At 50.2% G+C, this 141,909-nt stretch overlaps 1 protein-coding gene across 1 annotated transcript; it reads left to right on the top strand.

The window, feature by feature from the left end:
- Nucleotides 1–43,169: 43,169 nt before the first annotated feature.
- CTNNBL1 (catenin beta like 1) lies at nucleotides 43,170–133,096 on the top strand. The gene is made up of 16 exons (XM_081948102.1): nucleotides 43,170–43,258; nucleotides 62,879–63,064; nucleotides 63,587–63,693; nucleotides 66,496–66,637; nucleotides 73,377–73,472; nucleotides 77,859–77,952; nucleotides 79,008–79,099; nucleotides 79,870–79,942; nucleotides 80,115–80,173; nucleotides 82,096–82,244; nucleotides 94,551–94,732; nucleotides 123,244–123,341; nucleotides 124,799–124,879; nucleotides 127,989–128,126; nucleotides 129,045–129,117; nucleotides 132,912–133,096. Exons 1-16 carry the CDS (start codon nucleotides 43,229–43,231, stop codon nucleotides 132,998–133,000), a joined length of 1,689 nt encoding a protein of 562 aa, XP_081804228.1. The 5' UTR covers nucleotides 43,170–43,228; the 3' UTR covers nucleotides 133,001–133,096.
- The last annotated feature ends 8,813 nt before the right edge of the window (nucleotides 133,097–141,909 follow it).

The following is a 141,909-nucleotide window of genomic DNA, read 5'->3' as shown; positions in this document are numbered from 1 at the left end:
CAGCATCCAAAAGTAAATCAGAGTCCGAGGCAAAGCATTGCTCAAAGTTCCCATTTATGAAGAGAGCCATGTTGGCACATCTGTGAAAACACGAATCTAAAGGTTTCCTGGTTTCCCCCACCCAGTTGAAAGTTCCAGATCTTTCCCCCCCACCCACAAGTCCATCACATGGTTCAATCTCCCACAGCCATGCTGGCAGTTCCTCCCATCCAGTTCGGGTCAGGTGCAGAGGTGCAAAGGCAAAGGATGACCTTGGCTTTCTAGAAAGAATTCTGTTATGGCTACATCGCATCTAACTCCATACAATCCCCCCTCCCATTTTCCCACAAAAGAAAATGCATAGAAGAAGAATAGAAAGTGTGCCAGGCCAAATATCCAAAAGAAAGCTACAGGCCTGACACCTAGATCATTTTAGATAAATGCTTGTCCAGTCTTTTCTTTAAAAACCTCCAGCCTCCAGAGATGGAGCACCCACAACTTCTGAAGGCCAACTGTTTCATTGATTAATTGTCCTCGTGATCAGGACATTTCTCCTTAACTCCAGGTTGCTTCTCTCCTTGATTACGGTCCATCCGTTGTTTCTTGTTCTGCCTTCAGATGCTTTGGAGAATAGCTTGACCCCCCTCCTCTCTGTGGCAGCCCCTCAACTATTGGAAGGCTGCTCTCCTGTCTCCCCTGGTCCTTCTCTTCTCTAGACTAGCCAGGCCCAGGTCCTGCAACCGTCCATCGTATGTCTTAGCCTCCAGTCCCCTCATCATCCTGGTTGCTCTTCTCTGCCCTCTTTTCAGAGTCTCCACGCCTTTTTGTAATGTGGTGACCATGCCTGGAAGCAATATTCCAAGGGTGGCCTCATCAAGGCTTTTTATAAAGTGGTACTTCACATGATTTTGGTCCTATGCCTCTGTTAAAACAACCAAGGGTTGTATTGGCTTTTGTGGCAGCTGCTGCACACGGCTGGCTCATGTTGAAGGAATCGTCCACTAGAAAATAGTGGGCCATTGGACAATAAACCCCAGAAGCCGGTGAGTTGCCTGCAGGAGGGCAAGGGTCAAATGTCCTCTGTGGCTTCGGTTGCCCCCCCCCCCGCCCCTAGAAACCCCGACAGGAGGTGCTAGGCAGAGGCTGCCCCCTCCTTCCATGGTTCCTTGCCTGGCATTCGGGTGCCTTGGAAAATAGCATGACCCCTCTCTTCTTTGGGGCATCCCCTCAAATATTGGAAGATGCTCTCCTGTCTCCCCTGGTCCTTCTCTTCCCTAGACTAGCCAGGCCCAGTTCCTGCAACCGTTCTTCATATGTTTTAGTCCCCAGGCCTGCTTTGATCCTCTTAGATAGATTCAGAGTTGGAAGGGACCTTGTAGGCCATGTAGTCCAACCCCCCAACCAAGCAGGAGAGCCTACACCATTTCTGACCATTTCTGATAGCAGTCCAGTCTCTTCTTACAATACAATACAATACAATAGTAGAGTTGGAAGGGACCTTGGAGGTCTTCTAGTCCAACCCCCTGCCTAGGCAGGAAACCCTATACCGTTTCAGACAGATGGTTATCCAACATCTTCTTAAAGACTTCCAGTGTTGGGGCATTCACAACTTCTGGAGGCAAGCTGTTCCACTGATTAATTGTTCTAACTGTCAGGAAGTTTCTCCTCAGTTCTAAGTTGCTTCTCTCCTTGATTAGTTTCCACCCATTGCTTCTTGTTCTACCCTCAGGTGCCTTGGAGAATAGTTTGACTCCCTCTTCTTTGGGGCAACCCCTGAGATATTGGAAGACTGCTATCATGTCTCCCCTAGTCCTTCTTTCTCTTAAGCTAGACATACCTAGTTCCTGCAACCGTTCTTCACATGTTTTAGTCTCCAGTCCCCTAATCCTCTTTGTTGCTCTTCTCTGCACTCTTTCTAGAGTCTCCACATCTTTTTTACATCGTGGCGACCAGAACTGAATGCAGTATTCCAAGTGTGGCCTTACCAAGGCATTATAAAGTGGTATTAACACTTCACGTGATCTTGATTCTATCCCTCTGTTGATGCAGCCTAGAACTGTGTTGGCTTTTTTGGCAGCTGCTGCACACGGCTGGCTCATATTTAAATGGTTGTCCACTGGGACTCCAAGATCCCTTTCACAGTTACTACTACTGAGTAAGGTATCACCTATACTGTACCTGTGCATTCCGTTTTTGTTTGCCTAAATGTAGAACCTTACTCTTTTCACCATTGAATTTCATTTTATTAGATAGTGCCCAATGTCCAAGTTTGTCAAGATCCTTCTGTATCTTAAGCCTGTCTTCTGGAGTGTTGGCTATTCCTGCCAGCTTGGTGTCATCTGCAAATTTGAACAGTTCCCCATTTATTCCCTCATCCAAATCATTGATGAAGGTGTTGAAGAGTACTGGGCCTAAAACAGAGCCTTGGGGTACTCCACTGCATACCTCCCTCCATGTAGATGCAGTTCCATTGAGGACTACACGTTGAATGCGGTAAAGGAAAGCCTCCAGGGATGAAGCCCCCCACAAGTTCTGAAGGCAACTTTTGTTCCATTGGTTGTTCGCTCAAAACATTTCTCCTTATTTCTAGGTTGAATCAGTTTCCATCCTTTATTCCTTGTCTGGACTTCAGGTGCCTTAGAAAATAGCTTGACCCCCTTCCTCCTCTCTGTGGCAGCCCCTCAAGTCTTGGAAGATGCTCTCCTGTCTCCCCTGCTCCTTCTCTTCACCAGACTAGCCATGCGCAGTTCCTGCAACTGTTCATCATGTGTTTTAGTTAAAGGCACCCAGCATTTTGCCCCCAAAGTGGGGGATCCTGCTCCTGCATCGCATTGTGAGAAGTTTTATATCCAAGTATATTTTGCTCTTTATATTGTTTCCATCTTTCCCTTCAAATATTAACAGAATCCACAAAGGTCTGGGAATCGGTGTCTACACTAGATAATTGAGAGTCAAGATAAAACTAAAATTAATCAATTTGAAAATACCAAACAGGGGGAAATCTTTTATTCAAAGGTCCTCAAGCCCCCCCCCCCAATAGGTTACTCACACCGAATCCACATATCAAAGGATAAGGTCTGCAAACACAGAGTTAATTAAATTAAGTCTCCCAGTGGAAGTGCAGGTTCACGAGAATAAACAACATAGTTGGCATACCTACACACACACACACACACACCCCTCAGTACGTAGACGCTTCGAAAACTTGGACAAGCTCCCCCTATATAAATCTCCTGCTGTACCCCATTCCTGTTCTGCCCGCTAAAGGCCAACTGTTTTGCTTTTAGGCATAAATATTTCTATTTTCCTTGCAGCTGTCTGGGTCTCCTTTTGATTTATTCTTGGATTTGGAACCCCAAATTATTCTTCCGGTGACATCCGATGTCACACTCACACACACACAACACACCCAAAGGCTGCCCCCCCCACCTCTGCAGGCAGCACCTGTCCACTAGAGGGCAGCAGCCCCACACACAACTAACCTGCCAGTTGGGGCTCTGAAAAGCTTTGGGTGGAAGAGGGGGGGCGGCCCAGGGCTCTGCAGGGGGCTGCGCAGAGAGACCCCTTAAAGCAAAACCTTTAGCAGAGGGGAAACTTTCCTTTCTGTCCTGGCACAGCTACTAAAAGCTGCCCCAGGGGAACAGCCTGCCTGGAAAGACCCCCGCCTCTGCCGCCTCCAGGGGCCACCCCTCCCCCCCTGGGCAGTGGGTGACCTCCCTCTTCCTGCCCCAAGCAGCCTGTGCAAAGACCAGCCCCTCCAGCCGCAGGGGCGTGTCTGGTGGTCCAGGCAGCTCAAATAGGTATGAAAATGTACAGAATAACAGCGTTGGAAGGGACCTTGTAGGCCATCTAGTCCAATCCCCCACCCACTTATTTACTGGTATTATATGTACACTAGAACTCCCCGTCTCCTGGTGATTGGCCCAAAGTCACCCAGCCAGCTAACATGCCTAAGGTGGGACTAGAACTCACCGCCTGCTGGTGATTGGCCCATACTGGCTGGGGAAGTCTGGGAGTTGAAGCCACGTAACTTAAAGTCACTAAGGTTGAGCAAACTGCACGGCTCATTTGGCCAGGCTGTTGTTCCCGTCCCCTGGTAGTCAAATTTTAATAAACCCAAGGGTTTATAAGTGCGTCTAGCATACTATAATTCTTACCAAAGAAGTACAAACGCCCGGGTGCAGTTACGAAAGGGCCACAACAGCCACAGCTACAAAAATCTGTTTCTTCCCCCCCCCCCCCAGTTTAGCCTTTAGCTGGGAACAGTTTGTTTACCTTTTCCTTGAAATTTTAATACCGAGGATTTTATTGGTAAATGTTTAATTATCGCTGCCGCCTCGAAGCAGCTTTGCACTTTTAATATCTCGTCTTTCTCGCGCTTTGCCTTGGGAAGAAACGGATCTCATTCAGGAGGAGGCAGCCAGACGGTCTCTGCCACCCTGAGACTTCGGGGGGAGAGGAGGGGGGCCGCCTGCCTTATCACCCCCACGAGACCTGGGGGCTGTCAACCGGCTGCACTTATCGGCCTCGTCCTGCCAGCCTCTCCAGCAATTAAATTGGCTTCTCATGGCCCCCAAAGTCCTGCCTGGCCGAGGCGATAAGGCTTAATAGCGGCTGATAGGGGCTATCGGCCTCCTGGCCCAGGCATAAATATTCATGGGGCTTCAATATTAGACCCCTTTGAGGTGCTCCAGGCACGGGGAGACTCCCTGCTGGCATCAATCAGCCGGCAGGATTTGCATTTCAGGGGCAGGAGAAGATCAGTGGCTGCCCCCCCACGGCGCCCTCTGCAAAGGAGAGATTTGCTCCCAGGACCTGCCCCTCGAGTGCGGGGGGGGGGGGAGAATCGGAGGGAGAGCTGTTTCTGCCAACCTCCATCAAGGGACACACATGGTCCTCCCTGCAACGTGGGGGGCGAATGGCTGGGCAAACATGGATATTTGACGGTTGAGGTTTGAAAGTGGCCAGCGACTTCGGAAGTTTCCATCAGGTCTTTTTTGTTTTTTTAAGAAAGAGAGCATCGGAGACAGACCAAGTCTACCTTTCCTCTTCTCCTTCTGCTCTTCTTGGATGGATTAGAACAGGGGGGGGGCAGACCGCAGGGGACTGAAATCTGGCCTGAAAATAGCAAAGGATCGGCCCCTGGGGCCCCTGCCAACCAAAATGGGCCACATGCAGAGGTACAATTCAGCCGGTTCGGACTGCTTCACCGAAACTGGTAGTGGAAATCGCTGCCCAGCTCTATGCCGTCCTATTGAGGCACATTTTTGAGCCCGGGTGCATCCGTGGAAGGGGCACATGACCCTGCGAAGTGGGTGCACGTGTGCGTGGCCAACCAGTGGTAACAAAATGTGAAAACCACTGCTGGCCCCCCTGTGGCCCGTTTCCTGCCTCCCCGGCCTCCTGCAGCACTCCTCCCCTCAAAAACGGGCTGCACAGGAGCCAAAGGAGGCCCCGCGTGGCCCATTTCGGCCAGTGGACGGCTGATGAAGGCGAAAACAAGGCAGGGGGAGGGGCTGCGCGGCCCCTACCTCATTTTGGCTGGTAAAGTCCTGCAGGAGGCCATTCAAGCCGAAAATGGGGCAGGCAGGGCCTCCTGTTTTGACCAGAAGGTGCTGCAGGAGGCGTCCGTCCCATCTCCCCCTCCACTCCCCACCCCCCCACCCCGCCGGCCCCTGGAGAACCACATCCGGCCCTCAAAGAAATCCAGTTTGACACCCCTGGTTTGGAACAACGGTCTCCAAACTCCGCCCCTTTAGGACTTGTGGACTTCAACTCCCAGAATTCCCAGCCAGGCATTTTTCCCCCCACATATGACCGTTGCTGCATTCCTCATGGTCACATCATTGAAATTCAGACACTTGGCCACTGGTTCATATTTATGACGGTCGCAGACGGCTCACACCGTCCCCTTTGGCGACCTTCTGACAAGCAAAGTCAATGGGGAAGCCGGATTCACTTAACAACCGGGTTAAAGGTAGTCCTTGACATAAGACCCCAATTGAGCCCAACATTTCTGTTGCTAAGTGAAACGTTGGTTAAGGGGGGGTTTGCCCCATTTTGCAACATTTCTTGCCATTGTTTTTAAGTGAATCACTGCAGTTGTTAAGCGAAACTGGCTTCCCCGTTCACTTTGCTGGTCACAAAAGGGGATCCCCAAGGAAACTGCAACCGTCATAAGTCCATTCCAGTTGCCAAGCATCCAAATTTTGATCATGTGGCCATGGGTATGCTGCAACGGCCATAACTCTGAAAAACGGTCATAAGTCATCTTTTTTTAATGGTCCTGACCGTACGGTCACTAAATGAATGTATGTAAGTTAAAAAAAACACAGTGGTTCGCTTAGCAACGGTGGCAAGAGAAGTCGTAAAATGGGGCAAAACTTGCTGAACAACTGTCTCGCTTAGCCACAGATCATTTGGCCTCGATTGCGGTCGTAAGTCAAGGCATCAATGTATATTTTGAGATAAATCCTCCCACGGATGCTAAACTAATCCAGCCGTCTTCCCAGACCCTCAAATCTTTCCTTTGGGAGTTGCACCTGCAGCCTTTTCTCCCAGAAATCCGGGAGAGGCCGCAGCCGTTGGCATCGGCACGAAGGAGCTGCTGATTAAACCCCCTCAGCCGGAACAGGACGGGCGAGGCGGGGGGCCACCTGCGACCCCAATCAAGGGGTCTGATTGAGGCTTTGTTCCCTGGCGCACCTGGCAAGGCTCAGGCCTCACTCTGCCTACGGGGAATGCGCCAGACTGGCAGGCCCTGGCAAGCTGGCATCTCTCTTGTCATGGTGAGGATGGCTGCACCCCACCTGGAGCGTTACATGGCTAAGGGAGGGGGCACTTTTCCTCTGTGCCAGCTGAGATCACACACACACACACACACACACACACACACAGAGTGTTACACAATGAACCAGAGGGGTGGTTTATCTCCGGATGTTGTGAGGGCACCATCATTGGGAGTTTTGAAGAAGAGATTAGAGACAGCCGCTTGTCTGAAATGGTTTGGGGCAGAGGTTTCAAACTCAATCCAGCCCACGGGAGGCTTATATCTGGCCCACGGGGCCGGCCTGGGAATAGCAAAGGAGCAGCCCAGGGTGCCTTTGGCAGCCAAAATGGGATGCTGGGGGAGGGAGGAACACAAGGCAACCCCCTGCCCCGTTTTGGCCAGCAGGTGCTGCAGGAGGCATCCGTCCCATCTCTCCCCTCCCCCCATTGGCCCAAGGAGGAGAACTACAATGCTGATTCAGCCCTCAAAGAAATCCAGTTTGACACCCCTGGTGCAGGGCCTCCTGCTTGAGCAGAGGGCTGGACTAGAAGACCTCCAAGGTCCCTTCCAACTCTGCTATTCTGTTATTGTATTAATTAATCAGTGGGACAAAGTGTCTCCAGAAGTTGTGGGTGCTCCATCACTGGAAGCTTTTAAGAAGAGAAGAACCATTTGTCTGAAATGGTAGAGGGTCTCTTGTTTGAGCAGGGGGTTGGACTAGAAGACCTCCAAGGGCCCTTCTGGTTGGTTGGTTGGTTGGTTGGTTGAGTATAAAGCAACGTCAAGACCCAGAGAGTCTCACATCTGCCTCTAAAACAGCCCCAAAGGCAGCCCACCTTCCTGGAGGTGCCAGCAGGGGTGGCACAAGTGTCTTCTGTGCCAGGGGCCACCCACCCATCAGCAGCCTTCCCTGCATCCCACTGTCAGTTAGAGGCAGTCCTCAACTTTCAACCTTTCGTTTAGTGATGTTTGAAGTTGCGGCAACCCTGGAAAAAGTGAATTATGACCGTTTTACACACTTAACGATGATTGCAGCGTCCTCAGAGTCACGAGATCAAAATCCAGAGGCTGAGCAACTGTGGGAACAAGGTCACCATGGTATGTGTGCAGATCAGTTTTCCTGATTGGAACACATATATGGAATTTGGGACTGGAATAAATTGAGTAGTAAATGCGGGTTGAGATGGATGCCCACTGGGAGTGCCCAAATTAGAAAGCTGTGTTTGCAATGACAATAGCAATGCTTAGATCTTAACAGGAACTTTCAAACTGAGGAAGTTACTAGCTGCATAGGAAACACGTGGTAAAAGCGCTTAAGCAGGTATAACTAAAAATAACCATATTAGGCATAACGCTGTATTTTAACCAATAATAAATTACGATGCTTTTATTTCCTTATACGCTCTTAATAAAAGGGGGTTACAGCTAACGCTCTGTGCCACTCATGCATCAAGGAACCTTGTGTGTTGTCTTCATTATGGGTGGTCCACTCTTTGCGGGGGGGGGGGGCAAACCCGCAAGCAACCAGCTTAGATTTATGAAGATGGCAGCTGAATGCAGAAAGCATTCATGTCCAGAATTCTCCCAACCCGGTGCCCCCGTCTGCCTTGAATTTGTGTTTGTGGAGGGCACCAGGTGGGCAGGGACAGGCGGATGGCAGCCCAGGTGCCTTGGAAGTGGCAAATCCAGCAAAGGCCAGACTCACCTGGGCTCAGGTGCAGAGGAAGGGGAAGGATTGGCGCAAGGGAAGGGGCTGGGTGTCTTCCCTCTCCCTCCCCCAGGCATTACGCCAACTGCATGGTAACAAATGTCCTTTTAAAATAGTATTTATTGTATTTTAATTTACAATGGTTTGCATCCCCCTCTGGAGGATTAATGGGAAAGTCAGGATAGAAACCATGATAATAACAAAAGGATCGTAAATCAAAACGAGTAACTCAGAATCAGCCCTGTGGCTGTGCAGGACTCGGTTCCTACGCTGCCTCTGGCTGGGAGGGGCCCTGGGGGGGTCCTTCTGCCCCCCCGAAAGGAAGACAACTCTATAAAGCCTTGGTAAGGCCACACTTGGAATCCTGCATCCAGGTTTGGTCTCCCCGATATTAAAAAGATGACTCTAGAAAGAGTGCAGAGATGATGAGGGGACTGGAGGCCAAAACCGACAATGGACGGTTGCAGGAACTGGGCCTGGCTAGTCTAGGGAAGAGAAGGACCAGGAGAGACAGGATAGCAGCCTTCCAATATCTGAGGGGCTGCCCCAGAGAGGAGGAAGGGGGTCAAGCTAGTATCCAAAGCACTTTTGAAGGCCAGAGAAGGAACAATGGATGGAAGCTGACCAAGGAGAGATTCAACCTGGAATGAAGGAGGAATTTTCTGACAAGGAGAACAATCAACCCATGGAAGAGAAGTTGCCTTCGGAAGTTGTAGGAGCTTCGGAAGTTGTGGGAGCTTCATCCCTGGAGGCTTTCAAGAAAAGACTGGACTGCCATCTGTCAGAAATGGTGCAGGGTCTCCTGCTTGAGCGGGGGGTTGGACTAGATGACCTACAAGGTCCCTCCCAACTCCATTAATCTGGGTGGGCCAGTTTGCAGGGTCCAGTGCTGAAGGGCCACCCTGGATCTGAAGGGGGCACGGGTGGCAAGAGAGGGGGAGGGCAGGATCGGACCATCTCCAAAGGGCCATTCTGACATCCAGTTCTTCCATTAGGGAGAAGGGGAGACTGGTTAGGGTCCAATTCACGACTTCCAGGCCCCCCCCAATGCAGAGAGGGGGGGTCCCTTCACCTCAAGAGGAAGAGAGAAGGTCCCCTTCCTGGACAACCATTTGACCAGGATAATATACAGTCTCCTGCCTTGAGCTGGGGGCTGGACTAGAAGACCTCCGAGGTCCCTTCCAGCCCCGTGATTCTCTGTTCCTCCTTCCCGGGCGTGCAGAAAGCAACCATAAGCTCCTTTGACTGTGGAGAAATTAAGACGGTGTAAAATCAGCGGCAGATGATTTAAGAAAACTTAATTCCGAATCCCAGTGCAAATAAACTTTGGATAAGGTCAAATGGAAGATTAAACGTTTCCAGCCGATGAACCGTTTCCTGCCTGGTTCACCAATTCTCTCGGCGGAGAAGCTGCGGTCGCCCAGGGCGCCAAGCTGCTCCCTGCAGGAACCCGAGCCCACCCACCCCCTGGGGGCAGACGGGGGGGGGGCATTTGGGACCTCCTTCCAGGGAGCCCTTTGCTTGGCCTCCTCCTCCTTTCGGCCTGCCTGGGGTGGCTGGTGGGGCCTGGAGGAAGGCGTGAGGCCAGACAAGCAGGCTCAGGAGAACCAGCCCCGCATGACAGACAGACCCATCCTCTGAGGGCCGTTAGGAGGGAAGATCTCTGGCCAAATCTCCTGGACTCTCGTCCTGGGGGGCTAGGGAGGGGGCTTGAGCCAACCCGATTCTGCAAAGAGCGCAGCTTTCTTCTTCTTTTTAAAAATAATTTTATATTGAATAATCATTAAAAACATTGGACACAGAACGATCTTTCTGGCTCTGTCACTTCCCTACGTATTTTAACACAACAACAAATACAGTTTCTACTGATCCTACCCAGCTACATTAATCTTATTAGCACATCCCCTGTCCGCCTCTCTGTCTTTGTCTATGGAGGATCCAGTCCTCACAATGTTCTCTTCCGACTCCTTTTCCTCATTTCCAACCATTGATACATTTTGTTCCAAACTTCACAATATTCTCTCTCGTCTCTGTTTTTGATTTCTAGTGTCAGCCTGTCCATTTCTGCACGGATCAACATTTCCTTCATTGCCTCTTCTGCGGTGGGGGCATCTCTCTTTTTCCAATTTTGTGCATCTACCAGTCTGGCTGCGGTTGTCCCATGCAGCCTTAAATGCGTCCCTCCTTTACTGCATGTTTCTTGCCTTATTCCTAATAAGAATAGTTCTGGTTTCAAATCTCTCTGGTGGTCTAGGAGCTTTCTTCCGAGGCGGCTGGGTGAGGCAGGGGCATCTGCAGGGCAGGGCAGAAACTCAAGCCATCGTTCACAAGGGTGTCGTTTTTTGTTCTCGGAGGCCACATAAAAGGTGCACCCTTGTGCAGGTGGAGCAAGAAGCAACGGATGGAAACTAATCAAGGAGAGAAGCTACCTAGAATTAAGGAGACCTTTCCTGACACTGAGAACAATTAACCAGTGGAACGGCTTGCCACCAGAACTACGGCTGCTCCGACACTGGAGGTTTTGAAGAAGAGACAGGACAGCCATTTAACCGGAATGGTACACCGGCATGGGCAGAGGGTTGGACTAGAAGACCTCCAGGGTCCCTTCCAACTCTGTTATTCTGCTACATCACGTAGGCATGCTTGGGAGGGCGGCAGAGGGAGGGAATCTGCCCAGGATCTCTTGCCCTGAATCAAAGGGCAAGGAGGAAGCATCGTGAGTGAATCCAGCTGTTGTGACCTGATGGGCCTGCTGTTGCTTTAAGGCAGCACTTATCATTTGGCCTTGACATTCCCCCACCCCCCACCTGTCCACCACCTGTCCTGGCCTTCCCCCTCCTCTCTGCAATGCCCACCTTCCTTCTACTTCAGGATGGGGTCTCCCAGTAGTGGGATTCAGCCAGTTGGCACTCCTTTGGGAGAACCGGTTGTTAAGTTATTTGAATCCCACCCCTGGGCCTGGGTCTCTCTCTCTCTCATGGAGGAAGACAGAAGGGGGAGCGATTTATCCTGCAAATCAAGGGGAAATCTCACCATTATCCAACCTCCTCTCCCTTCCTCTGTCTCTCTGTCTCTGTCTCTGTCACTCTCTGTCTCTGTCTCTCTCTCTCACACACACACACACACACTCACACACCTGGCCCTTGCTCCCAAGCCACCCAGAGACAGTTCGGAAGTGAAGGGCTCCAACCGTGGAGATTATATTCCGATGACAGCAGCATCCGTCACCCAATTTTCGTTATTAAGAAATATTCTGCACGCAGGGAGAAATTTTGCACCTTATCTGAACTTGGCAGCTGTGCCCTAAATTCTGCCTGGCTGCTTCTGCGGAGGAATTCAGCTGCCAATATTTAAAATTAGAATTAGCATCTATCACTGCCCTGCTCCGAAGGGGCCGGGGGTGTCGGCTGCCGGCAGCTCCCATCCGTCACCCGGGCGCTCGGCTGCCCACTGCCACCCTTGATCCGTCACTGCCAGCTCCCCGGCTCTCGTGCGGGGCACCCGCCAGCCAGAGGCCAAGTGGCTCATTAGGACAGCCCCAGAGGAGCTTTTCCAAAGGGTTTTCTCCTTCCCTTGAAAAGGTTTCCCTTCTCATCCAAGAAGCTTCTTCAGTTCTGCAGTTCCCATAAATGCAAGGAAGGTCTTTACAGAGAAAAACAAGGAAGGACTCAGGAGGTTAAAGGAATTGTGGAGGCCGAAAGTTGCCGCTGTGATGCGTGTAAGAAGACCAATAACGAATGGAAGGACACAACAAGAAAGTTACAAGTTAGAAGGAAAGGACCCATTTATCACAAGTGTATAAAATTTGGGTTTCCGAAATTGTTCGGGGTTTTTGCTCCTTTAGCTGCTGAGTCGAAGTCCACAAGTCTTAAATTTCCCAAGGCTGGAGACCCTCCATCCCTTTGCTAGGGAAGGCTAACCATTATGCGCACAGACAGAATGCAATGGGCCCCCTGCACAAACGCACATGACCCCCCCCTGTGCTCCCCCCACCCCACACACCTCCGCGCATGTGCGCGAACCCCCCCCCCCATGCCCCATTTTGGACCTCTCAGGCCTCCCGGAAGCCTCCTGAAGACAACCTTGGAGTGCAGGGGGGCCCACGCCGCACCCCCTGCACTCCCACTGACCCTCCATGCATGCGCATGCGACCCTTCTCCCCCTGTACATGCGCACAGTCTCCCCTGTGTGGCCGAGACCTGAACATCAGCTTGCCAGCGGATGGGGCGCATGCAGGCATGGTGGAGCCGGGTGAGGGCTGCCGAGAGGGCTCTGTGTGCCATCCTTTCGCCTTCCAGACGAATGGCTGCCCAGTCTCTTCCCGAGGCACCCAGTGAGGGAGCATCTCCAGGCCCCCACCCGAGGCCCAACTTCTAAGAGGGAAAGAATCCCCCCCCAGCTTCCTCCTTCTCTAGGACAGCGGCTCTGATACACACACACACACACACACACACACACACACACAGAGGGCTGCTGTCCTGAGCCCCCCTGGCAGCTTCCTAGCCCTCCTCCTCCTCCTCCTCTCCCTCCGGAATGATGGAGAGCCTGCTGGGAGGACCCAGATATGGTACAAGGCCGGGTCGCGCCAGGCCTGTGTAGCGCATCCATCAGGCCCCGGTGGCAGCCCAGGGGGGCCCTGCCCCTCGCCACCCTCCGATGCGCCTTATCTGGCATGAATGTGTTTCTTCCCTCAAGGTTAAATGGATGAGTGAGGTTTAGGGGATGACAGCTCAGCTGCGCCGCAGAACAATAAATGAGCCGAGCAGACGGAGGAGAGAGAGCAGGAAAAATGGCCCTTCGGCTCCACCGCTTTACCTGAGGGGAGGGGGCTCCCCCAGCCAGGGCTCTTGGGCTGCCTGTGGGGCAGCAGAGGAGACCCGGCTGCTCTCCCCTGGAGGCCTTCCCCCTCCCTCCGCCTGCTTTGACTGCAATCCACTGTCCTGTGGAGCCCCCCCCCCCGAAGAATTCTCCCACTCAGCAGCCGGCTTTCAGGCATGCAGCCCAAGAGGGGAGCCTTCCTTCCGTGGCGTCCCTGGGGCAAGGCAGGGCAAAAATGGTGCAAGAGGTGGCCGGATGTGGGTCATGGGTGCGACCGATGGAACAAACGGGGGAGGGGCTTGGATTGTATGGGGGCTCCACGGCCGGAATTCTGGAAGAAAAGTTTGGACAACTCTTTGTCCAGGGTGGTGTATAAGAGTTCCTCCCTTGGGCAGGGTTTGGACTAGATGACCTCTCAGCTCCCTTCCAACCTGCAATTCTATGAAAGGCATATACATGCATACACATATAGACACACACACAAATATATACTTGTCTGTGTCTATAGGTGTATATTATACACACACACACACATTGGTGCTCTCTGAGCTTGGCTGTTTCCTGCAGACGTTTCATGAGCCACCTGCCCCCTTCATCAGTGCTGGAGGGGAGGGGGCTTTGTGGGGAGGATGAGGGGGGAGGACTGGGGGGTCCTTGGTGCTTTCTGAGCTTACTTAGTTTCCTGCAGACGTTTCATGACTGAGCTAGAGAACATCATCAGTGCTAGGAAGGAGTGGGGCTGGTGAGGAGGAGGAGGAGGAGGAGGAGGAGGAGGAGGAGGAGGAGGAGGAGGAGGAGGAGGAGGAGGAGGAGGAGGAGGAAGAGGGTGGAAGGGAGAAGGACAATAACTGTGGGGTCCTTGGAATTTGGTTTTCTTCTTTTCCTGCAGACGTTTCATGACCCAACTAGGCAACATCATCAGTGCTAGTCCTACTCCCTGTTTTGCTCCAGCCACACAGCAGCCACTGTGTGAATAAACTCTGCCAGCTGATCTGGCTCCCTTTTGTGCCCAGCCTGCTTTTTCTGGCTGAAGGGCCAACTGAAGGGAGGGAGGGAGTCCCAGCATCCCAATCGGCTTCTCTGGGATCCTCCGAAAGACCCACATTCAGTCGCGGGGCCTCTCCTTCCCCTGCAGGGAAGGCCCAAGTGCTTCACCTCTTAAGCGGCTTTTCTCCCCAGACTCCCTCCGGCCTGAGGCTCTTGGGCGGGGAAAGCGGCTGGGCGCCTCTCTAGAGCCAGGCGGGCCCAATGGAGGCTTGACGGGATCCCCCTGACCCTTGCACCCCCAAATAGGATTAAGGAAAGCTGCAATGCTGCGACAGGGAAGGCTGCACCGCTCTGCTTTGCAGCTGATAAGGAGGGCATTACAGGAGGAGCTCCAAGGGCATTGGAGAGAAAGGGGGAATAACAGGGCAAGAGGAATGTCTACGCACAGTCTCCATCCTCCCGGTCATGGCTACCTCAAAGGCGCTTTTCCAAAAAGGCAACTGGACTTCCTTGGGCTTTTTTCTTCTTCTTCTTGAAAATAGAATAGAATAGAATAGCAGAGTTGGAAGGGACCTTGGAGGTCTTCTAGTCCAACCCCCTGCCTAGGCAGGAAACCCTATACCGTTTCAGACAAATAGCTATCCAACATCTTCTTAAAGACTTCCAGTGTTGGGGCATTCACAACTTCTGGAGGCAATCTGTTCCACTGATTAATTGTTCTCACTGTCAGGAAATTTCTCCTCAGTTCTAAGTTGCTTCTCTCCTGGATTAGTTTCCACCCATTGCTTCTTGTTCTACCCTCAGGTGCCTTGGAGAATAGCTTGACTCCCTCTTCTTTGGGGCAACCCTGAGATACTGGAAGACTGCTATCTTGTCTCCCCTGGTCCTTCTTTTCATTCAACTAGACATACCCAGTTCCTGCAACCGTTCTTCATATGTTTTAGTCTCCAGTCCCCTAATCCTCTTTGTTGCTCTTCTCTGCACTCTTTCTAGAGTCTGAACTTTTTTTTTACATCGTGGTGGCCAAAACTGGATGCAGGACTCTAAGTGTGGCCTTACCAAGGCATTATAAAGCAGTATTAACACTTCACGTGATCTTGAGTCTATTTTATTTTAATTTATTGATTAAATGTATACCCACCCATCTCACTTTCCAAAGCAACTGCGGGCAGCTAAGATCTCAGGGCACAATCCTCCTTGTTCTTAATTTTTGTGTGGCCCGCCAGCAGCCAGTGGAGCTGATGGCAGACTCAGACAGGGAGGAGGTTGGGGAGGAAAATGGGCCAGTCCTGGACTCTGGGAAAGGCTCTGATGAGGGCTTTGTGTCACAGACAGAGAGGGGGCCAAGGCCATCTGACAGTTACCAGCTGCCTTTGGAGTTGGATATCAGTGGGGCAGAAGAACAGCTGGAGCCTGTTCCCAATGTCCGCATGTGCAGAGCTGCCAGGAGAAGGGAAGAGCTAAGGAACAAGGGCCGACTCGGGAGTAAAGGCACAGGTGAAAGGTGAATGGCCCCTCCCATAGGGAATAAAGAGGAGCGAAAGGGGAGTGGAGTTTGCAGGAGGCAAATAGTTCAATTCATTAGGGTGAAGATCTATTCCTGACTTCTTGCCAAGGAATTGTTGCTACAGCTTGGAGTTTGGAAGATATCGGCCTGGCAGCTCTCCAAGCCTGATAAAAAAGGTCTGTGGTTGTGAAATCTCTGGAAAGACTCTTGGCCGGGACTTTGCTGGAGAGGAATTCTCTTTAACCTAAATAAGAGAGATGTTATCGGGATAAAGAATCGGCTTCACGGTTTTGGGAAGCCTAGGTCAGAACAATTTTTGCATCAACCCCCCCCCCCCCGTGGCCCCTGGATGTGGGTGTAGGGGGTGGGTGGGCGGGTGGGGGCGGGTGGTCAGGAGGGATGGGGGCTTGCACAATGGGAAGACTTTGTGCTTGCGGGGAAACCATTAAGGGGGAACATTTGGCTGCGAAAAGCTTCTGCGCTTCTGCTCCAAGCCTTTTGCTTTGAAGAAAGCCTCCTTCTGCTCGGTTGAGGGGGTTGGGAGTCATTGTCTTTCCAGTTGTTCCGTAAATACTCCCTGTTTTGCAGGCTGCCTTCCAACTCTCTGGTTTGAAAACTGCCTTTTAATTCTTTCATGGGATGGAGCCCGACTTTTCTTCTCCCTGATCCTCCGATGCTTTGGAGCTACAGCAAGGCCAGAACAAGGAATCGGCAGAATTTCCAGGAAACTGCAGAGGGAATTCTTTGGAAACCTGTCAAGTCACTTCATCAGAGATGACGGAAGGAAGAAGAGGAAAAAAGAGGAAGAATCCTTGATCCCAGCACCCAGCAAGATCTGAGAAAAGGAATCTACTGGCTTCTGAGGCCATTTCTAGTTCAGGGTGTGTAGAGAGTGCTTAATTCTTAACAACAACATGAGGATTAGTATCTCTTTTTTTATTCTCTTACATACAGTTACAGGGATACATGCTTATCCTCTCCTAGACCCTTTTGGCTTCTGAGGCCATTTCTCTCTGGGAAACTGGCTGGGGAATTCGGGGAGTTGAAGTCCACAAGTCTTAGTAGCCAAGGCTGGACACCACTGCTCTACTGCTTTATTTTGCCGTTTTTACTCCGTTGTAAGATACCAAGCGGGACACGGTGGCTCAGTGGCTAAGACGCTGAGCTTGTCAATCAGAAAGGGCGGCAGTTTGGCAGTTCAAATCCCTAGCACTGCGTAACAGAGTGAGCTCCCGTGACTTGTCCCAGCTTCTGCCAACCTAGCAGTTCGAAAGAACATAAAAAATACAAGTAGAAAAATAGGAACCACCTTTGGTGGGAAGGGAACAGCGTTCCGTACGCCTTCGGGTGTTGAGTCCTGCCAGCCGCATGACCACAGAGACCTCTTCGGACAGCGCTGGCTCTTCGGCTTTGAAGCAGAGATAAGCACCGCCCCCTAGGGTCAAGAACCACTAGCACATACTGTATGTGCGAGGGGATCTTTTACCTTTTAAGGCACCTATAGCTGCCTCTTGGTGAGATGGGCGGCATATACATTTAATAAGTCAATACATTGCTGGCATCTCTATGCCGCCCATCCGGCTGTCCCAGCTTCGTCTTTCTCCAAGGTTAGACAGCTATAGCCAGTGGAGCTTCCTGCGCCAGGGGCAGTCTACCCCATTTCGGAGGGGCAGCGAAAAGGAAGGCGGGCTTCCAATCCTGGGGCGTCTGGCCAGCCCCCTCCCCTAGGGAAAGCCGGGGGGGGGCGCGGCCTGAAAGCCGCTCCTGGAGCCCCAGGGGTGCCCCCCCTGCCCGCCGCCCCCTCCCCCTCCTGGCCGTGGGGCCCGGCGTCGCCCTCGCTCAATGTCACTGGCGGAGCCCGTCAAGGCGAAGAAAGGTCCGCATCCGATAAGCGATCGGGCTGTCAGGCGCGCCGCCTCGCCGGCTCGTGATTTACTGCAGCGCCGCGAAGGGAGCACCGATTTTTCTTAATCTAAATTGAAAACTGCTCAAGTAGAAAAATAATTTCATTGCTTCATCTTCGCAGGAGGGGAAAAGGGGGCACGGAGGAGGGCGGGAGGGAGGGAGGGGGCGCAGGAGTCCTGCCAGCTCCTTCGGGCCCGGAGCGCAGCATCCCCGCCTCGGGACCGGCGCGACTCTCGGCGCTCTGCAAGCCGCCCAGTGGGCAGGATCTGAATACGGAACAACAGAGTTGGAAGGGATCTGGTAGGTCATCTAGGCCAACCCCCTGCCTAGACAGGAAACCCTACGTCACTTCAGACAAAGGGTTATCCAACATCTTCTTAAAGACTTCCAGTGTTGGGGCATTCACAACTTCTGGAGGCAACTTCTGTTCCACTGATTCATTGTTCTCACTGTCAGGAAGTTTCTCCTCACTTCTAGGTTGCTTCTTGGTGCTTTGGGGAATAGGCTGACCCCCCTCTTTTTTGTGGCAGCCCCTCAAATATTGGAAGACGGCTATCATGTATCCCTAGAATGCCCCACAGATTTTGCAGAGGGGGGCTCCCCTTCCCCACAGGAACCAAAAGAGGGGGAGATCTCTGGTGGGGAGAGAGGAGAGGACTAGATTGGAGTCTTTGAGACTCTTTTTATTGGGGAAGGAGAATTTAAAGACATTTTATTGATGGGCCCCATGCTGAAATCAGTCTTCTTAACTGGAGGTCACTTCCACCACCGTCCCCTTTCTACATTTGGGGCCTCTCCAGATGTGCTCAGGGGCTGCCAGAATTCTCAGCCCCCTTGGCTGAAGTGAGGGAGGGGGGCTGAAATGCTGAGGAAAGGATGGGAGATTGCCCACTTGTTCTCCGGATGGATGCTCCTCATCAGGAAATCATGGGACAGGGGCTTTCTGCAGGTTGGAGGAGCTGGGGGGGGGGCATCATGGAAAGCCATCAGGCCCCCCCAACCGTGACGGAGTCTTTTCTAGGACATTAACCTCACTTTCTAATCCAGGGATTTAACAGTTTTAAGGCTATTAGAGATCTTCAGAACTCCACATTTGCAAAGCCACCTGGTCATTTTGCCTTCATTCTAGAATCAAAGAAATGTTATCCCTAAGCTTAAGAATGTGGAGAACTTGAAACAAATGGCAAAAGGCTAAATCGGTCTTTAATCTAAGAACGTACTGAATTAAGGGCAACATGATAGCAGTCTTCCAGTGTTTGGGGGGGCTGCCACGAAGATGAGGGGGTCAACCTATCCTCCAAAGCACCTGAAGGCAGGACAAGAAACAAGAGATGGGAACTAACCAGGAAGAGAAGTAACATGGAATTAAGGAGAAACTTCCTGACAGTGAGGACAATGAGCCAGTGGAACTGCTTGCCACCAGAAGTTGTGGGTGCTCCATCCCTGGAAGTTTTTAAAGAAGAGACTGGATAACCATTTATCCAGAATGAGATGGGATCTCCTCGCAAAGGTGCTGTTTTTCAAGAGGCAACTGGACTTTCTGTTTTTTCTTTGAAGAGGTTTAGCTTCTCATCCAAGAAGCTTCTTCAGCTCTGACTGGATAGTGAGGAATGGAAGGATTTATACTCCTTGCAGACAGTTGCATATAAATCCTTCCCTTCCCCACCATCCAGTCAGAGCTGAAGAAGCTTCTGGGATGAGAAGCTAAACATCTTCAAAGAAAAACCAGAAAGTCCAGTTGCCTCTTGAAAAATAAGCCCCTTTGGGACAACCATGGATGGTGGAAAATCTCCATAGACATAGGTCTCCTGTTTGAGCAGAGGGCTGGACTAGAAGACCTCCAAGGCCCCTTCCAGCTCTGTTATTCTAGGTTAAATTAAGGGAGCAATATTATTTTGGGATATTGGGATTTGTGCTGCGAGAATTTGGAAATAATTATATAAATTCATGGCAACTAAATTGTTTAGTCTACCATAAGTCATAAGGGAAATTTGAGGCTTTATGATTTCTGAAATTGGACACTAGAGGAGACTAAGGAACCCAGACATAAAAGGGAAAACAAAAAACAGAGACAAATCGGCCTTTTCTCTTTTGTCAGCATTGAGACAAAATGACAGAACATGGGATGGCATCTGAGACATCCCAGCAGGCATTTGAAGAATGGGGACAGAAACTGGCACCTACAATGTCAGCAGTGCTGTCAGCTACTCTAGATAAGTTATGTCCAACAGATGTTGAGGAAGAAACGACAGGTGTGAAGGAGACTTCTTTGGAAGATTTACTGGATAAAGAGCCGTAACAACCTCATCTAGTGCAAAATATATATTTTAAAAAGTAAAGAAATGGTTGAAATACTGGAACATAAAAAATATGGATTATAAGACAGAGCTGGCCGTTCTACAAATGACAAGTCCAGAAAATGATCAGGATATACATGACTCTTTTATCAGTTTTACAAAAGAGGTTTGTAAAAGGCTCAAATAAGAGACGATAAAAGAGAAAGCTGAAGAGAGATCAAGTCCTGATATCATCTTTATGAATGAAAGATTGAGATTGCTAGAAATAAAAGGAGAGAATATAGAGCTGGCTTATTTGACCAAGGTCAATTCAAGGCACGATTCTATAAAGTTCTTTTTACTGGTAGCAGAAGTAAAATGTTGATGGTTTATGGATTTGTGTATAAGATAAGAGATGAGTTATGGGGAGAAGATTATATGTAACCTTATACAAGTAGTGCTTGACTTACAACAGTTCATTTAGTGATCATTCAAGTTACAACAACACTGAAAAAAGGGACTTAAAACCATTTTTCACATGTGTGACTGCAGCATCCACATAGTCACGTGATCAAAATTCCGACGCTTGCCATCCCACCCACAAGATTAGCTAAAATTAATAAGAAAAATTATCACTGCAACGTTGGAAATGCAATGCTACACTAGGAACCTTCTACCATATGTGGTGGGAGTGCTCGAAAGCTCGGGCCTTTTGGCACCAGATAAGAAAGTGGTTGGAAGAGACGTTAAATCAAAGGACGGATTTGATTCCAGAACTATTTCTATTAGGGAATTACAAAAGAAAAACATAGCAAAGGTATTTAATGTTGCATATTTTAACGGCTGCAACACTGGTCTTCGTAGAAAACGAGATTCCCCCGGAACAAGAAATAATAAAGAAGATACTGACATGCGCAGAAATGGACAGGCTGACTCTAGAGCTCAAAGACAAGGGTGAGGTGGAATATCCCGAAATCTGGGGCAAATGGGACCGATGGTTACAATTGAGACGCTTGGCAACTGATTTGTATTTATGACGGTCACAGTGTCCCAGGGTCACGTATGATCCCCGTTTGCGAGTCAGTGGGGAAACCAAATTCACTGAACAGCCATGTTGCTAATTTAACAACTGCAACGATCCACTTAACCCTAACAGTGACAAGAAAAGTCGTAAAATGAGACAAAAGTCACTGAACAAGTTTCTCACTTAGCAACATAAATTCTGGGCTCAATTGTGGTTGTAAATCAAGGACCACCTGTAATCATTTTCTCTTTTTCTTATTTATTTATTCTGTTCTCTAGCTTTTTCTATTCTTTCTCTTTGCCTCTGAGTTTACTTTGTGTATTCTTTTTAAAAAGAAATCTCAGTATTCTTTTTTACAAAAAGAAACACCTTCTCTGAGACAATCAGCCGAAAGACATTTTTGGGGAAATCAAAATATATTGTTCTTTTATTTCCCCCTGACAGCCTTCAGCTCCCCAGGTGGAGCCATCCTGTCTGGATTGAAGGGAAACATCTGGAGGAGTCTGGATGGGGGAGGGGGACAGGAGTGGAGTTTCATTCCTATTCGGATCCTGTCTCATCTGCAGAGATGGGAAAAGAAGTTCGGCACCCGTTTCCTCGCCCACCAGGGATGAAATCACAACACACGACAGTCTAAGGGGGACCCACAGTTGTGAGGAAACGACACAACATTTGGAAGTGACAAGGCTCTCGGGAGGCTTCCTGTAACTCCTCAGGCCTCCATCCATTGGCTATCAAAGCCCATGCAGATCACACGGGCACACTTGACAACACACACACACACACACACACACACACACACACACACATGCACACACACACACAAAACGGCATGGCCAACCACTCCTGTGCCCTTATGGGACTCTATATTTGGTGGAGTCCCTGCAGCAGATTCAGGCAACCAAGACGTTTTGCAAACATGAAAATAAATATTTGGGGGAGGGAGGAGGTAAGGCTGCATTTAGCACAGGGCTCCCCAAACTTGGCAACTTTAAGACTTATGGACTTCAACCCCCAGTTGAATTCTGTGAGTTGAAGGCCACAAGTCTTTAAGTTGCCAAGTTTGAAGGCCTCTGATTTAACAGAATAACAGAAAAACAGCATTAGAAGGGCTCTTGGAGGTCTTCTAGTCTAACCTCCTGCTCAAGCAGGAGATCCTATACCATTTCAGACAAGTGAGTGTCCAGTCTCTTAACAACCTCCATTGATGGAGCAGCCACAACTTCTGGAGGCAAGCAGTTCCACTGGTTAATTGTTCTCATCGTTAAGAAACTTCTCCTTCATTCCAGGTTGCGTCTCTCCTTGATTAGTTTCCATCCGTTGCTTCTTGTCCTGCCTTCAGGTGCTTTGGAGAATAGATTGACTGCCTCTTCTTTGGGGCAGCCCCAGAGATATTGGAACACCGCTATCAGGACATGCCCAGAGCCTGACTCAAAACTGACCAGGTCTTCTGTGGCCGAGGAAGCCTTGAACCGTGGGCTGCCTGCTCTTCAGGTGAATGCAACTCCACCCACTCTGTCCAACGCACCCCATGTGCTCTGTGGAGAGGCCAGGTGTGCCCCCTGCCTTCCGTTCAAGGCCTGTTGGGCTCAGTTTAGCGTCCATCCAGCCCTCCCTTCCTCGCTTCCTCTGTGTGAGCAAGAGGGCGCATGAACTGGGCCAAAGTTCCCCCTTGGATGCAGCTGTTCCCTTTTGCTGTGCACCTGATCCTCCGTAGCTTCCAGGAGTTACAAGATTACAGGAGAAGAAAAAGATGTTGAGATTCTGGAAAGAGGGCAGAGAAGAGCAGCCATGATGTTTAGGGGGCTGGAGGATGAAACATATAAAGAACAGTTGCAGGAACTGGATGTGTCTAGTTTAATGAAAAGAAGGACTAGGGGAGACATGATAGTATTCCAATATTTAAGGGGCTGCCCCAAAGAAGAAGGAGTCAAGCTGTTCTCCAAGGCACCCGAGGGGGGAACAAGAAACAACAGGTGGGAACTAATCAAGGAGAGAAGCAACCTGGATTTAAGGAGAAGTTTTCTAATGGTGAGAATTAACCAGTGGAAGGACTTGCCAACACTGGAGGTTTTTAAGAAGAGATCAAACAGCCTCTTGTCTGAAATGGTGGAGGGTTTCCTGCTTGAGCAGGGGGTTGGACTAGAAGACCTCCAAGGTCCCTTCCAACTGTCGTGTTCTGTTATTCTGTCAGGATGTTGTTCTTAATCATTACAATGATGTGTGCTTCCATGATTGGTTCATGGCAAGTTATGTTTCTCAACATTTCATAAAAGGTTCTTCTCGTCTGTTTCGTCCTGTTCTCCCAAGCCCCCGAGGGCAGGACAAGAGGCAATGGACTCATCCCGAGAGAGACCCAATCTGGAAATAAGGAGAAATCCCAGGATTATTCATCAGCGGAACGGCTTCCCTTCCTTGCTCTTCCCGATAACCATTTGTCCAGAATAGTATAAAGATACAGATTAACAGAGTTGGAAGGGACCTTGGAGGTCATCTAGTCCAACCCCCCACAGAAGACCCTACACCATTTCTGACTGAAGGCAGTCCAGTCTCTTCTTGAAAGCTTCCAGTGATGAAGCTCCCACAACTTCTGAAGGCAACTCCTGTTCCATGGGTTGATTGTTTTCACTGTCAGAAAATTCCTCCTTATTTCTAGGTTGAATCTCTCCTTGGTCAGTTTCCATCCATTATTCCTGGTCTGGCCTTCAGGTGCCTTAGAAAACACTTGACTCCCTCCTCTCTGTGGCAGCCCCCCAAATATTGGAAGATGCTCTCCTGTCTCCCCTGGTCCTTCTATTCACTAGACTAGCCAGGCCCAGTTCTTGCAACTGTTCATCGTATGTTTGACCTCCAGTCCCCTAAAATTATCTTTCTTGCTCTTCTCTGCACTCTTCCTAGAGTCTCCACATCTTTTTATAGTGTGGTGACCAAAACGGGATGCAGGATTCTAGGTGTGGCCTTACTAAGGCTTTATAGAGTGGTAATAGCACCTCCCTTGATTTTGATTGTATCCCTCTGTTCATGCAACTTAGAATTGCACTGGCTTTTTTGGCTGCCGCTGCACACGGCTGGCTCTTATTTAATGGGTTGTCCATTAAGACTGCTACTTAAGCAGAGGTTGGACCAGAAGACCTCCAAGGTCCCTTCTGACCCTATTATTCTATGTTCTACGTTCTAAGTCAACGATCTAGCCGAACAAGACCTAATTCTGCAGACAGAAGCACCCAGAAGGCACGACCCCCCCCCCCGGTGCCAGCAGGAGACCCACGAGGAAGGCCCCCCACCTCAGACCTTTCATGCATTCGATCCACACCGGCGGAGACCCTGGTGCCCCTCGGAAGCCTCCGGCAGCCAGGATAGTAATTGGGGGAAGCGAGCCAATTCCGGGCACATTTGCTGAGCTGGTAACGGCTTGTTCAGTGAGCTGCATCCCTCCAAAGCCACCAAATTAGAGGAATTCTGCTCCTCTTTAATTTGAAAGTCACCTTTGGGAAATCTCCCGTGGCTTCGGCAATGATTTCCCCGCAGGCAGGCAGGCTGGCTCCTGGGAGGAACCTTTAATTCAGATTGTCACACTTTATGGAGCTTTAACTCAAGGCGGAGGAGTCGTCAATCAAAGCCTCGTTTCTGGAAGGGGAAACGCCAAGCTTAGAGAGGCCGTTATGCAGGTCGCCCTGGACATATGACCAGGATGGAGTCCATGGCTAAGTGGAAGCAGTTGTTAAGTGAGCTTCTGCCCCATTTTACAGCCTTTCTGGCCGCAGTCGTTAAGTGAACCACTGCAGTTAGTAACACGGTTGGTACGCGGATCAGGGTTCCCCATTGACGCTGCTTGTCAGAAGGTCACACAAGGGGAGTAGTGACCCCAGCACACAGCAAGCGTCATAAATATGAGTCAGTTGCCAAATGTCTGGATTTTGATCACATGACCATGGGAGTGCTGCAATGGTCGTAAGTGTGAAAAACAGTCATAAGTCACTTTTTCAGTGCCATCGTGACTTCAAACAGTCACTAAATGGACAATCCATTAATTTAGGATTCCTTTTGAGGTATTAACAGATTAACAAAGTTGGAAGGGACCTTGTAGGTCATCTAGTCCAGCCCCCCACCCAGCCCCCCAGCCCCTGACAGTCCTTTTTAAATTGTATTATTATTTTGGGGTATTTTTTAATGGCTAATTTTTATTATTATTAATGTAATGTATATTTAATTATCACCTCCTCCATGCATGTATGTATATGTATGTATATGTGTGTATCTACATGTTTATATGTATGTATGTATATTTTTATTGTACGCCGCCCCGAGTCCCTTGCGGAGAGGGAACGGCTAACAAATTAAATTATTATTATTATTATTGTTGTTGTTGTTGTTGTTGTTGTTGTTGTTGTTATTATTATTATTATTATTATTATTATTATTATTATTATTATTATTATTATTATTATTATTATTATTATTATTATTATTATTAAGCAGGAGACCCTACACCATTTCTGACAGATGGCAGTCCAGTCTCTTCTTGAAAGCCTCCAGGGATGAAGTTCATACAACTTCCGAAGGCAACTTCTGTTCCATCGGTTGATGGTTCTCCCTGTCAGAAAATTCCTCCTTATTTCTAGGTTGAATTTCTCCTTGATCAGTTTCCATCCATTGTTCCTTCTCTGGCCTTTGGGTGCTTTGGACAATAACTTGACCCCCCTCCTCTCCTGCCTCCCCTGGTCCTTCTCTTCCCTAGACCAGCCAGGCCCAGTTCCTGCAACCGTCCGTCGTATGTTTGAGCCTCCAGTCTCCTCATCATCCTGGTTGCTCTTCTCTGCACTCTTTCTAGAGTCTCCACATCTTTTTCATACTGTGGTGACCAAAACTGGATGCAGTAATTTAGGTGTGGTTTTACTAAGGATATATAGGGTGGCATTAATATCCCATTTGATCTTGATTGTATCCCTTTGTTAATGCAATTTAGGATTGGATTGGCTTTTTTGGCTGCCGCCGCACACAGCTGGCTCCTATTTAAGGGGTTGTTGTACCCTCTTCTACTTGTTTTCTTGTGTGTAAATGCCACCTAAGCGAGCTGTACCTATTTCTGGGCCCCAGAAGGAGCAGGACTGCTGAAAGTGTATTTATTCATTCACTGTGTTTGTGTTGGATGCTGTGATAGATGAATAAAGATGCTTAATTACTTTTGTGCACCATCCCCCGTTTGAAAATTGCACACATTTCAGCAAGCTGCAAAAATGCAGCTCGTACAGTTGCATAAAGTTAATCGTCTTTTATGCCTGGCCAGGTTTTCAAACGTCTAACTTCGAGGCTGTGCTTTGCTGATATGAAACAGCTCTGCTGGCAGATGTTCTGCAGATTTCACCAGGATCCTGCCTTGAGGGAGGGGGGGGGGTCACCGAGTCATCTTGTTTGACACCCCTCCCCCATAAAAACTGAACTGTAGCTGTGGAGAAGCCCTAATTTCATGAGGTTGATCAATATGCTGGAGTCAACCCCCCAGATCTGAGCAGAATTCTCCTAAAAAACAAACAAGCCGCTTTATCTGAGCACCGATCTATAATTCTCCCCGAGAGATTTGGGCATGTTATTAATCATCAATCATTAATTCTGAACGTTGTGTAAATCTGTGAGTTGGTTCCCTCCAGCGGCCTCATGATTTGGTGGTCTTAACAAAGCCCACAGGGAAAAACCTCTTTAGGGTTGGGAAATGCTAAAGTTAAGCCAAGCTAAGAGGCGGCTCAAAGGACCTCGGATGATGATCCCAGGAGTTGAGCTGCTCCCCCGGAGTCATGGGACGGAGGAGCCTGCGCTACTAGGCTACGTGGGGAAACCGGACGAAGGGTATCAATGGGTATCAGAGGATATTTGCAGCCCAGGGTTGAATTGTGGGGTCCTGGGTGCTCTCTGAGATTGGTAGGTGTTTCATGACCCAACTAGGTAACATCTGTGGGTGCTAGAAGGGAGGGGGGATTATGGAGAGGAGAAGAAAGAAGGACAAGGAGACGAGGAGGAGAGGAGGGAGAGGAGGAGGAGAAAGAGGAGGTGGAGGAATGTGAGGTCCTTGGAGCTCTCTGGGCTGGGTGGTTTTGTTGTGGATGTTTCATGGCCCAACTAGGGAACATCTTCAGTGGTATAAAGAAGGGGAGGGCAGAAAGGAGGAGGAGGAGGAGGAGGAGGAGGAGGAGGATGACGACTGTAAAGTCTTTTGTGCTCTCTGAGCTTGGCTGTTTCCTTGCAGGCCTTTCACGACCCAACTAGGGAACATCATCAGTGCTAGAAAGGAGTGGGATTTGTGGAGTGGAGAAGGACGGAGAGGCCACCAAGGACCCCCATTGAGAAAAGGATTCCAGAAACGTTATCTGTATTGACTTCCTTTGTTCATGTTTATGTTAAACCTATACTTGTTATCTTGTACATGTTTGACAAACAAACAAACAAATAAAATAAATTACTAGCTGCAGTCAAGTCGATGGAGAATCACAGAAATTGAAAGATGCCCCAGCTGGGGCAGGGGGGGGGGTGTCCTCTCTTTCTCCAGCCATTTTGCACCAGGATAAGAAGCCACGGGGGTGTCCCCCCCCCCTCAAGAAAGAAAGCCTTTTAGGAAAACGTGGGGTTAGCAACCCAGAGGCGCAGGTGCACCTGTCTTCCCTTCGACCCCCCTCCCCCGCATGCAGCCAGGTGCTCCCCCCCCCCGCCTTTTGGCAACGGTGTTCTTTCAAACGCCTTTCTGTCTCACGACACACACACACCCCAAGGGGTTTTTTACGCTCCCCAATATTATTCGAAGCTCTTCGCCCCCCCGAGATCTTACGGGGCCTCCGCTCCGTCGAAGGCAGCCGAGCGCTGATCTTCACCGAGGGGGCGGCTGTTGAACTCTCCCATTAACGGAGGCCCCGACCCTATTAGCAATGAAAGGACTGCCCCCCCTCCCTTCTAGCCGCCAACTCCAGAAAGGTCCCCGGCAATTTGCATTTTCCTCTTCAGTCATTTCCATCCTTCAGGGGGCAATTAGGGAGGGGGATTCTCCTCTCTCGGTGCACGGAGGGACCCCCGGGGGGGGGCTCCCCGACTCCTCCGGGCCCTGCTGGGCTGCCTGATTTCTCCGCCATAAAATCCCCGAAATGTGCCCGAAACTCCGCGCCGGCTCTAATGGACCTTGGCTGCATTAAAGGCGTGGATGGCCGGCTCTGCTTGCGTTTGTGCGTGCGTGCGTGTGTGTGTGTGTGTGTGTAGAATGTAGTCAAGGTCCATTACGGCTGCCGATGGAAATCTGCCGACATGATTGTGGTTTTATCATGGATAAATCAGGCTAAGAGAGAGAGAGAGAGAGAGAGAGTGCGGGGGGGGGGAGGCGGGAAGAGGAAAATAGATCCCATCGGGCGTGAGGGTGAATATATATCAGGTCGCTGTTTGGATTGGGCTGTCGGGTGGGCTGCGTTTTGAAAGGCGCCGGCGTGATTTCCTTGGGAGGGAGGGAGGAAGAAAGGAGAGAAGGAAGGGAAAGGGGGAGGGAGGAAGGAAAGGAAGGAAGGAAGGAGAGGGAAAAAGGGAGGGAGAGATGAGAAGAGGGAGGAAGAAAGAAGAGAAGGAAGGAGGGAGAGAGAGGAAGGAAAGGAAGGAAGGAAGGAGAGGGAAAGAAGGGAGGGAAGGTGGGAGGGAGGAAGGAAGGGGATTTTGTTTCTTTAGGACCATCTACCTTCCTTCCTTCCTTCCTTCCTCTTCAAAATCAACATTCCTTTTCTTGCCACCTCCCCTCCCTTCCCACCCCATCTGTCTCTCCTTCCTTCTCCCTCCCTCCTTCTGCCTGTTCCTTCCTTCCTTCTCCTCCTGGGCAGAGTAACAATTGTGCCTGGGGGGCTCCGTCCAAAGCCTCCCTTTGGACGAAGAGGTTCCTCGGAGGGCTGCCGAGGGGGCTCCTCCTGGCTCTGGCCCTGCTCCATATCCCATTCTCCTCACAAAGGAAGGAGCAGGGAGGGAGGGGAGGAGGTGGGGAGGGGTGACATGAAAGGAAGAAGCCAGAGGGGAGAGCAGGGGAGGGAAAGTCCTGGAGACCCCAAAGACCCAGAGAGCCACGGGGAGATTCCAGGGGCTGCAGACATGAACCACCTTGGCCCACCTGAGCAGGGCAGGAGGGGCTTTGGGGCAGGAGAGGACCTTTCCGTTCTCTGCGGTTGAGGGGGGGGGATCCTGGCGGTTTTCTGCCTCTTTTGTTGCCTCCCTCAATTCGGTCTGAGATTTCTTTCTTTCCCGCTATTATCCAGCCTGATTAACTCAACTAGGCCTGTCAAGTTTTATTCCACAGGCTGGACAGATCTAGAAGGGAGCCTGTTAAAATGCATGAGTTTTTATCGCCTTTCTCTTTTCTGGCAGCACCCTGAAATACAGAAGGGAGGGAGGGAAGGAAGGAAGGAAGGAAAGAAGGAAGGAGGGGGGCAGGAGGGCAAAAAGGGGAAGGAAGGAAGAAATGGAGGAAGGAAAGAAGGGAGGAAGGGAGAGAAAAGAAGGGAGGAGAGGAGGAAGGGAGAAAAGAGTAGGAAGTGAGTGAGAGGGGAAGGAATTTTTTATGTGCTTTCAAACTGCTAGGTTGGCAGAAGCTGGGACAAGGAATGGGAGCTCCCTCCGTTATGCGGCACTGGGGATTTGAACTGCCAACCTTTCTGATCAACAAGCTCAGCCTCTTAGCCCCTGAGCCACCGCGTCCCTTGTCGTAACTTTAAACGGTCACTAAACCAATGGCCGCAAGTCAAAGACTTCCTGCAGCGTCTGTTGAATGTAGAGCCCACCTGGGCACTGAAGGAATCCCCTTTGTGTGGTGGGTGGGGGGCTGAGAGGGAGGGGCCGGCTCAGAGTCCCCAGGAGATGCCCAAACCTCTTAAGCCAGCACTTCGCCACTGCACCCCCACTGTCTCTGGGGCAGAGGGGTACGGACTGACCCAAAGCCCTCCAAGGGGCACCTGGGACTAATGGGGGGGTGAGGGGGGGGGGTGAGGGGGCAGGAACGGGTTCTCACTATTCCAGCCCCTTCCCCTGCTTTGCAACAAGAACCCTCTCCGGATTTCTACCAGCGTTTTTAAGGCTCATCCATCCTCCCATCTTTAGTAAACATCCTCTGGCGCTGCTCCAATTTCTTTCTTTTTTAAAATCCCCCTTTATTGAAATCTAATTTATGTTGAGCTATTTGCATTTCGTGGAGTTTCATTAAGCGGCGCTTTCCCCCCCCCCCCCTCCATAAAGCATCTTCAGAACATAATTGGGCTTAAAGGGAAGAGCCGGGGAAATGGAAATAATTGCCAGGGCAGGAAATCCGTCAGGGGTCTTGAGCCACGCTTCAAAATTCCTTTTCCCATCAGGGGAGAAGCAGCTTTGGGCTGCAGCTTCCGAGGGGAAGTTACGCCCCGTCACTCACACCCCGGTCATCTCTGCGTTGGAGGACTACTGCAGGGGTGAAATCCTACCAGTTCAGGCTGATTCCCCCAAACCAGTAGTAAAAAATGCTTCACAAAGTAAAAAAAAGTTCTGATGATCAGCTGTGCTGCGCGGTGATAGAAACCAGGGTGTTTTTTTACCTTTTTTAGCATTTGGGGTCCGTTTTTCCTCCCAGGAGGCTTCCCTGAGGCCCGCTAGGCCAAAAACGGGGGTGGCGTGGGCGCTGTGAAAGAAAGAAGAAAGGAAAGAAGGAAGGAAAGAAAGAAAGAAGAAAAAGGGAGGGATGGGAAAAAGGAGGGAAGGGAGAAAGAAAAAAAGAAGGAAAGAAAGAAAGAGAAAAAAAGAAGAAAAAGGGAGGGAAGGGAGAAAGAAAGAAAAAGAAGGAAAGAAAGAAAGAAAGGGGGCAGGGAGGAAAAAAGGAGAGGAAGGAAGGACCAGAAACCTGGCACTAGACACAGTTTCAGAGGATTATCCAGGGCTGGAAGGGACCTGGAGGTCATCTAGTCCAACCCCCTGCTCCAGCAGGACATGTTAAACAGAGTTTCTGTATTTTGACCCCCCAGTCACATGACTATATAGCCACACCCACCCAGTTACATGACCCCCACCAAGCCACGCCCACAGAACCGGTAGGAATTTTTTTTTAGATTTTACCACTGGACTACTGCAATGCATTTGATATGGGGCTACCCTTGAAGAGTATTTGGAAGCTACAGGTAGTCCTCGATTTACAACATTTCATTGAGTGACCGTTGAAAGTTGCAACAGCAATGAAAAATGTGGCTCACGATCATTTGCAGCCTCCCCGTGGTCACCTGATCAAAATTCAGAGGCTTGGCAACTGGCATGTACTTACGACGGTCGCGTGATCCCCTTTTGCCACCTTCCGAGGAGCAACCTCCAGGGGGGGAGGCTGGATTCATTTAACAACAGTGTTACTGACTTCACAGCTGCAGTGATTCACTTAAGAACGGTGACAAGAAATATTGCAAAATGAGGCAAAACGCGTTTAACCATTGTCTCACTTAGCAGCAGAAACTTTGGGCTCCATTGTGGTGGAAGTTTTGAGGACTCCCTGTCCTGCTATGCACTTTAGGGGGGGGCACCCCTGAAGACTGTTGTTGTTCTCAACATTGGCTGAGAACCATCAAGCGATGGAACAGAAGTTGCCTTCGGAAGTTGTGGGAGCTTCATGCCTGGAGGCTTTCAAGAAGAGACTGGACTTTCCTCTATCAGAAATGGTGTAGGGCCTCCTGCTTGGGCGGGGGGTTGGACTAGATGACCTCCAAGGTCCCTTCCAACTCTGTTAATCTATTAATCTGACTATCCGGAAGTGACTATTGGCTGCAGAATGCAGCTGCGTGGATGTTTCTGGGGGCCCGTTAGGTGGCATGGGTGGCACTGTTCTTACGCCAGCTGTCCTGGCTGCCAGTTTGCTTCCAGGTCCAATTCAAGGTCATTCATCTTTAATGCCATAGGCCCTATGGCATGGGGCATGGCGATCTGAGGAACCGTAAGGCCACACTTGGAATCCTGCATCCAGTTTTGGTCACCACGCTGTAAAAAAGATGTGGAGACTCTAGAAAGAGTGCAGAGAAGAGCAAGAAAGAGGATGAGGGGACTGGAGACTAAAACATACGATGAACGGTTGCAGGAACTGAGCATGGCTGGTCTAGGGAAGAGAAGGACCAGGGGAGACAGGAGAGCATCTTCCAATATTTGGGGGGCTGCCACAGAGAGGAGGGGGTCAAGGTGTTTTCTAAGGCACCCACCCGAAGGCCAAACAAGGAATAAATGGATGGAAACTGACCAAGGAGAGATTCAACCTGGAAATAAGGAAAAATTCCCTGACAGTGAGAACAATCAACCAGTGAAAGAGAAGTTGCATTTGGAAGTTGTACGAGCTTCATCACTGGAGGCTGTGTCAGAAATGGTGTTGGGTCTCCTGCTTGGGGGGGGGGGACTAGATGACCTACAAAATCCCTTCCAACTCTGTTAATCTGTCTCACCCCAATGGGATGGCCCACCCCACCTGCACTGGCAGAAGGGGCTGCTAAGGAGCCCACCACCCAAGGAATTCCAGCCACTGAGGTACAGGGGAAGAGCCTTTTCTGTTGTGGCCCCCAGCCTCCTGTCAAAGGGGAAGTTTGCCCCCACATTCCGAGGCTTCGGCAAGAGCTTACAAACTTCTTAGGGTGGTGATGGGATAGAGGAGATTTTCCACCCCCCAGGCTGCCTGTTCTCTTGATTTTTAACTTTTTCTTCTGATTTTAATGGTTGTGAAGGAGTATATGAACCAATATGAATCCATATTGGCTAATTCCTTTTATTATGAATTGCTTATGTTACTATGTAATTGTTACTGATTAAACCAATTTTGCTTCTGATATATTATACTGCTAGAAATCATATATTAAGAATTAAGCTTTGTTATGGGCTTCTGCTTATATTATTCTACACTGTCAGAAATGAGTCGCTTTCTAGACTAGCAAATTCTAACCTTCATACTGGATGACATTACTGCAAATGTTATCTCACTGCTGTGTCCCGCTCCTATTCTTGGCTTCAAAGCTAGGCACATTCTTGAAAGCTGGTAGAAGAAATTGTTACACGGGAATATCAATCCCCATAAAGGAACCAAACTAGGGAGTTTTCCTGGCTCATAAATCCTTAAAGCATTCTGCTGAAAAAGCAGCTTGGCAAAGGGGGGCTCCCACCCCCTACCCAAGGCCATAGGAATCCTCCATAGATAAGGGAGACAGAGACAGGAGCTGGAACAAAAGGATGCTTTCAAGACCACGTTGGTAACGAATCTTTGACACTGATTGGATAAACTTTGCTTCTATCTGCCTACAATGCATATAATCCTCTGAGCCCCTCTCGCAGGGGGAGGCTATTCCTTACATCCCTTTGTTTCTATGTTTTGGAGATAGTTTTGTCACCCAGCTTTTGCTACGGCCATAAATAAAAGCTGATATTTTTTGCAAGCCTCGTCTGGAGTCTCTTGGGCACTTCTAACTTTTTATTAGACTGCACGCTGCCCAAAGCTGCTGCATTCGTGGGATGTGTTATGCAGGGGGCATCCGATTCCTGATCCTCAGGGAGCCTCTCTGTTTTCTTAGAGATTTATTTATTTGCTCCTTCTTTTTTTAAAGCCTGCCTCCATGGCTCCCTTCCTGGCCTGGGGATGCTGGCAGAAGGTCTGCAACTCTGGCCTTGGTCACAGCTGGGGCTCCTCCGTAAACGCAGAGCTAATGATGGAGGCTGCGTGGCTTCTCCGGAGAGGGGAGATTTGTGGAGCTCATTTTCTCCGACTGCACCCCCCTCCTCCTTCCTTCCCCCCTCCTGCATTCTGCAAGCCCCCCTCCCTTCAAGCACTGATGATGATCCCTAGTTTGGGTCATGAAATAGTCTGCAAGAAAACCACCGAGGGCAGAGAGCACCAAGGACCCCACACTCCTCTTTGCAACCCCCCTCCCTTCTAGCAGTGATGATGTTCTCTACTTGGGTCATGAAATGTCTGCAAGAAAACAACCAAACTCGGAGAGCACCAAGGAGCCCATAGTTGTCCTCCTCCTCCTCCCCCTCCCCCTTGTTGCACTGATGATGTTCTCTAGTTGGGCCATGAAAGGTCTGCAAGAAAACCACCAAGCTCAGAGAGCACCAAGGCCCCCACACTTCTCCTCCTGTTCCTCCTGCTCTTTCTATTCCTCCTCATCATCATCATCATCTTCTCTGCAAACTCCCTTCCAGCACTGATGATGTTCCCTAGTTGGGTCATGAAACGTCTGCCAGAAAACATCCAAGCTCAAGAGAGCCCCAAGGTTCCCGCAGTCGTCCTCCCCCTCCCCCTCTTCCTCCTCCTCCTGTTTGGAACAAGCTGGGTGGGGCTGGGGGTCCTTCTGTCAGAAAATTACAGGTGCTTTTAATTTGGGGCTCTCTTTCAGGCAGACCACCACCGAGATAACTCTGCAGGCCCGTCTTTGTTCGGGGAGTTGTCGCGAGGATGTTCTACAGGTGTGCAGGGCTCCAGACAATGCGCTTTTCACAGCAAACTCTCTGGGCTCACAATGAAGTTCTGCTTATCGTCGGATTAGATTTGGCTGCAAATGAAATTCATTTATCAGGCCTTTTGTTAGAGGCTGCGCTGCACTTGCCTTTTAACGGTGGGCGAAGCAGGGAAAAACCTCGCTTGCTTGAACCTGGGAGATGGACGGCAAAGAAATTTGATAAATAAATATACCGTGTTTCCCCGAAAATAAGACAGGGTCTTATTTTCTTTTGACCCCCGAAGTAAGAGCCTGGCCTTGTTTTCGGGGAGGTCTTATTCTTTTTGAGGTGCAGGAGGGCCCTTAACCTCAGATCAGCTGAGCCAGAGAGGGCCGGAAGTTCTGTCTCCGTTTCTGGCACACTCTTGCCAGCCCTAGCGACCCGGGGCCTGCCACTCTTTTTGCAGCGGCCACTAAGAGAAGGGGCGCGGGAGCTAGGGTTTGTGAGAGTGGCCTCCAAGGGGCCGTTCCGTGTGGATGGCAGGGCATGTGGGGCAGAGATGGGTTGCTAATTTCTTTACTACCAGTTCGGCCATGCTCCTGCATGCGCTCTCATGCACACACAATGCTTCTGCACATGCGCAGACGTGTCTGGGTGGGTGGGCGGAGCCTCCCACCACTGCTACTACCGGTTCGCCTGATCTGGACCCAACCGGCAGCAACCCACCACTCATGTGGGGTGCATGGGACATGTTCCCCCCCTTTTCCCCGCCAGGAAACGGCAGGGACCGGCTGCGCCTGCATTTCAATATTTTAGGGGGGGCTTCTTTAAGCGCATGCTCTCAAAAGCCTGATTGGGCTCATGATCTGGGGAGGTCTTATTTTCGGGGAAACAGAGTATGCAATTCCTGACTTAGAGCCATTCATTCAGTAACTGTTCAAAGTTATGACAATGCTGAAAAAAGAGAACACAACCGTTCTCCCACACTTACGACCGTTACACGATTCCCGTGGTCCCGTGATCCAAATTCGGCCGCTCGGCAACTGGTTCATATTGACGACAGTCGCCATGTCCCCCCCCCCGGGGTCACGTGACCCCCTTTTGCGACCTCCTGACAAGCAGAGTCGACGGGGAAGAAGCCAGATTCACTTAACAACCGTGCGACTAACTTAACAACTGCTGTGATTCACTTAACAACTGTGGCAAGAAAGGACATAGAAAGGGGTCAAAGCCCACTTAGCCAATGTCTCGCTTAGCAGCAGAAATTTTGGGCACAATTGTGGTCGTAAGGCAAGGGCCACCCAGGAATAAAAATGCAAAGCCTTTGGCTGCGGCTGTTTCTGCAGGAGGAGCAATCAGGGCAGCAACCTCAGCGGCTGGCACAAGGAAGCCTGGCTTGGCAGAGGGTTCAACCGTGGCAAAAATTAGGGACTCCTCCAAGCACAACTGCAGCTGGGGCTCAGGATCCTGCCAGCCTCCAAACTCCATTAAAGGAGAATAGTTGAACTGAGGGGTCCCTGGTGGTCTCTGAACTTGGTTGTTTTCTTGCAGATCCAAAGGTGTTTTTTTTCCGGAGGCAACTGGACTTTCTTGTTTTTTCATTTGAAGACGTTTCGCTTCTCATCCAAGAAGATTCTTCAGCTCTGGCTGGATGGTGGTGTTAGATACTTGCTTTAACCACAGTGGTTTTCACCAAGGTCCTCTGTTCCGGCGGGAACAGAGGTTTAATCCTATTGCTCGAAGGGTCTGACAGCTCCCTATAAAAGGGCTGCTGTCAGACTCAACCTTCGCTGGATTGTTCTCTCTTCTTGTACTTTAATAAAGAGCTGTTGTTACCGTTAAGCCTGAGTGTGCCTCTCCATTACCCGATATAACAGTGGTGACGAAGGTGGGATTAGAAGGCAGCTAGGCGAACCGAAAAGAGCGTAGCAATCCAGCAAGTACATCCAGCCCGGAGCTCAGCGGGGCTTCGAGCAGCCATTGTTGAACGGCAAACTCAAAATGCCCTTTGAACCCAAAATGGCCATGCACGCCCCACCGACTCCGTATGACCCAGTCACCGAGCACTGGGACTCATATATGCTACGATTTGACTGCTTCCTCGAGGCCAATGACCTCATGGGCCTTTCTGAAGGCCGCAAGAAGAACATGTTCCTTGGATACTGTGGCCGGAAAGTGTTTGAAATGGCAAAAGAACTCTCTGAGCCGACGCCATTACAATCAGTCGCTTGGTCCGTGCTCCAGCAGACGCTGAGGACCCACTATGCCCCCAAGCCATCCAAGGACGTTCGCTGGCACGAATTTAACATCAGGAACCAGAAGGAGGGCAAATCAATCAATGAGTACGTTGCGGTGCTACGAAAGGCTGCAGCGTATTGCGAGTTCCGAGATCTGGACGAGCTGATTCTGGACCGCTTAATTTGCGGCGTGCGGGACATTAACTTACAGAGGTTACTCACTAAATCCAACCTCACTCTACAGATCGCCTTGGACGAAGCCAGGGCATCCAAATCAGCCGTCAAATCCACGGAAACTCTGCAGCGCCAAAGCGCTCCGCAAGACGCACGAAAGAGTACACACATACATCGCGAGGCTGCAGAGGCCAAGAGCTCAGAACGTGAGGAAGAAGACAGCTGCCGCATGAGCAGTAGCCACGCCCAGCCGGCACACAAATTCAAGCCTTCCCTGGACCCAACGGATCTAGTCAATTATTGTCCAGTCTCCAACCTTCCTTTTTTAGCGAAGGTTGTAGAGAGTGTGGTGGCACAACAGTTCCCACGTCACCTGGAGGAGAATGATTATCTAGACCCGCGCCAGTCCGGCTTCCGACCCGGGCACAGCACGGAGACGGCCTTGGTCGCGTTGGTTGATGATCTCTGGAGGGCCAGAGATAGGGGTTGTTCCTCTATCCTGGTCCTATTAGATCTCTCGGCGGCGTTCGATACCATCGACCATGGTATCCTGCTGCACCGGCTAGAGGGGCTGGGAGTCAGGGGCACCGTTTTACGGTGGTTTGGCTCCTACCTCTCTGACCGGACGCAACGTGTGTTGGCAGGGGAGCAGAGATCGACCCGGAGCCCCCTCACATGTGGGGTGCCACAGGGGTCGGTGCTCTCGCCTCTCCTGTTCAACACATACATGAAACTGCTGGGCGAGATCATCCGTGGTTTTGGGGTGGGATATCATCTGTATGCTGATGATACTCAGCTATACATTTCCACCCCGAACCACCCCAACGAGGCCGTTGAAATGATGTCCCGGTGTTTGGAGGCCGTACGGGTCTGGATGGATGGCAACCGACTAAAACTCAACCCTTCCAAGACGGAGTGGCTGTGGCTTCCGGCCTCCCGGTTCAACCAGTTGCTTCCATCTCTGGCCATTGGGGGCGAGCAACTGGCCCCCATGGAACGGGTGCGCAATTTGGGCATCCTCCTGGATGCCCGGCTGTCCATGGATGACCATGTAACAGCCGTGGCAAGGGGGGGCGTTCCATCAGGTTCGCCTGATGCGCCAATTGCGCCCCTTATTGGAGCGGGATGCCCTACGCACAGTCACCCATGCGCTAGTGACGTCTCGCCTGGACTACTGCAATGCTCTCTACATGGGGCTTCCCCTGAGATGCACTCGGAGACTGCAGTTGGTCCAGAACGCGGCCGCGCGGGTGATTATGGGGAGGACTAGATACTCCCTTGTAACACCTCTCCTGCGCGAGCTGCACTGGCTTCCTGTAGTCTACCGAGTGCGTTTCAAGGTTTTGATTATGATCTTTAAAGCGCTTCATGGCACAGGACCTAGTTACATGCAGGATCGCATCCTGCCCCATACATCCCTACGACCAATCCACTCACACAGAGAGGGACTTCTTCGGGTGCCGTCCGCTAAACAGTGTCGGGGGGCGACACCCAGGAGCAGAGCCTTCTCTGTGATGGGCCCAGCCCTGTGGAATGACCTCCCCCGTGACATCAGGATTACTTCCGATCTCCGCTCCTTCCGTGTACAGCTGAAGACCCACCTCTTTCAATTATCTGGCCTGGCTCAACCGTAATTTTTTTTTCTTATTCCTCCTGACAGTTCATTTAAATTTTTAAATTTTTAAATTGTGTTATTACTAATGGGGTATTTTAATGGTGATTTTTAACTGTCTAAATGTGATGTAATTTGTTACCTCCTCCGTGCATGTATGTCTTTGTATATGTGTATGTTTATGTGTTTGTACATATGTTTTATGTTTTATATGTTTTATTGTACGCCGCCCCGAGTCCTGTCTGGAAAGGGAGCGGCTAATACATTCAAATTTATTAATTTATTATTATTATTAAACCGCATCTACCGCCTTGCACTAGCTTCAGAGGAGACCATGCCAGGTCGGCTTGCTGTTTCCGCAACGCTACCTGCCAGCGCTGTTAGCGAAAGGGGCACATCGCCAAGGTGTGCCGGAGCGAATTCCCTGCTACTACCTGGCAGCCAAGAAGTTCACCAAACCGCCAGCAGAGGCCCAACCAAGGGGCCTGGCAGAAGCCACCACGGCACTCAGAGGGCGACACTAGAGTCACCTACCATATGTCAGTTGGCCAGGTCTGCACCAGTTGGCCAAAAAAGCTGAAGGTCACAGTCCTCATCGAGGAATCTCCATGCAAGATGGAGATTGACACCGGGTCATCACTGAACATCATGCCGTGGTCTACCCTCAAGCAGGCTATCCCTAGCCTGAAGAAACAACATCTATGCACCCCTGACATTCGCCTTACCAGGGCCACCGGGTCCCCATCGTGGGCCAAGGCACCTTCCAGATGAAATTCAAGCGTTTCAGCGGCCAACTCCCAGTGACGGTGGTCAGTGGCAACCTGCAGAGCGTCCTGGGGCTTGACTGGTTCAAAGCCCTGGGCCTAGAAGTGACCGGTATCAACGCCTTGAAAGACGACGGCGCCGAAGCCATTTTTAAGGACTTCGAGGACGTCTTCTGCACCAGTTTGGGCAAGTATGTGGGGACTCCAATCTCCTCTAATTTGGACCCCAACATAGCCCCCATAAGGCTAAAACCCAGGAGAGTACCTTTTGCTCTCCACCCCAAAATTGATAGGGAAATTGACAAGCTCGTAGGCCAAGGAATCCTAGAGCCGGTTGATCACGCACGCTGGGAGACCCCTATTGTGACACCTGTCAAATCTGACGGGTCTGCATCTGCGCAGACTACATGCACAATCAATAAAGCACTACAACAAAGCGCTTACTCTGTATCCATTGTACAGCATCTACTACATTCATTAGGCCCCGGAAAAATATTCGCAAAATTGGACATGGCGCAGGCATACCAACAATTGCCTGTAGATGGCGCTACGGCGGAGGCCCAAACCATTGTGACGCACAGGGGTGCATTCAAATGTCACCGCCTGCAATTCGGCGTTAGTAGCGCCCCTCGACTGTTCCAAAGCGTCATGGAACAGCTTTTGCAGGGGATTCCAGGATTCGTCCCCTATTTCAACAACATCTTGGTATCGGCTGCAAATGCGGCGCAACTTTTCAAACATGTACGAACTATTTTGGCTTGAATTAGAGACAAAGGCCTCCGTCTCAAAAAAGAGAAATGCCAAATTAATGTGCCAAGGGTTGAATTCTTAGGGTACCTAATCGATGGCTCTGGGATTCACCCGACCACCCAAAAAATTCAAGCAATCCAGGATGCCCCTACACCTCGCAATCAGACCGAGCTGCAGGTGTTCCTCGGGCTCCTTAATTTCTACAGCGTCTTTCTGAAACAGAAAGCCACCGTTGCTGAGCACTTACACTGTTTCCTGGCTAAGAACGCGAAGTGGTCCTGGGGCAAAGCCGAGGCTGCCGCATTTGCCGCGGTAAAATGACTCCTGTTGGCGGACTCCTTTCTGGTACAGTACAGCCAGACCCTGCCATTGGTGCTGACCTGTGATGCTTCCCTGTTCGGCGTTGGCGCCATCCTCAGCCACCGCATGCCCAACGGAACCGAGGCTCCCATTGCTTTTTACTCCAGGACCTTGTCTGCTGCAGAGTGGAACTACAGCAAGTTGGACCGCGAGGCTTTGGCTGCAGTGGCTGGAGTAAAGAGGTTCCGTGAGTACCTATATGGCTGTGATCTCGAACTAATTACGGACCACAAGCCGCTACTGGGCTTACTGGCTGGGGACGGACCTACCCCAGTGTCATCACCGCGGATGGCCAGATGGACCATCTTCCTAGCTGACTACTCCTACCATCTCATCCACCAACCAGGCTCCACTTTGGGGCACGCTAACGCTTTGAGTCGCTGCCCACTGCCTGAACTTCTTGCTGACCCTACCCCCGAGATGCCAGTCCTCCTCATTGACTGCCTTGAGACTGGGCCTGTCTCGTCCAGTGACGTTGCCCGTCACTCTGCAAAGGACTCCACCATCAAGTAAATTTTGAATTGGGTGTGGGGGGTGGGCAAGGGGCCTGTTGGGGCTGATTTCAAAATGTATTTTTCCAAATGCAATGGGTTATCGGTTGTAAATGGCTGTCTACTGTGGAGGGACCAGGTTGTTGTTCCACCCAAACTGCGGATTGCAGTATTAGAGGCTTTACACGTAGGGCATCCTGGAACTGTCAGGATGAAGTCTTTGGCTAGGAGTTACGTGTGGTGGCCTAACATGGACAGGGAGATCAAAGAATGGGTGGCTACCTGCACACTGTGCCAGGAGTCCAGACCAGCTCCCCCAAAGGCGCCCGCTAAGGAGTGGGAGCGACCTCAAGCACTGTGGTCTAGGGTGCACATTGACTTTGCTGGCCCAGTTCACGGCCAGACATTCCTTGTAGTTGTGGACGCCTACTCGAAATGGTTAGAGGTAGTCCTGATGACCTCCACTACGGCAGAAGCGGTCATCAAGGTGCTACGGAGACTTTTCTCCACGCACCGCCTGCCCAATGTCCTGGTCTCTGACAACGGGCCCCAATTCACAGCCATGCAATTTGAGACCTTCTTAGCAGCTCAGGGAATCAGACATGCCCTGGTAGTGCCATTCCATCCGGCCTCCAATGGTCAGGTGGAGAGAATGGTGAGATCTGCAAAAGAGGCCTCTGTAGGATGGGCCTGGGAGATTGGCAAACACGGGTTGACCATTATCTGTTAATTCAACACATCACGCCAAGTGCCACTGCAGGGAGGAGCCCCTCCGAGCTTCTCATGGGTCGCCGGCTAAGGTCCCACTTAGACCAGCTACACACCAATTATTCTGCCGCATCGCCCCGACTCCACAAGCAAAATTCGGAACTTTAGCGTAGGGGATTCAGTTTACGCCCACAACTACGCCTGGGGAACTCTGTGGATTCCTGCCGCAGTGATAGGCATCACCGGACCTTGCTCTTATCTCATACAGCTCGAGGATGGTCAGAATTGGAGAAGGCACGTTGACCAACTCCAGGGCCGCCTCTCCAACTCCACTCTTATGCAGCCAGAAGTAACTCCTGCACGAGTTAGCCAAAGCCCTCCCAAACGGAGCAAACACTCCCTCCTTCCATGGCCAACTCAAGCCCGAGGGTACCGGGAAACTTATCTGGTTATGTTGCAGGCCCTCAGCAAGCTCCGAGCAAACCGGCTCTAGAAGCTCCAGCCGCGGCCTGTGGAAGATTCCAGGAGTTTCCAACAAGCGGAGCTGTGCAGCAAACAAGTCTGTCCGACCTGTCCAAAGAAACCCCTCCTACTGAACTGCGCAGGTCAGCCAGAGCTACCCAAAAGCCCGCCTACCTGCGTGACTACGTAACAAGTAGGATTGTTCCATCCAAGAGGGGGGGAGGTGTTAGATACTTGCTCTAACTTCAGTGGTTTCCACCAAGGTCCTCTGTTCCGGAGGGAACAGAGGTTTAATCCTATTGGCCGAAGGGTCTGACAGCTCCCTATAAAAGAGATGCTGTCAGACTCAACCTTCGCTGGATTGTTCTCACTTCTTGTACTTAATAAAGAGCCGTTGTTACTGTTAAGCCTGTGTGTGCCTCTCCATTACCCGATCTAACAGGTGGGGCATGGAAGGATTTATACTCCTTGCAGACAGCTGATCATTTGCATCCTTTGAGAGACTCCCTGAGGCCACTTGGAGGTTTCTCTGTGTCCTCAGGGTCACCTGAGTGGTGCAAATGGTTCCTGCATTCTGCATTTTCCCCCCTCTGGAAATCCATTCCTGCTCCCACCCCATTCCAAGGGTCTTCATCCCAAATCGCATAGCTAAAAGCCCGTAGAGATTGTACTGAGAATCTCTAAATACTTTTTCCTGCAGACATTTCATGACCCAACTAGGAAGCATCCATGTTCCATGCTTCCCCACGCTAGGGATGATGGGTTCTTGAGTTGCAGCAATGGCCTTCCTTTCTGGTTTTGGGGCAACGCAGGAGAACTCCTGGCACAGAGCTTGCGTTTATGCCCTGGCCAGGATCCTACAAGAAGACATGCTAGGCCGATTCCTATTCCATTCCATTCTTCTCTTCTCTTCTAGTCCCTCCTATTCTTCATAAGCTGCAATTTCTCAAGATATAAATTTCTTGGGGGACGGGCGGGCAGGAAGAACACCCCAAAATCCCCCCCTCCATCCTCTCCCCCCAGCCCCGCTCAACACCCGCCCTGTCAAATCTCTCCCGCGCAGCAAATCGGCGGACTACACCGCCCCCAAAGTCCTGCTGCGCTCCTATTGCCGTATTTACGGGCTGCTCTTGGTGGCGGGGCCCTCCCAGCGCCGCCGCCGCCGCCGCGCTTTACGGCGGAAGGTCCGTCCTTGGACGCCTCCGGGTTTGGGGGGAGAGCGCTTTACGGCAACGCGCGCGACCTTTCGCGACAGCCGGCGGCGGAGCGGCGGCCATGGACGTGGGGGAGCTGCTCAGTTACCAGGTGAGGCGGGGGGGGGGAGAGAGGGGGGTCATGCCCGCTTTTGGAACGGTGCGGGGTGTCTGTCCCACAGCGGGGATGCTGGTTGTTGTTGTTGTTGTAACCCCTTCTGCCGGCGGGGCTGATGGGAGTTGTAGTCCCCGCGAGGCAGCCGGTGGGACTCCCCGACACTTTGAAATGTTGCTGGGGGTGGGGGAGCTGGAGTGCGGGTGGTGGAATGAAGCTTTTCCCAGCTGGCTTTGCGGGTGGGATCACCTGGTGGTCTCCCATCCAGGGCAAAGCCTTAGAAGCTGGGCAGGGGGCTCCCTCCTTGCTCCCCCCCCGCCCCGTCCGAAGCCTTAAGCCTCCAATGCAGGGGTCCCCAAAGGGGCCAACTTTTAAGACTTCTGGACTCCAACTCCCAGGGTTCCCCAGCCAGCAGAGCAGATTTCTGGGGAATTGAAGTCCCCACGTCCTAAAGTTTGGGGACCCCTGCCTTAAATGGGGGGGAGGGGGACGCAGGAGGAAAAGGGGCAGAATTGTGAGCCTCCCATCCTCCCCCCCTTTTCTCCCCCCAATCATTTTTTTTTAAATGTTATACAATACAATACAATACAATGCATTACAATACGATAGCAGAGTTGGAAGGGACCTTGGAGGTCTTCTAGTCCAACCCCCTGCCTAGGCAGGAAACCCTATACCGTTTCAGGCAAATGGCTACCCAACATCTTCTTAAAGACTTCCAGTGTTGGGGCATTCACAACTTCTGGAGGCAACTTCTGTTCCACTGATTAATTCTTCTAAATGTCAGGAAGTTTCTCCTCAGTTCCAAGTTGCTTCTCTCCTTGATTAGTTTCCACCCATTCCACCCATGTTCTTCTGTTCCTCTTTATGCCTATCCAGGGTGGAACTTTGATTTAACTAAGGAAATAGGAGCCCCAACCCAGGCGGGGAAAGGGGGGGCGGGGGGGGGGGCGCTGGAAGTTAAAATAGGGCTAGAAAATAGTGGGGAAAAGAATAATAATTATAGATTAATAGGTTACGATACACAAAAGGACAGAAAGGAAAGACGATCGTAATAAAAGGCATGTATAAATAAGATCAAACAATGGAAACGAAGTGCAATATTTGGGAATCATAAGATTATGTGTGCTGAAATGTATGTTACCCGGTGACCACACCATTCACGCCCTGATATGGATAAAGCCTCCCTCCTTTTAACTGACATGGGGGGGGCTCATCTTCCCCCCAACCCTCCCCCCCCGCTTTGCTTTGACACCCCCCCTCCCAGGTGGGCTTGGCTTAACCGAAAGGCGGGTTTTCCAACTCGATTTTATTTATTGATGGTGTTTTTCTGCTGTGTGTATTAGATGACTGGATGGGCAGAGGACGGGCAGGGGGTCGTGAGGGAGACCCCAACACAGGCTGATTGGGCTAAAGGGAGGGGCAAAGGGACGTTTTGGGGTCCTTGGGGCTCTGAGCTGGGTGGATTTCTTGCAGGCGTTTCGTGACCCAACAAGGGGATATCATCAGTTCCAGTGCTAAGAAGGAGTGGGATTTGCAGAGAGAAAGGGAAGAGAAGAAGAAGAGATGAAGAAGAGGGCGGTTTAGAGAGAGGGAGGAGGAGGGGACTGTGGGGCCCCTGGTACTCTCTGAGCTTGGCTGTTTTCTTGCAGACGCCTCATGACCCAACTAGGTAACATCATCAGTGTTAGGAGGGAATGTAGTTCGTGGAGAGGAGGAGGAGGACTGTGAGGTCCTTGGTGCTCTCTGGGCTTAATTGGTTTTTTTGAAAATATTGAAGATTTTTTGAATAAGAAACATGATTTCACTGGGATTTACAGTGGCAGAAAAAAAGTAGACAATGCCCCCCGTCCCCCCCAAAAAGAAACAATCAAACAGCAAAGAAGGAAATAGTGGGAAGAGACTAGGAAAAACTGGGGAAAACTACTAAAACAATAAAATTAAAAGTGAGAAAAAGGATTCAGAAGAAAAGATACGATAATTATGAAAATAAGAAAAAGGCAAAGAAGAAGCTAGGAGAATGGCAGAAAAGAAGAAGATTAAAAAGAAGTGGAATCTTTGAGAGACCAAGAGAAAACGGTTAGAGGAGGAGGAAGGGAAAGAAGGGACATATTAGTAGATTAAAGGGAATTGTATTAAGATTGTTAATGGTATGCAGTTAATTAAGATATAAGGAAATTATAGTAACATTTTTAATTGTGGATAATTAATTAAATGTTCTCTATGTTAAAACTGAACTGGATGATGTATGTTGCTTATAGTAAAATATATCAACAGATGAAATATGAAACGATCATTTGGTTTAACTTTGAAGGGTCAATTAGTGATATTGTTTATGTATTAAGAAGAAAATAAGTTTAAGATAAAAAATATGGAAAGAGAATAATACGGCTGAAATTGGAAACAGAACTACGATGTTCTGTTGGATTATGTATATGAGAGGATATAAAAGAAAAGACCCAGATAACGCTTTGTTTATAAAATATGTCAAAATTTGTAATTTAAAAAAAAAGATGTTTTTGAAGATATTTCTCTTCAATCTCTACCTACCTATTCAGCTAGGTAACACCATCAGTGTTAGCAGTGAGTGGGGTTTGCGGAGAGAAGGAGGAGGAAAAGGGGAAGAAGAGGGGAAGGAGGAAGCGAAAAAGGAGGAGGAAGACTGTGGGGTCCTTGATGCTCTCTGAGCTTGGCTGTTTTCTTGCAGACGTTTCATGGTCCAACTAGGTAATGTCATCAGTGCTGAAAGGGAAGGGGGTTTGGTGGGGGGGGGAGGAGGATGACTGTAGGGTCCTTGGTGCTCTCTGAGCTTGGTGGTTTTCTTGCAACATTGCATTACCCAACTAGGGAACATCATCAGTGCTAGAAGGGAGGAAGAAGAAAAGGAGGAGGGGGCGGAGGATGGCAACGGTGTGGTTTTCTTGCAGACATTTCTACTGCTAGAAAGGAGTGGGATTTGCAGAAAGAAAGAGAAGAACAAAAGAGAAGAAGAAGGGGTTGAGAAAGAGAGACAGAGGAAGGAGGACGAAGAGCAGGAAAAAGATTGGGGGGGGGGGCTTGGGGCTCCCTTGTTTTCTTGCAGACGTTTCCTGACCCCACTAGGTAACCTCACCAGTGCAAGGGAGCACCGAGGCACCTTTTTCATGGGTTTCAAGATCCTTCCCAGGCTGCAGAGACCCCCAGGAGAAGCTGTCTCCCTTGCAGAGGACGGAGGAGACACACAGGATCCCTGGATTTGGGTGTCTGGGTTCCAAGTAGCATCCGAAATTAAATCAGAGTCCGAGGCAAAAGTGTTACTCAAAGTTCCAATTTATTAAGGGAGCCACATTGGCCCCATCTGGGGAAACCCGAATCTGAAAGCTTCCCCGTTTCCCCCACCCCCAGTTGAAAGCTTAAGATCTTGCCCCCACCCCGCCCAAGTCCATCCCATGGTCTGCATAGCATCTAACTCCGTACCATCCCCCCTCCCGTTTCCCCACCGTAGAAAAGGCATGGCAGAAGAATAGAGAGTGTGGCAGGCCACAGACCCAAAGGAAAAGAGGGCTGCAGGCCTGAAAGAGCCCACCTAAGCATCCCAGGGAGGTGATTCAACAGACCCAGGAAATCTAGCTAAGCCGTGCCCCCCCCCCCCCCCCTGCTCTGGGGCATGGACTGCCCTGACCTCCCGAGGAGCCTTGGCTGCTGCGCTGATGGGCTTTGTCTTCCGGGAGTCCGGATTCTTGAATGACGGTGAAGGTTTTCCAGGCTTTGGCTTTGCAGTTCAATCCTCATTTCTTTACCAGGACAACAGGGCATCCAGATCCACTTAACAACCGCTTCAGTGATTCATTTAACAACCATGGCAAGAAAAGTTGTGAAGCGGGGGCAAAACTCACTTTAACAACTCTCTCACTGTTGAGCTGTTGAGCTCAATTGTGGCCGTAAACCAAGGATAGTCTGTATCCTAAGGTCTTAAAAAGGGAAGCGGTAGGAGGTAAGGTATTTAATTATTATATACATATTATCTTTTAGACCTGTTTGATCTTGTTCGGCTTCGACGCCTCTCTTATTTGAAACTAGCTGATATCCTGGCATTGCCCGGGTATCTATTTATCCCTATCCTGTATTAGAGGGAGTACTGCAAAGCCGTTACCATGGCAACTCCACAGTGCTGTACAGTAGAAGCCATTTTAAGGCACAACAGGCTGTATCTTAACAGAACCTGAATCCAAAACACGCATGATCACTGACAAACGTACTGTGACTTGACACTATAGATATAATTCAGTCCTTTTCATTTCAGTGGCCCAGGCGTTCCAGAGTTATGCTGGAACACACACACACACGGACACCCCCACCCCCAGGGGTGTTAGGGGTGTCTTACCCCCACGGTATTTGTTTCCAGAGAGTAAGTCATCTATGTACCAATTTGGTTGAAATGGCTTGAGGCGCTCCAGAGTTATGCTGGAAAACACACTGAAGGTCTCCCTCATTTAGTCCCAGCAATAACACCTCGAGGATCACTTTAACAACTGAACAACTGTATTTCTCTCCTGCCCCGCTTGCTCTCATTATCTATAATAATTACAGTTCCTCTTACGAAGGAAAGCAAGTTAAGCTGAAATAAAGCGGCCTGTCACCCCCCCCCCCCCGCTTGACAGATAAAAATCAATTCCTAATTTGGAACACGAGCTTTTGAGGCGTCCCTTGTCTGCTTTTCCCATGCAATCGCTTCTTGTGCTCCTTCAAGCATCGCGGCTGGGTCCCTCCAAGGTAAAAAGAGGGCATCTAGAAGTACCTATAATGCTAATTATGCGTGAATATGGAACCCCTCCTCCAAATGCAGGCATCATAAATACCCGTATTCTGCATTTCCGTCCAAGGTGATATCTGTACAGAGAAAAGAGTAACCTCTTGGAGAAGATACGTCCGGTATGAATGTAAATCATTTATGATGAGCGATTTGTCCGTTTTGCAGAGTTTTTTCCCAAAGCCGTTTGTCTTTATTTTGCCAATTTTCCGCATTTGAAATTTGCCAGCCTGGCTCTAATGGAAGCTTCACTTGAGCCTTCTGGTATTTTCTGAAAACAAATGAGAAGCGAATTGATTTTATTGCAACGATTTATATGCCCGAGGGGAATCTGGACAGGGGATGCCATGGTGGGAAATGGTTCAGCACTTCCCCTGGTCTCCTTGCCGGCATGATTTCTCATGAAACTGACCGGACTCCTTTTCAGATCATCCAAACCGGCTGCCGTGATTGGAGAAGAAGCATTGATTAAGGGGGCAAAATAACACCAACCTCCCCCCTCCCCCAAATCAATTGGTAGAGTTTAGTACCAGAGTTTGGAAAAAATTGCAATTTTATTATAAGCAGCAAAGAGGAGGTAATTTTTTTATAATTGCTTCTTCACAATATGCTGAGTTGAATTAAAGGGGGGGGGGGAGGATTAATCCGTTTCAGAATCTGAAGGATCCCCCAGCACTTTTTTTAAAGAGTTTCAAAAGAAACGGCTGGATCTAAGGGAAGATTTTAGTGTAACGGAATACTAGTAGCTGAAGGATCGGATTGGGGGGGGGGGTCCTGGGGCTATCTGGGTTGTTTCTTTACAGATGTTTCATGACCCAGTTATGTAGCATCATCAGTGCTAGAAGGGAGTGGGGTTTGTGGAGAGGAGGAGGAGGAGGAGGACAGTGGGGTCCTTGGTGATCTCTGAGCTTTGGGATTTTCTTGCAGACATTTCATGACCCAACAAAGGAACATCATCAGTGATAGAAGGGAGAAGGTGTTGTGGAGAGGAGGAGGAGGACGACGACTGTGGGGTCCTTGGTGCTCTCTGAGCTGGGTGGTTTTCTTGCAGACGTTTCATGACCCAAATAGGGAACATCATCAGTTCTAGAAGGGAGAAGGTGTTGTGGAGAGCAGGTGGAGGAAGAGGACTAGTGTGGTCCTTGGTGCTCTCTGAGCTGCATGATTATTATTTTTTTTTACAAACGTTTCTTGACCCTACTAGGGAATAGCATCAGTACTGGAAGGGAGGGGAGTTTGCCCAACTAGCCTTGATGATGCTGATGCTCCCTAGCTGGGTCATGAGATGCCTGCAAGGGAAACAACCCCAGTCGCAGAGCAGGAAGGAGTCCATGCTCTACAATACAGGTCAATCAAAATGGACTCAAATGTCTATATACCAATGCACAGAGCATGAGGAATAAACAGGGAGAATTAGAAATTCAAGTAAAAGAGGGCAGATATGATATTATTGCCATTACAGAAACTTGGTGGGATGAAACTGACAAATGGAACATACAGCTAGAAGGATTTAAATTATTTAAAAGAAATAGACCAAATAAAAGAGGAGGTGGAGTTGCACTATATATAAGAAATAACTATGTCTCTACAGAAATAGAGCACAACAATAATGAGAACTATCTTGAATGCATTTGGGTCAATATTAAAGGTTGTGGGGGAAATGACATTGCCATAGGTCTATACTACAGGCCACCCAACCAAGCAGAGGAAGAAGATGAACTTTTTGCTAGTCAGCTAACTAAGGTATGTAGGAAGCACACCACAATAGTAATGGGAGATTTTAACTACCCTGACATCAACTGGGAAACAAACTCTGCACCAAGTGGAAGATCCAACAGGTTCCTAACAAACCTAGCAGACAACTTTGTTTTCCAAAAAGTAGAGAAGGAAACAAGGGGATCAGCCATACTGGACTTAATTCTCACTAACAGAGAGGAAATGATAGAAGGTGTTGAAGTCATAGGAACCCTGGGGGCAAGTGACCATGCAATATTAGAATTCAACATTATCCAAACACAAGTAGTAGAACAAAGTCAAACTAGAGTCTTGGACTTTAAGAAAGCTAATTTCAATAAACTTAGAGAGAGCTTGGGAAAAATTCCATGGATGAGAATCCTCGAGGGGAAAACAACTCAAGAAGCTTGGGAAATTTTGAAAAATGAGATTAGAAAAGCCCAGTCTAACACAATACCAATGAAGAAGAAAAACAACAGCTCCCAAAAGAAACCAGCATGGCTGCATAAACAACTATCTGACAAACTGAAAGACAAAAAAAGTAAGTATAAAAAGTGGAAGGAGGGGGACATAACTAAGGCAGAATATCAGCAAATAGCCCGAGCCTGTAAAGATGAAGTGAGGAAAGCTAAGGCTCACAATGAAGAAAGGCTTGCCACAAAAGTAAAAATTAACAAAAAAAGCTTCTTCCAACATGTTAAAAACAAGAAAAAAGTTAAGGAAACAATTGGTCCATTGCTAGGAGAAAGTGGCAAGAAGGTGACAAGCAACAGGGAGAAAGCAGAACTATTTAACTCATGTTTTACATCTGTCTTTACACAAAGGGATAAAACAGTCCAACCTATCAAAAGCAGCACCACAAAATTAGGAACACAAATTGAAATAGGGAAGAAAATGGTAAGTGAGCACCTGTCTACCCTAGATGAGTTCAAATCACCAGGACCGGATGGATTACACCCCAGGGTTCTGAAGGAACTAGCAGACGAGATCTCAGAACCACTGAATTATATCTTTCAGAGATCCTGGAACACCGGGGAACTACCAGAGGACTGGAAAAGAGCTGATGTGGTTCCCATCTTCAAAAAAGGGAAAAAATTAGATCCAGGAAACTACAGACCTATCAGCCTAACCTCAATACCAGGAAAGATTCTGGAAAAAATAATCAAGCAACGAATTTGCGAACACCTAGAAGCAAACAAAGTAATAGCCAAAAGCCAACATGGATTTGTCAAAAACAGATCATGCCAGACTAATCTTATTGCATTCTTTGATAATGTGACAAAATTAGTGGACCAGAGGAATGCCGTTGATATAGTTTACTTGGACTTCAGTAAGGCTTTTGATAAGGTAGACCATAACCTACTACTAGATAAAGTAGAAGAATGTGGGTTAGACAGCATCACCACCAGATGGATTGGTAACTGGCTGACCAACCGCACTCAACGTGTAGTTCTCAATGGAACTGCATCTACATGGAGGGAAGTATGTAGTGGAGTACCCCAAGGCTCTGTTTTAGGCCCAGTACTCTTCAACATCTTCATCAATGATTTGGATGAGGGAATAAATGGGGAACTCATCAAATTTGCAGATGACACCAAGCTGGCAGGAATAGCCAACACTCCAGAAGATAGGCTTAAGATACAGAAGGATCTTGACAAACTTGAACATTGGGCACTATCTAATAAAATGAAATTCAATGGTGAAAAGAGTAAGGTTCTACATTTAGGCAACAAAAACGGAATGCACAGGTACAGTATAGGTGATACCTTACTCAGTAGTAGTAACTGTGAAAGGGATCTTGGAGTCCTAGTGGACAACCATTTAAATATGAGCCAGCAGTGTGCAGCAGCTGCCAAAAAAGCCAACACAGTTCTAGGCTGCATCAACAGAGGGATAGAATCAAGATCACGTGAAGTGTTAATACCACTTTATAATGCCTTGGTAAGGCCACACTTGGAATACGGCATTCAGTTCTGGTCGCCACGATGTAAAAAAGATGTGGAGACTCTAGAAAGAGTGCAGAGAAGAGCAACAAAGATGATTAGGGGACTGGAGACTAAAACATATGAAGAACGGTTGCAGGAACTGGGTATGTTTAGCTTAAGAGAAAGAAGGACTAGGGGAGACATGATAGCATTATTCCAATATCTCAGAGGTTGCCACAAAGAAGAGGGAGTCAAACTATTCTCCAAAGCACCTGAGGGTAGAACAAGAAGCAATGGGTGGAAACTAATCAAGGAGAGAAGCAACTTAGAACTGAGGAGGAATTTCCTGACAGTGAGAACAATTAATCAGTGGAACAGCTTGCCTCCAGAAGTTGTGAATGCCCCAACACTGGAAGTCTTTAAGAAGATGTTGGATAGCTATTTGTCTGAAACGGTATAGGGTTTCCTGCCTAGGCAGGGGGTTGGACTAGAAGACCTCCAAGGTCCCTTCCAACTCTACTATTGTATTATTATTAATTGTTCTGAAGGGTTCTTTTTTTATATAGAAAAGCTGCCCTTTTCCTTGCAGGGATTTGAACTTGTTCTTCTTCCCCACGGTCCCTGCTTCCGGCCTCCCCCGCTTTTTAAAAAACCCGGGTGTGGACATTGTTCAGCGGATGCAGCGCCTGTGGATGCTGAGCCCCGGTGACGACATCAGGACGGTTCCCACCAGGGCGGATTTGATTTAAATCAAGTCGGTTGAAATCGCGGTTGAAATCACTAGTAGAAAAAGGCCTGGCTTAAACCCACTCGATTTAAATCGTAACTTTCAAAGAGCAGCTGTCATCTCTCTCCCCCCAGCGGCTCCCCCTCTGACCCTCTGGGGACTCTCTGACCGTCCCGTCCACTTCAGCGGGAGGGCCGGTCATGCGGCAGGGACACCACAAGGTGAGGGACGTGGCGGGCAGCAAGTGAGTGGATGCCCACCAACAGGCGCTGCCAGGATGGATCTGAAATGACAGGTGCTCTTTAACAGTACATCAGGGGTACTGTTCCCCAGGGCTCTGCTGGCTGGGGAATTCTGGGAGTTGAAGTCCACAAGTCTTAAAGTTGCCAAGTTTGGACACCCCTGCAGTACATGTCTAAGCTGCTTAGAAGGTTTCCCTGCCACTTTTAAATGCTTGGCCTTCGTCTTCACGCTTTCTCTTCCAACGATCGTACAGTTTGTAGTGTAGATAGGTTTGCAAAAGAAGGGGATAAAGGAACATTCCTGGACTTCGTTTTATGGTTTATCTCAGGCTTACGGTGGAATTGTGGCATCAATGCAGGGCAGGTTATCTCAGCTGGCAGAGCTCGGATTCATTGAACGAGTTTTACCAAAAAAATGTAAATATTGCAGAATATGCAGCCTCCTCATGCCGCGTAACTAAGCTCCATTTCATGCTGGATAAAACTAAATTATTCATGTATCTTAAATGGAAAACTATCTTTAGATAGATTTTTTTTTGTACTCCAAAAGCATTTTATTTAAATAAATTTGATTTTTTTTTTAAAAAAAAGACCCTTTTATTATTATTTTTCAAAAACATTGAATTTTATCCACGCTGGTTCTTCCATCTTGGCCTTCGGCTTAGCCTGTGGTGTGAAGCAGGCAGTGGGGTTCACAAACCACGTTTCACGGCTTAATGTGTTAAGCAAACCCACGCTTGTTCCACTTTACGAAGCAGCTTAGCCAGATAATTGCAGTTTTTGGAATTAATCCTCTCTCTCTCTCTCACACACACACACAAGATTGGCAGTGCCAAGACTTTTGTGAGACTGCAGTGGGGTCTTTGGGCTACCCCCCCTCCCCCCCTGCAGCCTTTTCTACCGATCTGCCAGGAACCCCTCCCTCTCTCCCCTCCCGCTGCGCCCCCTCCCCTCTTTGCAGCCGAAGGCAGGCTTCCTAAATCTAACTAATGTTTTTATAACAGCGTTCTGATCCATTTCTTCAGCCGTAGCCTGGAGGAGTCGAATGCTTGCAAAGGCCCATTTGTCATCTGCATTCCAGTTGGGGGAAAAAAGAGAGAGCCAAGCTGGTTAAAGCCTTAGCCAGCATTTGGGGGTGGGGGGCGGGGGGGATTATCGCTTAAGAGAAATGTGGCTGCATTGATTTTCAACCAATCCTGCCTTGTAGGGCATCCCAGGAGCCTGGGCCTGCCTAGCAGCGCCTGGGCCGTGTCTGTTTCCTGCCAGCTGGGATTGCACAGAGAGAGCTAGCTTTAAACCACGGTTTCCCAAATTGGCCACTTTACAAGCTACGGACTTCCAAGTAGCAGAATTCCCGAGGCAGCCGTGCTGGCTGAGGAATTCTGGGAATCGAAGTCTTACAGTAGCCAAGGTTGGACAAGCGCCAAGATTGGAGACTTTGGGTCTCGTAGTTAAGGTACCGGGCTAGAAATCGGGAGACGGCGAGTTCAAATCCCACCTTAGCCGTGAAACAATCAAAGCGCCAACAGAAGAAAGTGTTTGTGGTCCAGGGTTGAGCTGAGGGGTCCTTGCTTGTTTTCTTGCAAAACGTTTCGTGACCCCGCTAGGTAACGTCATCAAGCCTAGAAGGAAGACAAACAAGACCAATTCGCCTCCCTTCTAGCACTGAGGCTGTTCCCTAGTTGGGTCATGAAATGCCTGCAAGAAAACAACCACGCCCAGAGAGCACCGAGGACCCCCCCACCTTCCTCCCCCCCTCCTCCTGGGGAATTCTGGGAGTTGAAGTCCACACATCTTAAAGCTTCCAAGGTTGAGGATCCCTGCTGTAGAGTGGGGGTTTGGGGGGGGCAATGGTTTTGCTGCACAGCCTACACCCCACATGCGCACAAAGGAAGCTTCGTGTGGTCACCTGCCACTTGGGCTCCCAACAGGCCCCAGCCTGGTACCGGTCCTAGGCCTGGGGCTTGAGGACCCCTGCTTTAAGGGCAGGCAGACCCCACTTGAGGAATAGGGTGGGGGGTTTCTGCAGTCTGGCCAAGCAAGGGGGCCGTTATCTGGTTCTTTGATGGTGCAAATGGCTGCCTCTTTCTCCCTCCTCCTCCTCCTTGGGTCACACGCCAGAAGGCAGGGCGGGTCATCGGCCCCATTTCTCTGCCCATCCCCACCCTCTCTGCGGTTCTCCTCTGCTCCGCCCTTGGTTGCACTGGGGGTTGGGGGGGGGGGGGCAGAGACCCTGGTGCTCTTGTTTGCTTGCAGGCATTTCAATGCTCAACTAGGGAACATTATCAGTCAGCCCTGATGATGGCACCTAGCTGGGTCATGAAATGTCTGCAAGAAAACAGCCAAGCTCAGAGAGCACCAAGGACCTCACAGTCGTCTTCTTCTTCCTCCTCCTCCTCTCTTCATACCCTGTTTCTTTCTAGCCCTGATGGTGTTACGTAGCTGGGTCATGAAACGTCTGTTTAGTCCCGAGCAATAAATATTTTCTTCTATTGATTTTTTTTTTTTTAGTTTCTAATCCCGAGGGAAAACATTCATTTTTCACCTTTCATTGTTTCTTTAGGATTTTTTTCTTTTCTTTTGTGTTTTGGACAGGGGGGCTTTTGCCATTATTGATCGCCCTCTCATTTAATCCTAAGTACTTCTGATGTCATTTGCATATGGCAGGGAAGACATTATAAAGTGTAATATACTGTGCCGTATTTCATCAGCCTGACTTTTTCCCCCCCAGCCCTTTGGATGGAAAAGGAACATTGATTTCCCTCCTCATTTTTTCTACCCGCTTTGGAAATGAAAGGCTCCTGCAGCGAGGGGATTATTTGTGGCAGGGGGGGGGGATTGCATTTATCCAGGCCTCTTTCAAGTCTTTCATGTTGGTCCTCTCCTAGAATTGGGGGGGGGAGGGGGGGGAGGAAGGCTTCCTTTCAGGACGGGGGCCTTCCTCCGCCTGGCCATCCTGGCCTTGGAGTCCCTCTCGGAAATTGGGAGTTGATTTATTGGAGGGCATCCGATGGGATTTGCTGTCTCTGCAGGACGGAGCTTGTGGGGAGCCTCCGGGTACAGTTGAGGGACCCGGCTGGAGGGAGGCGTAGTAGGGCTTCTGCTGGATTTGCAATCCCTTCTAGCATTGATGACGTTACTTAGTTGGGTCGTGAAATGTCCGCGAGAAAACAGCCAAGCTCAGAGAGAACAGAGGACCCCAGTTTTCCTCCTCCTTCTCCTCTTCATTTTTCTCTTCCTTCTCTCCTCCCCCTCCCCTCCTCTTCCTTTTTCTTTCTCCTCTTCCTCCCCCTCTTCATTTTTCTCTTCTTTCTCTCCTCCCCCTCCCCTCCTCTTCCTTTTTCTTTCTCCTCTTCCTCCCCCTCTTCATTTTTCTCTTCTTTCTCTCCTCCCCCTCCCCTCCTCTTCCTTTTTCTTTCTCCTCTTCCTCCCCCTCTTCATTTTTCTCTTCCTTCTCCTTCTCTCCTTCTCCTCCCCTCCTCTTCTTCCTTTTTCTCTTTCTCCTCTTCCTCCTCTTCATTTTTCTCTTCCTTCTCCTCTTCCTTTTCTCCTTCTCCTCCCCCTCCTCTTCCTTTTTCTCTTTCTCTTCCTCTTTCTCCTCCTCTTCCTCCTCCACCTCCTCCACCTCCTCTTCCTCCTCCTCTTCCTTTTTCTCTTTCTCCTCCTCTTCCTCCCCCTCTTCATTCTCTCCTCCTCTTCCTCCTCCTCTTCCCCCTCCCCACAAACCTAACTCCCTTCTAGCCCTGATAATGTTATCTAGTTGGGTCCTGGAATGTCTGCAAAAAAACAGCCATTTTCAGAGAACACCAATGACCCCTACACTCCTCCTCCTCCTCTTCCTCCTCCTCTTTTCCTCCACTCCACCCCCATCTCCCTTCTAGCACTGATGATGTTGGGGGAATTGAACTTTTGCAGGAAAACAGCCAAGCTCAGCACCAAAGACATCCCCCCCCCCTCTCAATTCAGCCCTGACACTTCAGCTCCTCCCTTCTCTCCCCAATTGCCTCTTCTCCCTGCTCTCTCTTCAAACATTTCATCTGGGCCCGGCTCCATCCAACAGCGGCCTTCGCTCGGTGCCAGCCTTGGCTCTGGCTAGGCTGGGCAGCTTGCCTCTGAATTCAGCCCTGGGGAGGCAGGCAGGCAGGGAGGGAGGGAGGGAAGCAGAAAACCCAACAGCCGTGCCTGCCCCACCTGGCGCTGTCTGGAGGGTGCCAGAATCCATCAGCCCCGGCAGGTGGCCTGAGCCAATTGTCCCGTTGCAGACAAACAGAGATTCCGTTTGTTTGGTGAAAAACTTTCATCTCTATCTAACAAAACCAACACTAAATGACAAAGGTAATCGAATCCAAGTCAGTTCTAACCAAGTTAACACCGTCACACACATATATATACCCCACCCAGCTCCCCCCACAACCCCACCCAGAGGACACCCTCCCCTCCAGCCCCCCCCCCCCCCACTCAGCCTCTTTCCCGGTCAGCCGCATCCGAGCAAAAGAGCCACATCAGAGGAGGCAGTTGCGCCCTCTGGGTAGAAGGGCCACACGCAGCTACAGGCTCAAGCGACACCAGAGGCGCAACACCAACGTGGCCGCATTGCGTGGTGGGCATGGTGATGGAGAGGGTCCCCCTGGATGGCAGCCTGAGGGCTGAGCAACCTTGGCCAGAAGTGCTCCCTCCAGCCTCCCGGGTCTGCTTTCCGATGATATCCAGGGACGGAGGGCTCATAGCCCACCTAGCTGGTTCAGGGGTTTCTCTGCCAGGGTCCAATCTGAGTCGGTCACTAGGACCAGGGGCCAATCAGGATGGAGCTGGAAGGGACCTTGGAGGTCTTCTAGTTCAACCCCTTGATCAAGCAAGAGACACTATTCCATTTCAGACAAATGGCAGTCCAGTCTCTTCTTGAAAGCCTCCAGTGATGGAGCTCCCACAACTTCTGGTGGCAAGCGGTTCCACTGGTTAATTGTCCTCACTGTCAGGAAGTTTCTCCTTAATTCTAAATTGCTTCTCTCCTTGGTCAGTTTCCATCCATTCTTCCTTGTCTGGCCTTCGGGTGCTTTGGAAAACAGCTTGGCCCCCTCCTCTCTGTGAGAGCCCCTCCCTCAAATATTGGAAGGTGCTCTCCTGTCTCCCCTGGTCCTTCTCTTCACTAGACCAGCCAGGCCCAGTTCCTGCAGCCGTCCATCGTATGTTTGAGCCTCCAGTCCCCTCATCATCCTGGTTGCTCTTCTCTGCACTCTTTCTAGAGTCTCAATCTCTTTTTTATAGTGTGGGGACCAAAACTGGATGCAGGATTCTAGGTGTGGCCTTACTAAGGCCTTATAAAGTGGTATTAATCCTTCACGTGATCTTGATTCTATCCCTCTGTTGACCCCTGCCTTCTTTGGGCAACCCCTGAGATATTGGAAGGCTGCTCCCATGCCTCCCCTGGTCTTTATCTTCATTAAACTAGCCATGTCCAGTTCCTGCAATCATTGCAGCCTCCTCTCCCCTAATCTCTCCTATTTTTTTTTTTGGGGGGGGGGGTGTCTCCAGGGCTTCTAAACCTGAGCATTTCATGCCCTGCTGGCTGCTGGAGCTTCCCCACCTCGTCTCTTGCAAAGCTAGCAAATGGGGGACTCTAGCGGTGCCTTCCTTAAATCCAGCCTTTTGCTGGGGGGGGGGGGGGTCTTCTGCCCCTCACTTGCCCTTGCAAGCTTTTCTGAAGAGGCCAAACATTTTCTTCTCCGATCAAAGAGAATATTAGTGGTTCGGGGTGGAATGATGGGCTCCAGGGTGCTCTCTAAGCTGGCTGGTTTTCTTGCAGGCGTTTCATGACCCAACTAGGGAACATCATCAGTGCTTGAAAGGAGTGGGGATTGTGGAAAGGAGGAGGAGGAGGAAGAGGAGGAGGAGGGCTGTGGGGTCCTTGGTTCTTTCTAGAGCTTGTTTGTTTATTTATTTATATTTTGTATTTTTTAACCGCCCAGCTTCCTCAGAGAGAAAGAGGCTCTGGGGGTTTTCTGCAGACCACTCATGACCCAACTAGGGAACATCATCAGTGTTGGAAAGGAATGGGGATAGTGGAGAGGAGGAGGAGGATTGTGGGGTCCTGGGAGCTCTCTGAGCTTTGATGTTTCCTTGCAGACGTAGCCAAACTAGGGAACATCATCCGTGCACCCACCTAGTTCGGGCCATCGGAACGGGTGCAAGAAAGCAGCCTGGTTCAAAGAGCAACATGGACCCTCCTCATCTTCCCCTCTAATTTTTGAGTTGGCGTCTCTCTCCGTCCCTTCTGGAAACGAATTGGGCACCTTCCTTGCTTGCCTCCCACCAAGGATTCCCCCTCTTGGGCTCATCTCGTCTGCGAAAATGCCAGCAAAGTTCCCTGCCAGCAGGCCAGCATCTTTAACAGATGAACAGAGTTGGGAGGGACCTTGTAGGTCATCTAGTCCAGCCCCCCACCCAAGCAGGAGACCCTACACCATTTCTGGCAGCCCAGTCTCTTCCTGAAAGCCTCCAGGGATGAAGCTCCTTAATCTTAATTTCCTGTTTCCAAAATTGCACGGGCCAAGGCGGATTCCTCCTTTTCAGAAGGAACTGACCCATCTGGGGCTGGGGGTGAGGAGACCCAGGGGGATCCCCACAAATTCAAAGGGTCCCTTGGAGAGATCAGATCCTGTTTGTGACTCGGAGCTGCTTCCCGAAGACTTCCAAATTGGTGCCTAATAAGTGGCTCTCTCTGATGGCTGCAGATTTTGCCTGCTGGCATCCAGGAAGCCCCGTTTCTTCCTCTGCCTTTCATCCTCCCACAACGCACGGCTTCCCAGCACCATAGTAACCAGGTTTATTATTTGCCTCTTGCAGCTGGCGTCTTCTTAAACAAGATTAAGCCGAGTGCATTAATTCCTGCCCAAGTTACTTTCGCTGCACTCCTCCCCGATTCAGCCCTGCTGCGTTCTGCTGATGAGGCTGGAGTTTACCCGAGCTTGCAAACTCCAATTTGGTTTTTTTTTACATTTTTGCTGGAAGGAGCTTCTTAAAAGGAGCCTTTTGGAGGGAGGGCCCCTGGGTGAGCCATGCACTGGAGGCAGTCCAGCAAAGGACCCCCCACTGGTCCCTTATCTATTTATGGCACGGTTTGTAAATCACCTCTCCATCCCCTCAAGGGGTGGGGAGAATATATGCACCGTTGCCGATATATATGCAAATCACGAAGGGAGCAAGCTATTTTTAAAATATTCAGGATGCAAAGGGGGGCTCGGGGAAACCGTCCGAAGGCAGCTTGCCTTCGCGGTCCACATGGGCAAGGGGGATGGTCCCGCAGGGGAGGGGGGCAGTTGTAGAGTAGTGGAGTAGAACAACTTTAGGGTCACTTTGAATGGACGCTGATCGGCATCCATTAAAATAACATTTTGTTGCGTTTAGCTTAGCAGTTGAAAATGTTGGTCTCACTTATGGTCATAAGTCAAAGACTTCCCGTAAGGTCATTGAATTTAGGCTGTCCTCAACTTATGACCGATCGCTTAGTGACCCTATTGTGAAGTTCCAACAGGCGTCCTTATCTTTTCAAGGACACATAAGGATATAGAAGGCCACAGAAGGTCATCTAAGGACATACAGTCAAGTGGGGATCTAAATTGTTGGGGGGCAAGAGGCTGACTCTGGAAACCGCTTAGAGAGGGCTGCATTAGCAGTGTGAAGCGGTATATAAGTCTAAGGGCTATTGCTATTTTCCTTCCTTCCTTTGTCCTTCCCTCCCTCCCTCCCTCCCTGTGGTTAGAATGCAGTATTGCAGGCTAACTCTGCCGACTGCCAGCAGTTCGATTCTGATAGCCTTCCGTCCTTCCGGGGTGGGTAAAATGAGGACCCAGATTGTTGGGGGCAAATATGCTGGCTATAAGCCACTTAGGGAGGGCTGTATTAGCAGTCTGAAGCGATATATAAGTCTTAAGTACTGTTGCTATTGACATAAGGACATATAAGGGCACAAAGGGACACTATCCAAGGCTCGTGGGTCTTCCCTTGGAGATGGGGGGAAATGGTTGTCTGGAGCTCCTTTAGGGGTTGAATGGCTCTTGGCCCTGCGTCCCCCCCCCCTCTGGCCCAGCACTGCTTAAGATGCTCCACCGCTCAGCTCAGTGGGGGGGGGGGAGTCCATGGCTCTCAACAGAACAATGGGGGGAGATGGGAGGACTGCCTGCAGCTTCGGAGTGGGGGGGGGAACCAAGAGAGGGGCCGCTGACAGAGCAGCTCGGGAGTCTCCTTTCCCCACGGGGGTCTCATTGGGTCCCTGAGAGTCCAGGTTTTTTTGGGGGGGGTGAGCCAATTGTTCCCTGCCTTCTTTTTTAAATCCCCTTTTCAAAAACCAACACAAAAAGATGAGAAAGAGAGAGAGAGAGAGAGAGAGAGAGAGAGAGAGAGTCCAAAGACAATTAGAACAAAGATTCCCCTTTTCTGTGAGATGAAGGTGGATCCCTTTGCTGCACAGTTTTAAATGGGGTTTTGTGGCATTTTTGTTTTTTGTTATGGCGTTTATTTTTGGTCCTTGGCAAGGAGAAGGGGGGAAGGGAAGGGAAGAAGGAAAGAAAGATATGAAGGAAGGACTGGAACAGATGGACAGAAAGAAGGCAGGCAGGAGGGGAATGTATGTATGTATGTATATATGGATGGATGGATGAAAGGAAGGAAGGAAGGAAACAGAAAGAAGGAAAAGGAAGGACTAGAACAGATGGACAGAAAGAAGGCAGGGAGGAAGAGAATGGATGGATGGATGGAAGGAAAGGAAGGAAGACACATTATACCCCTGACTCTCTTTTGTCGTTGCCTGGGAATTCTCTGGTGTTGAGGAGCCATTGGGGGGGGGGGGCGCTTAATGCTTAAACTATTTCCTGATTGGTCCCAAGGACTCTCCCATTGCAGAGATGAAGGGCCAGGCCCAGGCTGGCTGCCGTTGCCCATCAAGGCCTGGGGGTGGGGGTGGGGGGGAGTTGGAGGAACCGGGCTGGCCCTGGAGGGTTAGGGGGGCTTTAGTTTCACCAGGGCTGTGGTGAGGTGGGCTCCTCTGTGCTCCGCTGTTCTGTGTCTCCCCAAACTCTGTGTCCCCCCACCCACCCACCAAGCCCTTCATGACAGCTGTTGTCTCCCTGCCTTTTCAATTAAAAAAGAAACCCCAGGACAGGAAGAGAAGCCCCCGCTGGGGGTGTCCCTGGCCCAGAGGAGCCCCCCAAAGCCAATCTTTACCATCCTTTAGTAACTTCTCTAGGGGGCTGTTTGAAGCCTGCAAAAGGACTTTTTCTCTGCTTTGGGGGGGGGCACCCACGTTCTTTCTGTTGGGACCTCCCCCTCCCCTTAATTGGTGGGGGGAAGAAAAGCCAACCATGTTCCCTTGCCTCTGCCCACTTTGGCTGGCAAAACTCTCCGTCCCCTCCACGAATGAAGGAGACACCAAATGCTCCCAGGAGGCTCTTTCCGGAAGGAACAGCGGCTGAAGCGATTCCAGGGGGAAGCTGAGGGTAGGGGACCCTCCCCCCCAACTCAATTGGGGGGACCCTTCTTTTTCTGGGTGGAGTTTTGCTTGTGGGGGTGGGGCACAGAGGTCTTTGGCGAAGGAAGGAAGCAAGGGGGAAATAGGAAAAAGGAAAGGAGAATAGAAGGAAGGAGAGAGGCAGTAAGGAAAGAAGGAAGAAAGGAAAAGAAAGAGTAAAAGAAAGAAAAGAAAGGGAGAGAAGGAAATAAGGAAAAGAAAGGAAAGTGAAGTAGGAAGAAAGGAAAGGAGAAAGGAAAAGGAAGGGCAAGGAGGGAGGGAAAGAAAAGAAAGTAGAAAAGGAAAAGGGAAGAAAGGAAAGAAGGGAAAGAGGAAGGGAAGGAAAAGAAAGAAGGAAAAGAGAAGGGGAAGAAAGAAAAAGGGACTCCCATGTGGGACCTATTGCAGGCAGCTCTTTTCCCATCTGGGAAGTGGCAGTGTGGGACCCCTGCCCCTCGGGTGGTCCCCTCTGGCATTTCCGGCCTCCCCCTGGCACAGATGGGCGGGGCCCCTGGGCTCCCTACCCCCCACCCCGAGCCAAATCCCCCCCTCCCTCCCTCCCTCCCTCCCTCTTGCTGCCAGGGGTCCCTCTCCAGCCCACCCTTGGGTCCCAGCCCTGGGCCTGTTCTTCCTTCGGGCCCCACGAGGGTTGGGCCGGGGTCTCGCCTTCCTCCGCTGACTGAACGTTTCCTTCTCCCAAGCCCAACAGGGGCACCAAACGGACCCGGGAGGACGAGGACGAGGAGCCGAAGCCCCGGCACAAGCCAGTCAGCGCTCGGGAACGGCCCCGTTATCGGGAGGAAGACCCTCCGGTGGCCGAGGAGTCCGAGGATGACAAGAAGAAGCTGCTCCACATCTTTGAACGAGGCGAGGAGGAGGAGGAAGAGGTGAGGGTCTCTTCCTGCCCTGGCTTGGCCCCTGGCCCTCCCTCCCTCCCTCCCCCCTCTCTCTTTCTTTTTCTTTTATAAAGTTTTATTTCTCTTTCTCATATATGCACTCACAAATATACATTCTCCTATTAATATTTATCTGTTGTCTTTTAACATTTATCACAATCTATTTAAAAATACAACCAGGTTCCTTTCCTGCCACCAAGCACATCCGTCTTATTTTACAACAACCCTACTCCTTCTTTCCTCCTCCCAACCTCCCTTCTCTACCTGCTCCTTTCCTCCTTTCCTTCCTCTTTTCTTCTTCTCTTCCCCTCCCTCTCCCCACTTCTCCTCTCTTCTTCTTCTCCTTCCTACCCTCTCTCCTACTCTAGTAGGTACTCCTACTACCCCGCCCTTACTTCCCCTCCCTTACTTCCTTTCCATTGAGGGAGCCTGTTCAAAGGGGGCTTGTGGGTGCCGGGGGGGGGGGGAGGGGGCGGTGCTCTGTGTCCTTAAAGGGGGCTTTTCTTTGGCCAGGAGGAACCTCTGGACGAAAGCTCCGTAAAGAAGATGATTCTGACCTTTGAGAAGAGGTCTTACAAGAACCAGGAGCTCCGGATCAAATTCCCAGACAACCCAGAGAAGTAAGTTGGGCTGGGGGCTCCGCCTCTTTCTCTAGGCGCTGCTCTCCGAAAGGCGCCCAGGTGTGAAGGGAGACGGAGGTGCCTCTTCACTCCCTCAGAAGGGAGGTGGAAGTTCTCGGGACGGCTGGAGAGATTCTCCCTCATCCAAGGTCCTGGTTCTCCCAAAGGGGCTTTTTTCAAGAGGCAACTGGACTTTGAAGACGTTTCTCTTCTCATCCCAGAAGCTTCTTCAGCTCTGACTGAACGGTGGGGAAGGGAAGGATGGATGCTCCTTGCAGACAGCTGGTCATCTGCATCCTTTGAGAGGGTCCCTGAGGCCACCTGGAGGCTTCTCTCTGTCCTCAGGGTCACCCGAGTGGTGCTCAGTTACAACAGCACTGAAAGAAATGTGACTTATGACCGTTTTTCACCCTTACAACTGTTGCAGAATCCCCGTGGTCATGTGATCAAATTCAGGAGCTTGGCCACTGGCTCATATTTATGACGGTCGCAGTGTTGCTGGGTCATGTGATCACCTTTTGCTGCCTTCCGACAAGCAAAGACAATGGGGAAGCCAGATTCACTTAACGGATCTACTAACTTACTAACTTAACCGCAATGATTCACTTAATGACTGCATCAAGAAAGAACATAAAATGGAGCAAACTTCACTTAACTGCCTCACTTAGCAAGATAAATGTTAGGCTCAAAATCCAGAAAAGGCTTCGATTTGGTTTAATTCCTGAATTGTGCAGAGGAATGCTCCTTCCCTCCCTCTGTTTCTCTCTCTCTCTCTTTCTTGCTGTCTTTCTTTCTCGCTCTCCCTATTTTTCTCTTTCTCTCTCTATTTCTCTTGATCTTTCAATCTCTCTCACACTTTCTCTCTCTCTCTCTCTCTCTCTCTCTCTCTCTGTCTTCCACACACCCTCCCCAGATTCCATTTGGAGCCAAAAGAAACCTCTGTACCCTCGACATCCCATCCAGCGTCAGCAATGGCTCTCGATGAAGACCGGTAACTCACTTTGTGACGTGGCCATTCCAGCCCAGCCTATCTCTTTGGTTCTCTGGGAAGCAATCCTAAATTCAACCCAGAATTGCTGCACAGAAATTCCCTAAAGTCTGACCTGATGGTGACCACGTCCAGGGAGGGGAAAGCCGAGGCCTGGGCCAGCGCATCTCCTGGAGTCTTCGAGATCTGGAGGCCCAGGATGAAAACGGGCCGCTGGGGGTCTGGAGCTGGCCATGAGGATGCTGCTTTTCCATTTGCCTTACAGCCACAAAGGGCACAAACAGCGAAGAGGGGGTTGGGGAGGGAGCAGGAGAGCGAAGAAAGCTCAGGCACTCTTCCACTTCCTTTTTTTATTTCTTCGGTTGCCATAGCCGCCCAGCTCCGCTTACGCTTCAAAAATTATAAAGCAATTAAAAAAGATGGAAAAAATAACATCTACAAAGTAAATAATCCTCGGCTTACAACCACAAGCAAGCCCAAAATTCCTGTTGCTAAGCCAGCATTTGTTAAGTGAATTTTACTTCCTTTTACCACCTTCCGTGACCCGGTTGTTAAGTGAATCACTGCAGTTGTTAAATCAGTAACAACAGTAAGTGAATCTTACTTCCCCGTTGACTTTGCTTCTTAGGAGATCACATGACCCCAGGACACCGTGACCGTCGTCATTTATGAGTCAGTTGCCAAGCGTCCCGATTTTGATCCGGGCAATGGGGCTGCTTGTCCCAAAGGGGCTTTTCCCCCCAAAAAAGAAACCAGAAAGTCCAGTTGCCTCCTGAAAAAGCCCCTTTGGGACAACCATGATCTGGAGGACGGAGAATCTCGCCAGACTTTTCCAAAAGGCGACTGGACTTTCTTGGGTGTTTTCCTTGAAAACGTTTCGCTTCTCTCCAGGAAGCTTCTAACTTGGAAGTACTTGGATGAGAAGCGAAATGTTTTCAAGGGGAAAAAAACCCAAGAAAGTCCAGTTTGTTAAAATATTCATGACTGGGAGAGACATGGGAACAAGGTCAGCCAATGAATAGGCACGGCAACTAAGTCAGCCAAGGGGAGCTTAAAGAGTCTGTGCAGAGAATTGAAACAGAAACTTGAGCAGTCTGCTGCTCTGAGAAGTAAACTTAGCAGGCTGCCTGGGCTTGTCTGCTGGAATGAAGCCAACTGCTTGTGTTTTCTGTGACTCTCCTGCCTTGTGTTTCCTTGGAAGAACCACCTGTTGGGATTGTACATTTAGCCACCTATTCTTAAACTTCTATTAAAGAAGTTAGTATGTCAGTGTGGAATTTATGGTACAAATGGCTAGAGGAAAGATGCAAAGAATAAGAAAGAAATAAAGGGAGGGAAAAAGATGAAGAGATCAGAAAATAAACACAAACCCGCAGAACGAACGAGGGGGAAAATGCAACAGAGACTCTATATATAATATAGTACGGAATAAGAAATAGAAATATATGTGTATAGAAGGATATAAGAGGAATTGTATGGAATTAATAGGAGTAGATGAAAGATATGTAAAAATGGACATACATATAGATATATAAAGGTATATATGTATGGATAAAAGGAGTATAATGGGTATTTAAAGAGGTAGAAATGTTGCAAAGATGATATGAATGCTTATTAAAAAATAAAAATGAAGAAGTGAATGAATCCAGCTGCATCAGTTATCCGTCTGTGCTTCTGGATTTGAATTTATGGAACAAACTCCAACACGGTTGCCTTTTGGAAAAAGCATCTTTGGGGCAAGCAGCCAGGTTTGTCCTCGGAAGGAGAGAGGAGATCTTTTGCCTCCTGCTGAACTTTTGCTCCTCTGCCTGCAGATTCATGGAATCCGAGCTGGACCTGAACGACATCGTCCAGGAGATGCACGTGGTGGCCACCATGCCGGACCTCTACCACCTCCTGGTGGAACTCAATGCCGTGCACTCGCTCCTTGGGCTGCTGGGGCACGACAACACGGATATCCTTCTCGAGGGGGGGGAGGGAGGGGGGGCAGGGGATCAGCTGTCACTCTTGCGTTCGTTTGGGCTCAGCAATCAGGTCTTGGGCTGGACGGGGTGTCAGCCGGCTGCCTCAAAAGGATGCTCCAGAGCTTCACCTGGGGGAAACGGAGCCCACAGCACCGCCAGGTAGATGCCTGTAAATCAGCCCTGCTGATGGGCGTATTGGGGGGGAGGTGAGGGAGGCTGTCTGAGAAACCCTTCCACCCCACTTCCCTTAGCCCACTTTGGAAGGTTTTGTCTCCTTCAGTAAATTAGGACTGATCCTTCCTTCCTTCCTTCCTTCCTTCCTTCCTTCCTTCCTTCCTTCCTTTCTTCTTCTGTCTAAATCTGTTATCATCTGTCTATCTATTTATCTGTATCTCTACAGTTATCCATCCATCCATCCATCCATCATCTGTTTACCTATATCATTCTATCTATCTTTATCTCTATCTTTCTAACTATCTTCTGTTTATCTCTATCTATCTATCATTATGTCTTTCATCTGTCTATCTTTATCTCTATGAGATCTATATCTACCTACCTACCTACCTATCTTTCTACCATCTGTCTATCTATATTTATATCTACGGTTATCTATCTATCCTATCTCTATCTATCTATCTATCTATCTATCTATCATCTATCTATCTATCTATCTATCTATCTATCTATCTATCTATCTATCTATCTATCTATCTATCTATCTATCATCCATCTATCTCAGGGGTATCCAAACTCAACAACTGTAAGATATGCTGGCTAGGGAATTCTTTGAGTTGAAGTCCACAAGTCTACTATAGATCCTTACCTATACCCAGTGGTGGGATTCAGCCAGTTCGCACCTATTCGGGAGAACCAATTGTTAACTTTCTAAGCAGTTTGGAGATTTCTTGTTGGAAGAAATCTCCTTTTGTTTTTTTCCACTTTCCAGGGCTAATCCTGTAAGGAAGGCAGGAAGGAACCATTCTGGTGTTGTTTCTAGCCTAATCTTTGTTGCCCTGCTTACAGAAACTGCCTCTGGTTAACCCTTATGACATTGTAACAGCTAAGGCGAAGCGCCCATCGACCTGAGTGACGTTGAGTTAAGGTTTATTATTAAATTAAATTGGTTGGCCATGCCCACCCAGTATAATGACCACCGAGCCCCACCTATCAAGCTGGTCATTAGGGCAGAGAACCGGTTGTTAAATTGTTTGAATCCCACCACTGCCTATACCGGAATGGTATAGGGTAAGGATGCTTAACCTTGGCATCTTCAAATGCCAAGGTTAAGCATCCTTAACCTATACCATTCCGGACAAGTGGCTGCCCAGTCTCTTCTTAAAAGCCTCCAGGGGTGAACACCCACAACTTCTGAAGAAAAGCCATTCCACCGGTTAATTGTTCGCACTGTCAGGAAATTTCTCCTTCGTTCTAGATGGGTTTGGTAAATGTGAAGAAATGTGATAAAGGATGACAGCAGGGTGGCTGGGGAATTCTAGGAGTCAAAAGTCCACAAGTCTTAAATTTGCCAAGGTTGGAGACCCCTGCTCTGTCAGGTTAGCAGGCCAGGGTTTTTCCTGGTCCTGAGTCCCAAGAGGGTCATCAGGGCAGCCTCCATCGGCCATGCTCTTTCTGTCTCTTATCTTGAGTTGAGCTGGAATTGCGGAGAAGAAAAGGGAAAAGGCTTTGTGAAAATTGCCTGCAAGGCTGCCGTGAACATCTAACAAAACTACCAAACGCCTTCCGTCTGATGTCGGCCTGTTGCCTTTCCTAGTTACTGATAAGTAACAGTTGAAAAACTCTGTTTAGAAATGTCATCTTGGCCGGGAAGGAAGACAGGCGAGATGAGAAGGCAGAATAATAATAATAATAATAAAAGATATAAGAACAAGATCTCAGGGAATTTCCCCCCCTGGTTTGGCTTCTTGGAAGATGCTGCGTGATGTCCCAAAGGGGCTTTTTCTCCCAGCAGCAATTGGACTTTGTTGATTTTTCTTGAAGACCTTTCATTGCTCATCCAAGAAGCTTTTTCCATTCTAACTAAGACCTTCAAAAAAAAAGAAATCAATAAAGTCCAGTTGCTGTTTGGACAAAAGCACCTTTGAGAGAACCTGGATGGGAGAATTTCCACAGACAGGCTACGCAGGGGGTGTTTCTGGCAGGCTGAGCAGTGTGTGCTCCCTTACGCTTTGGGAAAATGCCTGGGCCTGCTGGCAACAAACAGGGAAGGGAAGAGAATATAGAAAAGGAATGGAATGGAAAAGATAGGATAGGACTGTGATGGAGAACCTATGGGACGCATGCCAGAGGTGGCAGGCAGAGCCCTCTCTGTTGGCATGTGTGCTGTCACCAGCTGCTTTTCTGCTTTCTGGGACGCATGCTGGGCTTAGAGTGTGGTGGAGCGCAGGAAACTCAAAGACTAGCTGGCCGGTGTACATGCATGTGCCGGAAACCGGAAGACAAGCTGGTCGGTGTGCACTTGCTCACATGCTCCCTGGACAGCTGACCTTTGGGTTTCTGGCGCTCCGGCCTGCATGAAAACCAGCTGGCTGCTGTGCATGCATGCGCCAGAAATCCAAAGACAGCTGGCCAGCGCATGTGCATTCCAGTTTCGGCACTCGGTGCCCCAAAGATTTGTCATTAAATTTATCTAGGAACATTTCCTCTGCGTAAGCAGCTCTGCGGCCTTGACACTTCCTTTCCCCGAGGTTTTTCCGAAGGCTTCGGCAGGCTCAGCACTCTCTCATTTGTTAGAAGGCTGACTTGGATGGGCCGGTCACGTGGACCGACATAAATGACGGAGGCCTTGCTAGTGACAGCCTCGAAAGAGAGAAAATACGACCGCTTCTGTCCCCTTCAGCCGCCAGAAGCCGGGGAGGACAAGGACCATTGACCATTGCACCACTTTATAAGGCCTTGGTAAAGCCACATGTGGAAGATTGCATTTTGGTTGCATCAATACAAAAAAGATGTTGAGACTCTAGAAAGAGCGCAGAGAAGAGCAACTAAGATGGTTAAAGACCTGGAGAATAAAACATAACAAAGAACGATTGCAGGATTTGGGTAGGGCCAGTTTAGTGAAAAGAAGGACTAGGGGGGACATGAGAGCAGTTATACAATATTGGGGGGGGGGCTGCCAGGAAGAGGTGGTCAACCTATTCTCCAAAGTACAAGAAGGATGGAAAGCAATCAAGTAGAGAAGCAACTTAGACCTAAGAACAGAAGTTGCCTCCAGAAGTTGTGCGTGTTTTTAAGTTTTTAAGAAGAGACTGGGCAGCCACTTGTCTGAAATAATATAGGCTCTCCTACTTGAGCAGGTGGCTGGACTAGAAGACCTCCAAGGTCTCTTCTATCTCTAAGTTACAGGGGTTGGGTATGTCTACTTTAAGGAAAGGGAGACAAGGCTAAGGGAGACATGATAGCAACCTTCCACCATTGGGAGGGCTGCCACAGAGAAGAAGGAATCAACCTATTCTCCAAAACACCAGAAGGCAAGACGAGAAGCCATGGGTGGAAACTCATCAAGGAGAGATCCAGCCTAGAACTAAGGAGAGATTTCCTGACAGTGAGGACAATCAAATCAGTGGAACGATCTGCATTCAAAAATTGTGGATGCTCCAACTCTGGAGGCTTCTAAGGAGACTGGACAACCATTTGTCTGAAATGATATAAGTTCTTCTGCTTGGCCAGGGGGTTGGACTAGAAGACCTCCCAGGTCCCTCCCAACTCTGTTATTTGGGGCTTCTCAAGCTTTACGTGGCTTCCTCCTGCATCAGAGTGGAATCCGGGCATGGCCTTGCAGTCCTGGGGGGAGCAGCCTTTGCAGGCAATTGGCAAAATATGGGGAGGCCCAGCCTGAAGCCCCGGCAGAATCCTCTTGCGCAACCCCCCCCCCCCTCTGAGCGTTGGGCCAGAGCGGCAGCCATGAAGCAGCCGAAGAGGGCCGCCTTCCATCGGGAGCGCTGCATGGGGGTCGCAGGAGGAGAAGCCTGAGGAGAATGCAAAGCAGCCCCTGTTGGATCAGCGTCCATGCCTGGGAGCCCACAGTGGGCGAAATCTCCATAAATAAAGTTAGTGGGCCGGCAGGCTCTTCCACGGAAGGTGAGCCAAGATGCAGGCAGAAGATAATGCACCAATAATGGTTTCAATTAGCAGGGACTGGGAACTTGATCCCATCCATCAACATCCAGGGCCTTCAGAGGACCTTCTCTCTCGCTGACTCAGCTGGGGAGGGGAGGGGTGAAGTTGGACTGCTCTCCCCAAGAAGCAGCACACAAGGCTGCCACTCTCTAGCATCTAAGGGGCTGGATGGAAGCCAAACAAGCAGAGAAGCAACCTAGAAATAAGGAGAAACTTCCTGACAGTGAGGACAATTCACCAGTGGAACAGAAGTTGCCTCCAGAGGTTGTGGGTCCTCCGACACTGGAGGCTTTTAGGAAGGGATTGTCTGAAATGGTATAGGGTGGTTGGGCTAGAAGACCTCCAAGGTCCCTTCCAGCTCAATTCTGAATTGAACAGCCTAATAAAGAGGAGGGGATGTCCTGATAACAGTCTTCCAATATCTCAGGAACTGCCCCAAAGATGGGGGGGGGGGGGTGTCCATCTATTCTCCAAGGCACCTGAAGGCCGGACAAGAAGCAACGGATGGAAACTCATCAAGGGAGAAGCAACTTAGAACTGAGGAGAAATTTCCTGGCAGTTAGAACAATGAATCAGTGGAACAGAAATTGCCTCCAGAAGTTGTGAATGCCCCAACACTGCAAGTCTTTAAGAAGATGTTGGATAGCCATTTGTCCAGAACGGTATAGGGTTTCCTTTCCTGCCTAGGCAGGAGGTTGGACTAGAAGACCTCCAAGGCCCCTTCCAACTCTGTTACTCTGCATTCTCCCTGTGCCTGGATGTTCATTGGTAGCCAAGGAGCCATTCTGGGTTGGTCACCGGGCGCAGAGGCTGGTCCCGGAAGCTGAGGTAACAAGCGATGAAGCAGTCCTTCCCTCCTTATCCTAGTTTACCTTTCCAAGCTGAGCGGAGAGCAGCATTTCTGCTTCATCTCAAACCTGCCAAGAAATTTATTCTGTTCCCTCCCCTAGGGCTACCGTTTGAAACACCGAGGATAAATGGTGAGCGAACGATTGCTATTCAGGAAGGAAAAAAAAAACCCACCTTGCATGTCTCACCATTGGCATATCAATTTACAGGACATGCTTAAGAGTTTTGACATATAGCATCACGCTTCCCCGAGGATATGTTTCTCCCTGGAGTCTTGAACCCACCATTTCTATCTCTAAATCACTCTCCGAAGTGAGAGAGAGAGGAGAAAAAAAATCCCTTCGTTTTCTCTTTGTTGCTAAAATTCACTTCTGTCGCTGCGTACCACAGGCAAGAAAGAGGATCAAAAGATGAGGAAGCGAATTCAGCTGAGCAGCCGGTTCGCCCAGCCCATCCCTGATGCCTTTCGACATCAAAGCTTGTCAGGTCTTCTGAACCAGACGCGGGGAAGGACAAGCGGGGTTGTTGATGTTGGGTGGGCTGATGTGGCTTCAACCATCTCTCCTCTTTGGATTCGCTTCCATTTCATTCCTTTTTCTCGTTTGGGAGCAGATGATGCGAATTAAGGGACTTTTCTGCCCGGTGTCGCAAAGGTGCTTTTTTCAGGAGGCAACTGTGGACTTCCTTGCTTTTTCTTTCGAAGACGTTTCACTTCTCATCCAAGAAGCTTCTTCAGCTCTGACTGGATGATGAGGAATGGAAGGATTTATATTATAAATATACCAGCAGACAGCTGGTCACCTGCATCCTTTGAGAGGGTCCTTGAGGCCACTTGGAGGTTTCTCTGTCTAGCCTTCTCCACACCCATTTGCATGAAAACATCTGCAGAAAACACCCTGCAGCCAAGAAGGCTCAACCTCCATTTGCACCACTCAGGTGACTCTGAGGACAGAGATAAAACCTCCAAGTGGCCTCAAGGACCCTCTCAAAGGATGCAAAGGACCAGTGATATGCAAGGAATATAAATCATTTTTGGCTTCTAGGTTGGTGCCGGGGGGGGGGGGGGGCTTCCTGCCCTAAAGCCCTGCCGATTTGCAGAATTCCTGTAACTATTAGATCATTATTGTTCTCGTCAAAAGAAGTGGAGTTCTCGCTGATGCTGCATATTCCTGAGAGTTAACTGTTCTCCGAGAAGGTGGGGGAGGGGGAGGAATTCCCCCCCCCCAGCTGTTGAACCCTTTTGAAAAACTTCCTGTGACTTGGCCTAGCTAGCAGCCGAGTGACTGAGTCTGGCCTCAGAAGATGCAGAGGCCAAGAAACGCCTCTAAAGAAATGGAGGTTGACTTTCAGATGTTTGATTGACGGATTGATTGGGAAATTGTCTTGATAAGGCCGTTGATTTTAGGTGACCAAGAATAATACAACCAGAATAGGGAAAAAGGTGCAGAATGGCTCCCCGAGAGGGGTCGGGGGGTCCAGGAGCCTGGTGGGGGGAGGGTGGTGTCCTCAGGCATGCTTGGAGGAGAGCAGGACGGAGCTCCTCCAGGTCCCTGGGAGAAGGCCCTCCCCCATGAGAAGGGGTGGGGGTAACTTGGATTCTTTGAAGAATTGCTAAATTTGGGAAGGCCCAAGGGTTGTTTTTGGAGGGCGTTGATCCCTGCAGGCATTTTGGGGAGGGGTCTTGGAGGCTCCCCTGGTTGCCGGGAAGGAGGTTCTGCTTGTTTGCCTTAACCCGAACCCTACATGTCGCCATTGCGGTGGTGGATCTCTTGCAGGAGCTCACAGACATCGACACCCTGCACGAAAGTGAGGAAGGGGCCGGGGTCCTCATAGACGCCTTGGTAAGTAGTCCCCGGTGGCATCTCGGGCTGGGCTGGGCCTCGAACGCTGGAAAGCAAAGCAAGATTCTTGGTGGAGGCCAGGAAGGAGTCTGAGCCCTGTGGATGAACGCCTCTAGCACTGATGATGTTCCCTAGCTGGGTCATGAAACGTCTGCCAAACTCGACAACAATGACCCCACAGTTTCCTCCTCCTCCTATCCGCAAACCCCACTCCCTTCTAGCACTGATGACGTTCCCTAGTTGGGTCTTGAAACATCTCAAGACAACCAATCTCAGCACCAAAGTCTCTCCTCCCACCCCTCCTCTTCCTCTTCCTCCTCTCCACAAAGCCTATTTCCTTCCAGCCCTCTTGATTATTGGGTGATGAAACATCTGCAAAAAACCCCCCACTAAGTCCCCAGAGGTCCCAGGATCCCACAGCCCTCCTCCTCCACTCCACAGCCCCCCTCCCCTCTAGCAGGGATGCTAGTTGGGTGCTGGAAGGAAGGGGGGAGGGGGGCGCCAGGGACCCCGAGATCAGCTGGGAGCTGCAAAGCTTCTGGCTGCCACGTGGCGGCCTTGAGCGCTTGGCCTGCAGTTGTGTTACCTTCCAGAGGTTAATGGCGGCCGCCCTGGAGGCCGCTCTGCTGCGTGGCCACAGAATAGAAACGCAGAAGGTGAAGCATCCCGACTCTCATTCGCCCAGGGAAGCCATAAACCTTTTGTCTCCCCTCTTTTCTTCTGGCTGATTGACAGTCGCAGAGCTCCCGAGCGCATTGGATTCCTCCTCCCTTTGAGCAAGAGCCCCCCTGCGCCCCCCCCGGCCAAACGGTTTTCCTTTCTTCCATGTAGATAATGACTCTCTCTGTCCGCCAGAGCCCAGATTGCCTGGATAATCCAGGGCTCACCAAGGGTCCCTCTCCCCCACTGCCATGGGGAGAACAACGTGCTGGCCTGCTGGGCTGAATAGGCTGCTGATCGGCAATTTCCCCTTTGCAATTTGGAAATCTCCATTGGACTAATTATCCTTCCGTGCTTTTGCCAGTGGCGTCTGCTCACACCGCCTTTCGAGTCATGTGGGGGCTGCACCAAACATGGCTGCTTCAAGGAATGGAGGCTCAGCCTGCTGGTGAAAGACCCCGAGGGGCCTTTCTTGCATGCCACCAAGGAATGAGGGAGTCGGAAGGGACCTTGGAGGTCTTCTAGTCCAACCCCCTGCTCAAGCAGGAGACCCTCGGCCACCTCAGACAAGTGGCTGTCCGGAAGCACCTACAACCTCTGGAGGGAAATTTCTGTTCCACTGGTTAATTGTTCTCACACTTCAGAATTTCTTCCTTAGTTTTAGGTTGCCTCTTTTTCTTGATTAGTCCCCGTCCGTTGTTTCTTGTCTTCGGGGGCTTTGGAAAATAGATTGACCCCCCCTCCTCCTCTTTGTGATGGCTTTTCAAACACTGGGAGACTGCCCTCATGTCCCCCCTGGTCCTTCTCTTCTCTAGACTGGCCAAACGCAAACCCTGCAGCCGTCCTTCATAGGTCTTCATCTCCAGATCTTTGATCTCCTTAGCTGCTCTTCTCTGCACTCTTTCTAGAGCAGTGATGGGGAACCTTTTTGGCACCCAGTGCCCAAACCAGAATGTGTGTGTGCATGTGTGTGCCTCGGAGGGCGGAGAGACCAGCTGGCTGGCGCACGTGTGCCCTTTTTCTTGCCTGTTTTGGGGGCGTTTTCGGCCCCAAAACTGCCTGAAAAGAGCCTGCTTTTTGAGCCATTTTGGGGGGCGTTTTCAGGCCGTTTCCCAGCGCTCTGGCACCCGTAAAGACCAGCTGGAAACCAGAAGGGCCACTGGCGACAGCACATGTTCCCACAGGGCTCTGCGTGCCACCTCACCATCATGGTTCCAGAGTCTCACTGTCTTTTTTGAATCCTGGCGACTGAAACTGGAGGCAAGGATGCCCTTGCCAGCTTGGTCGCTTCTGCAGCTGCTTCTTTATAATTTTGTGTCTGGAGATGCCAAGGCAGGCAATACGAGGGAGGGGGAGAGGGAGGGAGGGAGAGGGCTGTGTCAGGGACTCGTCCTTTGGACTTTCCTCTTGGATCCTGGGAGGGGAAAGGGCTTGTCTCCTGCTGCTTTCAGCCCTTGGACGGCTGGGTGTGAAGATGACCGCAACGGGGGTGGGGGCTGGGTTGGAGGAACTGGGCAGGGCAGAGGATGGAGCCCTGGAGGTTGCAGGCCGGCTGACCTGCAGGCCAATTGCTGGAGGCTCCCTGGCACCTGGGAACGTCTGCCCTGAAGCATCTTTCTTGGAGGTGCCGCTTTGTCTTCAGCCTGCTCTGTATTCTCTCTGTGAGCTGCACTGGGGCTGGAAGCTCTTTGTGTGTGTGTGTGTGTGTGTGTTTGTGTGTCCTTCCTTTGAACACCAAAAGGCCCAGGTTGCCTCGTCCCTGCAAAGGTCCTGCTTGAAAGCAGCAGGCAAAGAGGGAGCCCAGAGGCAGTGGGAAGGCCTTGCCGGCCACAGAGGAGACACATCAAGAATCTGACTCCCATCTTGGAAGTTTGCAAGTAGGCCTCCCCTCCCCTCTCCCAGCTCTGTTTGTTTGCTTTTTTATTTCTTCAATCAATCAATCAACCGTGAAGACTCTTTCGATCAGCCTGCATCTCTCCTTCCCCTTCTGCAGTGACTCCTCACCCTGGATCGCTTCTCTTCTCTTCCACCTTTCCCATTTTAGAGCTCCCTTTCCCATCAATTTCCAAAAGCCCCCAAAATGAAGGGATCTTTTAGACAAGATTCTTGATTTTTCGTCCACCCCGTGCTTCCTTCCACCTGTCGCCAAGGCTTTGTTCAGTCCCCAGGCGGTGGCATTTCTGCTGGACACCAAAGCTCATGGTGCTTGTCCCATCAGCAGACTCCGCGGCAAAGCAATCCCTTCTCTGCCTTCTTCGCTGTGTGCAGCCAGCAGCCATCCAGCTGACCTTTCCTCGGTGGTCAATAAATTGCTTGCCAGAGGAAGCACAAAGAGCTGCTTCCCGCTGCCTTTGCAGATCAAATCCTGTCTATTCCTCAAACAGAAGGGGAGCCTTTCCCCACCCCAAGTTAATTTGCTCTTCTGCCTGATTTGGCCGTCTTACAATCTTCGCTCCCAATTTATTTATTCATTGGTTAAGTTGGTCTAGCTGACCTTCTACCAACGGCTCTGAATGGCCGACATGATTGTTTTTATGCTTGTGTCTTGGTTTTTTAATTTCTATTATTTGTAAGCTGCCCAGGGTGAGTGGACAGCCATATGGATTTTCTAAATAAATACCACATTTTTCAAAGCATAAGACGCACCTCCCCCCCCCCAAAAGAGCGTGGAAATGTTGGTGCGTCTTATGCACCAAATACAGCCATTTTTTGCCCTCCCGAAGCCCCCACCCCCGCATCCCATTTTTGCAAAAAAACGGGTGAAAAATGGACAGTTTTTTGCAAACATGGAGGTGTTTTTGCCTTCCCCCATCCCCCCAGGAGCACTCTGCAAGCTTCAGCAGGGCTGGGGGAAGGAAAAACGCCCCCATTTTTGTAAAAAACTGGGGCATTTTTGCCTTCCCACCCCTGCTGAAACCTGCAGAGTGCTCCTGGGGTCATGGGGGAAGGCAAAAAATGTTTTTTCTTACTTACCTCTTCTTGAAAACTCCCAGTGATGGAGCACCCACAACTTATGAAGGGGGGGGGGGGGGAAGCCATTCCACTGATTAATTGTTCTCATTGTTAGGAAATTCCTCCTTATTTCCAGGTTGAATCTCTCCTTGGTCAGTTTCCATCCATTTATTCCTTCTCTGGCTTTCAGGTGCCTTGGAGAATAGCTTGACCCCCTTCCTCCTCTCTGTGGCAGCCCTTTAAGTATTGGAAGATGCTCTCCTGTCTCCCCTGGTCCTCCTCTTCCCTAGACCAGCCATGCCCAGTTCCTGCAACCGTTCATTGTATGTTTTAACCTCCAGTCCCCTCATCCTCCTGGTTGCCCTTCTCTGCACTCTTTCCAGAGTCTCCAAATCTTTTTTGTATATTGTGGTGACCAAAACTGGATGCAAATATTCCAAGTGTGGCCTTCCCAAGGCCTTACAGAGTGGTACTAATTTCTCCTTGCTTTTATGTTGCATCCTCTCCCTTTAGTCATCTTCCACCCGCTCCTTCCCGCCCTGCCCTTGGGTGCATTGCAGAACAGATGGACCAAGGGGGATTGCAGAGCTCCAAGCTTTGAGCCAAAGAGCCCTCTACTAATGGGAGCCTCACCCAATGGCGCCATTTCTGTTTCCCCTGTCTTTGGTTGCTTGCCGTCTGCCTATATATGGGCCTTTGGTTGGCCGGCCCTTCCCCCTCCCGCTTGCCCTGACTCTGCCCTCTCTCTCTTCCTCTTCCTCTTCCTTGGCCCAGGTGGACGGGCAGGTGGTAGCGTTGCTGGTGCAGAATCTGGAGCGTCTGGATGAAAGCGTGAAGGAAGAGGCCGACGGCGTTCATAATACCCTGGGTAAGTGGGGTGCCCGTTGGAGGGGGAAGAGGTCTGCCCCATCCTCCTTCCCGCCTTCCAAGAGCTGGAAGAACTGGCCTGAGATCCAATGGGGCCCTTTCACACTGGAGGAGGCTCCTGGATTGATGGTAACAGACACACACACACACCTCTCTGCTCCCCACCTGTCCATTTTTTTGGTTATCATATTGATCTATTCTTGTTGTGTTCTGTTGAGTTGTTTATGAATGGACAATATTTATGGACCACTAGCTGATAACCTGCCGTTGCCCGGATATTTATTTATAGGGGGAAAATGTCCGGACCAAACGTAATTTCTAATGTTGTATTTTCCCCCTTACCAGAGGTGGAAAATGGTGGAGTACTGGGAAGCCATTACCATGGCAACTCCACTGCGCTGTACAGTAGAAGTCATTTTACAGCAGTACGGTAGAAGCCATTTTATGGCACAACAGGCTGTATTTTAACAGAACACACATACCCCAAGGGGTGTCTTTCCCCCACAATATTTGTTTCCAGAGAGTAAGTCATCTGTGTAACAAGTTTGGTAGAAATTGCTCAAGGCATTCTAGAGTTACCCTGGAACAAACACATACACAAACACAGCCATAGATATAGATATATAGATATAAGACAAAAAGAGAACCACGGCAACAGGTGCGGAGATAGGTCAGTGAAGATTCTCAGCCTTCCAGTAGAGTTGTCTGGAAGTCCAGTTGCCATAACTCAACCTCCAGACAAGGGTGGGAGAACAAGAGCTTCTGATATGAGGGAGGAATCCGTCTCCCGCTGCCTGGGCCTCTCAAGGCATGTCTTGGCCCTCATGGTCCCAGGCCAGAGGTCCATGCCTTAGGATGGTCTTTCTCAGCTATGGCTGTCTGGGGAATTCTGGGAGTTGAAGTCCACGCTCTTGAAAGTTGCCACGGTTGAGAAACATTGCCTGAGGAACACCGCCGGGTTGGGAAGCCTGCTAAGATACACCCATGACTGTGAAATTCAGGACTGATAAGGGTCTCCTCTGCTCTCTCTCTCCCCCCTCTTAATCCTCCCCAAAGCTATCATTGAGAACATGGCGGAGTTTCGGCCAGAGGTGTGCGCGGATGCCGCCCAGCAGGGCCTCATGCAGTGGCTTCTCAAGAGGTTGAAGGTGAGTGATGTGTTAAAATATTCATGACTGGGAGAGGACATGGGAACAAGGTCAGCCAATGAATAGGCACAGCAACTACGTCAGCCAAGGGGAGCTTAAACAGATCTGACCCTGTGCAGAGAATTGAAACAGAAACTTGAGCAGTCTGCTGCTCTGAGAAGTAAACTTAGCAGGCTGCCTGGGCTTGTCTGCTGGAATGAAGCCAACTGCTTGTGTTTTCTGTGACTCTCCTGCCTTGTGTTTCCTTGGAAGAACCACCTGTTGGGATTGTACATTTAGCCACCTATTCTTAGGTGTATTAAAGAAGTGAATGAACCCAGCTGCATCAGTTATCTGTCTGTGCTTTCTGGATCTGAATTTATGCAACAAACTCTGACATGATGGCCATGTTTTCCGTGACGGTTACGGTTTAAGGTGGCCGGGAAGGGGGGGGGGGGAAACTGGTGGCTTTAGGACCTTTGGACCTCAACTCCCAGAATTCCACAAGTCTTAAAGTCCCTGAGGCTAGACCTCCTTACCTTATATGCCATTCTGGACAACTGGCTGTCCAGTCGGTCCAGTGCCAAAGGGCGTTGGTGTTGTAAAGTGGCAGGGTTGGGAAAGGGACATTGGGCACCTGGGGCATTTCACTGAACATAAAAGGCCAGGCTTGGCATTGGCTGGGCACCCATCCCGAAGACCAAACCCCTCTGAGACGGGAGTTCCTTGACCGTAGGAAGAATGCAAAAGGCATTTCCTGACCGGCTGCTCTGCCCTTCCCCCTCTTGCAGGCCAAGATGCCTTTTGATGCCAACAAGCTCTACTGCAGCGAAGTGCTGGCCATTCTCCTCCAGAACACGGACGGTGAGTCCTGGACCTGCCCCCCGTCCCGTCCCTTTATGCCCCCCTGAAACTCCCTCCCACCTTCTTTCCTTGCCCTGGGCTCTCTGCCCAGCCCTATCGATTTTAGCTGCTGTGATTGACTCGGGAGGTAGCTGTCAAATCTGACCTTTGCCCCCTCCCCACCTTCTTGCAGACAACCGGGAGATGCTGGGGGAGCTGGATGGGATCGATGTCCTGCTCCAGCAATTGTCGGTGAGTAACTCGCTACCCTCTGGCTTCGCCTGGAGGAGGGGAGGGGGGAGATGCTCATCCCCAGGAGAGGGGGGGGGAGGAGCAGGTGGGCAGAGACTGGAAGCTGAAGCCCAGCAGGCTTTGAGACCCCCTGGGGGGGTGGGGGTGGGGAAGGCCGTAAAGGATCCAGAAAGAGCCTTTTCACTTAGTCCTTGACTTATGGCCATTCGTTCAGCGACTGTTCAAAGTCAGGATGGCGCTGGAGAAAAGCGACTGATGGCCAGTCTTCAACATGATTGAAATTTGGGGGCTTGACAAACAGCATCCCAGGGGTCCCCTGATGGCCATTTGTCGTCGTCCCCCCCCCCCCCCAGCCGCCTTCCAATCACCCAAGTGTTTCTGTGGCTCTTGGTTTTCATGGTTTTTTTTTTTAGATCCGTTTTCCATTTGGTTGAAAGCAAAGTTAAAATACAGAATAACTCAAAAACAAAGATGCAAAAGGACAAAAGGGGAACACACACACACACACACACACACAAAGCATTGAAAAGGTGCATTTAAATCAAGACATTGTGCACCTCTTATCCCCTCTAGTTGAATACCATTATATTACTACTACATTTGCTCCCACCCACCCCTTGCGAAACAAGACACCCCCCCCCAAAAAATATAAGCAAGTAAATCTATCTGCAACCTGTTGACCTCTTTCCTGTATGTGATATTAATGCTTTGCGCAGAGTTGTAGAATACAAGATGGGTGGGAAATGGATTTCAAAATTAAAAAAATAATAATCATAAAGTCCGAGGAGGAAGCTGGATTCACTTTTAACTGTAGTGATTCGCTTAACAACCATGGCAATTGGGTGCAACTCCCTTAACAACCACCTTGCTTAGCAATGGCAATCCTGCTCCCAATTGAGGTCATAGGTCGAGAGTCAGCGTTCCAAATAGCATCCAAAAGTAAATCAGAGTCCAAGGCAAAGTATTGCTCAAATCTGAAGGCTTCCAGGTTGTCCCCACCCAGTTGGAAGTTCAGTATCTTGCCCCCCACACCCACAAGCCCATCCCATGGTCCAATCTCCCACAGCCACGCTGGCAGCTTCCACCCATCCAGTTCCGGTCAGGCGCAGAGACAAAGGATGACCTTGGCTTTCTAGAAAGAATGTTGTCATGGCTACATAGTATCTAATTCCGCACAATCCCCCCTCCCGTTTCCCCACCATAGAAAATGCATAGCAAAATAATAGAAAGTGTGCCAGGCCAAAGACCCAAAAGAAAAGTTGGCTGCAGGCCTGACAGGCGGCCTCCCCTCAGAAGAAAAGCGTATCCTGAAAAGAGAATAACGTGGGGGTTAACATGAGCGTAACTAACCACCTCTCCCCCCACCCCTCCAGGGGGGCCCTTTGGCTTATCTGGGAAACTTATCATGGAATTGTTTCAGCCTGTAACAGGACCCACCTATGAACATCCGCCCTGGCCCAGCCTCCCCCTTCCTGCTTCTCACCATCCAGAAGTTGCTTTCCTTTGATTTCGTGATAACGCCCCCAACACACACACACACACACACAACATCTGTCAAGATCCTTCTGTATCTTGAGCCTATCTTAAGGAGGTCCATGCAAGACCAGCTCCCTACACGGATTCCGTCTGGAGTCCCAAATGTGCTTCCCCCCCAAAAAAGACATTCTGCTTGTCATCCAGGAAGCTTCCTCCCAGGGAACGGAAGGATTTATATTCCTGAGCACTTCTACATATTCCTTAGCATCCGTAGCCCTTCGATTCCTGAGCATAAATCCTTCCACTCCCCACCTCCCTTGCAGGAAGAAGGACCAGGGGTGACATGAAGGCTGGCCTCCAATATTTGAGGGGCTGCCACCAAGTGGGGAGGGGGGTTCCCGGGGGAGGCCGGCTGCTGACCCCTCTGCTGTGTCCTCTGGGGGCAGGTCTTCAAGCGGCACAACCCGGGCCCTGCGGAGGAGCAGGAGATGATGGAGAACCTCTTTGACTCGCTCTGCTCCTCGCTGATGCTCAGCTCCAACCGAGAGCGCTTCCTGAAGGGCGAAGGGCTGCAGCTCATGAACCTCATGCTCAGGTGACGGACGGACGGCAGGGACGCAGGCCGAGGGGGGGAAGGGGGCTCCTGCAGGGCACAGGAGGGGTGGGGAGCTCCATGGCTGAAGGTTTTGGAGAAGAGGTTGGCCGGACTCCTGCTTGGAAGGGTTGAGGGTCTCCTGCTTGAGGTTGGGCTACATGAGCTCCAAGGTTAGTTCTCTCTTCTTTTCTTCCTCCTCCTCCTCCTCCTCCTCCTCCTCCTCCTCCTCCTCCTCCTCCTCCTCCTCCTCCTCCTCTGGGCCTTACTAAAAACATGCAAGAAAACTACCAGGTTCAGGGAACACCAAGGACCCCCACAGTCCTCCCCCTCCCCCCCTCCTCCTCCTCCTGTCAGAAAACTCCTCTTCCTTCTGCACTGATGATGTTCCCTAGTTTGTTAGTGAAAACGTCTGCAAGAACACAACCAAGCTCAGAAAGGACCAAGAACCGCACAGCCCTTCCTCCTTCTCCCCCCCCCCCTTCCTTTTCTCTTCCTCTCCTCAAACCCCACTCTCTTCTAGCCCTGATGATGCTCCCTAGTTTGGTAGGGAAATGTCTGCAAGAAAACCACCAGAGAGCAGCGAGGGCCCCTCAAGGTAGAACCGTGTGGCTGTTGTGGAAACGAACTGGCTGCTGCATTCACAGTTACATTCCCCCCCCCCCCAAAAAGAACCCTTTGTTTCCACGCCCTTTTGTGAAGGTGAGGTGGGGGTGCAGGGAGGGAGACTCCGGACCAGCTTAGGATTTCTGATGTTGAGGCCGATGGGGCTCCAGAGCCCCCAGACCCAAGACACAGCATGCACGAAAGCCCCCCTTTCCTTCCCCCCTCCCACTGGGGACCAGGTTCAGCCCTCCCCCCTCCTGCCCTTGCTCTCAGCTTTCCCAAAGGGAAGGGGGCTCTCGGGAAAGGGGTCTGCCAGGAGAAAGCTCTCTCCCTGCAGGGCAAGGCTGGCTAATGCAGCAGCAGCAGCAGGGAGCTAAATAAATAGCCAGAAAGCATGGGTTATTTTGAGGGGAGGGAGGGGGGGGAGGCATTGTGCTGAGTTTTCTTTAGGCTAATTAAAGCTGTTCTGCAGGGGGGGGGGGCAGAGGGAAGAGAACGTGCTTTTTCTCCTCCCATCTCTTTGTCCTTTTTCTCCTCTGGACTCTAGGCTGCTCTCTGGCCCAGTGCAGCTAATGAGGCAGCGTCCTTGATCCGGGCAGGATTCTGATTTTCCTCCCTGGGTCTCCCCCTCCATCCCCGGCCTTCTCCTCTTCTGCGCAGCCCCTGCCTCGCCTCAGGGTGACGCTATGGGCCACTTTCTCCTCCATCTTAGAATAGAATAGAGTATCAGAGTCAGAAGGGGTCTTGGAGGTCTTCTAGTCCAACCCCCTGCTCAGGCAGGAAACCCTACACCACTTCAGACAAATGGTTCTCCAACATCTTCTTAAAGACTTCCAGGGTTTGTAGTATTTACAATTTACAACTTCTGGAGGCAAGTTGTTCCAACACAAGTTTGCCAAGTATATTGGGACAACTATCCACATCCAACCTGCTGTGGGACAATTCAACTATTCCATTTATAATTATTTAAAATAATCTTTTAAATTATTTTAAATCTTTTTTTCATTCGCATTTCATTTGGCCCCTCCTTTGTTTATCAATTTATTCCACTGTTTCTTCGATATTATACAACCTGCGGCGAATTGCCTTGCGGTGAGTTGCCACAGACCCTCCTCAAGGACAGCTCGTAGCAACGTCTTTCTGACAATTTGGGGTGTCCTCAGGTCATGTGATGCTGTCAGGCTTGTCTCAGCTTGGGCACCTAGGAAAGAAAGACCCTCGACTCCCTTCGTAGAGTCTAGACTTTGTTGCTAAGAGCCAAGTGGTCACAGCGCAAGCAAAGCCAGATCTGAGGAGTCCTGGGAGAGGGGACCTCGGAGTCGGGTGGGTTGCTCCGGGCATTACTGCCGGTTCGGTGTGCGCAAAAATAGGTCTGCGCATGTGCAAAACGTTAAAAAAAGGAAAACAAATTGTGGAATTTCAATTGTTCTGCGCATGCACAGAAGCGAGAATCGAGATGGTGGCTCTGTGGGAGAACCGGTTCGGGGGCAGGGCCAGCCTGGGTGGTTGCCACTTCCAGCGCCCCAGGCTGCCAAGCCACTACCAGTTCAGCCGAACTGGGAGGAAGCCCGAGGGGACTTCCACAGGAGCCAGCCATGTGCAGCAGCCGCAGCAGCAGCCAAAAAAGCCAATGCAGCCCTTGGTTGTATAAACAGAGGGACGGAATCAAAATCAGGTGAAGTATCGCTTCCACTGGAGTCCTGCGTCCAGTTTTGGTCACCACATTACCGAAAAGACGTTGAGACTCTGGAAAGAGCGCAGAGAAGAGAAACTCAGAGGATCAAAGGCCCGGAGGCTACGAATGGTCCCCTTGGACTCCATTGTGGTCGTAAGTCAAGGACTTCCTCTAATGATGGTTAGCATCGTGGTTTTCATCCATCCTCTGTTGTTTTGTCCTTCTCCGAGATCCCAGGGCTCTTCTTGTCCTCTTGGATGCCTGCGGGATGCTTGCAGTGATTTTTTTTAAAGCCTTGTTGTGCTTAAACTAGGGGTGTCCAAACTTGGGAACTTTTAAGACTTGTAGACTTCAACTCTCAGAATTCAACTCCCAGGCTGGGGAATTCTGGGAGTTGAAGTCCACAAGCCTTAAAGTTCCCAGGTTTGGACACCCCTGGCTTAAACCCTAGTGTGTCTTTGCACCAACAGTGCATTTTCCAATTGTGTCCTGGTTCCCATGGGGTTCCTTAAGCAACCCCTGTGGGGCAGCCCCATTTCTGACGAGGCAGGGTTATTTTTGTCCCCCCCGCCCTCCCTGGCCCACCTTCTGAGCATCTCATCTCCAGAGCGACAGGTGTCATTCCTCACCCCACGGGGAATTGGCCCAGCCCACCTTTGTCGGCAGAGGAAACATGCCGAGGGTCCCTATTGTTCTGGCTGGTGGGGGCCAGAGGAGGAAGACCTTCTCTGCTACGGCTCCTGGAACATCAACCCCCCCACCCCCAGTTGTGAGGCTGGCCCCAAAGATCTGCAGGAAAACAGAGGAAGAGAGGCGGAAGAGAAGAAGGAGAAACGGAGGAGGAGGGGAAGAAGAAGAGATGATTGGTAGCTCAAGGATGAGAGGGATCTCTCATAAGACCCCATATTCCTCCTCTTCCTCCCTATTTTCTTTGCCCTCCTCTCTGCAAACCCACCCCCTTCCCACACTGATGATACTAGCTAGCTGGGCAATGAAACATCTTTAAGAGTCCCTTTTTGGGAGAGGGGGCGGTCTAGAAATCCAAGAAATAAATAAATAAATAAGGAAATCACTCAGCTCAGAGAGCACCAGGGTTCCACCTGGAGCTACAAATGGTCCTCTCCTCTTCTATTTCTCCTCCTCCTCCTCTCCTCTTCCTCCCCCTCCTCCCCCCCTTTCATCGTGGTGACGATGGTACCTGGTTTGGATCATGAAACGACTACAAGAAAACAACCAAGCGCAGAGAGCAACAAGGTCCCCACTGCCCTCTTCCTCCTCCTCCTCCTCCTCCTCTCCATGACCCCTCCTCCCTTCTAGCCCTGATGATGTTCCCTAGTTGGGTCATGAGACGTCTGCAAGAAAACCACCCAGCGCAGAGAGCCCCCAGGACCCACCCACCCACCCCAGTTCATCCCACAGCTACCAATAGTCTCTTGGTCTTCTCCTCCTCCTTCTCCTCCATTTTTTCTTCTTCTCTTCCTCTGTAAAGAAAGGAAGCCGCCTCCATCCCTAACCGTTTCCCGCAGAAGGGAAGGGGCCGGCTGAGGTTTTAAATTCCTTCCATGTTTCCCAAGCAACGGGAGGGGGAGGGGGAGAAGCCTGGGGAGGGGGATTTCCCACTGCGAAGCCATTAGCCGGGCTTTCTTTGACCTGTGCAGAGGCCTTTGCCGGCTGCCAGGCACCAGCCGAGATGCTGCCGGGAGGGCCAGCCACACAGCGCAAGAGACAAATGGGTTTATGTGCAGGGCGGACAGCCCCCCTTGCCAACAGCCGCCACAGCAGGAGGAGGAGGAGGAGGAGGAGGAGGAGGAGCAGCCTCTGTGAAAGCTTTCACACAAAAAAGGGCTCCACAGGATAGCTTGAGTTGGAAGGGACCTCAGAGGTCTTCTAGTCCAACCCCCTACTGGAGCAGGAAGCCCTGACAACAGTTTATTTAGTGACCGTTCAAAGTTACAACGGCACTGAAGAAAGGGACTTAGGACACAAAGGTGCATTTTCAGGAGGCAACTGGACTTTCTGTTTTTTTCCTTTGAGGACGTTTCGCTTCTCACCCAAGAAGCTTCTTCAGCTCTGACTGGATGGAGGGGAAGGGAAGGGTTTCTACTCCTTGCAGACAGAGCTGGTCCTTTGCATCCTTTGAGAGGGTCCTTGAGGCCACTTGGAGGTTTTATCTCTGTCCTCAGAGTCACCTGAGTGGTGCAAATGGAGGTTGAGCCTTCTTGGCTGCAGGGTGTTTTCTGCAGATGTTTTCATGCAAATGGGTGTGGAGAAGGCTAGACAGAGAAACCTCCAAGTGGCCTCAAGGACCCTCTCAAAGGATGCAGGTGACCAGCTGTCTGCAAGGACTCTCAATCCTTCCATTACCCCACCGTCCAGTCAGAGCCGAAGAAGCTTCCGGGATGAGAAGTGAAATGTCTTCAAGAAAAAACAAGGAAATCCAGTTGCCTCCTGAAAAAAGCCCCTTTGGGACAACCAGGACCTGGATGGCTGAGATTCTCCATAGACATTTAGTGACTTAGAACCATGTTTCACACTTACGACCGTTGCAGCATCCCTGGTCATGCGATCAAAATTCAGAGGCTTGTCACGTACCTATGACAGTTCCAGTGTCCTGGGGCCAATTGATTTCCCTTTTGCAACTTCTGACCAATGAAGTTCAGTGGGGAAACCAGATTCACTTAACAACCGTGTTACTCACTTAACAACTGCAGGAATTCACTCAACAATTGTGGCGAAAAAGCTCATAAAACGGGACAAAACTCCCTTAGCAAATGTTTCACTTAGCAACATAAGATCTATCCTCCACCTTTTACTTTTGCACGATAACATAAAGTAGCCATTTCTATAAGGACAAATCTATCTCACTGGTAAAACCCAAGATCAACGTTTTTTTCCCACCTCAAGCACAAAGTCCAGGAGTGGTTTCCAAGTAGGAAATGAAGGTATCTGTGTTTTTTTTCTCCAATCAAAACAGTCCATTTAGCCGTCTCTGCTAACTCCATCGGGTGTTTGCCGCCTAGGCCATGTCTTCCCAGTGTCACACAAGGCAGAGTGCTTTGGTTGCAACAGGAGTGGGCAGCGATGGTCCATTTTAGACCTGCGGACTTCGATTCCCAGAATTCCTGAGCCAGCCACGCTGGGAATTCTGGGAGTGGAAGTCCGCAGGTCTTAAAGGGACCATCGCTGCCCATCCCTGCTCTAAGTGATTAAGACGGACTGCCTGCCCTCCAATAGAACAAATATTTCAAATGAAAAACCAACCTTGGACAGATCGGTCAAGCAGGCTATCGATCCGTAAAAGCCCGGACTTAAATTGCCATGAATATTCCAGGCATCCGCTCCCTGCAGCTGCCTTGAGTGCTGATCAATATGCAATTGCTGCCTGTCAAGGAAAGAGACTTTAATTGCAATTGCCCCGAGTGGCGGCTGCTCCGTCACCGGAGATTTTCAAGGAAAGATGGGACAGCCGTTTGGCCAGGGGGAGGGGAAGACTCCTGCCGTGGGCAGTGGGTGGACTAGAAGACCTCCAAGGCCCCTTCCAGCCCTCGTTCCCAAGCTGAAACACCAACTTGGTTTGGCTCTTCAGCTCTTTTGATTTTCAAGGTGGAGCAAGCAGGCTTGGAAGTAGAAGAACAAAAGAACAGAGTTGGAAGGGATCTTGGAGGTCTTCTAGGGAAAGAAGGAAAGGAAAAAAGGAAGGGGCATCAGGATAGGATAGGATACAGAATATGGAATAGAATAGAAATAGGATAGGATAGGATAGGATAGGGAATATGTAATGGAATAGGAAGAGAATAGAATAAGGATAAGGATAGGATAGGATAGAGAATATGGAATGGAATAGAAACAGAATGGAGAATATGGAATGGAATAGGAATAGGAATAGAATAGTATAGTATCGATTAGAATAATTGGAATAATTAGAATAGAATAGAAATAGAAATAGAATTTGGAAAGGAAGGGAAAGGAAAGGACATAATATCAACACCAAATATTTATGTACGGAAACATTTTAGGCATTATGACTTATTGTACTGTACAAAGAAAATGAGGTGCAATTCTCTATGTCCGAATGCTTTTGCTGTTTTTCTTGAATAAGATGTAATCTAAAAACTACTGAAGGTTTTGATCCCGAAGTTAAAACATTTCCCATCGTTCAGACAGAATTGGGATTTCTGATTTCTTATTCCAGTCATTCTTTGCCATTTGCCTATTGAATTGGTTTACCAATAATAGCTATTGATTAAAAAAGAAAGAAATAGAATGCTGGGATATTTTTTTTTTATTTTTTGTCTCGTGAAATTTAGTCATCCCTTCTAATCGTTTGTCTTCCGTTCCATCACGTCTGATTCTTGGAGATACGTCCCTGCGGTTTCCTTGGCAAATGGGTTGTTATTGCCTCCTTCCTAGCGCTGAGAGGAAGTGACTGGCCGAAATTCATTCAATTGGCTTTGTGCCTAAGCAGGACTAGAACTCGGGATCGGCAGTTTATAGCCTGGTGCCTTAACCACAGTCGTCGTCTCTTCCTCCTCCTCCTCCTCCTCCCTTCTACCACTGATGATGTCCCCTAATTGGGTCATGAAACATCTGTAAGGAAGCCACTAAGCTCAGAGAGCACCCAGGACCCCACAGTCCCTTTCCTTTCCCCCCCTCCTGGATTGGGATAAAACAGTCCAACCTATCAAAAACAGCACCACAAATATCAGATTAGGAACACAAATTGAAATAGGGAAGAAAATGGTAAGTGAGCAACTGTCTACTCTGGACGAGTTCAAATCACGAGGACCGGATGGATTACACCCCAGGGTTCTGAAGGAACTAGCAGACGAGATCTCAGAACCACTGAATTATATCTTTCAGAGATCCTGGAACACCGGGGAACTACCAGAGGACTGGAAAAGAGCTGATGTGGTTCCCATCCTCAAAAAAGGGGAAAAAATAGATCCAGGAAACTACAGACCTATCAGCCTGACCTCAATACCAGGAAAGATTCTGGAAAAAATAATCAAGCAACGAATTAGCGAACACCTAGAAGCAAACAAAGTAATAGCCAAAAGCCAACATGGGTTTGTCAAAAACAGATCACGCCAGACTAATCTTATTGCATTCTTTGATAATGTGACAAAATTAGTGGACCAGAGGAATGCCGTCGATATAGTTTACTTGGACTTCAGTAAGGCTTTTGATAAGGTAGACCATAACCTACTACTAGATAAAGTAGAAGAATGTGGGTTAGACAGCATCACCACCAGATGGATTCGTAACTGGCTGACCAACCGCACTCAACGGGTAGTCCTCAATGGAACTGCATCTACATGGAGGGAAGTATGCAGTGGAGTACCCCAAGGCTCTGTTTTAGGCCCAGTACTCTTCAACATCTTCATCAATGATTTGGATGAGGGAATAAATGGGGAACTCATCAAATTTGCAGATGACACCAAGCTGGCAGGAATAGCCAACACTCCAGAAGATAGGCTAAAGATACAGAAGGATCTTGACAAACTTGAACATTGGGCACTATCTAATAAAATGAAATTCAATGGTGAAAAGAGTAAGGTTCTACATTTAGGCAAGAAAAATGAAATGCACAAGTACAGTATAGGTGGTACCTTGCTCAACAGTAGTAACTGTGAAAGGGATCTTGGAGTCCTAGTGGACAAGCATTTAAATAGGAGCCAGCCGTGTGCAGCAGCTGCCAGAAAAGCCAACACAGTTCTAGGCTGCATCAACAGAGGGATAGAATCAAGATCACGTGAAGTGTTAATACCACTTTATAATGCCTTGGTAAGGCCACACTTGGAATACTGCATTCAGTTCTGGTCACCACGATGTAAAAAAGATGTGGAGACTCTAGAAAGAGTGCAGAGAAGAGCAACAAAGAGGATTAGGGGACTGGAGACTAAAACATATGAAGAACGGCTGCAGGAACTGGGTATGTTTAGCTTAAGAGAAAGAAGGACTAGGGGAGACATGATAGCATTGTTCCAATATCTCAGGGGTTGCCACAAAGAAGAGGGAGTCAAACTATTCTCCAAAGCACCTGAGGGTAGAACAAGAAGCAATGGGTGGAAACTAATAATAATAATAATAATAATTTTATTTGATTAGCCGCAACCCTCTCCCGAAGGACTCGGGGCGGCGTACAATCAAAACGAAAAAAAATACACATAAGACAAACATATATACAAAAAGAACAGAGACATATACATATGTGCATGGAGGAGAGTTGACTTATAAGTGAAAGACAATTAAAAACACAATTTAAAATCCCCTTAAATAAAATTACTAAATTAAAAAACCCATCAGGAGCGATACGAAGTTATGGTTGAGCCAGGCCAGCTATTTGGAAAAGGTGGGTCTTGAGCTTGACACGGAAGGAGCGGAGGTCAGTAGTGGTCCTAATATTTGGGGGGAGGTCATTTCACAGGGCTGGGCCCGCCACAGAGAAGGCTCTGCTCCTAGGCGCCGCCCCATGGCACTGTCTGGTGGACGGCACCTGGAGAAGTCCCTCTCTGTGCGAGCGAATGGGTCGTAGGGATGTATGGGGCAGAATACGATCCCGCAGGTAACTAGGTCCTGAGCCATGGAGCGCTTTAAAGATCGTAATCAAGACCTTGAAACGCACTCGATAGACCACAGGAAGCCAGTGCAGCTCGCGCAGGAGAGGTGTCACATGGGAGTACTTGGTACTCCCCATAATCACCCGCGCGGCCGCATTCTGGACCAACTGCAGTCTCCGAGTGCATTTCAAGGGAAGCCCCATGTAGAGAGCGTTACAGTAGTCCAGGCGAGACGTCACCATCGCATGGGTGACTGTGCGTAGGGCGTCCCGGTCCAATAGGGGGCGCAATTGGCGCACCAGGCGAACATGGTGGAATGCCCCCCTGGCCACGGCTGTCACATGTTCATCCATGGACAGCCTGGCATCTAGGAGGACGCCCAAGTTGCGCGCCCGCTCCACGGGGGCGAGTTGAATGCCCCCAATGGCCAGAGATGGAATTATCTGGTTGAACCGGGGAGCCGGAACCCACAGCCACTCCGTCTTGGAAGGGTTGAGCCTGAGTCGGTTGTCATCCATCCAGATCCGTACGGCTTCCACACACCGGGACATCACTTCGACGGCCTCGTTGGGGTGGTTCGGGGTGGAAATGTACAGCTGAGTATCATCAGCGTACAGATGATATCCCACCCCGAAACCACGGATGATCTCACCCAGCGGCTTCATGTATGTGTTGAACAGGAGTGGCGAGAGGACCGACCCCTGTGGCACCCCACAAGTAAGGGGGCATAGGGTCGACCTCTGCTCCCCTGCCAACACACGTTGCGTCCGGCCAGAGAGGTAGGAGCCGAACCACCGCAAAACGGTGCCCCGGACCCCCAACCCCTCCAGTCGGCGCAACAGGATACCATGGTCGATGGTATCAAAAGCCGCCGAGAGGTCTAATAGGACCAGGATAGAGGAACAGCCCCTATCTCTGGCCCTCCAGAGATCATCTACCAACGCGACCAAGGCCGTCTCTGTGCTGTGCCCAGGGCGAAAGCCGGACTGGCGCGGGTCTAGATAATCATTCTCCTCCAGATGTCGTGGAAACTGAGAAGCCACCACACTCTCTACAACCTTCGCCAAAAAGGGAAGGTTGGAGACAGGACGATAATTGGCCAGCTCCGTAGGGTCCAGGGAAGGCTTCTTGAGCAAGGGTCTCACCACCGCCTCTTTCAAGGCGGCCGGGAGAGACCCCTCACCCAACGAAGCATTCACTAGGCCCAGGAGCCAGTCGCGTGTAACCTCCCAGGATGCCAGTACAAGCCAGGAGGGACACGGGTCCAGTAAACATGTGGTAGGTCGCAGTCGTCCATGCAATCTGTCCAAATCCTCGATGACAACCAAGTCAAACTCCTCCCAAAAAGGTTTCTCAAGACTCGCCACTGGCGTCTCGACTGGGCCACTGAAGGGGACCCAATCCTTCCGGATTTGAGCGACTTTATCCTGCAGATATTTCCCAAACTCCTCTGCCCTACCCTGTAGAGGGGCCTCCCGCGGCCTCTGAAACAGAAGGGAGCGGGACACCCGAAACAGGGCGGCAGGGCAGTTCTCTGCGGATGCAATGAGAGCGGCACAATATTGACGTTTGGCCGTTCTCAATGCCACTAGGTACGTCCTTAAATGGGCTCGTACCTGTGCTCGGTCAAATTCGGATCGGGAGGATCTCCAACGACTCTCTAGGCATCTCTTGCGGCGCTTCATCACCCTTAGCTCCTCGGTAAACCAAGGAGCCAGGGTGGATCGTTGCCGCCGGAGAGGCCGCAAAGGCGCCACCCGATTCAAGGCCCCGGTAGTCGCATTATTCCACGCGGCCACCAGGTCCTCTACCCGAGGGCGGGTCAGGGCTGCAGGAGGTGGCCCAAGCTCCGTCTGGAACCTGTCTGGTTCCATCAAGCGCCTGGGGCGGAACCATCTAGTGTTTTCCGGTTCCGCCTCCCCGCAGCGAGGGGTAGCACCAGGGAAGTCAAGTCGGAGGAGTGAGTGATCTGACCATGACAGAGGAGTGATGGTTAAATTCACTCCTCCCAGATCACTCAACCACTGGCGAGAGACAAAAACAAGGTCCAAGGTGTGACCTCCCTCGTGTGTCGGGCCTTGAATCATTTGAGTCAGGTCCATGGCTATCATGGAAGCCATGAACTCCCGAACCCCCTCTGATGCTTCTCCCACCGACGGCAGGTTAAAATCCCCCATCACTAGAAGTTTGGGGGTCTCAACCGCCACCGATGAGATCAGCTCGAGGAGCTCGCTGATGTATGGCGGGGAGCCAGGTATACTATCAGCAGGCCCAACTGCCTCCCAGGGCCCCATTTCACAACAAGGGATTCACATCCGGACGTCTGTGGCACAGTGGACTCCCTCGGCTCTAAGTCCTCCCGGATAATCACTGCTACCCCACCGCCCCTTCCCCGGGCCCGGGGCTGGTGAAATGCTTGGTAACCTGGTGGGCACATTTCCACGAGGGGTAACCCAACCAGGTTTCCGTTATTCCCACGAGGTCCGGCTCCCCCTCCAAAATTAGATCATGAATGAGGGGGGCCTTATTGACAACGGACCTCGCATTGCATAACAACAGCCTCAGGCCCTGGGCCTGCAGATCCTGACCACCTAGAACGCGGGGGTTGGTACAAGCGACCGGGTGTAACCAGCACCCAGGGTCTCCCAACCGACTGCGAGTTGTTAATCTGTCCTCGTATCTGCCCCTCCCTACGACTGTTGGAATCAAGGAGCCCTGTATAGGAATGATATCCTCTCCCCCCTCCTCCTCTCTGCTCCTTCTGCTCAAGACCCCACCTGGTGACCTGGCTCTGTCATCGCTCCTGATCTGACCCACCCACCCCTCAACCCCTAAACCCCTAAAAGAATTTAAAAAACATTTAACTAAAAACCCCCTAAGTCTCCGCTTCCTCCATTTAACTAATCAAGGAGAGAAGCAACTTAGAACTGAGGAGAAATTTCCTGACAGTGAGAACAATTAATCAGAGGAACAGAAGTTGCCTCCAGAAGTTGTGAATGCCCCAACACTGGAAGTCTTTAAGAAGATGTTGGATAGCCATTTGTCTGAAATGGTATAGGGTTTCCTGCCTAGGCAGGGGGTTGGACTGGAAGACCTCCAAGGTCCCTTCCAACTCTGCTATTGTATTATTGTATTATTCCTTCTCTTCTGTTCTAGCACTGATGATGTTACTTTGTTCGGCCGTGAAATGTCTATAAGAAAACAGCCAAATCAGAGAGCAATAAGAACCCCACAATAGTAGACTGCCTCCTTCTCTTCTTTTTCTTTTTCCTTCCCCTTCTCCTCCCCCTCCTCCCCTCTCTCCTACTCCTCCTCTCTTCTAGTACTGATGATGTTCCCTAGTTGGGTCATGCAATGTCTGCAAGAAACCAGTCAAGCTCAGAGAGCATCAAGGACCCCAAGTCATCCCCCCCTCCTCCTCCTCCAGCAAAGCCCAGGCTCATGGGTCCAACTCTCCTTCCCCTGCAGAGAGAAGAAGATCTCCCGGAGCAGCGCCCTGAAAGTCTTGGACCACGCCATGATTGGACCGGAGGGGGCCGACAACTGCCACAAGTTTGTGGACATTCTGGGCCTGCGCACCATCTTCCCTCTCTTCATGAAGTCCCCGAAGAAGATCAAGAAGGTGGGAGCGTCCGAGAAAGAGCATGAAGGTAGGACTTCCTCCCCACTCGCCCTCCCTCCCTTCCTTCCTTCCTTCCGCTCTTCCCGGGACAGGTGCCCTGGAGAGAAGGGCTGGGTCCAGCCTCCCTCCCTCCCTCCGTCTTTCCTCCCCCGGGCAAAGCCAGCCAGCAAAGAAAGCCGGCTCCTCCTGGTAGTTCCAACTCCCTCCCTGCTCGCTGGGTGGCTAATTAGTGCCGGCGTCTGTGCCCGTGTGCCAGGCCTGTTTGAAGCTGTCTCTTTGATGCCAGCTCTTTGGAAAAGAGTAATGAGCCCACTGCAAATGTCACCTCCAAGGCAGCATTTTTGGCTCCCGGCACTGAAGTGTGACATGAACATCAGGCAGCACAGACACAAATTGCTGGTGGCTCGTGTTACGTTCCCCCTCTTCCTTCCGCTGACTCCCCGGAGGTGGATGGGGTGGGGTGGGGGAACGTCCAGGAGGCCCGTTGTCACCCTGGTTTCAACGCAGTTCAGTCATGAGGACCAGTGAGGCTGGTGCGGAAGACGGAATAGGGGCATCTCCCCAGACAGGAGGTGTTTCCAGAAACAGGCCAAGGGGTGTGATTTGTTGCCCTGGGAAGAAATTATTCACCTAGAAAGTGTGTCGTGGCTTCCCTTGAGCTCAAGGGGTTTGCTGCCATCTTCCCAGAAATACACCTGAAAGATGAGCAGAGGGAGAAAATGTCATTTGGGCTTCACGGATGTGGCGCAGTGGTTAGAGTGGCCACTACAGGCTACTTGCTGAAATTGGGCAGTTCAAATCTCACCAGGCTCAAGGTTGACTCAACCTTCCGTCCTTCCGAGGTGGGTCAAATGAGGACCCAGATTGTTGGGGGCAAATATGTTGACTCTGTAAACCGCTTAGAGAGGACTGGAAAGGACTGTGAAGAGGTATAGAAGTCTAAGTGCTATTGCTATTACTATTGCCCTTCCTTCCTTCCTTCCTTCCTTCCTTCCTTCCTTCCTTCCTTCCTTCCTTCCTTCCTTCCTTCCTTCCTTCCTTCCTTCCTTCCTTCCTTCCTTTTATCCATTCACCCATCCATCCATGATGCACAGTGGTTAGAAGGCAGTGTTGCAGGCTAATTCTGCCGACTGCCAGCAGTTCAATCCTGACCGGCTTAAGGTTGGCTCAGCCTTCTGTCCTTCCAAGGTGGGTCCAGATTGTTGGGGGGCAAGAGGCTGACTCTGTAAACCGCTCAGAGAGGGCTGTAATAGCACCGTAAAGTGGCATATAAGTCTAAGGGCAATTAATTCCTTCCTTCCTTCCTTCCTTCCTTCCTTCCTTCCTTCCTTCCTTCCTTCCTTCCTTCCTTCCTTCCTTCCTTCCTTCCTTCCACCCTTCCTTCCGTCCGTCCGTCCGTGGTGCACAATGGTTAGAATGCAGTGTTTTGAAGGCTAACTCTGCTGATTGCCAGGAGTTCGATCCTGTCAGGCTCAATGTTGACTCAGCCTTCCATCCTTCCGAGGTGGGTCAAATGAGGTCCCAGATTGTTGGGGGCAAGAGGCTGACTCTGTAAACTGCTCAGAGAGGGCTGTAAAAGGACTGTGAAGTGGTATATAAGTCTAAGGGCTGTTGCTATTTCTGAAGTTGTGATCCCTAAGAATTGCTCAGTGTGACGAACATTTGACTGAGATTTCTGAGGAACGAACGTAGCTGTAATCGTCGTCAGCGTGCAAAACTATTCCAGGATAAATGTCCGTGGAGATTCTCCATCACCCAGATCACGGTTGTCACGAAGGTGCTTTCCCAAAAGTCAGTATTTGTAGTTTTCTTAATTTATAATATGACATACGAAAAGAATACAAAAGCAAATATTAGGGAAAATCCTCCAGTGAGGAGCTTTTCCAAAAGTCAATTGGACTTGGCTTTTTTTTTTTTTCCTTTGAAAATGTTTCACTTCTCATCCAAGAAACTGGAACCGAAGAAGCTTCCTGGATGAGAATCAAAACGTTTTCAGGGGGGAGAACCCAAGAAAATCCAATTGCGAAAGAGAGACATTGCAGGAGTCTTGAAAGCAGAAGAAATATTAATCTCCTGTCAGGATTAAGAGGAACGAGGCCTTAAGGAAAGAGACGGTGCAAGCAGTTTGATAGAGAGAGAGAGGAAAGAATTATGTTGCCAATGAAATAGCAATATGTGGAATTCACTAATGAGAAAAAGTATGTGAAAAGGATTCTTGGTGGAAGGATGAAAGGAGGAAAAAATGTAGATGAGGGAGGAATGCAGTCCACAGAATGAGAGAGAGACAGAAACGGAGACATCAGATGAATACAGAGAGAGAGAGATCAGTGTTCTCGAAACAAACTAAGGAATAAGATTAAAAGATGCAAACAAAACGCAGAACAGTTCTGGTGGAAATTTAAAAAAAATACTTTGGAAGAAGGTAAAAAGAACTAAACAAGAAGTTTTCGGAGAAGCAACGGAGTTACAAATAAGGGATTAAAACCCACTTTTGAAAGTATGATGAAAAAATACAGGTTTTTATGGGAATGAATGTGATATGTGTGGAAGTGAAATGAAATATTCAAAGAGTGTCCAACTTTGAGACTTGTGGACTTCAACTCCCAGAATTCCCCAGGCAGCATTGAATTCTGGGAGTTGAGGTCCACAAGTCTTAGAGTTGCCAGAGTTGGAGACCCCTGCTTTAAATGTTCCAAAGGCAACTTCTGTTCCGTCGGTTGATGGTTCTCACTGTCAGGAGATTCCTCCTTATTTCTTGGTTGAATCTCTCCTTGGTCAGTTTCCACTCCCTTCCCCAGATCTGCAGGGGGTGTTCTCCAAATGGCCTGACTGCATGGACAGAATCAATGTTGGCCAGTTGTTGCCTCGTACATCGCAGTGCTGGGCTCCAAAAGACTTTAAAGGGGATAACTAGCACTTCAGAATTGATCCCGTGATCTGTTAGCAAACAATGCAACTTCAAAAGTCGTCTGCCTGCAGGTGGGCTGCCCCATTTGATGGATTGATTGATCGATCGATCGATTGCATGCCACCTATATATATCCCTATCCAAATCAACTGGGCGTTTCGCAGCATGATCAAATCAGGAATATAAAAAAAGAGCAGAAATGTTAAAATTAATGGGAACTAAAACGAAGAGAAACAGGGACTCAAATTAACTGGGAATCTTGCAGCAAAGGTCCCTTCCCGGCAGCCTCCAAAGCCCGTGACGGGAACATTGAAAGGCTGGCCAGGCTGCAGGTGTAGATGGTGTATCTAGAGAAGTGGGAATTTCTGCAGTGGAAGCATTAGCTCACTGTGGGCCGCAGTTGTACCCCTTGCTTGACGTGTTTGTGGGGGCTGCGTCCGCAGCGGGTGGCTGGAAGAAAGGCGCTGATTCTTTTCTTAGGCAGAGGGAAAGGTAGCAAGAGCGAACACAACATCTGCAGGGAAGGTATTTGGCAGATTTCCAGCTGAAAGAGTGTAAAAAGTGACAAGGAACAAGACAGTTGAAATGTTTGCTCTTCGGCAGGTCATTGAGAAGGATGGGAAAGAGAGAAAAAGCAAGTGGATTTGGAGAGAGCACACGATAAAGCGAATAATGGGACAATTTGCATGTTCAAAGAAAAGATGGGATCTCAGCAGATGTGGCCTGAATTATGAAAGAGAGTTTAGAAAATAGGCCAGGTGCTCTGCTCAGCCGGAAGGAAGGAAGGGAAGGGAAGGGAAGGGAAGGGAAGGAAGGAAGGAAGGAAGGAAAAGAAAGAAGGAAGGAAGGGAAAGGGAAGGGAAGGGAAGGAAGGAAGGAAGGAAAAGAAGGAAGGAAGGAAGGAAGGAAGGAAAGAAAAGAGGGAAGGAAGGGAAAGAAGGAAAGGAAGAAAGGAAGGGGCATCAGGGGGCAAAACTCAAAAAGGAAAAGGAGTTGGTGGAGAGGAAGGAGAAGACAGAAATCCTCAAAAAGAATAAAATGGGAAGTTTAAAGAACAGAAGGCAATGTACAGGTAGACCTTGACGTACAACAGTCATTTATTTCATTCATTTAGTGACCATTCAAAGTTACAATGGCACTGAAAAAAGCCACTTAGGGTCATATTTCACACTTACGACCGTTGCAACAACTCTACAGTCATGTGATTTACACTTGGATCCTTGACAGCTGGCTCACATTTATGACGGTCGCAGTGTCCCGGGGTCACGCGATCCCCTTTTGCGACCTTCTGACACGCAAGGTCAACGGGGAAGCCAGGCTGGCTTAAGAACCGGGTTAGAAACTCAACATCTGCAGTGCTTCACTTAACAACCGTGGGAAGAAAGGTAGTAAAATGGGACAAAACTCACTTCGCAAATGTTTCACTGAGTGACATAAACATTGGGCTCAATTGTGGTCGTAAGTCGAGGACTACCTGTATTAATGGTTTCACACTTTTCTTATCAGTGACCAAGTTTTCATCAAAATCATTGCAACTCTTGCATTTCCGGATTGACTTTATTATTATTGGCCACGGGTCCATGTAAATTTAACTTTTGTATTTGTTGACCTCTTCTGTGGTGAGTTCTCCCATTGTGGCCCGAAGCAGCGCCTTGGTCTCAAGTTCTGATTCCATGCTGAAATGTGGGGTAACCCTGAATATTGGTGCATCCCAGATTGTTGTTAGTTGCGAAGTCGTGTCCAATCCATCGCGACCACATGGACAATGTTGCTCCAGGCCAGAGGTCTTCAAACCTTGCAGCTTTAAGACTTGTGGACTTCAACTCCCAGAATTCCCCAGCCAGCATCCTTTAAGACAGAGGTCTTCAAACTTGGCAACTTTAAGACTTGTGGACTTCAACTCCTAGAATTCTCCAGAAGTCCGCAAGTCTTAAAGTTGGCAAGTTTGGGGACCCCTGCTCCAAGTCTTCCTGTCCTCTACCATCCTCTGGTGTCCATTTCAGCTCACGCCTGCTGCTTCAGTGACTCCATCCAGCCACCTGATTCTCCTCCACCTTTCGCCCTCCATCTTTCCCAGCATCTGGCTCTTCTCCAGGGAGTCCTTCTTCCTTCTACTTAGGTGGCCAAAGCATTTGAGTTTCCTCTTCGGGATCTGGCCTTCTAAAAAGCAGTCAGGGTTCATCTCCTCTAGGACATCCCAGGTAGTTCCCCCCAAAGTCAGCCAAGGTCAACAATGAGTGAAGAGAAGAGCAACACAGTCAATCAGGGATCTGGTAACTAAACCGTGCAAAGAAGGGTTGAGGGAAGTATGTATGTTTAACTGAATGAAGAGATGGTAGCTGTCTTCCAATATCTTTTTTTCCCAATTTTTTTTTATTTTTTAAAATAAAAACAAATAAAATCATCCTCCATTACAAAATTGTAGAAGGAGTGTCAATTGGTTACACAGAGTTTTCGTGGATCCCTTCCACCGTCATCACCTCTAATTCATATCAAATTGTCTACTTTACATCACACATATTTTTATATATATTGCTATCATCATCCTTCATCCTTCATATGACTATAGTTGTTTTAACGTCCCTTTATAACAAACATTCCAAAATTTAAAACAAAACCACATAGCGGCATTCCCTTATCTATTTTCAGTATCATCCAATCACATTATTCCTTTATAACACATTCAAAATTTTAAAAAAAATTAATTATGTTTAATAACAAAGGTTTTAAACCTCTTAATCATTGTTTACAATTTTTATCCAATTTTCCCTCTTAACATGTCAATACAAATTATTACATTATTATCATTATCAGTCATTTAGTTTGTGTTTAACTTACTTTTCCCCCTTTTTTTACCATTTAAAAATTTATACCAAATTTACGAAGTTTTTAAACCTCTTTTTTTTAATCATTGTTTACAATTTATATCAAATTTTCCTTTTTATCATGTCAATACAAATTATTATTTATTATCATTATCAGTCATTTAGTTTGACAAAGTTTAACTTACTTTTTCCCCTTTCTTCACCATTTAATTTTTTTACCAAATTTCCTCTTATCAAACCAATGCATATATATATATATACATTGTTATCCTTATCAATTATTTATCTAACTTTATCATTATTACTACATTTTTAACATAATGCTCTAATTTTAACTAAATTTAACTAGTTTTTTATTATTAGTTTTCATATCTCAACCTGTGTCTTTCCAATAATAGTGTAGTCCTATTTCTTTTGCCATTTGTGGAATTGATCTTCTGGTTATTTCCTTAATCAAATTTGTTTGGACTTCTCTTTGCAACTTGTTGCTTATTACATATCTTGTAAAATCTCGAAACCCTCCATCAGCTTCCTTAATCAGTTTATCTTTGGTTATCAGTAGTGTTTTGGTCAAAAATTCTCTCCTTAAGTCCATCCATTCTTCCCTTTTTCCTTCTTCTATACCATGAAATCTGTAGTAAAGCACCTTTCCATCTATCTTCCCTTTCCTTGTTCCACTCTTTCCATCTCCAACCACACTCAGTTCACTGTCAATATCCACGGTTATCTTGCCTCTTTGTTCATTTTTCCCCTGGGTTTTTAAGACTCCAGCCTCCACTTTTTCAATTTGCTGAGTATCTTCCATTTTTCCATCAGGTTTTGCCACATTAAAGTTTATATTTTCAATATTTTCCAATCTCTTCTCAATTCTCTCCGTTGTTTCCAATAATTTTTGAATTCCCGATATAATCTGTTGTAGTGTTATGGTTTCTTTTTGAAGTCGTGTCATCCTTGCAATTAATAAACACTGCCACTCTAGTTTAAAAACAAATCTTTGTTTTCACTTCTTTCCAGCTAGCAAAAAGCATCCAGAGAGCTCCTGCGTAAACAATCCATGCCCTTCTTTATAAACAAGCTGAAGCCTTTGAAGTGCAAGGTCAAAATGATCAAAGGGAAAAAAGAAAAAGCAATGTTTCCAGGTCTCAACCTCCAAGTGGCAGTGTAACTTCTTTTCCGTCTAAGGTTACTACCCTCTTTATATACCTTTTGAATCTTCTTTATGTTTCAGGCTTAGAGGAAATAAAGTTCTTAAATGAAACCAAATAAAACGAAAAAATCCATTCCAACCAATATCGTAGAAGTAAAGGAAAAATTTTAATCCATAGATAAAAAAAGAAATAGAAGAAGAAAATCTGAAACTTTCATTTTAAAAAGTAAAAAATATTCACAAAACTTCCATCACTAGAAAAAATAAAATAAAAAAAGATAACACACTATCCAATAATGCTTAATTCCGCCGCTTATTTCCTTTTCTTTGCCAATTTAATTTAACTTCAATCTTTTGGGGGCAGTCTTTTATAAAAATAAAATGTCCTCACCAGATGGACACAGTTTCTCTTTTCCTTCCATTGCGGAGCTCTCCCGACTTCAGCAGCTTGAGGCTGTGCTTTTTGTCGCCGGCTAGAAGAGATTCTCTTGGATCAATCAGGGACTTTGCGATGTCCCTGAGATCAGCAAGACGGACTCTTCCCTGGCACCATCTCTTCGTGACAGTTTAGTCCAGATGGACCGTCCAGTGGCAAAAGTATCGACTGTGACCTCGGAGCCCTGAGATCCCACGTCGTATCATCGTGACGTCAGCTCCTTTCTCCTGCTGTCTTCCAATACCTGAGGGGCTGCCACAGAGAAGAGGGGGCCAGTCTGTTCTCCAAGGCATCAGAAAGCAGGACACGAAGCAATGGGTGGAGACTAACCAAGAAGAGAAGCAACCTGGAATTAAGGAGAAACTTCCTAACAGTGAGGACAATTAACAGCGGGACATAAGTTGCCTCCAGACGTTGTGAAGGCTCCAACACTGGAGGCTTTGAAGAAAAATGTACAGAAGAACACAGTTCCAGATCTGTGCTGGAACAGATCTTGGAAGTCTCCTAGTCCAGTCCCTGGCTCAAGCAGGAGGCCCTAATCTCTATAGAGAGATTGAGTAGGGTGGTATCAGGATCCTGCCTTGGACAGGGGAGGGGGGGTGGACTAGAAGACCTCCAAGGTCCCTTCCAGGTGTTTGATTCGAGAATTCTTCCCCCCGCCAGCCCTGATTCAGCCAAGCCCTCGTTCCCTTCGCTTCTCCCCTCCCGAGGAGTGCTTTGACTCCTCAGAGAGAACCAAGCAAGCCTCGCTTCCACCTCCAGCCCTTCCCTGGCCTCACTTTACGTAGGACTTTCTGTCCTCAGCTTGAAGCTTCTGAAAGCTTCCAATATATATATATATATATATAATTAAATTTTAAAATTCTGCAAGATGACAAAACGTCAATAAGAAGACAGGCTCCTCCGTATTGTAGCGGGGTCTTTTCCCAGGACACCTCGTGCTCTGCTTTAAAATTAGGCTGTGGGTTTTTTGAGGAAGGATGGGAAACACAAACCTGAATACCTAAATTTATTAATATTATTATTATTTTAAAAATGCATTTATTTATTTTTTTTCCTCTTGGCCCTTTTCTCATCCTAATGAGTTCTCCATTGTTTCTCCCACCAAGCAGGGCAGCCCAGAGATAAGTTCTCATCCCCCCCCCTTTAATTGCTTGTTTTAATTAGAGCAATTCTGCAGGTGGAGCCGTTATCTTCCCTCCAAGTAGCCCCTGCGGTGTATCCCCCTCCCCCTCCCCCACTGCCCAGGGATATCTTGTCATCTCCGCAATATGGCCCTTTGCAAAACCTCTCGGCCGTCTCCGTCACTTTCGCTTCCAGCTCTTTGGCCAGGGAAACGGACACCTGACCCTGGGGGGAGGGGCTGACCTTTCGGGTGGGCTGCAAACACAGGTAGTCCTTGACTTACGACTGCAATTGAGCCCCCAAATTTCCATGGCTCAACGAGAAGGTGGTTACGTGAGTTTTGCCCCGTTTGACGACCTTTCTCGCCCCAGTCGTTAAGCAAATCGCCACGGTTGATAAAAGTCAGCGACCCTGTTGTTAAGTGATTAAAATACGTGTGTCTTTTGATGACTAGGTTGCTAGCTCCCAGAGACCCCTTCAGGTGGGGGTCAAGGAAACCTCTGATTTGGCCTCCGCCTGCTGTGGGTGACTATCAAGGCAGTTTCCTTCCTTCCCTCCTTCCATTCTCCTCCTTCCCTCCATTCTCTCTCCCACTTTCCTTCCTTCCTCTTTCTTTTTCCCTCCCTAGTTCCTTCCATTCTCCTCCCTCCCTCCATACTCCCTCCCGCTCTCCCATTTTCCTTCCTTCCTTCATCCTTCCCTCCTTTCCATTTTTCCTTTCTCCCTCTCTTCCCTTCCTTCCATTCTCCCTCCCTCCTCTCTCTCTCTCCCTCTCCCTCCCTCCTCTCTCTCTTTCATTCATCCCTTCCTCCCTACTTCCTCCCATTCTCCCTCATTCCCTCGCATCCATCCATCCAACAGGAGAAATAACATCCTACATAAAAGCAACCCCGAGAGCACCCTCTCCCCACAACCCACCCAGAATCTTGCAAGGGGTGGAGAATTGGGCGCCTGGATCGGCCTCCCCCCTTAAGGCAGGCGCTGCAGGCTTTGCAACCCGGAAGCCCCGCTGGGATCTTGGCCTGGGATCTCCCCCCCCCCTCAATTCCAATTCTGTAGAGCTCTAATGAGTCTTTGATTTCAGATTATCCTCTTTGTTTTTCAAAAATAAACCTTGTTAAGGAATTGGGTCAAAGGCAGGATATTACTAAGCAAAGTTAACTAAGCATTTTCAGAGGGAAAGTATGTAAGAGTTTTTTTAAAAATATGGATGTGCTAATAACCTTTTAATGTACACACTGCTTCCAGACATTGGGCCTTTGGTGTTATGGACTGTAAAAGCAGAACGCATAAAAATAAAAGAACATAAAATAAGGGCTACTAATTTCCCATAATGATGGCTTAGCTATCAGAGCAACCCAAAACCATGAACTGTGCAGCCACCAACAGCTCCCTGTCAGGATGGATTCCTGTGAAGAGATGGGCTGCTTTGGGGGCTCTTCTGTCCTGGAAGGGGAGTGGGCAGCTCCCTTCGGACCTTACTCAAATGCTTCCCCCCATCATTGGTCATGGGTGAACTGGACTGGTTCTGCCCAGGCTGCCATTCTGCTCCCACGTCCGAGAATGGAAACTAGCTGTACTCTTTCTTGAGTTGGAAACAAGGCTGAACACGCAGATAGATGCCCAGTGGCATCCCTGTAGATAAGGAGGTGGGAGGGTGGATGGATGGGTATTGTTGGATGGATGATAGGCAGACAGACGGATGGATTGTTGGTTGGATGGATATTGTTGGATGGGTGGAGGGAGGGAGGAATGGTAGACCATGATTGGATGGATGGATGGATGGATGGATGGATGGATGGATGGATGGATGGATAGACAGATATTACTGGATGAATAACAGGCAGGTGGATGGATTGTTGGATGGAGGGGTAGATGGAGGGATGGTAGACCGTTATTGGGTGGATGGGTGCATGGATGGTAGGTAGACCATTATCAGATAGAAGGATGGATAGGTTGATATTATTGGATGAATAGCAGGCAGGCAGATGGATGGATTGTTAGATGGAGGGAGGGAGGGAGTGGTGGAAGGATGGCAGACCATTATTGGGGGGATGGGTGACCATTATCAGATGGATGAATGCATGGATGCATCCAATATCGATTCTTTGAACTGAAGAAGCTTCTGGGATGAGAAGCGAAACGTCCTCAAGGAAAAAGGAAGTCCAGTTGCCTTTTGAGAAAAGCCCTTTGGGGACAATCGGTGACCTGAATGATGGAGAATCTCCAGAGACGTAAACTTTCTCAAATATACCTCGTAATGCTTGGCCAGTTTAGGTTGTGCGCAGAGATTATATTGGGGGGGGGTTTCCCTGCTTCTACAAGCTGTTTATCTTTTCCTGCCCATTTCCTCACTAAGGAGACCTCCGTAAGAAATGAGAGTATTATAGCAGGCGAGGCTGGAAAAAACGAAACATAGGCAATTCTCCTCCTTACACGGCACTTTCTGTCCTTGGAAACAGCCTTTGTGGTTACCTTTGGCAGCGCGATGGAAGTGTCCCTTTCTGTGGCAACTTGTGGGGCAGGCAGAAGAACTTGGTTTGCGTCCTGTTTCTCTTCCGGAGACAAATGCCGGCAGCCCTGAAAGGTTTGGAAATCGTTCTAATTGGAGGCATTTTGGGCCAGAGCCTCTAAGACCAAGCTCAGAGTCTGACAGTGGGATCCACTGCTGGGCACCCCTTCGCTCCAGATCCATTCGGGGCTGGATTAAATCGGTTTCCAGCTGTGAGCCAGGGGCCAGATCCAGAAACCTACCTGGCCCCCATCTACAGGTCAGAGGCCCTCGGGTGCCTTTCTGTTTGGAGACCCTGGGAATTTCAAGTAGGGCTGCCATGCTGGGCTATTAGAATTATACATTCCAATCTCGGGTTTTTAAAAGATGCCTTTCGTTAAAATGCGCACCAGTGGGGGTTCTTTTGTTTGCTTTATAGCGTTAAATAATTTAAACGTAAGTAGCTAAGACTGTGCATCGTTGGATTTCAGGAAAGGATTTCTTCCAACTCTCCTACGAGGGGGGAACAGGCGTAGTAGAGTTAATGAGTCGTAGAAACAGTCAGCTAAGTTCTCCTTCCGTGAAGCCCCAAATCTCTGCGTGTCTTGGGCAGAAAAGGTAGATAGAGATTAACAGAGTTGGAAGGGACCTTGTAGGTCATCCAGTCCAACCCCCCACCAAGCAAGAGACCCTACACCATTTCTGACCAACTGCAGTCCAGTCCCTTCTTGAAACTCTCATAAGTGATAGAGCACCCACAACTTCTGGTGGCAAGCTGTTCCACTGGTGAACTGTTCCAACTGTCAGGAAATTTCTCATTCATTCCAGGTTGAATCTCTCCTTGTTCAGATTCCATCCTTTATTCCTTGTCTGGCCTTCGGGTGCTTTGGAGAATAGCTTAACCCCCTCCTCTCTGTGGCAGCCCCTCAAATATTGGAAGACTGCTATCCTGTCTCCCCTGGTCCTTCTCTTCCCTAGACTAGCCAGGCCCAGTTCCTGCAGCCGTTCTTTGTATGTTTGAGCCTCCAGTCCCCTAATCCTCTTTCTTGCTCTTCTCTGCACTCTTTCTAGAGTCTCCACATCTTTTTTACAGTGTGGTGACCAAAACTGGATGCAGGATTCTAGGTGTGGCCTTACTAAGGGCTTTACAGAGTGGTAGTAATACCTCCCTTGATCTTGATTGTATCCCTCTGTTCATGCAATTTAGGATATTGTTGTCTTTTTTAGCTGCCGCTGCACATTGTTGACTCCTATTTAACTGGTTGTTCACTAAGACTCCAAGGTCCGTCTCAGAGTTACTGCTATGCGTTAGGAATCGGTGGCCTGACTTTGTGGCGCCTAGGACCTCGTTGCGGTGCCCCATGGCTGAGATGGTGCCTCTGTTCAGGAGTCCTTCTCCCCTGTGAGCAGGTTTTGGGGGCTCTGTCTCTGGTTTGCCCAGGATAGGAGCCACTCTTGGATGAGAGCCAGTTTGGTGTAGTGGCTAAGGTGCTGGCCTAGGAACCAGGGGACTGGGAGTTCTAGTCCTGCCTCAGGCAGGAAAGCAGGCTAGGTGCCTTTGGGTCAATCACCAGGGGACTGGGCGTTCTAGTCCCGCCTTAGCAGGAAAGCCGGCTGGGTGACTTTGGGCCAGTCCCTTTCTCTCTTTCCAACCCATTTCACAGGGTGCTTGTTGTGGGGAGAATAGAGGAGGAAGGAGTGTTGAAGTGTGTTTTTTCCACCTTGGATGACTTAGAACACGGGTGTCCAAACTTGGGAACTTTAAGACTTGTGGACTTCAACTCCCAGAATTCCCCAGCCAGCATGGCTGGCTGGGGAATTCTGGGAGTTGAAGTCCACAAGTCTTAAAGTTCCCAAGTTTGGACACCCCTGACTTAGAAAGTAAAACAAGGGGGATAAAAAGGCAGAGATTTTTGTGCAGGACTTCTTCCAAATCCGCCCTTGAAGGGCGCAGCACATCTGTATGGCCAGCACCTCCCACAGCTGTAAATTGTGCAGGACAGTCGTGCGTCTTCTGACACACACACACACACCAACAGCGGCTGCCAACCAGTATCGATTATATGTTGTACAAAACCTATAAATGACAAGATGATTAAATGAGGGGGAGCAAAGGGAAGGATAGGTGGAAACCCACAGGCTATGGGGGTGCGGAAGGGAAGGGGGCTGGGAAGAGAGTTTGGGCCACATCTGCAAGGAAAGAAGCAAGCACAGAAAGTACCAAGTCCTCCTCGGCCCTCTTCCTCCTCTCCACAAACCCCCCTCCCTTCAGGCACTGATGATGTTACCCAGTTGGGTCATGAAACATCTACAAGAAAACAACCAAGCTCAGAGAGCACCAAGGACCCCCCCGCAGTTCACCTCCTCCCCCTTCCCCTTTTTACTTCCCCCCTTTTCTTCTTCCTCCTCTTGCTCCTCCTTCTCCATCCCCCTTTTCTGTCCCCTTTCCCCCCCTCCTCCTCCTATTAACCCCCCCTCCCTTCTATCACTGATGATGTTCCCTATTTTGGGTCATGAAACATCTACAAAAAAACCCCCACCAAACTCGGAGAGCACAAAGGACCCTCCCTTAACACCCCGAGCTACACATTTTCTCCTTTCTTGGTACAACAGACACAAGACCTCAAACGGGACCCCCAGGCGGGCCTGTCTGCCTGACCTCCCTCTTCCGCCCCCTCAGCCCCATCATCCTCCTGCAGGGAGCCAGGCTGGCAGGAGAGAGAAAGGGGCTGCTCCCCCTCCCCCTCCTTTGTTCTCCGGCAGACAAAGCCGCCGGCTTGCCTGGTGCACCACCGTTTTAATTATCGCCGTTATCTCCCCTTGCAGCCCCAGGGTGGGTTGGCAAGCTGGCCTGGGCTTTGTGTCACTTTCTGATCTTGTTTGTGCCAACCGGAGATTATTTACCTGGTGCCGCGTCTGCAGCCCGGAGCCCTCCTCGGTTTCCCCGGCTGGGCTGCTGCCGCTGGGAAGGGGAGGGCCGCCGGAGTCACCCAGGCAAACCTGGGACTTAGGAGGGTCAGGAAAGCCTCCTGGAGCCAGGCTGCTTTCTCATCACTGGGGGCTGGAATTGGATCAGTGGCACCTAGACGACCTCCTGGGAATTCTAGGCCTGGAAGAGACTCTTGAAGTCCCTGGTTTTCTTGCAGACATTTCATTACCCAAGTCGGGAACATCATCAGTGCTGGAAGGGAGGGGAATTTCTGGAGTGGAGAAGAAAAGGAGGAGGAGAGGGGGGAGGGAGAGAAGGAGGAAGAAGAGGAGGAGGAGGAGGGCTGTGGTGATCTCCTTGCAGACATTTCATGACCCAGCTAGGTAACATCATCAGTGCTAGAAGGGAGTGGGGTTTGTGGAGAGGAGGAGGAGAGGAGGGGGAGAGGAGGAAGAGGACTGTGCTCGTTTTCTTGCAGACATGCCATTACCCAACTACCGGGTTTCCCCCAAAATAAAGCAGCATCTTATTTTCTTTTGACCCCAGGAATAAGTGCTTGACCTTATTTTCGGGGAGGTCTTATTATTTTTGAGGTGCAGGAAGCGGCGAGCAGGGCCACCTCAGGGCTGCTGCTGTGTTGCAATATTTTTGGGAGGGGCTTATTATCCAGGGAGGGCTTATTTTTGGGGAAACAGGGTAGGTAACACCATCAGTGCTGGAAGGGACTTGTAGGAACAAATATCTGGGTTGAGAAACTCTGAATCTGAAAACTTCAAGGTTATATTTGTATTAGTATTGGAAATATTGTTGAATAGGATATGTCAATCTACAGAGATTCAAGGTGTTCGGATTAGGCATCATGAATATAAATTGAGAGCTTTTGCTGATGACCTAGTTCTTACTATCTCGAAACCTATACAATCTATTGAACCGTTATTACATGAGATTCTGGATTATGGGGCGGTTTCGGGGTTTAAGGTGAATTATTCTAAGACAAAAATGTTGCTTAAGAATATGTCTAGTACTCAAGCTGAACGACTCCAGCAGTTATTGGGTTTTGAAGTAGTTAAAAAAGTTAAATATCTGGGGGTTTATTTAACAAACTCTAATACAAAACTTTATAAAAATAATTATGAGCCGCTTTGGCATAAGGTTCAACAAGAAATGGCCTCGTGGAGGAAACTGAAGCTGTCTTTCTTAGGAAGGATAGCTGCGGTTAAGATGAATATACTACCGAGGTTTTTATTTTTGTTCCAGATGATACCAATAATTAAAAGAGAGGCTACCTTGTTAGAGTGGCAAGGGGATATAAATAAGTTTATATGGGATGGGAAAAAACCCAGAGTTAAGTTGAAGATTATACAAGATGTGCGGGAGAGAGGAGGATTGAAAATGCCTAACCTGATGTTGTATTATGATGCAGCTGTCCTGGGAGCAATTAGTAACTGGATAAATATGACGGAGGAGAGAATTCTTAATCTAGAAGGATATGATCTGCTTTATGGTTGGCATGCGTATTTAATGTATGGTAAAAAGCAGGATTTTGCTTTTAGAACGCATATATACAGGTCTGCGTTGTTAAGAGTCTGGAAGAAATATCAGCCAAATATGCAATGTAAGATTCCTGATTGGGTAATACCAAGGCATATGATAGAAAATATTAGTATAACACAGAGGCACGATGAAACTACATATGCTCAACTGTTGGATTGGGTAGATAATCATTGGGAGCTAAAGTTGATAGATGAACTAAAAGATAAAAAGATTGTTCAGACTTGGTTTCAATATCAACAGTTACAATTTAGGTTTAAGGAAGATATGAGGATAGGTATTGAGAATACGTATGATGAGTTGACTGAGCAAATTAGGGACCAAGGACAATTTCATATTAAAAGAATATATAATATTTTGATAAAGAGAGACTCTGCTTCTGAGTTAGTTAAGGATTGTATGTTAAAGTGGGCACAGAATATAGAGGAGCCTATAACCCTAGATACATGGGAGAAGATTTGGATTAGAAATGTGAAGTTTACGCAAGCCCAGAATTTAAGGGAAAATTTTTACAAGATGTTTTATAGATGGCATTTAGATCCAGCTAAGCTGTCTAAAATGTATCCAAATCACAATCCTAAGTGCTGGAGGTGTGATTGTTCAAACGCTTCTTACTTTCATATTTGGTGGTCCTGTAAGAAAGTTAAGGCTTTATGGATTAAAATATGGTGGATAATGCAGAAGAAGATTCTTAAAAGAAAAATTAAATTTGCTCCCCAATTTTTTCTATTGGGCATAGTACCTGACTGCACTGTTGCTGAAACTAAATTAATATTGTATATGATTACAGCAGCTAGACTGCTGGTAGCACAATATTGGAAGAAAGCAGAATTATGCTCTATAGAAGAATGGATACTTAAGGTAGCAAATCTTGCCGAAATGGATAAAATTTCTGTATATCTAAAAGATCACTCTTACGATAAGTATATTATAGATTGGTATCCCTGGATTGATTTTGTAAAATTAAGGTACGGTTCAAAGGAAGTGTCTATGGGATTTGGTTGAGAAATGTTTCATAAATATGTAGTAATGGTTTTGGAAAGGAGGTTATGATGGTTTTTCTCCTTTTTTGTCTTTTTTGTCTTATCTTGTTTTTATTCTGATATATGCATATTATTATTGGGATATTTGTTTTTCAGATTTGCTGGTAACTGTGCTTCTGTCTCTATCTGGGAAGTCAGGGGTTGGGTTAGGGAGGGTTAGGGTGGGGAAATGGGGTGGGTGGGTGGGGGGAGGGGGAGGGGAGGGAGAAAATGTTTAAAAAAATTTTTTTTTGTTTTGTGTAAAACTTTTCACTAAAATAAAAAAAAAATAAAAAAAATAAATAAAAAATGAAAACTTCAAGGTTTCCCCCACCCAATTAAAAGTTCAAGGTCTTACCCTCACCCCCACAAGTCCATCCCTTAGTCCAATCTTCCCCTGCCATGCTGGCAGCTTCCCCCCATCCAGTTCTGGTCAGATGCAGAGATGCAAAGAGAAAGGATGACCTTGGCTTTCTAGAAAGAATATTGCTATGGCTACATCTACCTCCGTACAATCCCCCCTCCCATTTTCCCACCATAGAAAGTGCCTAGCAGAATAATGGGAGGGGGTGGCAGGCCAGAGACCCAAGGAAAAGAGGGCTGCAGGCCTGACTTCCTCCTCTTTCTCCCAGAGCTGGGAAAACGGAAGAGTGTGAAACTCAAAGGCAATCCCTGGTTTCCTTTCCTGGGACCAAACTTGCTGCGAAAGGCATAAATCTGAGGTGCCCGATGTACTTGACCCCCACGGGTTAGCAGAGTCCCTGCGCCACCCAGGGCTCCCGCCTGCGCTGCCCCTGGTTGCCCACTGCGTTGCTTGTCGATCAGAGCCATTCCCCGGGTTGGAAAAGAGCCCCCTCCCAGCCAAGTGGGTCCATGCAGTTGTGCTCAGTGGACAAATATTTGCCAGGCGGGAGGCTAAAAGCGATTAAGTTGACTCTGATCTCGCCTCCTAGTCTCTCCCAGCTGTTTAAACACACTGCGTCCTTCGTACATGCGCTTCCCAGCCAACGCCTGTTTACGCAGAGCAGAAACTCTGTCTCCTAAGGCCGGTTCCTTGTGACAGTTGCAAGAGGCCTTCCGCCTCGTGTTGGGAGTGGGGGAGAAGGGGGGGCTGGCACTCGTTGGCGCTATTTCAGGGCTGTTCTCCTCAGTTTCCGTGTATTGTGCAGTTGTGCCCGAGTGATAATTCGGGGAAGGGTCCTGCAGGAATGGAAGGGAGAAGAGGGCAGGGGAGGGCGTAGGATAAGGATTAAGGTAGGCAGATACAGTAGGTAGAAAAGAAGGAAGGAGAATGGAAGGAAGGAAGGAAAGAGGGAGGAAGAATGGAGGGGAGGGAGGGAGGAAGGAGGGAAGGAAAAATGGAAAGAAGAGCCCTGTTTTGCTCCCTTTCTTGCTTCCGTTGCTAAGTGAATCACTGCAGTTGTTAAGTCAGTCACTCGGTCATTAAGTGGATCTGCCTTCTCCCCTGACTTCTCTCATCAGAAGGTTGCAAAAGGGGATCATGGGACACAGCAGCGGTCATAAATAGGGGTCAGTTGCCAAGGCTGTGAATTTTGATCAGGTGCCCCTGGGGATGACACAAAGGTCGTAAGTGTGAAAAACGGTCCTAAGTCACGTTCCAACCAGGGGAAGCAAACGAAGGCAGACAGCTGCCACACAGGTTTGAGTTGGCCAGACGTTTGTCTTTATGTCGTGTGGAGCAGCCTTCGCATCCAGGACTCTCCGCCGGCCCCACCCTAACTTTCTCCGAGGGGACTTTCTGCAGATAAAATGGCCTCAACGAGGCAGGTTGGTGTGGACTAGAAGTTTCTTTTAAAAAGAGACTGGACGGTGTCCTGGCCGAGGCTTCCCAAGGGCCGGAAGCAAACTCCTGGTCCCGACAAACCCCCCCCCCCCTTGGATTAATTGGCTGTGAATTCTGCTCCTTCACATCCATCAAAAGTCTTTCCGGGGAGGATTTACGGTCACAGATCTTCTCTGGCTTGGAGAGCTGCCAGGCCAATCTCTGCACAACTTGGCCAGGAGCCTCAGAGAGTCACGAACCAATGAAGCGAACTAATGGCCTCCTGCAAACTCCACTCCCCTGGCGCTCCTCTATTATTTCCTCTGGGAGGGGCCCTTCATCGTCCACCTGTGGCCTTACTCCCAAGTCGACCCTTGTCCTTTAGCCGTATCCTTCGTCTGGCAACTCTGCGCATGCGCTCACTGGGAACAGGCTCCAGCTGTTCTTCTGCCCCACTGATGTCTGACTCCGAAGGCAGCTGCTAAGTGTCAGACGGCCCTGGCCCCCCTCTCTGCCTCCGACACAGAGTCCTCATCCGAGCCCTGGTCTAGGCTAGGCGCTCCTGCTTCTAACCCGGTTATTCTGTCATTTTGTTCTCCCTGGCAGATGCCTTGGGATTAGCCTCTTACTGTCATATTTTGCTTGTGGGGTTTGAAGCCTTGCAGGAGCTACTATTTCCTCCCCCCCCCATGGATGGGGAGGAAGGATCTTCTGGGGGGGGGTTCTCTGGGAACGGCCCCCCAGCAGGCTTCCCACCGCAGGAACAGGGAGTATTATGACTTAGATTCCCTGCTAATGTTTCTCCATAAAACAGATTTTCATGCTTATTTCTATAAATCTGCATTGATTTCTCCCTCTTAAACCTCTATCGGTAATTTTTATCTGTAATCCTGCAGCCGGTTCCCACAAATGTCTGCTTATTAACCGTACTTAGCAAATCTACTTAGGAATTACATACTTAATGCATATCAGTAATGCTCCCTGCATCTGAGGAAGGCAGAGGGAACTCACGAAAGCCTCGGCCTAATTAGGAGAAGGAGAAGGAGGAGGAGGAGGAGGAGGAGAAGTGGGCAACCTGGGCCCCCTGGGATTGCAGGGGCATCTCCCTACCTGAAAGGGGGGGAGGATGACCACAGGTGGGCAGAAAAGCAGAGGAGGGGCTTCCCCCATCCTCCCGGCTTCCCCATTGAGTTTCTCTGGGGGAAGCTGACAGGAAGCATCAGAAATCCTCCCTCCCTCCTTCTTCCCTCCTTCCTTCCTCTCTCCCTTCCTTCTTCCCTCCTTCCTTCCTCCCTCCCTTCCTTCTTCCATCCTTTCCCTCCCTCCCTTCCTTCTTTCCATTCTTCCTCCTCCCTCCTTTCCTCCCTCCTTCCTTCGCTTGCTTCCCCCCTCCCTCCCCCCTCATTCCCTCCTCTTCCTTCCCTTCCTTCCTTCCTCCCTCCCTTCCTTTCTCCTTCCTTCCATTCTTACTCCTCCCTCCTTCCTCCCTCTCTTCTTCCTTTTTCTTCCTTCCTTTGTCCCTCCCTCCTCTCCATTCTTACTTCCTCCCTCTTTCCTTCCTTCCTTCCATTCTCATTCCTTCCTTCTTTCCTACCTACCTACCTACCTTACATCCTATCCCACCCCCTCCCCTGCCCTCTTCTCCCTTCCCTTCCTGCAGGCAGGTAAGTGGCTGCTGCCGAGTGGAGAAGGAAGTGAGGGATTGCGAGAGTGGCTGGGAAACTGTCAGAGAACATTGAGAGTGGAGATCACATGAGCAAAGCAGCAGTAGCTGGTAGCAACAAAGCAGCCACAGCGTCCCCAAATTTCATTCTCTTGGGAATCACTCAAAGCTGCTGCCTTTCCCTCCCTGCCCCAGTGGAAGGTTTTAACCCACTCCCCTCCCTCTGTGCCTGCCCTCCCTCCTCGCTCCCCCCCCCCCCCTCTGTTCACAGCACAGTAGGTGGCTTCCTTGCTGCTCCTGAGGGGTTGTGTCCTTGTTTTCTGGGGCCCGGTTGGTCATCTGGCCCCACCCCGTTTTTCCTGAGCCTTTGGTCCCTCTGGGCCTCTGCTCTGCCCCCTCCCTCTCCTCCTGCCTCCTCCTAGGCCATTTCAAGAGGGAGGGGGAGGGGGGAAGGCCTCTCCTGCCCCACACTTCCTCCTCCCACCCCTTTCTTCAGGGGGGTGTCCGTGCCACGAAGGAGAAGAAGCAGACCGGGGGGGGGAGGGGCGGCATGGTCCGATCCAGAGGAACAATAGAGCAGCCCCCTGCCTCCCCTTCATTCAGAGCCTGGCTGGCAGAGATGGACGGACGTCTCCTGTGACCAGCCTTGTGACAAGTGGAGCTGCACCCTTGTCGTCTCCCCCCCCCCCCGCAGATCCCTGACACTTCAGTGTTCAAAGTCCCCTCCCCCCCTCCCCCGGCTCCCCAGCCTCCCCAACGTCGTGAATCAAGGTGCCAAGCGGCTTGAATAAAACGAGACTGTTAATTGCTCGACTTCTCCAGGTTGAGTGATGGAAAGAGGAAGGTCCATGGGAAGCACAGAGAGAAGGCAGCCACCGGCCCGGCTTCGGGGGGAGGGGGGAGCTGTGGCGGGGGTGGGGGGGACAGATAACAGAGCGGGAAGGGACCTCTGAGGTCTTCTAGTCCGACCCCCTGCTCAGGCAGGAAACCCTGCACCAGGGGTGTCAAACTGGATTTGTAGTTATCCTCCACCGGGGGAGACGGGACGGACGCCTCCTGCAGCACTCTGCCAGCCGAAGCGGAGCACAGGGAGCCCACGGGCAGCCCCCCTGCGCCTTGTTTTCTCCCTCCATTTCCTCCCGCAGCAACCTGCTGGCCGAAAACAGGCTACGCGGCCCTTTTTCAGCCAGCACAGGCACCACAGGCTGGTGGGCGGGTGTCCTTTGGTATTTTCAGGCCGGCCCCGTGGGCCGCATTTAAGCATCCCGCAGGCCGGATCCTGCCAGTGGGCCTCGAGTTTGACTCCCCTGCCCTGGACCCCTGATGGCGAACCCATGGCACCTGCCTCGGGGGTGGCACACAGAGCCTTCTCTGGGGAGAAAACGTGTTGTCGCCAGCTGCTCTTCTGTTTCCGAAGAGCACCAGAAAACAGGCCAGAAAACGGCCAAAAAAACGGCCTGAAAACGGCCAAAAAATGGCCTGGGCATGTGGCCAGCTGGTCTTCGGTTTCCGTGCTCCAGCACACGGACATGCGTTTCGGTTTGGGCACTTGATGCCAAAGGGGTCGCCATCCCTGCCCTCGACCATTCCAGCCAAACAGCTGTGCAATTTCTCCATGAGGAGCCGCGACCTCTGGAGGCAAGCCGTTCCACTGGTTAATGCTTCTCAATGTCAGGAAATTCCTCCTTGGCTCTAACAAAATAACAGAGTTGGAAGGGTCCACAGAGGTCCTCTAGTCTGACCCTCTGCTCAGGCAGGAAACCCCACACCACTTCAATGGCTGTCCGGTCTCTCCTTGAAAACCTCCCGGGATGGAGCTTCCACCGTTTCCGTTCCAATGATGAATGGTTCTCAGCTGGCTCGTGTTTACGACGGTCGCAGTGGCCCGGAGTCATGTGATCCCCTTTTGCAACCTTCTGACAAGCTAAATCAATGGGGAAACTGGATTTGCTTAACAACCATGTGACTTACTTAACCGCAGCAGTTCCCTTAAACAAACCGTTGCAGGAAAGTTCATCAATACTGGGGCAAAACTCACTTCACAAAACTGCCTCGCTTAGCGATGGAACTTTTGGGGCTCCACTGTGGTCATAAAGCGAGCGCTCCCTATAATAGTCCCCCCCCTCCCTCCAGATTCTCTGAGGCTTTTTGTTTTTCCTGCTCCAGGAGTGAAACATCTTCGCAGGCTCCTCACCCGGTCAGCCTTTTACACCGGAGATGAATTTGCAGCGACAAGACAGGCAGAGCAAGCGGGTTTATTCAATTAATCAGACATGTGTAATGCTTTGCAATATGTATTGGCATCACGCAGGAGGCAAGATCCAGGGGGAGGAAGCGCTCCGGCTTGGAGCATCGGCAGGAAAAGCACAGGTGGAAGCGAGGATTTCTCTCAAACGGCCTCCGCTCTTCACGGCCATCAAGCGGGGGGGGGCTTTGGAGACCTCCGCAGGGATTTTTTTTTAAAAAAAAAGATTATTAAATTTATATGTCGCAATTCAAGGCAACTCTGAGCGGCTTACAGTGTCATCTCGATCTAAAAAAGATGTAGAGACTCTGGAAAGAGTGCAGAGAAGAGCAACAAAGATGATGGGACTGGAGGCTAAAACATATGAAGAACGGTTGCCTTGGAGAATTGGATACGTCTATTTTAATGAAGAGAAGGACCAGGGGAGACATGGTGACAGTCTTCCAATATTTGAGGGGCTGCCCCAAAGAGGAGGGGGTCCACTTATTCTACAAAGCACCAGAAGGCAGGACAAGAAGCAATGGGTGGAAACTAACCAAGGAGAGAAGCAACCTAAAACTAAGGAGAAACTTCCTAACAGTGAGGACAATTAACCAGTGGAATTGCTTGCCACCAGATGTTGTAGTTGCTTCAATACTGGAGGTTTTTTAAGAAGGGATTGGACAATGATTTGTCTGGAATGCTAGAAGTCCTGCTTGAGCAGGGGGTTGGACTAGAAGACCTCCAACGTCCCTTCCAACCCTGTTGTTCTGTTAACCAAGAGAACAACCTAGAAGCAAAGAGAGTTTTCCTGACAGTTGGAACAATTAATCAGTGGAACTCCTTCCCTCCAGAGGTTGTGGGTTCTCCATCACTGGAGGTTTCCAAGAAGAGACCCGACTGCCATTTCTTGGGAGTGGTACAGGTCAGGATTTCCTCCCTGAGCAGGGGGTTGGACTAGAAGACCTCCAAGGTCCCTTCCACCTCTGTTAATTCTGTCTGTTGTGGGATGAATCTGTGGCTGCCGAGTGACGCTTGTGAAGGCGTTGGGGGCCTGGGGAGTGTGCAGGTGGGACCCGCTGAGGGGCTGTTGTGAACTCTGGTGCTGCACGGCAGACCTCTGGCAGAAGGTGGCTTTGTCTGCTTCACACAGGGGGACTTTGTGTTGCCCGCATGGCAAGCCTCGCGTTGCTTACTGCCAGTGAGAGAGGAGGGGCATTACGGGGAAGGGGCTTGTGCAGGCAGGATGTAAAAAAGAGGTTGAGACTCTAGAAAGAGTGCAGAGAAGAGCAATGAAGATGGTGATAGAAATGGAATAGCACAAAACAGAACAGAAAGGATGGGATGGAATAGGATAAGGAATGGAATGGATGGAAGCAATGGAACAGAACGGAACAGAATAAGGAAAGAAGGAAGGAGAATAGAATAGAAGAAATACTTGATTGGCCGAGGGTGATTGGACACGCAAGGAATTTGTGTCTGGTGCAGAAGCTCACCGTGTACATACAAACAGCAGTTAATCAGTCACAGATCACAGGGAATTGGGGGGCTGGAGGCTAAAAGAAAGCCCTGAAGAACATCTGTGGAAATCCATCCCTGGAGGCTTTCAAGAAGGGACTGGAGAGCCATTTGTCTGAAGTGGTCTAGGGTCTCCTATCATGGGCAGGGGGTTGGGCTAGAAGACCTCCAAGGCCCCTTCCAGCTCTTCTGTTACGGGGTCTTTGAGGAGCAGCCAAGGAACAGCCAGGATCCTTATCTGACTTGCCCCACCAGTGAGCCCCCCCGCCTCACCTTGGACCCTCTGAGGGGTGCCCATCATGGCTGCTCCCCCCCTCCCCTTCTTGTTTGAGCCCCTCTCTAGAGAGAGACCTCTCCCTAGCCCACCCTCCATTGATCTACAGTTGAGGCTGTGCCCCCCCTCCAAGTGGGGGGGGGAGGGAAGGGCCAGGCAGGGAGGGGCCTCATTTTCATGGCTGAGGAGAAACCTCTTGTCCCAGGGAGCCCAATTTCATCTGGCAGGCAGGACGGAGAAAACCTCTGCCCTCAACCTCTCCTGCGAGAACAAAAGGAGGATTTGGGCACCAGGGCACCGATTGGCATGGAGGGCAGGCAGCCCAGGCTCTTCCGAGCTTGTTAAGAGAAACCTCTTCCCTCCCCTCCTCTCTTTCTAGCTGTTCTTTCCTCCCTCCCTCCCTCCCTCCCTTCCTTCCTTCCTGTGAAAACCCTCAGTGGCTTTCGTGGGAGATGTGGGTGGCTGTGCTTTGGGGGGGGTTGTTGCTTCAGCCCACAACAACCTCCTGTGGCTGCTTCCCCTCTTCCTCCCCTCCCTCCCTCCCTCCCTCCCCTCTGGGCCGATGCCCATTAAAAGGGGGGCGTGGAGGAGGAAGAAGAGCCCCTGGGTCAAGAATTGAGCCGATGCCAGGCACGGAAGGAGGGATCTGTATTCTGCTTTACAGCCGGCGGAGTCGAGATCAATCCAATTAGAGTCTCTCCTACCCTGCCTGCCTCTGCGGGAAAACTCCGGCTGAGCAGAATCCCTGAGTGGTGACTGGGGCGGGGGGGGGGGGGGCATCCAGGAGGTTCAGGGGGGCCTGCTATTCCGGATCCCACCACCCCAAGGTCTCAACCTTCTGAACAAAGCCAGATCAGTAGAGCCCGTCACAAATGAAAGAGCAACAGAATAGCAGAGTTGGAAGGGGCCTTGGAGGTCTTCTAGTCCATCCTTCTCAAGCAGGAGACCCTATACTACTTTAGACAAATGGCTGCCCAGTCTCTTCTTAAAAACCTCCCGTGATGGAACTCCCACAACGTCTGGAGGAAACTTCTGTTCCACTGATTTTAATTCTCCTCCTCTTCCTCCTCTCTGCAACCCCCCTCCCTTCTAGTTGATGATGTTACCTAGTTGGGTCATGAAAGGTCTGCAAGAAAACAGCCAAGCTCAGAGAGCCCCAATGACCCCACAGTTCTCCTCCTCCTCCTCTTCTCTGCAACCCCCCTCCTAGCACTGATGATATTACCTAGTTGGGTCACGAAAGGTCTGCAAGAAAACCTCCAAGCTCAGAGGGCACCCAGGACCCCTCGTTTCCACCCTCAGCTACAAATACTCCCCTTTGCAAACCGTCGCCCTGGTTCTCTCCTGCCCCCTCCCCTCCTATGTGCACCTGCAGCCCCCACCCCCTCCTTGAAAGGAGCGCATCGCTGGATGCTGTTAGCACGCAAAGCATGAGTGCGTCTCTCTCCCACGAAAGTCCAGTCTCGGACTGACCTCCTCTAGCAGGGGGGCTTCCTTCCTTCCAAAAGTGCCCCCCACTCAGTTTACCTTCACCCCCCTAGTGCCTCAAAAGTGGGTTCCACGCAGGTTGAAAAAGCGTTGCTGGGGTGAAGGGGGGGGCAGCATTGCTTGGCAGTTTTCAACACCCACCTGCCCACCAGGCTCTGCTTTCAGCGGCTGGGCCAGGCCTGGGTGCATGGGGCAGCCGGAGGGGGGCACTTCGATGGCTTGAGGGAGGGGGTCTTACTGAAAGGGGGCCCACGGCTGGCTCATAAGTGTGCAATTGCTGGCATCTGCTGGTGCCCTGCCTTCCCCCCCCCCCCGGCCCCCCAGGCCCAGCCAGTGCCGGCAAAGCGCCCTTCATTGTCTTGCCAGGCAGGAGGAAACGATCCGGCAGCTGGCATTTTCCCACTTAAATATGGCACATCCTGAGCCCCCTGGCAGGGCAGTCAGTTGGAGACCCCCCCCTCCCTCCCTCCATCTTAGGGGTGCAGAACAGCTGCCCCACCGCCCGTGCCCCCTCCCCAGCCCCTTTCCTCTCAGCTGCTTCCACCCGTGCAGGAGGAGGCTCATCCTTTCCCTCCCTCCGTTTTTTCCCTCCTGTTTTTCAGCTGAAACTTTCATTGCAAATCAAGAGAAACGCAGTAAATGAACCTCTGGGGAAAGCGAGGGTGGGGCTTCTCTCTTCTGGAAGGCGGGAGAGGCAATTAGGCTGCCCAGAGACCCTTCTCTCCCCCCCCCCTATGGATCCAAAGGGGTCCCTCCAACGGAGGATTTGGGGGGGGGCTTGTTTGTCTGCGGCTGGGCATGGAAAGGACTGCCAGGCCAGGCTGTTTTTTGGGGGGGGGCTCTTTAGCCAGCCAGTTCCCCCTCCTCTTCCAGAGCGTCTGTTCCACAGAGATCTTGGCCGGGGTGAAAAGAAAATAACAGAACAACAAGGTTGGAAGGGACCTTGGAGGTCTTCTAGTCCAGCCCCCTGGACCATTTTAAACAAGTGGCTGTCCATACTCTTCTTAAACACCTTCAGCAATAAGAGCACCCACAACTTCTAGAGGCAAGCAGTTCCACGGGTTAATTGTCCTCACTGTTAGGAAGTTTCTCCTTAACTCCAAGTTGCTTCTCTCCTTGATTAATTTCCATCCGTTGCTTCTTCTTCTGCCTTCTGGTGCTTTGGAGAATAGGTTGACTCCCTCTTCTTTGGGGCAGCCCCTCAACTATTGGAAGATGCTCTCCTGCCTCCCCTGGTCCTTCTCTTCCCTAGACTAGCCAGGCCCAGTTCCTGCAACCGTCCATCGGATGTTTTGGCCTCCAGTCCCCTCATCATCCTGGTTGCTCTTCTCTGCCCTCTTTCTGGAGTCCCCATATCTTTTGTTATAGTGTGGTGACCCAAACTGGATGCAGGATTCCAGGTGTGGCCTTACTGAGGCCTTATAAAGTGGTGGTAGTACCTCCTTTGATCTTGATTCTGTCCCTCCTTCGATGCAGCCTAGGAAAAAGTCATCCAATGCACACAACCACACTTACCACCACCACCACCCCGCGATCATGTACTGCACCTCTGTGGGAAGGGAAAGGCTCTTTGCACAGTGAGCTAGGGAAGTTTTAAAGAAGAGATTAGACAACCATTTGTCTGAAGGGATGCAGGGTCTCCTGCCTAAGCAGGGGGTTGGACTAGAAGACCTCCAAGGTCCCTTCCGATTCTGTTATTCTGATCCACCCTTCCTCACCGTGTCTTGAGTGGCGTTCTGCGGTGGGGGGGGGGAATGAGGCAAGGGGTCTCTTTGTGAGACCACAACTGCCTTCGGGGTGGGGTCCTTGAGCTAGTAGCTGGGCAGGAGCCTGGAAGGGGCTGAGGGAAGGGTGCGGGGGGGGGGGGGAGGGAAACCTTATTTTCACACTTTCATTTTTCTGAATGAAACCTGAATCAGAGAGCTTCCCGGGAAGTTTCCCCCCCCCCCCCGTTGAAAGTTCAGGCTCTTGCCCCCACTCCCACAAGTCCATCCCATGGTCCAATCTTCCCCTGCCACGCTGGCAGCTTCCACCCATCCAGTTCCGGTCAGGTGCAGAGACAAAGGATGGCCTTGGCTTTCTAGAAAGGAATGTTGTTATGGCTACATATCATCTCACTCCGTCCAATCCCCCCTCCCATTTTCCCACCATAGAAAATGCATAGCAGAAGAATAGAAAGTGTGGCAGGCCAAAGATCCAAAAGAAAGCTACAGGCCTGACACACTTTTTATGACTGTGTTTATACATGAAGTCCTTGACTTACAACCACAATTGAGCCCAAAATTTCTGTCGCTAAGCACCCCAATTCTTCAGTGTGATTACCCCCATTTTACGGACATTTCTTGCCGCAGTTGTTAAACGAGTCATTGCAGGGGTTTTAAGTTAGTTGCATGGTCGTTAAGCGAATCTGGCTTCTTCCGCTTTGACTTTGCTCATCAGAAGGTTGCAAAAGTGGATAAAGTCACACACACACACACACACACACAGGGACACTGGGACCGTCATAAATGCAGGCCTCTTGCCAAGCGTCCGAATTTTGGTCACATGACCCTGAGGAGGCTGCAACGGTCATAATTTCCCTGTTTTCAGGACCGTTGTGACTTCGAACAGTCACTAAACGAATGTTTGTAAGGCAAGAACTACCTGCATGTTGTCCCAAAGGGGCTTTTTCAGGAGGCAACTGTGGACACTCTTATTTTTCCTTTGAGGACGTTTCGCTTCTCATCCAAGAAGCTTCTTCAGCTCTGACTGGAGGGTGGGGAAGGGAAGGGATTTCTACTCCTTGGAGAAAAGCTGGTCATTTGCTTCCTTTTTGAGGCTCCCTGAGGCCAGGGATGCAAGTGAGTATAAATCGGTCTGCAAGGAGCATCCATCCTTCCCTTCCCCACCGTCCAGTCAGAGCGGAAGAAGCTTCTTGGATGAGAAGTGAAATGTCTTCAAAGGAAACAAGCAAGAAAGTCCAGTTGCCTCTTGAAAAAAGCCCCTTTGGGACAACCAGGGCCTTGGATGATGGAGAATCTCTCCAGGCTCTTTACCTGTATGTTGTTTTTACCTCTTCTGTCCACGAGGGAAGGGCAGTTTTTTCAATAGGATCTCTGAGTCAATCAGAAGAACTCGGTCGTTCCACACTCACGTCTCCCTTTCTCCCTCCCCAGAGCACGTCTGCTCCATCCTGGCCTCCCTCCTGAGGAATCTGCGGAGTCAGCAGAGGACTCGGCTGCTCAACAAATTCACGGAGAACGACAGCGAGAAGGTCAGTGGGGGGGGGGGGGGCGGAGGTGGCCAGATCTAACCTGCTAATGTTTATATTGGGGACCCTTTGAGAGGGTCTGGGTGCCACGTCATTCCATTGCAATGCCCATTCAAAGTGACCCTAAAGTTTATTCTGTTCTAATCAATCAGTAGAAAGAAAACGCCAGGTTTCACGGTGGCACTGCCCAAGGAGGTTGCCCGAAGCCTGGCAGGGCCCCCCTCCCTCCCTCCCTCCCTGCCTAGTGCCTGTTTTGGCCAGGCTGTTCTGACCGAGGCTTCTTCCCGAGAGCCTGAAGCAAACTCCTGGTCCTGACAAAAACCCTTTTGATTAATTAACTGTGAATTCTGCTCCTTCACATCCAGCAAAGTCTTTCAAAGGAGGATTTACGGTCACAGACCTTCTCTGGCTTGGAGAGCTGCCAAGCTGAGATGTGCAGAACCTGGCCAGGAGCCTCGGAGAGTCATGAACCAATGAAGGGAACTCATAGTCTCCTGCAAACTCCACTCCCCCTTCGCTCCTCTTTTCTTTCCTCTGGGAGGGGCCATTCATCGTCCACCTGTGGCCTTACTCCCAAGTCGACCCCTGTTCCTTAGCTGCTCCCTTCGTCTGGCAGCTCTGCGCATGCGCACACTGGGAACAGGCTCCAGCCGTTCTTCTGCCCCACTGATGTCTCTGACTTTGAAGGCAGCTGAGAACTGGCATACGGCCTTGGCCCCCTCTCTGCCTCTGACACGGAGCCCTCATCAGAGCCTTCCCCAGACTCCAGGACTGGCCCAGGTTCCTCCCCAACCTCCTCCCTGTCCGAATCTGCTGCCCGCTTTGCTGGCCGCTGGTGGGCCACAACACAGGCCTGCAGCCCCAAGTTCCCTTCTTTTGCCCAGCTGGCTTTTCTGCCCGTGTTGAAAGAATTAACCGATTAACAGAGTTGGAAGGGACCTCGGAGGTCACCCAGTCCAATCCCCCTCCACCCAAGCAGGAGACCCTACTCCGTTTCTGGCAGTCACTTCTTTAGAAACCTCCAGTGATGAAGCTCCCACAACCTCCAACTTCTGCTCCGATCTGAACTCCCAAAGCCCCTGCAATTAATCTTGGATCGAAAGGAAGTGGTCGGTCCTGAAAATCCAGGGGCAGCCGAGCCTGAACGGCGGGCGAGGGGCAACCCGAGCGTGTCCCCAGGTGCCCCGTGCTGGATTTGTTCCGCGAAGGACGGCAATTGGTCTGCTTTTTTTACAATTTGAGCTGCTTTAATGAGAATTGATGTTTTTTCCCCTCTGAGATTTCGGAGGAGGCTGTGGAAGAATGGCCGGTCAGTGGCTGCAGGGGCCACGGGGGCTAAGTGGGGCTGCCATGTTCAGAAGCACTCTACCACCCGGAACGAGGCACTGCAGGGAGATTCTGCAGGAAAGGGTCCTTTTTTGACCCCCACAAACCCAGAGAAATTCCTCTTTCTATTCCAGGTGGACCGGCTGATGGAGCTCTACTTCAAATACCTGGACGCTATGCAGGTGGCCGACAAGAAGATTGAAGGTGAAAAGCATGTAAGTCTCCCCCCCACCCCCACCCTCCTCCCCTCCCTCCTTTCAGCTTGGCAGACAGCTGGAGAAGGAGCACAGCAGCCCAGCTGTTCCCAAGGAAGGGAGTCTTGACCACTCGAGGCGGAAGGGACAGCCCCCAGGCGCTCTCTGAGATGGGTTTTCCTCTCGTAGACGTTTCATTACCCAGCTAGGTAACATAATCCAGCCTTTCTGGCTTGGCAGCCTGGCGCAGGGAGGGAATGTGTCTGTGGGAGTGGCCGCCCTGTGTGCAGAGTTCCATGTGTCTGAGCACAAGCACCCACTGCTCAAGGGAGGGAAGCTTCGTGTGCGAGTGCCAGAGGCCACCACTTGCGTGGCCCGCCTCTGAATGAGCCGAGCCCTGAGGGTTTGGGACCCCCGATAATCAATGCTAGGTGGTAGAAGGGTGTGAAGAGTGGAGGGGCAGGAAGAGGGGCACTGCGGGGGTCGGTGGTGCTCTCTGGGCTTGCTTGTTTTCTTGCAGACGTTTCATGACCCCACTAGGGAACATCACCAGTGCTAGAAGGAAGGAGGAGGAGGAGGACTGTGGGGTCCTTGGCGCTCTCTATGCTTGGGGGTTTTCTTGCAGACGTTTCATGACCCAAGTGTACCATTTCAGACAAATGGTTGTCCCATCTCTTCTGGTGGCAAGCTGTTCCACTGGTAGATTGTCCTGTCAGGAAATGTCTCCTTAATTCTAGGTTGCTTCTCCCCTTGATGAGTTCCCCCCCCCCCGTTTCTTTTTGTCTTGGGGCTTTGGAGAATAGGTTGGAGACCCTCCTCCTCTTCTTTGTGACAGATATTAGCAGCCTGCCATCACGTCTCCCCCTAATTCTCCCTTGTTTCCAGGCCAACCAAGCCCAATTCCTGCAACCGTCCTGCCTTAGGTGTCTGTCTCCAGGCCTTTAATCCCCTTGGTGGCTCTTCTTTGCCCTTTTCCCAAAATCTCAGCATCTTTTTTGCACGGTGGCAACCAAAACTGGTTGCAGGATTTCGCTGGGAGATGTGGTGCAGCTGCTCGTTCTCTGCCCCCTCAGGGTTGCTGCAGGGAAAGGCCAAGGGAGCCCCCGGAGCTTCCCAGTCAAAGGCTTTTGGCTCCTTGGGGGGGGAGGGGGTGAGCTCCTTCCCCAGCCCCTCCCCAGAGGCAGAGGGCACCGGCAGTGGCAGGCGGCACCGTTCTAGAACGGAAGGGCGACTCGGGAGGCAGGCGATGGCTTAATACATTCTCCTCCGTTGCGTGTGGAAATTATGCTCAGCAGGTTGATTCAATAAAATGTTCTCTCTGGGCATTTTGCATGCTAATGGCTCCTAAATGAGATGCTAATTGCGCCGCCACCTCCCAAGGCAGAAATGGGATCCTGAAGGGCAGGGAGGGAGGGGAGGAGGGGGGGGGGACACCAACGATAGGCGTGGGTCATTTCCCTGGAGGATTGGAAGGCGCCTGACCTGGCAGGAGGCTGCAGATGGCCGAGGCCAGAGAGGGTGGGTCAGCGGCAGCAGTGCAGGGGGCCGAGGAGGCCGAGTGCCCTGAGCCAGCTCTCCAGACACCACAAACCCTCTGAAGTGGAAGCCATGATTCTTTTCTTAGGAGCCCCGGCAAAAAAGGTTTCTCACTCACTGCAGGGAGATGAATAGTTGTCTGCCTCATCTGCTCATCTCCGCCCCCTGCCTTTGATCCCCAGGGCTGGGGAGGGGCTTCGCTAGCAGCGGTGGCTCTTCCGTCCCAAGGACCGGCCCATAGATTTCCACTGCTCTCCTCTCCTCTGCCTTCTGCACATTTGTGTGTCAGGCACTGGGCCCAGCTGTTCTTCCTCTTCCTCATCAGCCACCTCCAGACCTCCAGGGGGCTCTTGACCCTCCATCTGAGGGCTGACGGACGGCCCAGGCTCCGACTCCGCCTAACTCTGACCGCTCCATTCCCCCTTCCCCCTCGGAGCTCCCAGGTTGCCTTGATGCTGGCCTTGGCTCCCCCTCCTCCCCTCCTGATTCGGCTGCTGGAGGCAGCCCCTGTACAGGTGGTCCTCGACTTACGAGCCCAAGGCTTCTGTCGCTGAGTGACGTGGGCTTTGCCCCGTCTTAACGACTTTCCTCGGCACCGTTAAGTGAATCCCTGCAGTTGTTAGGTGAGTTCCATGGTCGTTCAGTGGATCCAGCTTCCCCGTTGACTTTGCTTGTCAGAAGGTGGCTGAAGGGGATCAGGTGAAATTCCCCCACCCCACCCCTCCCTGTCATAAGTACGAAGCGGTTGCCAAGCAATTCTGATCACGTGATGATGGGAATGCTGCAACAGTCGTCGGTGTGAAAAAATGGCCGTAAGTCCCTTTTTACAGTGACTTTGGTCACTTTGAAGGGTACCAGAAACCCACAGCCGGCCCCTGGACTCCGAGGGTAGGCACCCCTCCGTGGTCACTGCTGGGCCCCCCACAAAGGCCGGCCGGAGTTTGGTGGCTTTCTTGCAGATGTTTCATCAGTGCTAGAGGAAGAGCGGGGGTTTCAATGAAGATCTTAACATCCTCCTCCCCTTCCTCCTCCCCTTCCTCCCTCCCTCCCTCCCTCCCTCCCTCCCTCCCTCCCTTCCTTCCTTCCTTCCTTCCTTCCAGCACTGAGGATGTTATCTAGTCATGCAGTGTTGCAAGGAAAGAAACCAAACTCAGGAAGCATCAAGGACCCCACAGTCGTCGTCGTTCTCCTTGTCCTCTCCTCCTCTCCTCAAACTCCACTCCCTTCCAGCACTGACGTTGTTCCCTAGTTGGGTCATGAAACGTCTGCAAGGAAACAACACTGCCCCAACACTGGAAGTCTTTAAGAAGATGTTGGATAGCCATTTGTCTGAAACGGTATAGAGTTTCCTGCCTAGGCAGGGGGTTGGACTAGAAGACCTCCAGGGTCCCTTCCAACTCTACTATTGTATTGTATTGAAACCACCAAGCTCAGGGAGCCCCGAGGACCCCACAGAAATTGTAGCTTCCGATGGGCGAAGCTAAAGTGGGCCCAGTTCTTTGCCTATGATCTCTGCCTGCTTGAATGGGGCAGGGGCTGGACTAGAAGACCTCCGAGGCCCCTTCCAACTCCGGTATCCTGAATCTCTCCGCAGGACATGGTGCGCCGCGGGGAGATCATCGACGACGACACGGAAGAGGAGTTCTACCTGCGGCGCCTGGATGCCGGTCTCTTTGTGCTCCAGCTCATCTGCTACATCATGGCGGAGATCAGCAATGCCGGCATCGCTCAGGTACGATGGGGCCCCCCCTCCCTCCTCCCCCCCTGTGAGGGTCAGCCCTGCCCCCCCTCCCCTTTGTTTTTTAATTGATAGGATTTGTTTATTTGTATCTCACCTTCATCGCTTCCGCCAATAGTTCAAGCGAACCTATTTGAGACCCCACTTCCTTCCTGTTTCCCCCACAGCAGCTTCCCTTGGGGCCTCGGGCGGCACTAGAACTCCCGTCTCCTGTCACCCAGCCGGCTTTCAGGCCCAAGGCGGGACTAGAACTCCCCGTCCCTTGTTTCCTAACTGGGTGCCTTTAACCACGAGGCCAAACTCCCTCCCTTCCTTGGGGGTCCTGGGATTCCGTTGAGCTTCCCTGGCGCCCGTTTAGTATTGACCCTTAGTTGGCCAGGTTCTTGTACACAGGTAGTCCTCGACTTAGGAAAGTTCATTTAGTGACCATTCAAAGTTACAACGCTACTGAAAAAAGTGACCATTGTGACCGTTTTTCACACTTACGACCGTTGCAGCATGGTCACATCATTTAGGATGTTGGACGACTGACTCCTATTTACGACGGTCGCAGTGCCCAGGGGGTCCCCCGATCCCCATTTTTCCAACCTTCTGCTAAGCCAAGTCAGTGGGGCAGCCGGATTCACTTAACAACGGTGTTACTCACTTAACAACAGCAGGGATTCCCTCAACAACCATGGCAATAAGTCATAAAATGGGACAAAACTCAGTGAAGCAACTTCTCACTTAGCAGCAGAAATCCTGGGCTCACTTACGGTCGTTGAGTCGAGGACTGCCTCTGTACACTTTGGGGGTATGAACCCTCCGAGCTGCAACTCCCCCTGTGGGGCCCCTCCCTCCCCAAAGGCGGGGGGGCTTCCCTTCTCCCCAGCGGAGACCCCTTCATTTCCCCTCTCCCCCCCCCCCCCCCAGATCCGCCAGCGGGTGCACCAGATCCTGAACATGCGGGGCAGCTCCATCAAGATCGTCCGGCATATCATCAAAGGTGAGCCCTGGGAGGGAAGCATGGAGCCTTTGCTGAGCCCCGGGGTCTCCGGAAAGGCAGGGGCGGGGAGTCCCTGAGGCCTGCCAGGCCACAAACGGAGGAGGTGGGGGGGGGGTTGCTGAGAAAGAAAGAAAGAAAGAGAGAGAGAGAGAGAGAGAGAAAGAAAGAAAGAAAGAAAGAAAGAAAGAAAGAAAGAAAGAAAGAAAGAAGAAAGAGAAAGGGAAGGAAAAAGGAGAGGAAAGAAGGACTACAAACCTGGCCCTAGATGCAGCTTCAGAGGATATTCCAGGGCTGGAAGGCACCTGGAGGTCATCTAGTCCAACCCTGCTCCAGCACAATATGGTTCAGTTTCTCTCTTTCCATCCCCCAGTTACATGACTGTATAGCCACGCCCACCCAGCCTCATGACACTCCCCCAAGCCACGCCCACCAAGTCAGGCCTACAGAACCAGTAGCAAAAAAAAAAAAATAGATTTCACCACTGGATGAGCCCCCAGCCCATCCCCCAACCCCCGTCACCTGCCCAGGAGCCCTGGTTGACCTTCCTGCGGCTTCATCTTCTGGGGAGGGGGCCTCGGGGGGGGCGGTTCCAGCAGATCTGCCACTCAAGACCACTTTGCATGCAAAAGCCAGCAGCCAGCAGGGGTCTTTCCCTGCAAAGGGAGAGGATTCTGGGGGGGTTGCAATGGGGGGTGTCTGTCCTCCTTGCAAGAGGAGGAGGAGCTCTTGTTCTGACACTGGGGAAGGGGGCTGGGGGAAGCCTGATTTCCCTCCCCCCTAAAAAAATGTAGCAGACGGCCACCATCCTTGGGGGGCAGCCTCTGTGAAGATGGGGGGGGGGTTCCCCCACCCGACTCCCACTTACTGGCAGGTCCTGTGGAGGGAGGGGAGAGGAAGGGGGCAGGGGGACCCTCTGTCCCACCCCCCTTGCTTGCTCTTCTCCCCAATCCCCCCTCCCTCCCTCCCTCCTCCTCCTCTTTTGCATGCTAATTGGCAGGCTGCTTCTGAGCCTGATTTTTATGGCCTACATATTTCCCCTCTTCCTCTGGCAGCCTGACAGCTGATGGATCCCTTGGGAGGAGGAGAGAGCGGCTGAGAGGGATCCATCCGCTGCTCCTCCCTTGCATAGGAAGCCGGAGACAGGCGGGGGGGAGGGGAATATCAAGGGAGGGAGGGAGAAGCCCTTGGAATTCCTTGCAGCCGTTGGCTGACCAGGCTGGGATCCCCTTGGAAGCACCCTGGAAGGTGCGGGGGGGGGGAATCTACCCACCCACCCACCCAACCAGAATCCCCTTCTCTTTTTCCTCCCTGGGGGAGAGATCCCAAGCGCAGGGGTGAAATCCAGGAGGTAGAGGAAATTTTGAGTAGTAGGGAGAACCAGTAAATACCACCTCTGGCTGGCCCTGCCCCCATCTCTTCTCCGCCTCCCGAGTCCCAGCCGATGGGGAGGAAACGGGGATTTTGCAGGATGGAACTCCACCCCTGCCCAAGTGCTGCAGACACTCTGGACAGGTGGGCAGAAGAGCAAGGTGGGGAATGTGAGGGCGAGGGGTGCTAACTTCACCTGTCACCCTGTCAGCCCAACGGTGCAGGTTAAGCGAGGGAGGTTATGGGGGAAGGGGAGTGCATGATGGGTCTTGGCCTTGGATCCGAGGGCCTCCTGGGGAGGCAGCTTCTCAGCCGGGCAAGAAGAGGCTGCCTTCCAGTTGCCACAACAGACGGCATCAGCCAATATGGCGCAGTGGATGGAGTGCAGTGCTGCAGGCTCCTTCTGCCGGCTGCCTGCAATTTGGCAGTTCGAATCTCATGAGGCTGCAGGTTGGCTCAGCCTTCCGTCCTTCCAAGGTGGGTCAAATGAGGACCCGGATTGCTGGGGGACTCTGTCAGCCGCTTAGAGAGGGCTGGAAAGGACTGGGAAGTGGGATATAAGCCTGAGGGCTCCATCAGGTTCTGATTCTCCCATCTCCTTCTGGCTCCTCTTGCTGCCAGTGAATGGCATTTGGTAGGAGCTGCAGGAGTCACCCCCCCCCCCCGCCCCAGGGTCCTTGCTGTGGCTGCCAGCTCAGGCAACGGGGGGGGGGCTCCCACTGGAAGCCCCAAAGGGCCGAGGTGACTTCCTTGCAGCAAGGAGCCGCTTTGGACCCAGAATAAAAAGATAAATTGGAAGGGACCTTAGAGGCCTTCTAGTCCAACCCCCTGCTCAAGCAGGAGACCTTATACCATTTCAGACAAACTCCAATCTGTTAAACACCTGCAGTGGGAGGGAGGGAAGGAAGGAGAGCAGAGTAACACAGTTGGAAGGGACCTTGGAGGTCTTCTAGTCCAACCCCCTGCTCAAGCAGGAGAACCGCTGGCGGGGAACCTTTTTTGCCTTGAGGGTGAGAAATGGCCTCAAAAGAAGGCCGAAGCCAGCTGACAGGGCAGTGCCTCGCATGCCCCAACAAATGGCTCCTCTTGCCACCTGTGCCACAGGCTCAGCACCACGGACCTATGCAGTCTCATACAAATGTCTGCCCAGCCTTTTCTTCAAAGCCTCCAGTGTTGGAGCACTCACAACCTCTGGTGGCAAGCAGTTCCACTGGTTAGTTGCCCTCACTGCCATGAAATTTCTCCTTAGCTCCAGGTTGCTTCTCCCCTGGATGCGTTTCCATCCTTTTCGTCTTGCCTTCAGGGGCTTTGGGGAACAGGTGGAGCCCCCCCACCCTCTTCTTTGGGGCAGCCCCTCAAATATTAGAAGAAGCTATTGTGTCTCCCCGGGTCCTTCTCTTCATTAAGCCCAGCTGCCCCCATTCCTCCTCCTCCTCCTCCTCCTGCAGAGGGGAGGCAGGGCTCCTGTGCCAGCTGTGCCCCTTCACGCATAGTCAGGAGGCCGGCAGAAGCTCCATGTGGGGGCTCTTCAGTTGTGGAGGGGAAAAAACCCCTCCGTGCGCCAGCCGGCCTGCGGTGCGCATATTAAAGCCTCTGATGAGCCCCTCGGATGTGCAGGTGGCAGCGCCATTAAATATTAAGGCCGCTCGGTGGTTCTGGAGTCCCGGCAGCTCCACACTCGGCTTGCACGATGCGCTGCCCCCCCCCTGCCTTTGCCAGTGCAAAGAAGCCGTGTAGCGGAGGAGGGTCAGCCAAGGTACCCGGCGTGTGCAGGGGAGGGGAGGGGAGGGGAGGGGGGCTTCAAGCCCAGGCCAGCATCTGAAGAGGGGAGCTGAGGCTGACTTTTCTGACCCAGCTCCCCAAACACAACAAGCCCCCTGGGCCAGAGGTGAAATCTACCCCCCCCTCCCCACCAGTTCTGTGGGCGTGGCCTGGTGGAGCTGGGTCATGTGACTGGGCGGGCGGCACCAACTTTTTTTTCACTTTCAGCTTTTTTTTTTTTAAAGCATTTTTTCCCTGCTGGTTTGCCTGAAGGATGGAACCAGTGGAACAGCTTGCCACTAGAAGTTGTGCGTGCTCCATCATTGGAGGTTTTTAAGAAGAGATTGGATAGCCTGTCTGGAATGGTGTAGGGTCTCCTGCTTGAGCATGGGGCTGGACTAGAAGACCTCCAGGGTCCCTTCCAGCTCTGTTCTACTCCTTTCTTCCTCCCCCTGGTTTCCCATTATTTTCATTTTCTTTGTGTTTTGTGTTCTGATCAACTAATAAACATTATTTCAAACGGCCAAGGGTGAGAGGCCGAAGGGTTGGCATGCGCCTGTCCAGCGAGAGAGAGGGAGGGAGGGAGGAGCTGGGGGGAGTTCTCTTGGGGGGAGGGGGCTTGGAAGGACCCTTCCTCTTACTCAGCTCCTCCGATCTTCTTGCAGAGTATGCAGAGAACATCGGAGACGGGAAGAATCCCGAATTCCAGGAGAGCGAGCAGAAACGGATCATGGAGCTTCTGGAGAACTTCTGAGGGATCCTTGGTGGCTTCCAGGACCTGCTGCCACTTGGGGTCCGAGAGACTTTTGGGAGAAGTTATTTTGAATGATTAAAGATGGTTTGGTTTGTATTCCTGAAGCGTCTCGAGTCCTTCTTGGTTCTGGGGTTCAGAGGAGTCAGCCAGGGGAGTTTTAATCCACCAGGGTCTCCCTTGATGCTCCCCTGGCTGTGTGGCTCTTGGGGCCCCCAGAGGCCATTCCCTGTGACCCCAAATCCTACGGTCCCTTGTCCTCATCTAAGCTCCATCTCAGCAACTTTAAAATAGCTGAATTGAGGACACGGGTCATAGCTAATCGTGGCTAAACCACGGACACTGCCGGGACCTGCTTCTTGGTTACACTAATAGTTGGGGTTGATGTATTTTAACTTTTGCAGTGTGGATAATAATAATTTTGTTCTATTTTCACTCTTATTGGCTGCCCAAAGTCTTGCTGAGAGAGGCACCGTATCAATTGGATCAATAAATGACATTAATAACCCAGTGGGCTTATGAATTGACCTGATTTGGCCGCCTCTTCATCGCGGGGTGTGTGTGTGTCCAACTGTGGCAGCTTTAAGACTTGTGGATTTCAACTCCCAGAAGTCCCCAGGCAGAATTCCGGAAGTTAAAGTCCAACCCTCTTAAACAGGAGGCGACTGGACTTCCTTGTTTTTTCTTGGAAGACGTTTCGCTTCCCATCCAAGAAGCTTCTTCACCTCTGCCTGGAGGGTGGAGAAGGGAAGGATTGATACTCCTTGCAGACACCTGGACATTTGCATCCTTTTAGAGGGTCATTGAGCCCACTTGGAGGGGTGTTTTAAATGCATCAGCGACCCTCTAAAAGGATGCAAATTGTCAGCTGTCTGCAAGGAGGTATAAATCCTTCCCTTCCCCACCGTCCAGTCAGAGCGGAAGAAGCTTCTGGGATGGGAAGAGAAACGTCTTCAAAGGCAGACAAAGAATAGTTGCCTCTTGAAAAATTACTTTTGGGACAACCATGACGGAGAATCTCTACAGACCTTTACCCATGTGAAAAGGGTCCAGGTGGGAAAAGTCGTACTTCAGAGGGCATTGCAAGCAGTGGTAAAGCAGTTGTGCCCATGTGCTGAAAACCACCTTCCTCAGAAGGGGAGGGGTAGCTCTGAGCGACCCCCGTGCCAAAGCCTCAAGCTGCACCAAGCAGCCCCTCCCTCCCCTTTGCCTGACCGCTGACCGTCCTGCCCTTCGCAGCTGCCAAAAGGCGTCAGATCTTCACTTGCCCAACTGAGGGTTCATCCCAGGAATGAAATGCTACTGGTTCGGCTTCGGCTCGGCCAAACCAGTAGCAAAGATGCCAACTGTCCGCCTGAACTGGTAGTAAAAAAAATGCTGCGTTCAGGCGTTCCGGTTTTTCCGACGATCAGCTGTGCCGCACGATTTATATTAGCCAGAAAGCAGGATTTCCTGCTCTCTAGCTAATCTAAATTGGGTGGCACAGCGGATTCCCCTCCTCCCACCGCTATTCGCTTACCTTTGTGGGCATGCTCGGTAGCAGGCTCCGCCCACCCGCCCGGACATCATTTTGAGGCCGTGCGCATGCTCGGAAGGGCGTGCATGGGGGTGACGCATGCAAGCAAAGCGAGCGTGCACGCACTCACATTGCCACTGAACTGGTAGCGAAGGTCAGTGGATTTTAGCCCTGGTTCCTCCTAGGAGCTCTGGGCATCTCCAACCCGTGCAGAGAGGCTGTGGGCAAGGGAGGAGAGACCCCCGTCTGACGGGGCTGCGAAGGACCCTCCCTGGCACCTGAAGTGGGTGGCATATAAATGTAATAAAACGACGGAGGGGGTTGTTGAGTCGAGAGCCGCCTTCCATCACCGCGGGGTCGCTGGGGAAGCAGCCTTCAAAAATAGAAATATTCCTTTCTGCTGCTATCGATTTCCCTTCGGCTTCTGCAGATCTCTTTTTCGCCCCTTAATGGCCAACACTGGGCCAAGAAGCAGAAGCGAAATCAAATCACGTTTTTTTTTTCTTCTCCTTTCAGGGTTGATTTCTGGCCCGCCGAAATCGTGACATTAAGTAAAAGTGTCAGGAGGCTAAGTAATCCCCACGCAGCAGCTCCTCCGGCCCTCTGAGGCGGCAAGGAAGAGGTGACAGGAAGCAGGGAGGCCCGATTGCTTCCCCCCCCCCTTTTGCCATTGGGGGGGCAGCAAGCCAAGTGGCCTCGGAGTAGCCCCAAGGGGGTGGCCGGAGGCTTCGGAGCGGCAGGGAGGTGGGGCAAATTCCTGGTTTTTCAAGCACAGAAACTGGTGGCCTTCAGCAGCAGAAAACGAGTGAGGGTCCCCTTGCTTGACGATGCTGCTGCTCCCCCAACCTTGGCTTAATGTTTCAGTTCCCTAAAAGCCAAGGGTCAGGGGGAGGGAGACCCCTGGGCTGCGGCTCTTTCAAACCTTACTTTCCTGGGGTCATGGTAGCAGCTGGTGTGGCTGGGATGCCAGGAAAAGATGCAGCTGCCATAAAGAGATGCAGAGCAGCCCCATGCCAGGAGCTCCAGGTTGGGGAAGCGAACGTGAAGCAGGGGTGAAATGAGACTGGTTCCAGCCACTTCGCCCAAAGCAGCAGTCAAAAATACTTTTAAAAAGTTTTTTTTTAAAAAGTCCAACAATCACACATCACACAGCTGATCTTCGGAAGGTTGGTTTTTTTTTTACTTTTTAAGCTTTTTTTTTTACTACAGTTTTTCCGGAAACGCAGGGGTGGGGAGTGCTAAGAAAGAAGAAAGAAAGAAAGAAAGAAAGAAAGAAAGAAAGAAAGAAAGAAAGAAAGAAAGAAAGAAAGAAAGAAAGAGGGAGGGAGGGAGGGAGGGAGGGAGGGAGGGAGGGAGGGAGGGAGGGAGGGAGGGAAAAAGGAGAGGAAGGAAGGACTACAAACCTGGTCCTAGACGCAGCTTCAGAGGATAATCCAGGGCTGGAAGGGACCTGGAGGTCATCTAGTCCAACCCCCTGCTCCAGCAGGACATTGTTAAAGTGAGTTTCTGTCTTTTGATCCCTCAGTTACATGACCCCCACCAAGCCACGCCCACCAAGCCACGCCCCCAGAACTTGTAGTAAATCAAATTTAGATTTTACCACTGACGTGAAGGGTTGCTTATCCTTGGTGCTATGAACCATTCATTGATCCTGCCGCTGTATTTCATTTAATTGATTGATTGATTATGGCAAAGTTGCTTTTTTCCCCCAAAAAAGACAACTGGACTTCCTTGCCTTTGTTTCTTTGGAAACATTTCGCTTCTCCTCCAAGAAGCTTCTCCAGTTCTTCAGTCCTTGGGTGAGAAGGTAATTCCTGAGCTGGTGGGGTCCCCATTGCTCCACAGGATGGACAGGGCAGTTCTCTGCCAGGAAGAACTCAGGTGCTGACCCAGCACCCCCCAAATTGCCCCCCCCCCAAGGAAGCTGCTTTGTTGGTGGGCGTCCTGGAAGGAAGGAAGGGCCAAGAGGCGGCCTTATCTGGGCCTTGAAATCCATTAGGATGTTTAACCTAATTTCTCTCCCCTTAAACAGAGCCCAAAGCTCCTTATCGCGGAGTAGGTGTTAAGTAGCTCATCAGTGGAAAGGAATCTGGGCCACATCAAACACAGGCCGGGGGGGGGGGGGGGGGGGCCTTAAAATGTTTGCCTTTCTCTAGTTCATCTTTTTCCTGGTCTTTTCTTTCAATTCCTTCCTGCAGATCCCCAATCCGGCCAGCAAGCTTGACAGACAGGCAGGCGGTGGGAGAGGAAGGGTCCGTATCTTGGCGGCCCCCTGTATATTCCCCGCAGCAGGAGGAAGGATGAGCCAGGCAGTCTTATCCTCCACCTGCCAGCACTTCGGCTGCGGAGGGAGTCCAATCTCTCGGCTTCTGGGTTTGGCTCCCTCCCATGAAGATTCCTAATCTGTTTAACTCATCAGTGGTCTGATAATAATAATAATAATAATAATAATAATAATAATAATAATAATAATAATAATAATAATAATAATAATAATAATAATAATAATAATAATAATAATAAATTTGGATTTATTAGCCGCTCCCTTTCCGGGCAGGATTCCTCCACAGTGCTACATGGGAGGGGGCTTTGCTGGGAGGGGGAGGGGGGGTTGTTGGTGCTGTCTGACCTTGGATGCTTTCTTGGCCATGTTTTATGACCCAACTAGTCCTAGCGCTGATGATGTTCCCTAGTTGGGTCATGAAACGTCTGCAAGGAAAAACCAAGCTCAGAGAGCACCAAGGAGCCCACAGTCATCATCATCCCACTCCTCTTCTTCCTCTCCACAAACCCCCTCCCTTCTAGCCCTGATGATGTTCCCTAGTTGGGTCATGAAAGGTCTGCAAGAAAACAGCCAAGCTCAGAGACATCACATGCCAAGGTTCTTTTATTCTTTCCTAGCACAACGAGGACTATTTCTGGGGTGACTTTTCCTTGACATGGCCTACCCTACAGGGCAGAGCCCCCTCCCTCCCTCCCTCCCACAGCCTCTTCGTCTCTCGAACCTTTGTCTGCAGCTCCCTCTGCATTTCCCCAGAAGCCGTCCGCTGTTAGCCTTGCCCGCCCCCTCCTCCTCCTCCTCCTCCTCCCCGTTTGCAGGGGGCCGAAAACCCATATTTTTAGCCAGGCTTCTTAATGTTGCCATGTTTGTGCGTGTTTTATATTTGTTATGCATTTACGTTCTTTTTATGGGTGGTTTTATGATATCTCTGTAAGCTTTGCAGAGACATTAAGGGCACGAGAGGCCTATGAATCTCCTGATTAAGCCGATGCCTTTGGGCCTTCCGAAGGATTCCCAGGACCCCCGTCCAGGCTGCTCCCCACCCCAGGACCTTTCTGGTGCTGGCCTGAACCCATTTGAAACTGGTGCTGGAGGCCCCCTCGGCTTCCCTCTCCATCCTCCATCCCCCACCCCGAAAAAAAAGAACCAGGCTGCTGTCTCAATGCAAACATAAATCTTTGGCTGCTTCTGATTATTCCTTCCTATCCAGAAATCTGCCCTTCGCTGTCTCCGTGGGACTCTTATCGTAGCTGTAACACCTTGTCTAATAAAATGTCGCCTTTTGCTGGATAACCGACGTCTGCTCCTACTGTCACCTCCTGGGGCAGAGGAATTCCTGCAGGTTCCTAGCCCCCCTCCCTGGCGCTGGGTGCAAATGCCAGGTTGGGGGGGGGCAGCCCACCAAGTGGCCCAGGCCCCAGAATGGACGCAGCTCAGGTTGTTGTTGTTTTTCCTGACCGCAATTCAATGCCGGCAGCAACCCCACATCCGCCTCCATTTCAGGTGCCGCTTCCTGCTTTCTGGGCTGGTGGTGGAGATCAAAGGGAGTGACTGCGGCTGCAATTAGCACAGGTGGACCTGCCTCCATTTGGCCGCTGGTGGGGGAGACGTTCAGCTTTCTGGGTGGGAAATTCAGAGGAGAAATCTGAGTGTTTATTTTGGCTCCCTTGCAGTCTCTCGGTGCTATTCGGATTATGCGGTGTTTCTCCTGCCTTTTTGTTTTCAGAATATTTGGATGTTTTTAAAAGTATCTTTGATTGATTTTCTTCTTCTTTTTCTTCTTCTCCTCCTCCTTCTCCTTCCTCCTATTCCTCTTCTTCGTCTTTCCTCATCTTCTTCCTCCTCCTCCTCCTCCCATTGGTTTATAGTTCTCACTGTCAGAAAAATCCCTCCTTATTTCCAGGTTGAATCTCTCCTTGTTCAGTTTCCATCCATTCTTCCTTGTCTGGCCTTCAGGAGCTTTGGGAAATAGCTTGACCCCCTTCCTCCTCTCTGGGGCAGCCCTTCAACTATTGGAAACCTGCTCTTGTCAGCCCCTGTTTCGCTATTTGCTTTCGGCTGCCATTGAAACAGGGAGCGGGAGGAGGACTGTCTCCCCTGGTCCTCCTCTTCCCTAGAGTAGCCCAGTTCCTGCAACCGTTCATCTTATATGTTTGAGCCTCCAGTTCTCCAATCATCCTGGTTGCTCTTCTCTGCACTCTTTCTAGAGTCTCAACATCTTTTTTATAGCAACCGACACTGGATGTGCTATTCTAGGTGTGGTCTAAAGCTTTGCAGAGTGGTATTGGTACCTCCCTTGATCTTGATTGTATTCTTCTGTTCATGCAATTTAGGATTGTGTGGGCCTTTTTGGCTGCCTCCGCACACGGCTGGCTCCTATTTCACTGGTTGTCCAAAGTGTTCACAACTCCTCTGTTCAGTGCTTGTCTGCAACATTTCCTGATGGCTTTTTCCTTGAGAGTTGCTGGTTGATCCTAACAGACAGAAGCTCCGCACCACTTTGGCATCTCTATTGCAAATTCCCAGGCTGATGGCTGCCATTCGTTTTATATTTAATTTTAGTCCCATTTCTTCACAATGTTCCTTTTATTACTCCAGCTTGGAGATCATTTGCATTTCCACCTGCCAGGCGAGCATCTTCAGCACCAGGGAGAGTGATTGATGCTTCTTCCTCCAATTTTAAAACCACATCCGCCGCCTTCTTCCCAGTCCAGCATCCCTTGGTATATATTCAGGCACGCCGTATAGGCTGAAGGTGGTTAAATATTCCTTGGCCCAGGCCTTGACTGGTGTTTGATCCTCAGGCCTTGGCCGACCAAGGATGGAACTGGGAGAGTGGTTGTTGAGCCTAGGTTGTGTACGGTACGCCCTGCTTTCTGTTCCTTTGCGTGAAGTCCTTTCACTGCTTGAGCTGGGATTGTGTAGGGTTTTCTTCTGCAGAGGGGTTGTTACTACAAGTGCCTTTTCTCACAAGATGTATCCAACACAGTCTACGCAAATATGGCGACTTTACAACCAGGCACTTCAACTCCAGCGCAGTATAAATCAGTATTATGCCTGTGGAGATTCTCAGCCCTCCAGGCCATGGTTGTCCCAAAGGGGCTTTTATTCCAAGAGGCGCTGGACTTTCTGGTTTTCTTTGAAGACGTTTCACTTCTCATCCAAGAAGCTTCTTCAGCTCTGACTGGATGGGGGAAAGGGAGGGACTGATATTCCTTGCAGACAAAGCTGGTCATTTGCATCCTTTGAGAGGGTCCTTGAGGCCACTTGAAGTTTATCTGTGTCCTCAGGGTCACCTGAGTGGTGCAAATGGGGGTGGAGCCTTCTTGACTGCAGGACACAAGGCAGAAAACATTCTGCAGCTGAGAAGCTCCACACCTGTTTGCAGCACAAGCAGCCAAGATGATGAGGGGACTGGAGGCTAAAGCCTACGATGAACGGTTGCAAGAACTGGGCATGGCTGGTCTAGGGAAGAGAAGGACCAAGGGAGACATGAGAGCATCTACCAATATTTGGGGGGCTGCCCCAGAGGGGAAGGGGGTCAGGCTATCCTCCAAAGCACCTGAAGGCCAGACAAGAAACAAGGGATGGAAACTGACCAAGGAGAGATTCAACCTAAAAATAAGGAGGGATTTTCTGACAGTGGGAACCATCAACCCATGGAAGAGAAGTTGCCTTCAGAAGTTGTGGGAGCTTCATCCCTGGAGGCTTTCAAGAAGAGACTGGACTGCCATCGGTCAGGAATGGTGTAGGGTCTTCTGCTTGGGTGGGGGGGTTGGACTAGATGACCTCCGAGGTCCCTTCCAACTCTGTTAATCTGTTAAACCCTACAAGGAGGTTTGTTTAATCTAAGCAAGAGAAGGATTAGGGGTGACATGATAACAGTCTTCCAATATTTGAGGGGCTGCCCCATAGAGGAGGGGGGAGTCAACGTATTCCAAGCACCTGAGAGGGCAAGAGAAGCCATGAATGGAACGAACCCAGGAGAGAAGCCACCAAGAACGAAGGAGAAAGTCCCCGACAGCGAGAACAATTAATCAGTGGAACCTGCTCGATTGGATTGGATTGGATGTTTATAGCCGCCCATCTCAGCCAATGACTCAGGAAGTGGTGGGTGCACCAACATTAGAAAAATCAAGAAAAATATTACACAAGAAGACAGAATCAGGAGGGACCTTGGAGGTCTTCTAGACCAACCCCCCCCTGCTGAAACAGAAGACACCCACACCCACACCTACTAATCTGCAGATTAGACAACCGTTTGTCTTTGAAGCAAAAAAGACTCCCGCCTTGGACAGGGCTTGGCTAGAAGACCTCCAAGGTCCCAGGATTGTACCATTCCTCATTTTCTGGGTAGAGAAGAAATCAGGACAGCCCCAACCCTCACCATCCCCCCCCCCAACTGCAGAAGTCACTCACTGGATTAGCATAGATGGTTGCTCTTTGTTGGTGCAGACTCCGCAACAGCAAAGCTTTCAACCCTCATATTAGACGTTATTAAGCTTTGATTTTTATTGTATTCTTTTCTGAAGGGGAACTTGGCAAAGGCCTGATTTGCAATGCGCTCCCCCCCCCCCGTTTAGTGGAGGGGCCCCTTCCTCGCCCTCCGTATGTTGCATAATGTATGCAAACAGCTTTGGCAAGTGCTGCATTTATGGGTTCGCACCATTTATATTTCATGGGCGACATTCTTACACTTTTTATTTTCCGCTATTAACAGAAAGAGATTAGAGCACTTAACCAGAAAATCAGAGAGTGGAATGAATGCATTTTAATAACACCAAGTGCAGGTTCTAAATGGGGAAACGGGAAGGAAATGGGCTTAGGGATTTATCTGACCTTTAAAAAAATATCTACAGCCTTGAAATTGGCAATCGATCATTGTCTGGGATGCTCGGTTAGCAGAGAGCCACGCCAAAAGGCCTACGGAACTCCTGTCAACTGGAATGGAGGGCTAGGGAAACTTTGCTTGATCTTAGGACATAGAATAACAGAGTTGGAGGAAACTTAGAGGTCTTCTAGTCCAACCCTTTGCTCAAGCGTGAAACTTTACCATTCCAGACAAATGACTGTCCAGTCTCTTCTTAAAAGCCTTCAGCGACGGAGCATCTACAA

This window comes from Natrix helvetica (genome assembly GCF_964273705.1).
Source record: "Natrix helvetica genome assembly, chromosome: 3".
Lineage (NCBI taxonomy): Eukaryota > Metazoa > Chordata > Lepidosauria > Squamata > Natricidae > Natrix > Natrix helvetica.
Note: the sequence above shows the minus strand (reverse complement) of the source record. Positions and strands in the feature narration are given on the sequence as shown.

Excerpts from the sequence above, each read along its gene's own strand:
- CTNNBL1 (XM_081948102.1), top strand. The coding sequence starts at position 43,229 with ATGGACGTGGGGGAGCTGCTCAGTTACCAG. Across the intron at positions 43,259-62,878 it reads GGGAGCTGCTCAGTTACCAG|CCCAACAGGGGCACCAAACG; the intron begins GTGAGGCGGGGG and ends CCTTCTCCCAAG. Across the intron at positions 129,118-132,911 it reads CGTCCGGCATATCATCAAAG|AGTATGCAGAGAACATCGGA; the intron begins GTGAGCCCTGGG and ends ATCTTCTTGCAG.